Consider the following 144,179-nt stretch of genomic DNA (forward strand, 5'->3'; position numbering starts at 1 on the left):
CGCTTCATATAAAACATCCATTGATATGTACACACACATTCTCAGAGATTCACTGGTGTCAGTCACGTCAAGCCCAGATGTACTGTGGTACTCCATCAAAAACAAACCCATACAGCGCTTAGGATTTGATCGGATCGGATTTGATCCCTCACATTCTTCAGTGATCGTACAGTGCATCGGCCCTAATGAAAACACATCAATCCAACTGAGAAAGACATGTTTCGACTGAAAATTATATTAAAGATTAGATGGATTGGTGTGGAGCCATTATAAAAATAATAAAAAAAAGTAGGTATAATAGAAAGACGGCCTACATAATCACTGAAATGAGTCGGGAACAGCCTTATGGGCGAATCTCTCAAAAGCCTGTCAGGAAATATCTGGGTCATATTTCACCACAAAATCAGAAAAAAAAGGAAATAGCATTTTGCATAAAGAAAATGAAGCCTACATTTGAGATAATTAAGATATCTGGCATTTAAGCATATTTGACCCCTACATTCTCACTGTAATACATCTTGAAGTTGTACTGTGTTGAAATATCATTATATGATTATTATTGTAATGCAGTATTTAAAAAAACAGCTTTTTTTCATTGAAATGTTAGATACTTTGAATGATATATATATATATATATATATATATATATATATATATATATATATATATATATATATATATATATATATATATATATATATATATATTTTTTTTTTTTTTTTTTTTTTTTTGCATACTTTTAAAGAGAATTTGAAATGTAAAGCCTTAATGGTCCTTTCTCATTAAGCCAAAACGATTTTCTTATTTCTTTTCGTTTTGGAGTGAAATATAACTGGAGATTTTCTTGACACATTTTGAGAGTGGTTCACCCGGTGACATATCGAATGATAAAGCCATGCACACCAACAGTTGCTGTTTTTCTCTTGTGTTCAGGTCTCCTGACGAGAGAGGAACCTCTTATTTGCGGTTGAGGAGCTGGCGAGAGTGGATGTGAACGGCGTCTACAAACGCGCCCACATTTTCTGGGTCCATATCAGGGTACAGGCCATGGCCCAGATTAGCGATGTAGCCCTTGGTGCCAAAGCCCTCCAACATCCTCTTCACAATCTCTGATATGCGCTCCTGATCACACACAAATGCAAAGAAGCGTTTGGGTTGGATATCATACATCAGATTTGTTGAGCTCCAGGGTTTTAGACACAAGTAATGCTTTTAAACACAACATACTTCTATACAACAAAGACTAAAGTGAAATGAAGTGGAGAACTGGGGCCCGTTCTTCGTACCTCACTTAAAACATCTGAAATGATTTAAAAGATGCCAGATCTTCTAATCGTGATAACTGATATCTGGCTAAATGGGTTCTTCAAACTAATTTGCGGATTTGATTAAAACATCTGGATTAAGTTGTCGAAGATTACTGCGGGTGTAAAGAGCAGATGTGTAGATACTTGAAACCACGATCAGTTCTACTTAAAAAGCTATACAGCAAGTCCAGGACGAGCTTCGAAGAACCAAATAATCCAAGCTCATGCCAAATCGTCAACAATTAAATCCAGCTAACTGAGTTAGCGACGTACGAAGAACAGGCCCCAGGTTGGGTTTCAAAGGAAACATGATTCTGTTGGCTGTTGTTTTGATGTTTCTTTCCTCACCTTTGTGGCATAAAGTGCGCAGGGATCCATGTTGCCTTGCAAACTAACTTTTCCTCCCGTCCGGATACTGAAAAACACAAACATGACAATATATATAAGTACCATTCTTTCACTGAGAAATAGCCAAACATCACAATGCACTCACACAAGGCAAAGGTTTGAACACAGTTTTTGAATCTTTTTGAATCACAATCTTTATAAAAAAAAAAAAAAAAAAAAAAAATGATAAGCTGCTTTTAAAATTATTTGAGTTTTAGCTATGAGGCATTTGAAAAAACTAATACATAAAGAAACAAGGAATACTTAATATTCTGGCTCTGAATTGCAACTGTGAATCTGAAGGACAGCAGTGATACTGACCAAAAAAAAAAGCTCTTTATCCAGAACCACAACGATGTCCAAGTGTTTGAATGCACTTCATTTGGAGTTTGCCCAAACACTTAACTGATTCAGTTGCAAAGTGGAAAAAGAGTTCATGGTCAGATGTTTCGTTAATAGCACTGTCCAACGCTTCCACATTATAAAAGACATAAAAAAATGAATAAAATACACTTGCTTTTGATAATATCTAAAGACGAGGTATTGTTGCCATTGGTACTGGTCTTGGGCTTTCTTTTCATACATGTTAGCTGATGTTTTTATTTTGGTTAATTTAGATTTGTAACTATTATTATTAATATTATTAATAATAATAATAATAATATTGTGTACAACACTGTGGTCAATTATTAGCACTGTGTGTATTACTATGTGCTTTACAAACAAACTGAATTGAATTGCTGGAGGTGCTAGGAGAAACATGCTGTAAATCTGTTTTTTTTTTATCAGCAGGATAGAGCATCTTATTTTTATTAAAACATAGAATGGATGGTGCAAATGGATACAATCTGTAAAAAAAAAAAACCCTGAAACTTGATCACTTACGACTGTGATCCTAAAAACAGGGCTAAAGAACAAAAAGGAAAATGTCTTACAATGTTCTTACTCCAGCTGTGACACTATCTGAAATATGAGGTGCACAAATGTCATCTAATAAAGCGGACCAATCTGGAGCCAATCTGCCTAGAAGATGAGGCCAAAAAAAAAAAAATCACACCTACACAAATGTGAGATTCACTTCTTTTAAATAAAAGGATGAAGAACAAAACTGCGGTAAAGCACCTGGAAGCGAGAATAGCTTATGAGTGTGAATACTTTTGCAAAGCGCTGTATGCGTAGATATACCACAGAAATCAGAAAAAACTGAATCTCCCATCAAAGCTGCATCATATTTCTGTGACTGACCGTGCTGAACGAGGATCTATGGTCCAGTCAAGACCCACAACTTCATAACCAGACTCAGAGAGGTCCTCGAGCCCATAATGACCATCTTTAGCAAAAACGATCTGATAAATGAAACAGAAGAGACAAGTTATTGAGGAGCTGAAGGATTGTGGGGAACTTTCAAAAGAGATGCCTGGAAGAAAAGCTGACCTGATACTGACAACTAGTGGCGAATAGTGTTATTACAAGTGTGCATGTGTGTGTGTGTGTGTGTGTGTGTGTGTGTGTGTAGCGTGTGACACTTCTGTTCTCAGGATACCTGCGCTCGAAAAGAAAATGTTAACGATATTTAGTCATTTTCCTTAATAAATCATTAAATAACAGCTCAATAGTTTGTTTATATTTTATTATGAATTATTATCGTTTAAGACCGATTATGGAAAGCCGTTTTGACTTTTATTCTTTCACATGATATGAAAAAAAAACAAAACAAATTGGTAACACTTTAGAATAGGTAACACTTGTTAACTACAACATTTCTCTATATAAATTCTTAATTTGCTGCTTATTAATACTTAGTAAGGTAGTTGTTAGGTTTAGGTATTGGGTAAAATTAGGGATTTAGAATAAGGTCAAGTAGAATATGGCATTAATAGGTTCTTAATTAGCACGAATACATGGCTAATATTCTAGTATTTTATTTTGGATGTGTGCATAGTAATGAATTACATTTTGGATATGTGCATTATTTAATGACGAGTGCTGTCCCCAGAATGGCGGATTGATTACAAGGTGTAGAGCACAAAAGAAAATGGCAAATTCGATGGCCCTCTCTTAAAAAAATGTTTTTTAATGGTAGGTTTATAGAGATAGAATACCAACAAAATCCAGAAAAAACCCACATTATATAAAGGTTAGAAATTGATTTGCATTTCAGTGAGTGAAATAAGTATTTGACCCCCAAGCAAAACATGACTTAGTACTTGGTGCAGAAACCCTTTTTGGTCAGTGTAATCCTTGAAGACTTATCCATGACCCATCTTCAGTGTTCTGGCTGAAGGAAGGAGGTTCTCGTCCAAGATTTTACAGTACAATGTCCTGTTCATTTGCCCCTCAATGTGGTGAAGTTGTCCTGTACCCTTAGCAGAAAAACAGCCCTGAATCATAATGTTTCCACCTCCGTGTTTGACTGTAAGGATGATGTCATAGTCAGCATTTCTCTCCCTCCAAACATGACGAGTCGAGTTAATCCCAAAGAGCTCGATTTTGGTCTCATCTGACCACAGCTCTTTCTCCCAAGCCTTCTCTGTATCATTTGGATGTTCTTTGGCAAACTTTAAACAGGCCTGTACATGTGCCTTCTTGAGCAGGGGACCTTGTGGGATTTCAGTCCATTGCAGCGTAGTGTGTTATCAATGTTTTGCTTTGTGACTGTGGTCCCAACTGCTTTAAGATCCTTAACTAGCTCCTTCCCTGTAGTTCGGGCTGATCCCTTACCTTTTCTCATGATCATCCTTACCCCATGAGGGAAGATCCTCCACGGAGCTCCAGACTGAGGCCGATTGATGGTTGTTTTGTATTTCTTCCATTTTCCAAATAATCACACCCACAGTTGTCTCCTTCTCACCAAGCTTCTTACTGATGGTCTTGTAGCCCATTCAAGCCTTGTGCAGATCTACAATCTTGTCTCGGACATCCTTTGACAGCTCTTTGGTCTTGCTCATGGTGGTGGAAGAGGTTGGAATGGAAGATACAGATTGTGTGGACAGTTGTCTTATTCACCTAACAAGCTGATATTAGGAGTAACTTCTTAAAGTGACAGGACTGATCTGTGTTCCACATGAGCACATGACCAATCTGTGGGAGCCAGAATTCTTGAGGTTGGTAGGGGATCAAATACTTATTTCACTCACTGAAATCCAAATCAATTTCTAACCTTTATATAATCTGTTTTTTTTTTCCCTGGATTTTTTGGTTGGTATTCTGTCTCTATCTGTTAAATTAAACTTACCATAAAAATTACAGACCCTTCATTTCTTTGTAAGTGGGCAAACTTACAAAATCAGCAGAGGATCAAATAAATATTTTCCCCACTGTAACATTAGAAAGGCATTTAATTCAAATAAAAATTAAGAATGTAATCGAAAAGTGGAAAATAACATTTCTCTGTCTATCGGTTACTTCATAATACAGTTAAAGCTAAAAACTAAAAGGGTGTTAAAGTTCAAGAGATATTAGAACGTCAAACTCTACTCACCATAGGCACATTGTCCAAACCAGATTCTTTGAGCTTGGCTTTGACACGACGAGCAATGTCTCTCAGATAAGGCAGAGAAAACTCTTTAAACTCCACTGGGCCCAAGCAACCAGCATGAGACTCGAAAACCTGCAGAGCCTAAAGGAAAGACATTTGAAGGAAATTAGATCAATATGGCTTGAAATTACATTCTGGGTTTGTACATTCTTTACTGAACATCTGAATAGTGCTACAGATTTTTAAAGTTCATTGGTTCTCTCACCTGAGCTCCAGCTTTCACCTGTCCGAGAAGATACTCCACTATGACGTCTGTTAGCTGGCTCAGGAGTTTGTGGCTGGCCTCTGGGAACCTGTAGAGCCAGCGTTTAGCTTTTGAGTGCGTCGCAGAGCCTCCTCCTTCAATCATGTAGGACATCAGAGTCCACTGCCATTCAGAAGAGACACAACAAATGATGGGGATCATTAATGACTTACGCTAACCTAGAATGCATTAATTTGATAAAAAAAAAATATATATATACCATATTTTCCGGACTATAAGTCACACTTTTTTTCATAGTTTGGCTGGTCCTGTGACTTATAGTCAGGTGCGACTTATTTATCAAAATTAATTTGACATGAAACGAGAGAAATGAACCAAGAGAAAACATTACCGTCTACAGCCGCCAGAGGGCGCTCTATGCTGCTCACTGCTCCTGTACACTAAGCAGCATAGAGCACCCTCTCGTGGCTGTAGACGGTAATGTTGGTTTTAAATAAATGCAATTTATAGTCCAGTGCAACTTATATATGTTTTTTCCTCATCATGAGGTATTTTTGGACTGATGCGACTTATACTCAGGTACGACTTATAGACCAAAAATTACGGTATTTGGAAATATTCTTACAATGCAAAATAGCCATTTTCTATTTTATTATATTTTAAAATGTATTTTATTCCTGTCATCACTCCAGTCTAGAGTCACAGTCACATGATCCTTCAGGAATTATTCAAATATGTTGATATAGAGCTCGAGGAGCATTTCTTATTATTATCAGTATTGAAAACAGTTGTGGAAAATATTTGTAATATTTTTGTGGAGAGCATGCTAATTGTTTACTTTTTACAGAAACCTCAAAAGAACAGCATTTATTTTAAACAAATCTAATGTAATGCAACTCTTCTGAATAAACGTATTACTTTATTTAAAAATAACATTTTGAATGGTAGCGTCTATAGCTCAGATGAACAAACGCTGTTTGCAGGAGCTTCAGTTATTAACTTTGCAAAACAACCATCTAGACATTTGCTTCTATTTAGCTTCCAAAAGAAATGCTAACTGATTTCTCTTTTAATTTGTTATCCTCAAAAAGCTTGTGACACCCTGTGCATTTTCAAAGCATGTTCTCTACTCATGTGAGGGTTGTTGCTTGCTTTCTCACCGGAGCTCCAGTGAAGCCGATGAGAGGCACTTTTCCCTCGATTCTGTGTCGTGTCAGTGTGATGGCTTTAAAAACGTAGTCGAGTTCAGACGACACGTCCACTTTAGTCTTTAGTCTCTGCAGATCTTCAGGCTCCTTCAGTGGTTCTGGGAAAGTGGGGCCCTTTCCTGGACTCATCTGGACCTCCATTCCCATGGCCTGGTCATACACATTTTATACATGAATACACACGCACACTAATGTTAACTGATGATATAGTAAGTCAGAGATCAATTGAACTTGAATTACCTGAGGGACCACCAAGATGTCAGAGAAGATGATGGCAGCATCAAATGGGAATCGTCTGAGGGGCTAAAACAGATCATTGGGACATTGTTAGAACTCAATATGCTATAAGAAGAGGCTAAGAATGAAGGTGCTGAGTGGTGCTGGCTGACCTGTAACGTCAGCTCACAGCAAGCTTCAGGAGAGCGGCATGTCTCAAAGAAATCCTTCCCTGCCCTCGATTCCCTGAACTCTGTTCATAAACCCAAAGAGACTCTAGTTAGTAAATATGCTGCATATAGTGAATAAAAAGAAGAAGTTGAAGGTAAACGATCACATGACTGGTACATCAACCTGGCAGATAGCGGCCAGCCTGTCTCATGCACCACACTGGAATGTGCTCGATCTCTTCTCCTCGAGCGGCTCTGAGGAATGTGTCGTTCTTCAGCTCTGGAAAGTCTTCGGGGCTGGGATGGAAAACAGCAGTGTCAAAATATCTCAGGAACTAATTCACACAACATTACATTTCACACATGATAAACATTTGTACTGTAGTGGAATTCATCTGTACTCATGTGTGACCCTTCCCTTTGGTTGAGATGATCAGGTTTCACAGATGTTTTAAGCAGCAAGTGAAGAGAGTAGATAAGGGCTTTCGAGAGTTTATTTGACTAACGGTTTCCTCTTTATTCACAGCATGATAAGCATTTGTGCAGATAGAGCCGCACAAAACACACCCTGTGATCTAAATCACAAAGCCACGCAGATACACACTACCGTTCAAAAGATTAAGGTCAGTATGTTTTTTGTTGTTGTTGTTGAAAAAACTGAATACTTTTATTCAGCATGGATTAATGCACTAAAATGAACCACGTTTTTTTTTTACATTGTTACAAAAGAATTAACTCCCTATTCTTCAAAGAATCTTTTTTTAAGTGTCTCCACGAAAACAACCGTTTTCAAATACGATAATAATAAAAGCTTTTGAACGATAACATTAGTGTATGTGATGTACGTTAAAATGTAAATATAGTTGTAATATATAATTATTATTTTATTATCAATACGGAGATAAAATGCTCAATGGTTATATAATAATAGACTTTATTTATTGATTTAAACACATTAACCAGTAATCAGCAGTCATGATTATAGCAAATATTTTTTCTTTCTTTTACACTTAATTTCTGACATTTGAAAACTTTGAACTGTACAATGACGTCCAAGGTACATTTGCACACGTCAAGAAAATACATTTGTTCAAAACATAAGACAGCTGAAGGATACGAGTTTCTCACAGTTTATAGTTACTAAATTGAAACTGCGTATAATAACATGCTACTTTGTGTTACCTGCCTGTATAATCGATATATGCTTTATAAACGAATCTGCTTGTATCTTAACACAGATTCCAGTCGCATAACTGAATGCGGAGATATAGAATTATTTGATCTTGTCAGTGTGGGTTCTACAACAACACGAATAATCATTATTATAATGAAATCATGAAAACACGCCGATAAGCATTCATTCACCATGAACTTACAGAATCAAGCTGTCTTTATCCATTATTGCCAGCGTCAAAGGAAGACTTGAATAAGAGTGTGCAGGCTTTGACAAGCTGTTTTACACTGACTGACACTGTGTTGTTACAAAATGAACAACGCCATGTCGCCAAACTGAGGGCGCGGCCATCTTGAAATTGTCACATGACCATGAATGGGCGGGCGGGACTTAAAGGTATAGTTCTCCAAAAAATGAAAGGTTGTGCCAAGCCTGTATCATTCTTTCTTCTGCTGAACACACAAAAAAGATATTTAATATATATATATATATATATATATATATATATATATATATATATATATATATATATATATATATATATATATATATATATTTTTTTTTTTTTTTTTTTTTTTCACTGGGGGCCATCAATTGTTCGATTACCTATATACAATTTCTTATTTTATGTTCAACATAAGAAAGTAAATCATACGGGTAGGGAACACATTGAGGGGGAGTTGAGTGAGATCAGAATTTGAATGGTGAACTATCCCTTTAAAGACCCATCAGATAAACAATTTAATGTAATATCCTTAGTTTTGGTAGCATTGTATTTTATGTCTTCTGTATTTCATGCATATGTATTTTAATATAGAAGTCTGTAAAACCTAGAACTGCGTTATCAATCACAAAAGATTAACTTTATTAGGTTTCTAGATAATGTACAAATGTACAAAATATTTAAAATATACAAAGCATTTCAGTCATAGCTAATCAAAGACCGAGCAATTTACTTAATTACAAAATATTGCCCTCTGTCACTGTTCATTATTGTAGCATTATCAATATTGTTATTAAAATGTTATTATTTTTTATTAAAAACCAAAACAAACAAACAAACAGTGGTTTACAGTGTCTGGATTTCATTTAGTCATCCAACTATTTTAATTTAAACCAGAGGTTTCAGACTATGATGATCCTTTTCGAGGGTCCCACCCACTTACAAAAACACATGGACAGAGATATAATGTCATTTATAAATGTTTCATTCCATTTGAAAAAAATAAAAAAACAACAACAACAACATTATTTTGATTCAAATGTATTGGTTTAGCTCCATTTACAATAAATATCCTTCCTTGGACAGCCCTTAAAGTAAAATCTTTTATTTGCTCTGAATTTATTTGCGGACCCTATAGTAGCTCCCAGACTCCAGTTTGCAAAGCCCTAGCTTAATTTTTTTTTTTTTTTTTTTTTTTTTGATGTGTAAAACTAACAATTAAACTTTGGTAGGCTACTTTGAAATATATAATTATTTACAAATTGAAATGCAGCCATTGAAATCTGAATGTGAAGAGCAAAACAGGCTGTTCAAACTTCAATTTGAAGCAGAAATAGAAAATCTGAACCTTGCTTACACATAAGTAAGCAGATTGATCCCATTATTAGTTACATATTAGAACATCGATTCATAGATCTTTTGATCATCTTGAAACAGTACAAAGATATGACGGATGAGTTTGCGTCCTCATGGCTGCTGCTGGTACTGGCCCTCGGTGGCTGTGTAGAAGTCATCTAGTACACTCTGAATATAGTCAAACGTGGGCCGGTCTTCTGGTTTAGTCTTCCAGCACGTGGTCATGATGTCATAAAGTTCAGTGGGACAGTTCTCAGGACGGGGCATCCGGTAACCTCTCTGAACAGAGTTCATGACTTCACCGTTACTCATGCCTGAGGCACAAAAAAGAAAGTAGTGAAAGTGTAAGTGGACTGATAGAGAGAAAGAGGAAAAACTGAGTAATAAATGTCACAAGGAATATTTTCAGAAAGGTATTTTTGTCTACGATTATGACAAGACACCACAGGTGTTTGGACTAATTTTAACTAATAGACATCACCATACTTTCCTAGTTGATTAATCACAGTACAAGATGACAAAACTTTTTTATTTTTATTTTTAAATATGCAATTGATATATTATATAATTAAATATGCACTCATTTGCATACATTTTCAAGGCAGAAACTGTAACATTGGATAAAGCCAGGTTCAAAATTCTTGTTTCATTTTGTGACATATTAAAGATCGTTACAAAGGGGATTTTGGATATCTCCGTTAATCAGAAAATACATGAATAAATGTGTTATGTTTTTAGGAACAAAAAGGAAGAAAACGGTAAAGTTCGGTTAATGTAAGTTCTAGAAAAAGTGGAGATGTTTTGCTCAGTGCAATAAATTAAATATATACTTTTTATACTCTTTCCACCAGTCTAAAGGAAGACATGTAATTAAAGCAAAATTGGCCAAAATCTCAAAACTGACCAGTGAATAAAACCTATTTGCCTTTATAGTGTTTTCCCTTAAAATAGAGCTAAATATATTTCTCAACCAATGAGTGCTCAGGATGCAAGTCATTATTTTTACAATTACATTCAATAACATCTGCATCACAGAAAGGACACAATTCACAGTTTCAGAAATTTCAAACGGAGCGAAACCGAAACGCTTAAAGTACCTAACACCCTTTGACCAGAAGATGTCGACAAAGTCCTGACAAAACAATCTGCTGCTAGCTCTCAATATACTGAAATGCTTTAGCTCAACTCAAATGTAATCAAGGTGCCATTAACACAATTCTATTACCTGGATACGGAATTTTCCCGTATGTTATAATCTCATACAGGAGAACCCCAAAGGACCACATGTCTGATTTGATGGTGAATGAACCATAGTTGATGGCCTCGGGTGCCGTCCATTTGATGGGAAATTTTGCTCCTGAGACACAGAGCACACAAATTCACACAGATCAATCAGATCTGTTGATGCAGGAAAACTATCACAATATCAGTATGATTAACAGCCTTAGCAGGCACAGTCAGGAGCGCAGTCTGACACGGTATTGCTGTAGAAAATGACTCATCCATCCAATATGCCGCTAAACCACGGAAAGGTGTCAAACACTCACCTTCTCTGGCTGTGTATTGGTCATCCTCAATTACTCTGGCCAGGCCAAAATCAGCTATTTTACACAACAGGCTGTCTGAAACCAGAACATTAGCTGCTCTCAGGTCTCGGTGGATATAATTCTTCTTCTCAATGTAGGCCATACCTTCAGCTATCTGCAGAGACACACACAAACTCAGCATCGCTGACACTAACAAACATACAGTACACTCAGTTTGAAGATATTTTAAACTGAACACACTGACACAATAAATTGAATGTGCAAGACAGTAAAGACATTTATAATGTTACAAAATATTTTGTATAGCAAATTAATGCTCTCTTTTGAACTTTGAATTCATCAAAGAATCCTATACAAAGTTTTCACAAAATATCATACAGCACAACTGTTTCCAGCATTGCTTCTTTTAAGAAAAGAATCACTAAATCAGCACCTGTTCTCTTAAAACGGCTGAAAATTCAGCTTTGCCATTACAGGAATGTATTGAAATAGAGAAAATTTATTGTAATAGTACTTCACAATATTACTGTATGTCTGATCAAATAAATGCAGCCTTGGTAAACATGAGAGATTTCTGACACCCAAAACTTTTGAACATAAGAGCATATGCACACACATCTGTGTGAGGACTTGAATTAGCCAGTTAGTGGAGTGGATCATAGTAAATAAGCAGGATTTTTTTTTTTCACTTCAGAAATGGGTGTAGTCGCGAAGAGTAAAAGCTGCTTTAACAAAGGGAAAATTGTGTTGTCTCACTTCCCCATTGGCATCCTCTTTCACTCTCTGAAACAGGATATGCAGTTTTGCCATTTAGTGCTGTTTCACAAGAAATCAGATTCTAGGCTATCTTTTAACGTCCTTAAGACTCATAGAGAAAAGAAACATTCTTCCTTACATTTATTTTTTGTTTTTCTTCAAAAGACAATTAAAAGCATTGACTTTTGAAACAGTTGGTTATGACTGTAAATACTTTAACCAGTCTTTTTTTCTTTCTCATTTGTCCAAATCATTAACACACGTTACATCATCAATATTCCGGTTGTCACATGACACAGAAATTCTATCTTAAACTCGGTTTTGTAAATCTAATGAGATCTTTCATTCTTGAGAAAATTACTGACTGATAATTCTCTGTTTTAAATATGCACAGACAAGAGAATCTGTTCCTCTTTTTACTAATGGAAAAAGTGATGTCAGCCTTATGACGCAAAAACCCGTAAAAAGTTACCCCCAGAATCCGGAAACGGAGGGATTTTTACCTGTGCCGAAAAATCTATCAGCTTCGGTAACTGTACTTTGCAGCCAGCCGGACTTTTCAAGAAATCCAATAAGCTTCCTGCAGAAAAAGAAAGTCACTGAGAATACAATTTTCTTCAGGATTTCTCGAACTGTAACTCTTCATTTAAAGAGTATGTGTTTCTTGTACCATTTGCCATGAACTCAGTGATGATGTAGATGGGCTCAGTTTTGGTGACGACAGCGTAGAGGCGCACGAGTCTGTCGTGCTGTAAGGTTTTCATCAGGTTGGCCTCCTCTAGGAAAGCCTCCACTGACATTGTGCCCGGCTTCAGCGTTTTCACCGCCACTTTTGTGCTGTTATTATAGTAGGCTGCAAGCAAAAAGAAAGCACAATTAAAACTGTGACTGTGGTTATAAATAATCTTCCTGTTCCAATGCCACAGTCGCAGTCCAGCCACAAAACAGCGAACTAAAGGCCGAGTCTAGCACGAAACGCAACCATGGAACAGAGAATTCATCAGCAGAGATGTAGGAACCGTCAGTCGGTCCTGAAAAGCCTTTTTTAGGAACCGACTCCTCCGAATCCTCACATTTTCTCACCAGGGATCTTACGCAACTCACAGCTGTCCATAAACTACATTTCTCAGAAGTGATGACACGGTGCCAGGATGTGAAGGACCGTTACTGACCACGGGGAAGTTAACAGACACCAGACATGTTGCACAACTTGCACCGTGTGCTTATCCCTTGTTCCACTTAAATGCCATTTCCCTGTTCATCATTCAAAATTAAAGACAACTTTCAGAGCTTTAAAGTGGTTTGCATATTAATTATCTCCCGGACTTGTGATGCCTGAATGTGCATCTTAGCTGATGCAATCTAACAGTTTGTCTGAAATGTTGCTGAGACGTAACAAAGTGAGTCACAAGCCAAACAGAAAAAAGCCTTTCTGTCAAGTGCATCGGTCATCATACGGACTTCTAGTGTGTTTAAGGCACCAACAAGGCCTTTGTATATTTACTAAGGCCGCTTCCTGCAATTCATCATGTCAGCTGAAAGGGAAAGAGGCGTATGAATAATAACGAAATCCAAATGCAAATCCTAGCAGTTTCCTCCTCAGATCTGACTGATAAGAGTTTCGTCTGTGTCTTTCGGTCCGAGCTACAAGGGAGCCATTCATGCCAGGCAGAAGCCACGGCAGGAAGACTCGAGATTTGAATGCGAGTTGTCAAAGCTTTTATGGCTCAAAGAATTAGATAACAACAAAAAGCCGACACATGTTCAGAGAAGGTTGATTAACCGATATGAACACTGAAGGACGCCACTTCTAAGCCCGCTGAAGAGCCCATAAAACAGCGGGGATTTTGATCAAGCGCTTGGGGGATCTTAGAGACGGAGAGAATTTGAATAACAAGACCATAAAGAAGAGAGCGAGAGCAATACTTTTGGCGTAGTTTAGCAAAGCTGAACACGTAATGGACTTCTGATTGAGGAAACACTCCATGGCTAAATGAATGTTTGTGACTTCGGGGCAAATTCCAGATCTTTAACTCACCCATCCACACCTCTCCGAACTGCCCTGCTCCGAGCTTCTTCACCATCTTTATGGATTCTTTAGAGATTTCCCATGCATCTTTGTCCCAAGGTTTCTGTGCTTTGGGCTTCTCACATGGTTTCTCTAGTTTTCGACACAATCCATCTGCCTGTTCTGTGTCAAAATGATATGCATCCTTCTTATTTTAGCAAACCATACATAAACACACATCAATTAACATATTATATAGATATATATCTAATATTTAAACTTAAATAAATAACAATACCTGTATAAATGCATTAAATATATGTATAGATAAAACATGCATTTTATTAAAGTGACTATACACACACATATACAGTACATGTAATTAATTATTTGCATTAATATTCATTTCTACATGTATAAATAAATGAGAAACATTTAATATTAAAGCATGCAGTACATTTTATTTAGGCAGCTACACAATATATCAACGCGTATTTTTGGCATCCTTAGGACTTACTGTGGTAATGTTTTATCATGCTGCTGATGTCACTGAATGTGATTTTTGGAGATATGTAGTAGCCTCCATTATCCAGCGATCTGATTTTATAATGCTTAACAACATCCTGCCTCTGAGCGTCCACGTCTCTGACTGACAGTGAATAACTTCCTGTTCACAACAATGCAGAACAGATTACACCAAGCATTTATTTTGCCAGAAAGGACATTAGGAGACAGTGTGCACCTTTTGAGGTTTCACTCTCCCGGATGAGGTAGGACCCAGGTTTGTTAGCAGGTGCCAGCAGTTGCCTCTCTGCATCCTTCCGTGTGATATCTTTGAAGAACCATCTAAATTGCATGCATGGTAAATCAAGACAAACCAAGATGAATAAGATAAAGGGCTCAAAGCTGAACATATATGTATAGTTACAGCACTCACGCTTCTGTTTCCATAGTGTCAGCTTCTGCAACATAGTTTGATGGAATATATCCTTCCTTTCCTGTGGTCAAAGACCTCGCCTTCCACCACTCTCCGTGCCTGAAGAAAAAAAAAAATCACACCTCACAATAAACATCACACTTCAAATAGGGCAACAATAACAGGCGACTAGAAATAACAGATGATGACATTCACTCACTCTTCAAGAATTTTTAACTTCTCTCCTTTTTTAAAGCCCAGATCATCAGCATGAATGGCGTCATATTGATACAAAGCAATGGCTATTTTGTCCTTCTCTGTATTAAATAAATTAATGAATAAATAAATAAAATCAGTTTTACAATAGCATCAGAATGTGGAATAAAGCTCATCAGACCTACCTTCCATATTTTGGAACACCTGACCAGGCAAAAGGCCTGGAGTCGGATTATTCTGTGAAATAAAACATTTCGTATAATCATGATATAATCATGGATGTGTTTTAAAGGTATACTAAAACCCCTTCTCTTTAGAGTCTATGAAAGTCAAAACAGCCAACGTGATCTTAACATGACAAGATGTTTTCCCCCCATCACTACTCACTACTTACTATATTGGGCTTATGGGAGGTTGGATCTCTCACATATACAGTTTGGTCAGTACGTACTGGCTGCTGTTTGTTCCCTTCAAGCACACCTCCATTTCGGTCACCGTCCAACTTGGATTTTTTACAACCCATGTTTCCTGCACGAAGAAGATTGACCATTGTCATTTAATGAAATATGAACAGAAATTCAAACAAAACATCAAAACAAACCAAACCTCAATCGTGAAACACTTTTACATCAAAATAACTCTACAGTGCATTACATAATTATGCCTATACAATAAGACTAAGACTGTAAATATAGACGTCACCGTTTCGGTAGAGATAATTCAAATTAACCCAACTGATGCGGGGGAGATTCCAGACCCATGCTCTTTCCCTGAACAGTGATACTTTTACATAGCAGATACAATAAAAAACATTATTTAATTTAAATACAGTATATATTCATATTTATTCATTTGAATATTTGACAAAAAATGATTGTTTTATTTATCACTGCTTTTTGAAAAAGAAAATCATTATACTACAAAACGAAAACAATATTTATTATGAATATTTATTTAAATATATATTTAAAAATTATGAAAAAACATGAGTAAATATACAATTTAATTAATAATAATAATAATAATAATAATAAGTATTATATATAAACACACAAAGTTGTTTAATCTCTGTTTCAATTTTTAAGATCCATATTTCTCACATGAGAATGTACGGTTGTTATTTATGTATGTTCATTTAAGGGAAGTGGATTTTTTTTTTTTTTTTTCGTTTTGTTTAAAAGCCATATTTCATGATGAATACAGTTCCATGCTAAACATTAAAAAAAAAAAACATTTAAAGGCTCTTTTTAGTCTTTAAACTAAAGTGAAAGAAAAAGAGCACATTACAATTCATGTGGTACCTAAATTCATGACCAACCAGGCCGAAGTCCCAGAGAACTGATGTGATATGTGCTCATCTAAATAGGTCAGCTGTCGATAAGCAATGAGTCACTCGGCATAAGATAGCCAATATATATTAAGAAGCATCATTTAAATAACAATTTTCCCTTTAAATAATAACAACACACCCTCTCAACGTGGTAAAAGGAGTACTTGCAGATTGGAAAACCCAACGGAAGGTCAGGAGAACACATTATAGCAAACAAGCAATTCCCCCTTAAATATAATACAATTCATGTGCCAAGATGGTGGAGAGCTAATCAAGGTTAGAGTTTCACAGGAAAAAAACAAGGAATTCCCCTGCAAAAAAATATGTCCTTTGCTTATTCTCACAGCTGAGTATATTAGGGAAAGGTAATCATTCTCATAAATGCTGGATGCCGGCTTTACCAAAGCAACAGCAACAGGACTATCAGGAGGAAATGCATGTACCATTAATCTCTTGGCCAATGGACTTTCAGTCAATGAGCAGCTAACACTGAATTACTTCATTTCCTTTTCTACAAAGTGACGATAGATATAAATAGAAATGGATATAATGAATATATAGGAGAAGAGACAGATGGCAGTGTGAATTTCTAAAATAATGCCAAAACTTTTTTTATGATTTAATAAATATATGTATATTTATACATAATTATATCCTACATTTTGACCTAGCATTGCCCTCCCTCTGGGAAATTCTGTCAAGATTGCTTGCCAATTCTTTCTGCATCTTTTGATATTTCAGGAAATATTCGACACTGTTGCCTTTTGACCACCGTTTGAACTCAAAGTAGCCAAAAAACCTTTCCTATCCATGAAGAAGTCTGTGTACTTGGATAACATTTCTCATTAAACTCCACAACAGATAATGCAATATCTCTCAAAGCAACATACATGTTTTTCTGGTTATCTTTAGCCTGCAATCCATGTGATGTCAGAGGTACGGGTAAAAAGTGCCATCCACTTTCCTGAAGGTGAGATGTCATTAAAGTTGGTCAAATGGCTAAAGAACACTAGGCTGAAATCATGTTTGCGGCTGGACTCTACTGATGAGACAGTATTTTTAGATGTCAGCAGGAAACTTGTAACAGGGCTATAATGGTAGATTAATGTAAGAGCAAGCAGGCCACTGGAGATGCACACTTCCTTCTCTGGCCAGCGTTTCTATGGTTTTCAGTAAGACAGGAAAGACAGAGACACAAAAGACCTCTCAACTACTTCTGAGTTTCAGCCTATATTCTGCACATATAAAAATGCTTTATGTATCTTGAGGTTATCTTGTTGAATGATGAAACTTCATCTAGGCTATTGAACTCTGTTTTTTGTAGCCTGCAGATACAGAAACCTGAGGCTGGAGGAAGGCCAGTTAGTGTATAGGCCTAATATCTGAGAAACAAAATAAAGAAAAGGGCGTCTCTGCAACTACTCAGGTTCAAGTGTCATGGTGTAAAAACTCACCACCTCAGCAAAAAAAAAAAAAAAAAAACAACAATAAAAAACTAAAAGAGGGAAGCATGCCGTGAGAAACCCTGACCTTTACTAAAGTTGATATTTCAAATGATCTTTTCATTTCAACTGTAAAATGGAAATTAAATGCAATATTTGACAGAAATACAGATACGTCCTGATGCAATTTCAACGGTCAAGCTTGATGATGACAACATACATTTCTCAATTGTTTCATTTTACCATGAACTTTATCTCTGATGTTTTTCCTAGCATTCATTAGGAGAAATTAAAATAGATTAAAATGTGAGATATCTTGATCTTAGATGTAGTAACTGAGAATTATTATTTCATAATCAAATCTCTGACAGGATGGTATCTTAGAAAATCTAGCCCAGTTTGAGACATTTTTAGATGCCGTCTGAAACTGTGTAAAATCTAAGAGACGTGAAAATATTAAAGTTTTTTTTTGTTTTTTTTTTGTTTTTTTTTTAAGAGACGTATCTAAGCAGCAGGATAAATTATTTCCTTCTCTTTGCGATAGAGAAGAAACGAAGAGATCTCATAAGTGATTTCTCTTTCCAATGGGAAAGTTGTGGTTTGTAATGTTGTGCGTGAATCTTTCTAAAACTCATTCTGCGCGGTCAAAGTGATCATATAAAACTATTGAGTTAATAATTATTCAGAATTTACAGCCAGCGGATTACTTCAGGAAAATTATTAGACTAGCAGGAATTTTCTATTTTGGCAGCTGTAAGTTTTGTTCCATCAAAACACATTTACATCGCGTTGAATCGATATTTAAACATGTCTACATTAGGAAGAAAAGCAAAGTGTAACGTTACGGGGTACAGCTTCTTTAATCTTGATACAACACAGGAGAAACGTTAAATTACACCTATACTGTAACACCAGCACAACAGACTGTCAGAAAGTATGTACAATAGTAAAACAAACAAGGAAAGAAGTTCACCCACCTGTCAAATGTCAGAAATAGTGGTTAACTCTCATTTAAAAGGAAAAGTCTCTGAGTGAAATGAGCGCGCGCTTGTAACTCTCATTGAAGCGACTCGTACAAACACAGAATGAGGAACACAAGACTGGACGCTGCTGTTTTCACTGCTCTTTCAACTTCCTGGTACAATATTTACCATGTTGAACAGAGTTCAGTTTTATTTGTTTGCATAAAGCCGCAGTGCCATTACGTTTGCCAAGTGTCAACTCTGTGTAGTATTGGGGACAAAAAAAGTATAGCCTACATGTAATCACATGACGTGGAAGGAAAGTAAGCATTCACTGGGCTACATTGACATTTACATTTATTCATTTAGCAGACGCTTTTATCCAAAGCGACTTACAAGTGGAAGTAATCAAAAACAACAAAAAGAACAATGAAATATAAGTGCTATAACAAGTCTCAGTTAGGTTAACACACAGTACACGTAGCATGGGCTTTTAAACAATATAATAGATAAAAACAAAACAGAATAAAAAAAGAATAGAGCAAGCTAGTGTTAGAGCTCTTTACACACACACACACACACACACACACACACACACACATATATATATATATATATATATATATATATATATATATATATATATATATATGCACACACACACACACACACACACACACACACACACACACACACACACACACACACACACACACACACACACATATATATATATATACATATAAGCACACACACACACAACTCCAAAATAAATGAAAAGAAAATAGAATACAAAAAGATTAGAAAAGTAGTTACATTTTTTTTTAAAGAATAGAATTAGAATAGTGAGTGTTAAAGTAGAGGGTCAAATTAAGATGGAAGAGATGGGTTTTAAGCCGATTCTTGAAGATGGCTAAGGGCATTGCAATAGTCCAGCCTGGACAGAACAAGAGCTTGAACAAGGAGTTGTGCAGCATGTTCCGAAAGAAAGGGCTTGATCTTCTTGAATTAAGCAAATCTGCAGGATAGGACAGTTTTAGCAATGTGGTCTAAGAAAGTCAGCTGATCATTAATCATAACTCCAAGGCTTCTAGCTGTTTTTGAAAGAGTTATGGTTGATGTGCCTAACTTGATGGTGAAATTGTGATGAAACAATGGGTTTGCTGGAATCACAAGCAGTTCTGTGTTGCAAAGTTGAGTTGAAGGTGATGGTCCATCATCCAGCAAGAAATGTCTGTTAGACAAGCTGAGATGCGAAATGACAGAACCTAATGATGCCATGTAGACAGAGAAGTGGTCCAAGAACTGAGCCCTGAGGCACCCCAGTAGTTAGATGTTGTGACTTGGACACCTCACCTCTCCAAGATACTTTGAAGGACCTATCTGATAGGTAAGACTCAAACCATTGAAGTGTGGTTCCTGAGATGCCTTTTGCCAGTAGGGTTGATAGGAGATCTGGTGGTTAACCATGTCAAAAGCAGCAGACAGATCAAGCAGGATAAGTACTGAAGATTTGGATTCCGCTCTTGCCAGTCTTAGAGCCTCAACAACTGAGAGCAAGGCAGTCTCAGTTGAATGTCCACTTCTGAAGCCAGACTGGTTGCTGTCAAGGAGGTTGTTGTGTGTGAGAAATGTAGAGACTTGGTTGAACACAGCTTGTTCAAGTGTTCTTGCAATTAAAGGAAGAAGGGAAACTGGTCTGTAGTTCTCTAAAAGAGATGGGTTGAGGGTGGGGTTATACGAGCCTGTCTAAATGATGAGGGAATAACACCAGTATGGAGGGATGTGTTGATGATGTGAGTGAGTGCAGGTACAACTGCAGGAGAAATGGCTTGAAGTAGATGAGATGGAATAGGATCAAGTTGGCAAGTAGTAGGGTGATAAGAAAGGATGAGTTTTGAGACATCTGCCTAAGAGAGTGAAGAGAAGGATGTAAATGAGTGTATGTTTGGTGGTGATATGAGCTTGACTGTGGTGTGGAAAATTGTGCACTGATGTGTTTAATTTTATTAATGAAAAACGTGGCAAAGTCGTCAGCTATTAGAGATGAAGCAGGAGGGGGAGGAGGAGGACAAAGAAGTGAGGAAAATGTTTTAAAAAGCATGCAAGAGTTAGATGAATTGTTAATTTTGTTATGGTAGTATGTCATTTTAGCAGTGGAGACATTAGCAGAGAAGGAAGATAGGAGTGACTGATACACATTAAGGTCAGTAGTATTTTTGGATTTGCGCCACACCTTTTCAGTATAGCTCTAAGCTTAGAACAGTGTTCACGTAGAACAGCAGATAACCAAGGGGCAGAAGGGGTGTTGCATTGATGGTTGAGACACTGAATAGACGTTTGTAAAACTTTCTGCGTGATTATAACTACATGTAGGCCTATATAAACGAGTAATAAATATTATAATATTTATAAGTATAACACGTTAAAATATTTGTATCCAAGTTATTGTTTTATATGACACAAACTTGCATAATACTACCACAACACTATAGACTTATTGACTGACTGACTGATTTTAAAACCTTCAATGCTTCTTCAAATGAACTTTAATAAGTAAAATGCTGGAAAAAAAACATAGATCTAATTTTAAATAGACATTAAACTAGTAGCATCACAAGTAGCCTACACATAAAATGTTCAAAATTCATCATCAATTACTTTAGAGAACAGTAAACTGCAGATAATGTCTACAAGTGCAATTTAAGTTCAATACATACAGATAACATATGTCTGTAAAACATAATAATAGTCGGTAATAATAATAATAATGAAATAAAAGGTTTTATGTTTTTGACTTAAGGAAGTTGTCAAAGTATGCAGTAATTGTGCTCAGTTTGTTGTTCAGAAAGTTCTGTTCCACTTCCACCTTCCCACCCGGGACGGCGAGAGACACGATCTACACAGAGAGAAAAACAGAGAGAGGGAGAGCGGTATGCAGAGAAAGAGGAAGAAGAAAAGAACCAGAGCAGGTGTGAGATACCATCATGGGCAATGTGGTCATTAGTTACCAATATCAACATGTCAGTATAATATAAACATAGTATCTTGGTTTAGGGGAAATGTTGTTGAATTCAATCACCAGAAAGTCATGCTAACACATAACATTCAACAACACAGAAAGTATGGGCAAAAGGTAATGATGAAATTACTTTAGATTTAAGTGATGAAATTTGCTACAGTCAAACAGAGAATACTCCCGGAAGTTAGTGTGGTTTCAAACCACACTGCACCAGTCAACAAGACCATTAAACATCTGCAATTGACAGACATCAGATGCACTAAACTAAACCTAGGTGTACACAGTCAACAAACACATTCTGTGAAAATAACTCCTTTTCTGATTGAATAAGAACACGATTTCAGCGAATGGACTTTGGCACTAAGTTTATCTTGTGTTACCTGACAGATATCAAACAATAATTGATATACAGGATTAGATATATACCTAAGAATGTAAGTACAGCAGCCATGTGTACTTATATTAAAATGGTAAAAGGGGCGATCTACAGGACTAATCAGATGACTTCATGGTCACTGAGACCACTAAACCACTGGCTGATTGTCCTGATAGAACATGCTTACAACTTCTGCTGAAAAATAAAAAAGGCACGGTTCTCTCTGCGATAACAGATACAGAGCACGATTCTAATTGAAATTAGAGTTTGATGGTTTTATGGTCATGCGTGTTAACAGTGAGGTCACCTATACGCTTTTGTACATCTACTAGTGAAAAGAATCTAACATCAGTATATATGTATGTATATATAAAGATAAATCATTGATGTAAATAAAGTGTTACCTGTTCCATGTCTGCATTTCGAGGAAGAAAATTTCAAATGTATAAATAGTTGAGGAAGTTGGAATAGGCCGTTTGAAGCATCATAACCACATACATTATAAAATATATTATTGCTTCCACAAGGAAGGGTGATGTGAAAAAGGACAAATCTATCTGGTGCTCCACCCCATACACTTCTGCATTTGCTGTGCCAGAGCCAGGCGTATGTGGTCGATATCGATGGCGATCACTGGATGTTGGGAGGAGAAAAACATCTTCACTTACAAAAGTGTCAAACATGACAAACAAGAGTGGCAGCTATAAAGAAAAAAAGAATAAAACCTAGTTTAAAACAAATTTCCCATGTATAGTATTATACTTTTTGTATTCATGTTGGCTTTAAACATTTTTTTTATATATACAATTTTCAAGAAAAGTTTTATATTATTGCTAAGATTTTCATACGGTTTAACCATCAAGTACTAACATATTTACTTTACACCATGAATACCTGTGAGCAAATATACACTACTGTTCAAACATTTGGGGTCAGTAAGATTTCTTCTTAATTTTTTTTATAAATGAATACTTTTATTGAGCAAGGGTCCAATAAATTGATCAAAAGTGACAGTAAAGACATTTATAGAAGTGATGCCCGGGTCGTCTTATAACCAGCGGACGACGCAGGTAAAGAAATTGTCTTGTAAAAAAAAAATTATGTTGTGTGCAATTCCCTATTGTACAATAAATATTTGGAAAGTCAATTTTAATATTTTATTAGGTTCTTTGATAAGGTAACAATTTTCTTGGCCCTTACTACCGATTGAGCATTGTTTAAATGCCTGAGTATTGTAGCTGACCATGTCCATCCCTTTATGACTACAGTGTACCCATCTTCTGATGGCTACTTCCAGCAGGATAATGCACCATGTCACAAAGCTCAAATCATCTCAGACTGGTTTCTTGAACATGAAAATGAGTTCACTTTACTCAAATGGCCTCCACAGTCACCAGATCTCAATCCAATAGAGCAGCTTTGGGATGTGGTGGACAGGAGATTCACATCATGGATGTGCAAACAACAAATCTGCAGCAACTGCTTGATGCTATCATGTAAATATGGACCAAAATCGACACCTTGTTAAATCTATACCAAGAAGAAGAATTAAGGCAGTTCTGAAGGCAAAGGGGGGTCCAACCCAGTACTAGCAAGGTGAACCTAATACAGTGGCCAGTGAGTGTACATGTTAATATTTTCAAAATATATACACTGTACTTGTGTGTGTATAAATACATAAAGAAATGTACACAGTACACACACATATTATGTAAACACAAACTTTTATTTTTGATGCGATTAATCCCGATTAATTGATTTGACAGCACTAATTTTGAATAGTCATAAATATTATGGATATATCAGAATCAGAATCAGAAAGAGCTTTATTGCCAAGTATGCTTGCGCATACAAGGCATTTGTTTTAGTGACATAAGCTTCCAGTACACAGAGACAACAACACACAGACAAAAAAAAAAAACCCACAAGAGGAGATTTACAAATTGGCAAATAAATAAGTGTATAAACAATTGTGCTATAAATGATAATGGAATAGGATTGAGATGCAGGAATGTTCTAGGATGGAGGGTTAACAAATAAATATAAGGATATTTCACGTTTATAAGCATAAGTAGGGAACATTTAACTGTTCATGAGGTAGATTGCCTGGGGAAAGAAACTGTTCTTGTGCCTTGCTGTTCTGGTGTTTGCGGCTCTGAGGTGCTGACCAGATGGCAAAAGTTCAAAGATGGGGTGACTTGGATGTGAGGGATCCAGAGTGATTTTCTGAGCCCCTTTCTTCACTTTGCATGTATACAGTTCTTGAAGGGTGGGCAGAAGTCTTCTGATGTCTGATTTTGTTGCTGAACCAAACCAGACAGTTATTGAAGTACACAGGACAGACTCAATGACGGCTGAGTAGAACTGTTTCAGCAGCTCCTGTGGCAGGTTAAACTTCCTCAGCTGGCGAAGGAAGTACAACCTTTGCTGGGCCTTTTTCACAATGGAGTCAATGTGATTGTCCCACTTCAGGTCCTGAGAGATGGTGGTTCCCAGGAATCTGAATGACTCCACTGCAGTCACAGTGCTGTTCATGATGGTGAGTGGGGAAAGTGCAGGGGGGTTTCTCCTAAAGTCCACGATCATCTCCACTATTTTGAGCGTGTTCAGCTCCAGGTTGTTAAGACTGCACCAGACAGCCAGCTGCTCAACCTCTTGTCTGTAAGCAGACTCATCATCGTCCTGGATGAGGCCGATGACTGTAGTGTCGTCTGCAAACTTCAGGAGCTTGACAGAGGGGTCTTTAGAGGTGCAGTCGTTGGTGTATATATATATATATATATATATATATATATATATATATATATATATAACATTCAAACTAATTTTTATTCAGAAAAGAAAAACATTCTATTTGTGGTTTGCATTTTTAACATATTTATACTTATGTAAAAAATATGTAAAAAATGCTCAAATCTGCACTTAAATCTGGAGCTCGAGATTCACTTTCCTGCAGAGTTTAGCGCTAACCCTAATCAAACACACCTGAGCATACTAATCAATGCCAATCAATGTCTTTAGGATCATTAGAAAATCACAGAAAGCTGACTTGGATCAGGGTTGAAGCTAAACTCTGCAGTGCATTGGACCTCCAGGACAAGATTTGAGGAACTCTGATATATAATGTATAAATAAATGAATAGATGAAAGAAAAAGATGAAAAAAAAAAAACATAGCAGCATGGATGGTAAATATCAACTTCAAAAACAAACAAGTACACAAAAAAAGAAATAAAAAATATATAAATTCAGTCAATATATTGGTGTTAGCATGGCAGGATTGTGTTGAGATGGCAGTATTAAATGCAACTGTACCTCTTCTCCCAGTGAGGGCAAACTGAATTGCATTTCCACCTACACCACAGAAGGCATCGATAATGAGCTCTGTGCTGAAGCTGTCCTGCACTCTCAGTCTCAGAGCGATGTGCTCTGCTATCCTCTCAGGAGTCACTTAGAACCAGCCCTCTATGGACAGAATAGAGTTACATATTATGCACAACTTAATTCGAAGCAAAAGGCTTTTATCAGTTCATGCATTTTTTCCCCTTCTCAAACAACATATTAAGCTTAGCAGAATACTATTCAAATCATGGTTAAACCTAAATGCACTTTTTTTAAATTACAAATGTGGTAAAAGTTTGACACTTTGTCCACCAGAGGGAGTCAGTGTGCAGTTTTCATTTTCTATTTGAAGAGCTGAAGTATGGCTCTGCTTACGTCAAAGACTCCCTCTCTAAACATATAGCTCTGCTTCATATTAGGAGGAGCCTCTGTTGACAAAAGGTTGATCTTTTTTTTTTTTTTTTTTTGTTAATTCAAAATATCAGCAATCACCCCCAACATCATGTGATGCCAGAAAACCATATATTTCTAAGAGAAGCTGTACAAAATCATACAACGTGTACAAGATATGATGAGCTTAAAGCTGACTCTCTGAATGCTGTGACACTTTAAAACATGGCATCAGACCACTGGATCTTCATCTTTTTAGGGTGTTGCATGTGTCTGTGAGAGAGAGAGCTGAGGCAGAAGCAGTCAGAGAGCACAGAGAGAGTGGAGTTTAACAGAGCATGTCCTCCTTTGATTCTGTGGAGACCAACACCATCTGCTTTTAGTCTCTACAAACGCATCTCTATTTTTCCGCCTCTCGTATTTTTCTCTCCACTGAGAATAAAACACCTGCTAAAGTAACAATCACTGGTCTGGAGCAACCACGTTCAGCACTTCCTGTTTACAGTGTGAGGTCCGGACAGCGGGCAGCATCAAGAGCCCGTCAAGTACAGGTGCCCCCGAGTAAAGAGAAATTGCTTTTCTAAGCACATATCCAGTAAGTGGTACCTTAAATTTGCATATCAAGCTCACAAGAAAAACACACCGTCAACACAATCAACAAATAACTTTATTAGTGTCATTCTATAAGTGCAGTGACATTTCCAGCTGAAAACATTTTAAAACGGAAACGTTCCACATTAAACCTACCATGCTATATTAAATTAAATTAAATGTAAAAATTTAATTTAATTTATGCATTTAGCAGATATATATCTGCTATATATATATATATATATATATATATATATATAAACAACAGCAACAACTGAAAATGACATTTCAGAAGCTAACATTTCAAATGTTGAAAAACATTCATGTTGAAAATGTTGAAAAATTCAGACTACTGGTTAATGTTAACAAATGGATAACCTTTTTTTTTTCTTCCTGGCTCAACATCATGTTTCATATGGACATGTCACATTACAGAAGTAAAATGGCTTGTGAATGCCATTTCATGTTGACTTGGGATGTTTAATCTCTCCAACCTCTAAAATGTGGTCATGCATGCCTGTGCCCTTTAGTGCGGTCACATTCTGATAAAAATCACTCAGAATTTTCTCCTTCCATTTACAACCTGCCTTTTGACTGCCATAATGTTGTCGTCATAGCTGTGTTTGTTGTTTGGCTCCTCTCAGTGGGAATCGCAGTAGTAAAAAGAGTGGGTTTGCATCTCTGGAGCCCTGAGGTAACCTCACTAAGGCGGTGGTGTAGGAAATACACGATTCAGCCCACGCTCTTAATCTGCCCCTCGCTCTCCTCTGTCCTATCAGGCAGTGCTGAAGGAAAAGAGGCTCACTATGGCTATGGGCTACTGCCTCTTTTGACATGAATAAGTGAATAGATACGAGGCTCTGATCTCACTTTCAAACAGCATTCCAGATGCTTAGTGAAAGAGTTATGATTCAAAAGTGAGAGAGACATATAAAAACACATTAGTCATGGTACTTTGGAGAATTCAAAGAGAAATCCAACGTCCATGAGGAGAGATTTTTGAATCCCAAATAATGGGACCTTTCAAGGTACCAGAAGGCAAACCATTTGACATTTGGTGTTGATGAAAAGGCATTTTTCCAAAGATCAGCCTTATTAAAAATTAAATCCTAACCCAATACTACGGTTATCATCTCACAGCAGGACAGATGGAGGCTTTTAAAATAGTCCCTCATTTTGGTCATATGGATAAGAGTAATTCATTTTTCAAATTTGTAAAGCCTCTACATTCATTTGTGTGCACTCAGTATAACAACGAAACATTGCGCTTTTGTAAAATAATGAAAGCAAACAGGATGTGCTTTCTGCCGTCATGGCCTTTGTTAACTTGAGCAGGAAACTCTTGTGTATACTTGCCTTACAGACATGAAAAATATATCAATAGAGAGTGAAATGTCTACTTTCAAATTAAACAATTCAAATCTTTAAAAAAATAAATAAATCTCAGATTATGTGATCTGTAAGAAATTTGTAGACAGGCGTATCTACTACTGTGGAGATGAATTCGTCCCTTAAACTGAAAACACTAGTTTTATCAATAGATTATCAAAATGTTAATGCAGTTTAATCTTCCTGTTTTCCCCTGAAGCATTCATCATCATTACTTCTGCCCATGTGCTGTGGCAAAATTTATGTGTGCGCTTGAGCGGTTTTTAGACTATGTAGGTAATTAAAGGCTCATTAGCATGATTCAAATGGTATAGTAATAAACGTGCGATTACTTGTCTAATGCTTAAAATGAACGTCTACTAGTCAACCAGAAAAATATTTAGTCGAGGGCAGCTCTAAACCCTGCATAATAAATTAAGACTTTTAGAAAATGTATCCTCAGAATTTTTTTTGTTTTGTGAATTGTTGGCCTTCTGGAAAGTATGTTCATTTACTGTACATGTACTCAATACTTGGTAGGGGCTCCTTTTGCTTTAATTACTGCCTCAATTCAGCGTGGCATGGAGGTGATCAGTTTGTGGCACTGCTGAGGTGGTGTGGAAGCCCAGGTTTCTTTGACAGTTGCCTTCAGCTCATCTGCATTGTTTGGTCTCTTGTTTCTCATTTTCCTGTTAACAATACCCCATAGATTCTTTATGGGGTTCAGGTCTGGTGTGTTTGCTGGCCAGTCAAGCACACCAACACCATGGTCATTTAACCAACTTTTCAGCATCTTCAAAAAAAAAAAAAAAAACTGGTCAGCAGAAGGAAGCATGAAATGATTTTCAAAAATAGACCAACACCAGCAGAGGACATTGCACCCCAAATCATCACAGACTGTGGAGACTTAAAACTGGACTTCACTCAACTTGGGCTATGAGCTTCTCCACCCTTCCCCCAGACTCCAGGACTTTGGTTTCCAAATTAAATACAAAACTTGCTCTCATCTGAAAAGAGGACTTTTGACCACTGGGCAACAGCCCAGTTGTTTCTTTCCTTAGCCCAGTTAAGATGCCTCTGACGTTGTCTGTTGTTCAACAAATTCTATGAAACGTCTGTGTGTGGTGGCTTTTGATGCCTTGATCCCAGCCTCAGTCCATTCCTTGTGAAGTTCACTCAAATTCTTGAATCGATTTTGCTTGACAATCCTCATAAGACTGCAGTTCTCTCAGTTGGTTTTGCATCTTTTTCTTCTACACTTTTTCCTTCCACTCAACTTTCTGTTAACATGCTTGGATACAGCACTCTGTGAACAGCCAGCTTCTTTGGCAATGAATGTTTGTGGCTTACCCTCCTTGTGAAGGGTGTCAATGATTGTCTTCTGGACAACTGTCAGAGCAGCAGTCTTCCCCATGACTGTGTAGCCTAGTGAACCAAACTGAGAGACCATTTTGAAGGCTCAGGAAACCTTTGCAGGTATTTTGAGTTGATTAGCTGATCGGCATGTCACCATATTCTAATTTGTTGAGATTGTGAATTGGTGGGATTTTGTTAAATGTGAGCCAAAATCATCACAATTAAACTACTTCAGTCTGTGTGTATTGAATTTAATACAAAGTTTCACAATTTGAGTTGAATCACTGAAATGAACTTTTCCATGACATTCTAATTGTGCTATTAAATATCTTTGATACAAGATTAATTCATAAGTTTGTTTTGTTTTACTGTGCTGGCAGATCATTTCTATTTAGATTAAGTATCAAGTTCTAAAAAACGGGGTAACAATGACACTTAAGATGCAGTCTATGAAAACAAGTATTAATTTCTTATGAGTCTTGGTATTAAAATTTGTCTGGTCACATTCCCTTTACCCCGCCATCTCTTGTACTTTCTTCAGTAAAAACAATAAAAATAAATAAAGGGTGAAAAGACCAAATGGTAAAAATGGTAAAAGGACGAGTATAAAAGAATATGCAGAAAACATTTGACAAGCGAAAAGCGATTAAAAAGCAGGTTTCTGTTCAGTTTAATACACTGTGTCCATTAAGAGAGTGACCCACTTTGCAGGCGGCAATGGAGAGGAGAACACAGGTAAAGCACCAGGGCTAAAGGTTGCCCTCCTCTGAGGCTGAGCACTCTATTTGTGCAAAGTGTAGCGTGGGGAAAGAAAAGAGTGCTCTCCTGAGCGCTCTAAAAGCTGCCTGCTGCTGTGCTCTCACTTGCCCCCTCTCGCTTGCTCGCTCGCTTTCTCTCTCCCTTTTTCTCTGGTCTGACGCAGGAGGTATCTAGCGTCATCACAGACACTGCAGACAGAGCCAGCACAGTCAGACGGCCAACACCTTGAGCTGCTACATCCTCACCATCCAAAAACATCTCAACACTGACATTATACTCTGTTCCTCAGTTCTCAAGGTGTCTGTTATTTAAAGTCACTTAATGTGAATAATTAATTGGTCTATGTTCCAAAAAGAATAAATCTCATCTTCATAATCTTTAACCGAACTGCTCGTCCTCTGAAATGTCTTTCCTTTTCCAGTGACGTCTCTTCCAGAGGTTCTGCAGGCTGTTGGTTTATGTATAACCATATAGCTATTTGCTAGGTTTCACCATCCTATCAACTCCCAAAGTATAAGATTGGGAAATTCCCAAAACCTGCTCTACCTTTCTTGTTAAATGTCTCGCTTCACTAATCACATTATCAGTGTAAATCTGAGAAGATATTCGCCATTCATTTGTGATGCCTGCTATTCTCATGTTATAGTATGAGAGGGTTAAGATTTAAACTTCAGTAATGGGGGGTTTCCTGCAAATCAATTCAAACAGCTCATTTCAATGAATCTATTTATAAATAATCTATTCATAAATTAATTCTATTCATAACAATAACAATTCATTTACGCCATTATTAAGAAATGAAAGAGTCAGGGCAAATTCTGTCAGGAAGACTCCAATGCCTCGTCATTTATTCATACTAACAGGTCTGACCCATTACTGCTTGGCACCTGGAGTATATAAGCACTTAACTCTGTTTAATTTTCGCAGTTGATGTCACTGACATTCCCCTCCATCCCCCCCACCACCACCAGGTTGGCCCTGTCCATCCATAAGGTGTTGGCTCCGCCCCTGCCTTCATCTTCAGGCAGGATCAGCCAAATTTGCGTCCCCAGGAATTGGACAAAAGACGTGGGTCTACGCCAAAATATTTTTTTTATACAACTATTCACTAATTATTGTATCTCACTCATTCCCATTTATTAAAACTTTACGGAATAAATACCATGCAAACGTTTACCTGTCTTTCTGATAGAAATGTTCACCAAAGCAAATCGTTATCCATTAAAACGTTTATTATTAATACGTTTTTATGTCTATGCTGTATATTTGCATTGTTGCATTGGTGCAATGAAATTGTTTAAATATTATTTTAGTGGAAAACTTGACTTTTTTCTACTTCTACTGTGTTTTATTCTAACATTTTGAACCTGCTACAATGGCTTTGTTTGAAATTATGGTTATAACAAATAAAAATAAAATGCTGACACATTTTTAGGTTTATCAGCCAGCTCTACAAAGAATAATGAATTTCTGGTTCAGCTTGGCTATCTTTGTAATCTTCCACTGTTTATAACTTAATGTCCCTGATATTGCAGCATTGAAGTTGCTTTGGATAAAAGCATCTGCTAATTGAATAAAAGCAATGAATTGCCTAAAATAAAGAAGTTGGCTTTCTGCTGACTCACCATGGTCAAGCTTGATGCCCTCATCAAACCGACGGTTCGCGAAAACAGACGTTAACGCTGTGCCCAGTACTTGGCCAGCTCAGGTTCTGCTGCAATCTCAGGTGGCATCTCCACATCCTTTCTCCTTTTCCTGTTCCTTCTCTTGCTCATTTTAAAGGCCTGCATGCTCTTTGCTGGGAAAGTCAACAGTATGATTATGGCAAATAAGAAGCCTAACTGTGCTAATGGTTGGCTTGTACTGAACAGGAGCACAGGCCGTGATTATCTCATTTGTATCATGTAAAAGCAGGGCGCTAAATGCTGACCTCTCTTGGCATCCTCAGCAGCATCAGGGAGTAAGAAGGGCATTTAAAAGGGCTATGGAAAGCAATCATAATCCAAATGGAAATTATTATTATATATTCTAAGATTTTTAATGTTTTTTTAATTTGTCTCCAATGCTCACTAAGGCTGAATTTATTTGAGTAAAACAATAATAATGATAATAATGAAATCCACACTTTTCTATTTAATTAGTTTGAGTTTATTCCTGTGATCGCAAAACTTACATTTCTTCAGTCATTATTTGAGTCTTCAGTGTAATATGATCCTTCAGAAATAATTTTCATCTGCTGATTTGTTCAAGAAATACTTCTTATCATTTTCAATGTTGAAAACAATTGTGCTGCTTAACATTTTTGTGTAAACCACGATACATTTTTTTCCAGTATTCTTTAATGTATAGAAAATTCAAAAGAACAGGCTTCATTTGAAATAGAAATATTTTGTAACTATGTAAAAGTCTTTACTGTAATTTTTTCATCAATTTAATGTGTCCTTGCTGAACAAAATAATAATAATAATAAGTAATAATAATAATAATAAATAAATAAATAAACAACAGGGAACAGAGTTAATTCCAAGGATCATCATATTTGGGGTACTTGGAATTTATTTATTTATTTTACCGCTTTATCTCCACCAAAGGCTTTTTTCATCAATGTAGTTGAAAATAAAAATATAAAAGTGGCAGACACAAGCCTCTTACATTACAATAAAAACTACTTCATTTAATCTGATGGGTCCCTGGCATTAAAAAGAAAACCACTAAAAGCAGCAGAACTGAAGGCCTCAGTGTGATAAAGGAAGCCCCAACAAAGTCTTGTTTAGGCATCCAGCCCGAAAAGATCCTAGTGATAATGCCTGATGCAGTAAAGTTTTTGTCCTCTACCAGATCAATCTGTGCTACAGAGAAATCAATTCTAGAGCACTGCAGTAAATTGGTCTAGTCTCTTCCCTGGCTAAAATCCAGCCTGACATGAAACCTAAGCTGGCTGCTGGGGGGTTGGCATTAAACTCAGAAATTCACCTTGAAAAAGTCCATCCATAAGATGACTAGCTGTACTGGGCTGAACACAACAATCTCTTTTCCTCTTGAATATTCAACATGCCAGTGATGATGACCAAGCATCTGAACCTGTCCTGTGTGTGTTTGACAGCCGGGAACGTGTGTGTTAGTGTCAGGGGTGAGACTGGAGGTTAGAGCGGTTCAGTCTTTCTGACGGAAGCTGACAGCGTGCAGTAAGCAGGTGCTGCGGGACAGCGCTGTGATGGGGTGGGGGGTGTAGATGATGTGTCAGCCTCACCGCTGCTGCTGGCTCTATGCCCACTCTCTTTCTACCTTATTCTCCTCTAACACACACACAAACTCAGAACAATTGAAACTGGGCTTCACTGATCCGTATTAAGGCGACTAGAATGATACATCTTACATGAAAGCCCACAAAATCCATGTGTCAATAAAACCTCAGGGAACAACGCAAACATACGCATTTCATCATTCAGTTAAAGTAGCGCTGTTGAAGACCATACAGCTGAGTGCCTAGGAGTATAGAAACGCTTGAGCATAAGGGACTACAACATGCACAACAAAAAAGTAAGAACTTAAGCCCCAAGAAGAGTCTGAAAAACCAAATCTGACTGGGATATATATATATAAAACAATATTTACAAAATGTTATTCAGAATAACTGTATTCAACAATGATATTAATATGAAAAATTATCAGAGTGATAGCATATCAGAATGAAGACAATCCAGCTTAGCCATCAGAGGAATAAATTACAATTTAAAAATATATTCAAATAGAAAAGAGTTGCTTTAAATTGTAATAATAATTCACAATATTACTGTTTTTACAGTATTTTGAAGTCACTTTGTGAATATAATAGACTATATAAATAAATAAATAAATAAGGTTTTGAATGCTAGAGTACCTGAACAAAGTATGGTTATATACCTATGTACATGAATCGCCCATTTCTGGCAGTTATTAATGTAAACAGTCACTTTGTTTAATGTTAAAATAAACAAAATGCACAAAAATTGTAATAAATAATTAAAAACTTTTTTGTTGTTGTAATTAAAATAAACTGCTCTGAGCAATAGGCCTCGCACTTATTGCTTATTTATTTCTTTGCTCGTAATCGGTGAGAAATTATTAAAAGCTAAATGCCACTGTTTTCATTTTTGTTCATACTTATATGTTATTTCTAAAATTAAAAAGCGTGTTCATCCCAAAAGGTATTGAATGTAATCTACTCACTGCAGCTGTAACATTCAAAATAGTCTTTGGCTGAGCTGATGCAATTGTCTTAAGACAAACTAAGACAATCAACACAAACAAAACATTTAAGGAAGAGTTCAGCAAAGAATTTAAATTCTGTTTTTGTTTTTCTGCTTCATATTTGAACTTGGATGACTTATTTCTTCAAAAATTAAATGCACACAAAGCAAAAAAAATAAAAAAAATAAAATAAAAAAAAGCTTACTTTCTGAAGGACTTTGCTGATCTTTGGCTTTGTGGTTTGTGGTCCATCATTAGTAAAGAAGATGTGCTTGTTGATTCTGCAAGCTGCTTTTTTTCTTTCCTCGGGAGGCGTTCTGTTCTCCTCACTCCTTCTGCCAGCGTATGGAGCTTGGCCTTGTTTCAGCTTCACAGTGCTGTCAAACCTGGCAAGAGAAAAAGCATTTGGATGTTAATAGAGGCCCTGATTCTTTTCAATGCACTAAAGGGGTGTCTAGCCTCTGTCTGGGGTCTTACTTGTGCCATGGACCCCGTCTCAGACCGAGAGCACCCCACGTCTCCTCAACCGTGCCCTCCACAAGCTCCTCAACATCCAGCTCATGACTGTGAGCACAGCAGCCATTAAACAGCACTGTATTATAAAATCTTATATAGTCTTTCACCCAAAAATTATAATTTTGTCATTATTTACCGAGCTCAAGATGTTCCAAACCCATATGCTATTAATTTATAAAAATAAACACTCTGAATAAATATAACACACACACATACACACACACATTTTTGTAGGTTCTCAGGATTCCTTAATAATGAGAAAGTAACAAAATAAAAAAAAAACATAGCATTTACTTGAAACCGAAATATTAACAGAATCATTAATTATGTTATCTGATATGTTACAGTAGACTTAATAACAGCATGGCAGCTTACTCTCTCTTCACTTTAGCTCGTCTGTTCCCTGGAGGTTCATCATCATCTTCATCTTCATCATCATCATCACTCTGATCCTCACTGTTAGATCTGCTCTTTATGGGCTGTCCACTCCAATTACTCAATAGCGCAGAGGTCTGTTTTATGCTGCCATCAGAAATCACAAATTTTCGGTTTACTATTAATAACAGCTATGTTAACATCGTTCCAAAATGTGTCTTATACTGCCTGATGTATACAGAAAAAAAGCAGTTCCAGTGGTGCTGTTCAGATGGCATCAGTCTTGGCTCGACAATCAGGATGACAAGAGCCATTTTTAGAGCAACTGCTAGTGGATTGTGATCAGTTCGAGCACCCAGGAGCCTGTGCTCTCTTTCACATGTACCAGCATTAAAAATGCATAAGCCAAAGTCACATGCTCCCTTCATTCAACAGCTGACTTCTTTTGATATGACGCATTAAACATTCAGGCAGAGCCAAGCTTAGGCTGCAAAATAAGGCCTCTGGGGAAAATGATCTGCTTTTATATAGGGAGCGTTGTCATACAGCAAACTGAATTTTGGCTTTATGTTGTTGCTATGCCGGTAGGGGGATGATGACATCATGATCACAGGTGTCTCTGTTGGTGCATATCGAGCAGGCCCACTCCCAAAAAATAAGATGAACTTTAAAAAAGTCACCAAAAAAGGTCACCAAAATAGATTATTTATGTCCTTAATACAAGCTTGTGATATTTTATTTGTTTTTCAACTAAGATCACAAATGCCTCTTACTTTTGCAACCCTTTTGTCCAAATTGGATTTATATATTTGTTGCACACACACACACACACACACACACAAAAAAAAAAACTTTTTTGCCATTTCTTTCTGTCATAAACACAATCAATGCTCTTTAAAATATGCACAAATGCATATAAGAATAAGCATTTTCCCCCAAAAAGACTTAATTGAAATTACATGACAAACACACATTTGACACCAAGATTTAAATGTGACCAATCACGGAAAGTAGGGACACAAGTCGGTTCTGGTGATTCTGTTATCATTTATTCAATCCTCATGTTATTCCAAACTTGTATGATTTTCTTTCTTCTGTGGAACATAAAATAAGATATTTTGATAAATGTCTCAGTGTTTATTTTTTGCCCATGAAAAAAAGAAAAGATAAAAAGAGGCAATGTTAACCATTGGTTACCGAAACATTGTTCAAAATATTTGTGTTCTGTGTTCCCAGAAGAAATAAAATAATAATCATTGGATTTTTTCTATGTATTTTTTTTTTTAATGATCAGAAAAATGTCTGAACATCGCTTGCGTTCTGAATGGCACAAAATTGAGCACACTCTGCTGTGACTGACAAAATCAGTTTTAACATATCACGACTGCACTAAATTCAATAAGCTGAAAGTAGGTCATGGAGCAGGAAGGTGTTGACATATTTGGGTTCAGCATCACTGCAGGAACACCACAGTCCCCATAGCTAATACACAGAGACCTAAATTACCAAAATACATGCACTAACCAGAACTGTCAGTGCAGTGCAGGATGGCCTTTTGTGGTTTGCACCAACACCGGGCTCATCAGCACAGTTACAGATCAAAAACTGCTAGTCGACCATCCTCGCTGTCAGCCTCCTCTGTAGGTAAGCTCAGGCTGCTTATAAGATGTGAATTGTACTGGTATGCTTGTTGGTAGTGCTCGTGCCAGTCGGCCTCTGAGCGGGAACATTCCTGTGCTGTACTGCTGGAGATTTCATCTTGTTTCTCCAGGCAGCTCTGCCACAGCAGACCCTCCCCATGCTGCTGCCAGTAGCTCAGCCAGGCCTCCTCTGACGTGGGACATGTCTGTTCAGCGGGGGTCTCAGTAATGTCACTCACGACACACTGCTGTTTCTGTTCAGAGTCGTTGTGTGTGTTGGCATAATCTATGGAGACCTCCAAATGCCTAAAGATGAGAAACAATCATTAGTTTGGGCAACATCCAAGCAATTTCCTAAAGTAAACAGTAAAATTTCACAGTAACAGTCTTTAATGAAAATTTACAAAAAAGATTGCAAGTGAGCAGCTTCACTGCACAGGATAATACATGATAACAGGCCCCTTTCACATCTGGGTATTAACATTCCATTTATATGCATATATTAAAAGTGTAAATGTACCTGAGACTCATTGTGATAAGATCACTGAACCATATTTGACAAAGGAGTAAATGCTAATGCACTTTTTCATTATTTGCAAACGCAACCCAGTTAAAGAATATTCACTATTTGAATACAAAATGTATGTTAATTCCAGGTTTAAAGGGGCTCATGTAAAAGGAAAAGGTAAAAAGCATTAACGAAGCAAGAATCAAGGACTTTATAACAATATAATTTATATAATTTAAAACAATTTCACTGGTACTTGTGACTAGTGACAATAAATGGCTACTTCTACTACCATTTATGTAATTACAGTTATTATTTTGTATTGTTGAATATATATATATATATATATATAAACCTTGGAATTATTCAGATTTAAAAAAAAAAAATTGTTTTCAAGGAGATTCTTATGCTCACCAAGGCTGTATTATTATTTTTTTTTATCAAAAATTTTAATTACTTGATTTAATAACTATTTTTATTTATTTTAAAATATAATGCCCTCCTGTGATGCAAAGCAAGCCAAACATTCAGTGATTTCTGGTTTGGTGCTAAATAAACATCTCTTTTTTATAAACAATGTTAAAAGCAGTTTTTGCTGCATAATATATGTGATATATTACCATTCAAAAGTATGGGATCAGAAATTAATACTTTTATTCAAAAAGGACAAATTAAATTGATCGAAGGTAAATACAATTTTAATGTTACAAAAACATTTATAAATGTTTGTATTTCAAATAAATGCTGTTCTTATGAATTAGGAATAGAGGGACAAGGACCTAAGACTTTTTGCATGGACATTATATTAGCATTGTAGTCATAAATGGACAGCAGTGGTTTTCCAATATGACTTCAAGATCAAAATGCATAATAATGCACAGCTTTCCTTGGTTTTGTTGAGTTGGCAAACTCTACAGGAAGCCCCAAACTGGACATAAGCATGGTCTCTCATCAACAACAGCCTCTTCTTCCTCGTCCTCCTCCTCATCAACATCCACAGAACAGCTAAGGTCCTCCAAAAGCTCTTCCCCATCATTAGCTTCAAAATCTACTGAAGAAAATAAAAAAATGAAATAAAAGTGTAATGTGCAGCTACTTGATCATCATAAGCTATATCCTGACCATATTCTGGTATTTTCAAGTGAAAATTTCAAGTGAAAATCAGGAAAAAACATCAATGTTAAATGAGGTTCTCAACCGTTTTGACTCCAGATACCCCCATTGTCCACAACAATATCCAAAGGCACCATGAATTTTCCTGCTGTTTGTGATTTTTGGATAAGGATTAAGAATTTCTACAAACATTTAAAGATAAATAAATAAATAGTAAGCAGATAAGCAGATATTAATAAGCAGAAACATATGTATATTCATTATAAAAATGCTCATGGAGTTTTAATAAAAATTTACATAACTAATTACATAATTTATATGATTATATTTTTATTCATGATCATGATTTATATCATGATTTCAACAGGATCTAAGTTACCCAAGACCTTTCTATAAGCCTGTCTCATCGTTAATCTTTTAACCGGACTTGAAATATATAGCGACATATAAATATAGTGATTAATTAAAACGAGGATTATTAAAAGTACTACTACACACATTTAAATCTCGCTGTGCGAGTTCCCCCACTTAAGCTCAAGCTTTGGATATTGCCCGTCAAGTTAAAAGACACTAGCAGTACATTTACAACACTGACGAGGCGTTTATGAGGGTTTAAGACTTTTATTATTAAATGTTTCGGCCAGACACTGACAGGAGCTGTTTCCTGTTTGTGTCACATGTAAAGAGAGCCGGTTCAGTCAGGAAGGAAAACATTTATAGAGGGCAAAAGTGTCTATTTCATCGAGGTATCAAAATGTAAGTAGATTTGAGAAAATAATATTTTTAGACGCTCCTTTTAAAACATCTATCCATATGTTTAGTTTTTCGAGTGATCATGTGTGTAATTTTGAAGAAGAGTATGAGCTTTAAAAACGCCGGTTGTTAAATCTGAAGCTGTTGTGAGGTTTGTTTGTTTGTTTGTTTATTTGTTTATAGTCGTTATTCAATGTGTAACGTGTGACAGAACGGCTTAATGTTATGCCTTTCCACGTCACTGTTCATGCGTTTGACACTGTTCATGTAAATGATGTACATCAGTCTCACGTGTGACTGAGAATTAATTAAAAGAATGAGCAGGTAACTTAACTGTCATCGATGTCGTTTTAGGGCATTGCTGTGAAGTTGGTATGTTTGGCCGAGCAACACATTTTCGTTTGGAGAAGGTTTGTGTATTATTTTATTTTTTTTAATAACACACACACACATACATAATAATAATAATAATAATAATAATAATAATAATAATTCATCAAATTAATAGAATTAGATTTGCGAGTTAAAGCTGAAGTGTGTCATTTCTAGACACCACTGGTATCATTGTATTTCACTGCAAATGTGATGATTGTTGTCAAACAGTCACCCGTCCGTGATTGGTTGGACAAACAGATAACCCTGCCCTAGACTCAGGCTATTGACCTGACGCTATTGAGTCGTTAGTTTAATAAATCTACGCTCGTTTACTCTTAAAAGTTTATAGGTTGAAGGAACAAGGCATAATTTACCTTGCCTTATCAACAAGCAACCATGTGCATCGTTCTTGAAAGTGAGTTGTACGCTGATTGGCCAGCTATTTAGTGCATTGTGATTAGCTGAATGCCTTTAAGTGTGTGAAGGAAATGTTATGCCAAGTGCCATATTGTGATGCCGTGTCCCGGTGTGACAAGACAAAACCAGTAAAACCCATTACAAACGAGGCATTTGTTGTATGCGGTGAGGGCATAATTACTTATTATAATGACTTATACTGTCTTTTTACGCTTTGGGTATCGTGCCACTTAAACATAAAACCATGCCTGCATTTATTATCGGAGAAGTGAAAAAAAACAGACGGTGTTATGAAAATCTTCCCACATTGTGATGTAGACACGTGGGGTCGTGTTAGAACAAGCTATTTAGGAGGGAGTGATTGACTTAAGTTTTATAAAGAATATCTCTTTGGATTTGAGACTTTAGTCTTTGCAACTTCACAGAGCTTCTTTATGCACCAAGAGAAATCGCATCATATGACCCCTTTAAGTCTTGCACATGTATCAAAAGTCATGAGGTTGATCCATTCATGAAGGTCCGTGTTGCTTTAGAACCCACAAAAATCATTTTTTTTTCTTTTTCTTTTCTCATTCATTCATTCATTCATGCATTCATTTATATTTTACAAGACAATTCTTTTGAGCCAAAGTTCCTTTGGCTGTTTGGGATGCTGAAACAAGCAGTAATGTTTTAAAATCATAGTTTTTTTTTTTTTTCATTCTTTGACGCATATTAAACCTAGATAGGAAAAAATGTTCTAATGTCATAAAAATGACACGCTTCAGCTGGCATCTTAATGTCTGCTATTGTCCGTTTGTGTCTTTCATACCCAGGTCTGCCCTTTGGCAGACTGTTGCCTTGCTCAGCTCATCTGCCACACGGAGAGGCTAACAGGGAAGCAGCATGTCCAGTGGGAATGAGTCCTGTCTGTTTGAGAACGGCTCCGTCAGCTTCCTCTCCTGCTTGGTTCATGTGTGGGAGGCTGGGCTCGTGCAGCTCGAAGACTACCTCAGTTTCTTTGAGTATCTGCTCTGGGTTTTCACACCTCTAGCCATAGTCTTCATCCTGCCTTTTCTCATAGTCATCCTCCTCTATCTGTCCATACTCTTTCTCCATGTGTACAAGCGTAAGAACCAGTTGAGGGAAGCTTATTCCAATAACCTGTGGGATGGTGCGAGGAAAACTCTGGCAACCCTATGGGATGGACATGGAGCTATTTGGCACGGTATGTAATGGATTTGCTTTTTCCTTTTAAATGCATTTATTGAGATCAGGATTGCTACCTTGTTTAAATTAAACTTCTTTGGTCTGGGATTTTTCATAGTGCTCACATACTTTGCATACACTGTGCTGTTGATTTGATTTTTAAGTGATAGACAAGAATAATCAAATCATAATTAAAAAGTGATTTCTAAAGACATGATGCAAGATTTTATATTCTGCATGTGGATTATCAGGCCATGGATGCCCCCCCCCCCCCATCCATAAACCATCTTTTCTTTTGACAGCACAATCAATAATGGTTTGATGTTCCTCGCATTAAATTGTGATTTTTAGAATGCATAACCATAATGCATAACGTTTTTATCAAGAAGCACATCTAAATAACTGTTTTGTCTGATTCATTGTACCAATTTAATCTGATTCATTTCAAAGAGTGCATGATATTTCTGAAGATTATAAATCAACACAAAGTAATTTTTGTTGTTGTTGAAAAAGCTATTCATTTTTCTTTCTTTAATAAACATAAAATTAAAAAAAATATTGATTTCAAACTAGAAATCTTTGTAACATTATAACAAGTGTACTTTCACTTTTGGACCATAATTTTGGTTTGCATTGTCAAATATTATTCTCCATGTTATTTCATGAAAGGCCTTGCGATGTGTCAAACTTCATATGAATAATTTCCCCCTGATTAATTAGGTATCTATTTTGTGACAGGTTATGAAATCCATGGTTTAGAAAAGATTCCAGACGAAGGACCTGCTCTTATAGTCTACTATCATGGAGCTATTCCTATAGACTACTATTATTTCTTGGCAAGTGTTATCATTCAAAAGGGAAGAACTTGTCATTCGGTGGCTGATCATATTCTGTTCAAGGTCCCAGGTAAAAACAAATTTCATACTGGTGAATTAAGTGATCAGTCAGCCTCTTTTTACCCATGACAGAGTCATTACTCTCTTCCTAATTTCATTGTGATTAACTGAATTTTGGGACAAAACATGTCCTACAACTTTATCTGCCATTAGTTTAGCAACAATCTCACTTTGTTCTTAACACAAATGTGACCCTGGAGCACAAAAGCAGACTTATGTCATTAGGATATATTTTTAGCAATAGCCAAAAAAATCATTGTATTGGTCAAAATTATTGATTTTTATTTTTATGCCAAAAATCATTAGGACATTGAGTAAAGATCATGTTCCTTTAATATTTTGGGGAAATTTTCTTTCTGTAAATATATCAAAACATAATTTTTGATTAGCAATATGCATTGCTAAGGACTTAATTTGGACAACTTTAAAGGTGCTCTCAGTATTTAGATGTTTTTGATGTATAAATCTCAATTTTGAAAAAAAAAAAAGTACACTTAAGACTGGTTTTGTGGTCCAGGGTCACACATGATTTATTCATAACCTTAAACATAAATATGTATCTTTTCAAGAAGCACTGACTAACTTCTGTCAAGGCATTGTTGTAAAGTTATTCTACATTGTGACATTCCTTTGCAAATTATACCTTTAGTAAATTCAAGGTCACATACACACTGATTAATACTTCTATATTTTTCAACTTGCTTTAATTGTGTTCATATTGTCTGTATAATGACCACGGCAGGGTTTAAGCTCCTCTTGGAGGTGTTTAGTGTGATCCACGGGCCGCAGGAGGAGTGTGTGAAGGCCCTGCAGAACGGCCACCTCCTGGGCATCTCTCCTGGAGGAGTTCGGGAGGCCCTGTTCAGTGACGAGACATACCCTCTACTCTGGGGCAAACGCAAAGGATTTGCACAAGTGGCCATTGACTCTAAAGTGGTCAGTGACTGTCCCTCTTCTTCTGCTCCTTTCATGCATACCAGTTTTATTGTACTAAGAGTCTGATTTGTCCCTATAGCCAGTTATACCCATGTTTACTCGAAACCTGAGGGAGGGATTTCGCTCACTTGGAACATTAAGTGAGTCATGGACAAAAAAAGCTGCACTTTCACACAATTGTAAATGGCATTCTGAATAGATTATGGAAGAGCTCAATGATTCAATCTTTAATTCATCTGGATATTCATTCAGGATTTTACCGCTGGGTGTATGAGAGGTTTCGCCTACCGATAGCACCCATTTATGGAGGATTTCCAGTCAAATTTCGCACATACTTGGGTGACCCCATTCCATACGACCCCAAACTCAACGCGGCTGAGTTGGCTGAAAAGGTAGGACTCCAGAAGTTTTGTTTTTATAACTCTAGTTCTGTAAAGGACTGACTTTTTGTTCATTTGCTGAGCTGGTGTTTTGCAAAAAAATTAATAAAAATATAAGACCTCTACACCGTCCCGACAAGTCCTGACCTACTGTTGACTGCACAACATACTCCAGCACCATTTGTTTACACCGTCCCCTAAGGGAACGTTCCACCCAAGGCTGGTGATCGCCATTCATCATGTATGCAGGTGTACACAAGTACATTTTTAATTCAAGCTAGATCTAAAAGCCATTGCTAAAAATCACAACCCCTGGACATTTTATTATTTTCTTACATGTGCCTAATGAATAGAATTATGGCTCATGTGCAGAACATGTTTCAGCAAATACAACTAGCACACTGTAAGCAGGCAGTGATAATGTCACATGTTCAATTAATGCCTCTGTTGAGTCAGGATTTGTCATAATTAGTTTATTTTCTTCATTCGAACCCATCTGCTCAGGTGCAACAAGCAGTTCAAGCACTTATCGACAAACACCAGAAGATACCTGGAAACATCCTCCGAGCTCTTCTAGAGCGATTCCAAAGGGAACACAAAGAAGATTAGACCACTTGCCTTCTCTCAGATTGAAAAAATAAATATGCTTCAAGCTTAATTCATCTGAATACTAGAGATTTTATAATATTGTTACATTATAAGATTAGCAACTACGTTACTGACACTATTGGGACTATTAGCATGCACTGCAGTGTTGTATATCAAATAATGGTGTGTGTCTTTGTAACATCTGGTTACATCTGGTCTTGTGCATTTCAAAGTTTTTTTTATTTTTTAATTTACAACTTACTTGCACATTTTGATTTTATTCAAAGGACCACTGCCAAAATAGTTTCCACAAAGCCTTTGTTTGTGTTGTGTGTGTTTTCTTTTTTTTTTTATGTCCTTTTAAAAATATAACATTCTGTCCTGGAAATCGATAATATTTATCTACCTGAAGGAAAATTGTGCATGATGTGATTTTTGGGATTTTGTAAGCACACTTAATAATAATGATGAGCGATACATGCTTGAACATTTCTTGTTGGATGTTGATCAATATTTACAGTTTTACTTTTTTACTTTTACTTTAGGTGAACTGCTATCTATTTAAGCATCAGTTGATATAGGTTTGTCCCACTCTCAGAGCTTATTATAATATTCTGATGATTAAAAAATAAAAATAAAAAAGGCAATTGCTTATGATGTTATTCAGACAACAAAGCATACAGGTTTTTCAGGATTGATTAAGATTTTGTAACATTCCTGAAATGTATTGATTTATGAGTTCATTACATAAAAGCTGTTATATATTATAAGTTGATTAATAAATAATTTATAATATATTTGACCGGTGTGGAAATAATGGCTGTTAATGTTTGATTTTATAAAAGATTTTGTTATTCACAAGACAACTGAATATTCCTGTGGATTCAGTGTTGGTAAAACAGTTTTAATGCACTCTTGTGCTTAATAAACCACTCTCCCATGATCCTCTGGGAGACGATGTCTTGTGTGTGACAAAGATCAAATGTCAGCATGAGCGCAGTCTTAATCACCCTGTCCCGTGATCTCCGTGCACATTTGGTGCGTTCGGTGTATGATATACAAATGCACCAGTGTTGCTATTTATAAATCTGTTTGGTATTAACTTACAGCATTTGTGCAACCATTGTAACCCCCCCCCCCCCAAAAAAAAATCACTTGTTGAAAAAAAATAAATAAAAAATATTTTTTGGAAGAAAATCTTTATTATTCATGATCTCTCGTTGCATTATACACGTGCTCCTAATTTTCTTTCAGCCTCTCCAGGAGTCTCTTCTTATTAAGGTGTAAAACCTTCATACGAGGTGTGAGAAGACATATTCAGACAGACTAATCACGAAGCCTTGCATTTGTGACAGACTGGTTCTGAAAAAGCAGCATTGCTCATCAGGTGCTTTTTTTCCCAATCTTGAAATAGTTAGACATTCTAAAAATTCAACTTATTCACACATCAACTGCGAATCCGAAAGAAGATTGCAAGTAAGTCTAACAAAATGACCACAGTGTACTTTATTAAATGAATTTGGTACTTTGTGTTGCATTAGAATCAAATAAAAATTTACAAAAATCCAATATGTACAAAAATGTAATTTTTTGTTTTTACTCCTCAATTTACAATGAAATCAGATAACAGATTTGATGCATTTTACGCACTTCAGACTTTCATCACACAATACAACTGACTTAAGAGACCGATAATAACGTTTTTTTTTTTTTTTTTGCTTTTTTTTATGTCATTTAATACATCACATACACCACACTAGTTTTTATCTCTATTATGTAATATATAACTGTCGATCTCTAGTCAATAGACACCTTTCACGACCAGGACTCAGAAAGGAATGTTCTTTTACACATGTACATTTGCATACATTTATTTACAGTTAAATAGCCTTTTGCAAGTCACCATGGAACTTCCGTTGTAACTGAAATACCAGTAAAGTCTGTACATCATTTCCGAACGGCACCGAGTTCATTCAATTACTGTGCTTGTACTAATGTCGTGCTTTATAAATAACCACCGATTATCGTTTATCTAAATGTAACCCCCCACCCCCACCCCAATCTATGGCATTCTAGTTTATCTAAGTATCTATGTCTATGTGTGAGGGACTATCATCAATTTGTTTATTCAACAAAAGAAAGCTTCTCAGGTGAATAATAATAAGAATAATGTCACTGTTCATTTCAGCTCTCCGAGTCATTCGGTGTTTGCTAACTGAATCAAAATGCTCTCAATCTTGTAACAGCACGGCCCTTGACCCCTGACTGTCTGGGTCGTCAATTTGATTGTTTACCTGCATATGCAGTTTCATTTCAGTCTGCTTTCTTTGTGTCCGCTTGCAGTGTAAGCACAGTATGCTAATCAATAATGCAACTTCGTCATACTAGCATGACAGCAACTAAACCAAAAGAAACTAACAGAAAATGCCATTTACGAATAATGAATCCGCAAAATGGCGAGCGTCAATTAAGGCAAATAAAACCGAATCGGCTTCCATGAATTGAATGTTCCCTTGCTTTGAATTGTTGTAAAAGAAGTCCAGCTTTTGAACTCGGCTCTACTGATGTAACAGTAATAAACAGAACAGCCTCCAACTCCTCCGCTCATCCACCGGGACTCCTCCATCTCAATAAATCCCTTCCTATCAGCCACATCAACTACTAGAGCTGGAGAGTGGTCTGTTTAAAATACAGCTTTGAGGTAGGTTACAGGTATGAATTCAGTTTTTCCAGAGCGAATAAATGGTTGACTGTGATATCTCTAGGTTTATTGATAAAACCCAGATAGAAAAGTGCAAGACAAAGATATATAGTTTAGCTTTAACGTTATGATTAGCTTAAATGCTATCACTGTTGGTCTTCCGTCACCACGTTAAGACGAAGAACTACGTACGCAATTCTGACCTTGCAATTTTTAATTAAAATGTCATACTTGAACTGATCAACTGATCATACTTCTTTCTTGTGTTGTGACCTATGCAGGACCCCTCCAATCATTTTGACTTTAATAGTATTTAATTAATAATCTGGCATGTGTGGGGAATATGGCATCAAAACAGGCTATTCAGCACCTCCAAACATTAGCACAGCCTTTTGTGTAAAGACCTTGATTCATTCTGCATGTGCTGAACGCATCACATTGCATTGAGTGTTTTAAATTCATGTCATATTTCAACATGTAAAAACTGAGGCCTCGCAATTGATAAATGGCTGAATAAAGAATGTCACCAAAACTCACTGACAGCCGGTGTTATAGGTTGTTCCTCTTAATCTGTGCAGTGTGCTTGGTGTATCACTGAAACAAATATACTACGGTATTTATGGGAAAGCTAAAAAAAAAAAAAAGTAGGTCGCGTTTGAAAAATGATGGATATGCAATATCGCAGAGGTGTGCGATACGTCATTCATCTTCCTTCAAAAATGGTCTTGTGTAGGTGGTGCGGCAATTTCAATCTGAAAATTGCCTAATTGGTGTGCTAACACAAGTTTTTTTTTTTGTGCTCTGACTACAGGGGACTCTTTTAGTGGGCTGTTTGGAAAATTTTGCCAAATAGACAAAGTATCATCATCATCCATCACACAGAGACATGAAAGTATAAGACTCGCTTGGGAAAAATGCTGACGAGATAGGATAGTAGCAAAATAGCTCAAATATACAGGTCTATGTTTCACTGTGGTACTAATTATAGATTCATACTGTATGATCTCATCTAAATCTTTTTTGTATGTGTTCTATTTTATTTTATTTTTTATTTTTTTAGTTGCAACACAATTAGGATCTTCGTCTGCATGTGTGCAGATCGCTGCAGGCTAAAACATCTATGCTTTCAGTTCACTTGTCACCAATGGTAGGACATTACAAAACCTCAGGAGTGTTTTGAAACTACAATAAAACCCAAATTACAGTTCAGATATGACAAACTGAAGCAAAACCAATCGAACTGTCCTATATCAGTCATCTCCAAACACTTAAATGGCATTTAGCAAAATAATGTGCACCTTAAGATCAGCCATTTTGTAAGACACATGAAAAAAAAAAAATAATAAATAGAAAGAAAATAGAGCATAAAAAAATGTTACACGTAAAACATTTTTCCCACACTTTCAAAATCGCAAACTATAGGCACATCTAGCTTTTGTCGCAGTAAAATTACACCTTGTCTCTCAATGCTAGTGTAACAACAACCAGAGAAATCTGAGACTCTTTCCTGTAACAAGTTTGTGCTTGTTTTCTATGATTTTTTTGTATTTTTCTGCTCTCACTTCCATGTCTCCATAAATGCCTTTGAATATTCAACATAAAGACACAAAGAAGCACTTGCAACTGAACGGAAAATGTAAATCTCCAAAACTTTCATATATAACGGATGCTCTTGGCTGATTTAAAGATACAGTGCTCTTTTAGGCAGATGTGATTTGTTGAACCATGGGGCCCGGAACGTCATTCGGAGCCCATTAGCAAGTCTTGGACTTTGTCGCAGACTACTTATCCCTGACACTTTTGATTTGTAGACTGTGAGTTGGCATTTGAAGAGTCTCATAGAGTGGGTCTTGACTGCACTGCAGAGTTTGGAATAGTACACTTCGCCGGCTGTCTGGATGTGTTGAGAGGCTGAAAATTGACCCTGTTTATTGTCTATGTGTGCCTTTAACTCATTTTACTGTACCGATACAGCACACAAAACACAGACACACCAAAAACCTGACCTAGAGCCTAGAAGAACACTGTATCTTTAACCCTGGAAGATGAAGCGCATCCAGGTTCTGTCAGGTACAGTTTGGCGGACACTGTGTGAACTGTGATGGTCACTCTGCTGTGAACCAAACGGATCCTTGTCAGCCCACAGGGGTGAGGTGAATGAGGCCGGATCGCCAAAGGGAGCTGCCAGGAAGTGTGTTCTTGGCCTACTGTCTTCTCTTGAACAAGAAAACAAGTGTATGTTCTCCCTGTTTTGTCATCCCAAGTGTCTTGGACTCTTGTGATGGTCGCATACTTTCTTTTCTTATCTTTTTTCTTTGTACAGGATTCAAGTAGATGGTTGAAATGCTGCCCTGTTTATATATACAGTTTGTGGACGAGCCACAGTTCAGCGTGGAGTCAGTGTGAGCAAAGCATTTGGCACTGGAACAGAACAGCTGATGAAACACTACTAATAGGTTACAGCACCCTAAACAAGGACGTCTCGAGGCTAATCAGCAGACTCTTTTATTTGTGTACCATCGATGTGATATTTGGACCACTGTTTCTCCAGTGCGATGGGTAGTCTGTTTGTTTAAATGCCGTTTGTGTGCACTAGATGCTTGGTTTCAAAGGGAAAGGCCTTTGTTTTGCATTTGCTGCAAGAGACAAGTTATAAAGTGTTCTGGATGTCCTCTTGCAGTTTGGAGACGTTGGCTTGAGAACGATCAACTCTGGGAATGAAGGTCTGTACAACACTCAGGAGGACCGAGGGGTTTGTGGTCAATATCAGCCAGTGCAATGACTTTTAGAATCCCAGATATTCCCTGCCATGACGGAAGTAATAAAAAATAAAAAGCAACGAGAGAACAGTTTAAAAAAGATTATTTCATTGGTCCACAAATATGTTGTGCCTATGTTTGTCCATGACAATCAACATCATGGCTAGATGCTATGTATGCAAGGAACGTTATTGCCACAGTCCTGCTGTTTATTCAAGAGGACAGTAATGTGTTCATGTTTGTGTGTTTCCACAGCGCAGGCTACAAGGTGGTCTCGTACTCCAGACGCTCTTGAATCAATGTGTCGTCTTTATATTGGAGGCGTGGGGGGGTCGGAGATGAGTCGATGGCCAGGATGGCCTTACGTAAACTCCTGTCCAGTACGTGCCTCTCCCAGGCAGGGTAGCGGTTCCTGCACAAGTCTATTTTGATAACCGTCTCCTCCAGGCGTGGGGCACGGGAGGAAGGAGTAGAGGGTGCGGTGGGCCGCACCTGAAAGATGGGCACACAACCGTCCCGCTCGCTGTACTTGGCCTCGCGGTCAGCGTCCCTGGCCAGCGTGCCTCCACGGTTGGAGCGCAGGGAGTTGGTGGCACCCTCAGGGGGAAGTGTGAAGTTAGCGGTAGGGTCCTCGAGCTGGACCAGGCTGGCCGAACGGCCAAAGCGTGGCCCGTTAGGATGGAAGAAAGCATAGTACATGAGCATGAAAACAATACCAGTGAAGAAGCTAGAGAAGATCACACACAGGGCAGGCACGGCAAATGCATCTGTGCTGGGGGGTGAGCGGTACAGGTACCACAATGTGCTCAGGGCTGTGTTCTCCAACAGGATCATGAAGTAGTAGATGAAGAGACGGTAGCGGGTGCGTCCCTCCTTCACGTTGAACCAGCTGAAGATGTAAATGATTCCCACCACCATGTCAAAGACGATCTCCTCCCACTTGGTGATGCAGAATTCGGTCTCGCAGTGTACGATCCAGAAGGTCATGATGCACCAGTGCAGCACGATGAAGATGCCGAAGTAGAGTTGGAATACTGAGGCGAAGAGAGCGAAGGTCACTACGCGAGCAGCGATGGTGAAGAAGTGCCAACAGAACTGGATGATGACAGCAAGGTAGCTGATGGGCTTCTTGTCATCGCGGGAATCACGCAAGGCTTTCTGGTAGGAGGCCAGAGCCCAGGCCAGTGACACCAGAGAAGCAGCTGCTGTAATCCCTGAAATAAAAAGAGAGAATTGTCGATTATGGCTGAACATCACAATACTGTCCACCTGTTAATGAACAAAAGAGATATGAGCAAATAGAAAAATACCCACAGTATTTATGTGCAGTATGTTAAGAATTTTTTTTATTATTTAGTCTTTTCTTTAACTGAAACGTGTCAGCTCATAATCCACGTTATTAAAAAAAAAATTATATATCCCTGAATGGAATTTTGTTTTTTTATATTTAAAAGATATGACATTGTGTGAGTGCCGTTTTCCTAAATATTAACATATAAAGCAATCACGAATGTGATAATAACTTTATCCAACAGTTGAAAAAACATGAAGTTATTATTCACTGAGTTAAATGTTTGATAAAATTTTATATATTATTACTTTTTTTCTGTTACACCAACAAAAATAGTTCCAAACAATGCCATAATTTGTGCTTCTCAGGGCAACACTACAGAGCTTTGTTCCTGAATGAATGTTTTTGAACAAATCATTTCAGTCAATGATTCAATAATCAATTTATAAAGACTAAATGAATCAGGCATTTTTAACAAATCTTTTGAACGAATGATTCAATGAATGATTGAATCACCCATTAAACACTCATTAATCACTTGCCACCTCCTATTGGCAATATTTGCCATATTTCTTTATCCATGACAGGCCTAAATCAGCCAAGGTACCAGCATAAAAACACTAAGCAAAATATTGTTATTATTTTCATAATATATATATATATATATATATATATATATATATATAGAGAGAGAGAGAGAGAGAGAGAGAGAGAGAGAGAGAGAGAGATTTTTTTTTTTTTGGTAAGTATCGAGCACCTCTATCTTACCATGTCTTTTTTTTATTTTTTTACAATTTATTTATTTTTTATTAATTAATTTACTTATTGATTTTTGTATATATTTTTACTTTCAACCAGGCTCAGATTATTTTAGGTTCTCAAACTATGAAAATCCATTATAAAAATGTATATATACTATATATAATGTCATCTGCATCACAACCAACAACAATGTTAGTGTACTTGTTTACCTAGGAGAAAGAAACCAAGTCATTGAACAACTTGAGATGAAACATGAAATGTGCTTTGTAAAACAAAGAAAAATATACATTTAAACATCACTTGACAACATATTTTTGCATTTCCATTATGTAAATAGAAAAAAGCCAGTGCATTTCATGTTAACCAGCTATAAATGTAGCTTGACATTTGAAGCACTTCTTGCCCAGATACAACAGGATACTGTTTTCAGACGCAGAATAGGAAGTGCTCACCAAGGCATGCAAATGCATTTATCTCGTTACTACATCGTTAAGCATTCCTGACTCTGGAGAATAAAATCAGAAGTGGGTAAATTGAGTAGCTTGACCGTGGAAGTGCCCATCAATGGCTCATGCTCCAGTGCTTCTCACAAGCAACCCTCCTATAATGAATGAATTTACAATTTCATATCTAGACCCTCTGGTGATTCACAAGATTTACAAGCTTTGGCCTTAATCAAAACTGATAAATGGTGACTCAAGAAATGAGACTTGTGTTTCATTTTCTATTCAGGGAAAACAGCCTCTGTGGAATTCTGCTTAATGTCACCTTTCCACGTTTATGACTCACTGGCCCATGAGCGAGATGTTATCAATCATGTTCCAAAAAACTTGCTTGTGCTTAATGGAGGAGGCTTTACAAGCCATCTGCACCAGATGGAGTACAGTAAAGCAGCCAGCAGTGACTACAGGTGCGTGAAGCCCGTCTTAACCACTGTGACACTCTGTTCTCGTGGAGTTGGCTGCAATGGTTATGTGCTCAAGCTGCTGGAGTGATCAGTTTCTTGAAAGAGTGAGTGACAGAATACACAGATTCCACACACTGTCCAGTATATCCTCACTGATATAATCACTGCATAGTAAAAAGTGTTACATTCATGTTTAAGATTGATACTGAGATAAAATATTAATACAGTAGTTCTGTCTAGACAAGTTCGGTGGAGGGGGTGGGGGGTTATAACATGGGGGGGGGGATAAAATTGGGAATAACACATCCAAGATTATTCAAAGGGAACCAAACATGTCAACATAAATTTACAAAAATACATGCAGAAATATGGAGTTGAACCTCGTCTTATTTTTCATTTAATGTTTCTCTATAATCAATTAAAATGTTTGCAATTATATAATATTATGCTTTCTTTCATCTGTAGTTCTAGACAGGCAGCATATGGCTCTCTCACATATTAAACATTTCTCCTGTCAGAAAAAGACTAATAAATCTGACATTCCCACTGCATTGAACTGTTCCTGAGATACCAAGACAGACTTTGAATTCATTAGTTCCCTCATTAATTCTAAATGAAAACCAAGTGTAAATATTCTTGTCTTTACCTGTCAGGTTGACATTCATACCCAAATCATATCAACACTACACACAGCTTTCAGAATAATGCCCTTCTGTATAATGCTGTAGTGCAAGCAGAAGAGAACTAGAGATAACAGGAAGCTTCAGTGCCGATCAGTTCCTTTAAACAAGCATCAGTAAAAATGCAAATACTCATGTTCTGAAGATAACACCATCGCGGTCCACGGCAATTAATAATTGAATGAGTCCTCATGTAAAATGATGAATGCAACGATGTGTTAATTTGTGTCCAAATAAAGGTGAGTATTATTTTCATTTCACAGAGGCTGCAGGCTCACTGTTCGTCAAAGGCTGCAACAGACAGATTTGTTATTCCTCTATCTGTATTCAAATGAACTGTGCATTACAGACACTCTACAGCAAAAAAACAAACAACAACAAAAAAAACTAGTTGATCAATGATTAATATATTAATTGATAGCATAAGATGGTACATTCATAACAGAGAATGTGCACCCTGACCATCTGAAGAGTGATTAAAAGCACAGAATCAACATACATTCATAACATACTAACATACATTCACTTCATCTATCCATCTATCTATCTATCTATCTATCTATCTATCTATCTATCTATCTATCTATCTATCTATCTATCTATCTATCTATCTATCTATCTGTCTGTCTGTCTGTCTGTCTGTCTGTAGGTCTGTAGGTCTGTCTGTAGGTCTGTCTGTCTGTCTGTCTGTCTGTCTGTCTGTAGGTCTGTCTGTCTGTAGGTCTGTCTGTCTGTCTATCTATCTATCTTTTTTTTCTTATTTACGTGTTTAACCCACTTAGATTAAATCTGGCCCATTATAGCTGGAGAGAGCTGAGGGGGTGTAATGACTACTTTGCAAAGTGGGTTAATTAACTGACAGAGGCCAGGCTATAATTCTTATTCTGTGGGCTATCTGGCCTGTGGCTTGGCTCCGATGCTCTCTACGACAGTGAGGGTGCATGTATTCCCCCCTCCCTCGTATCCTGTGCACGTGCAGCGCATCCTGAGGAGACGGTCGCCACGGGAACCTGCCACAGTCCAGCGTGTCAGGCTGCGAGAGCGGCAACAGTGACGTAATGCTCCTTGCTGCTCCTGCTCATGAGGGCTGCAGTAATTTGGAGAGGGGAGGAGGCCTTAGATGGTGTTGTGTGTTTCTTGTAGGGTGTGTAGTAGCAGCAGGGTTATGCAAACCACAGCATCACTGCAGTATCTTCTTCATCTACTTCTACAGGCCCTTCAAATCCGTTCAAATTAAGGGAATATTTTACCTGTCATCATTTTTCAAAATTTGTGCACCCTCATGTTGTTACGAACATTCCATGTTGTTATTTTATCTGTGTACACAAGAAGAATTTTAGAGGAATCTTCCTCAAACCAATCTATTGTATGGATTTAAAAACAAAATCTCAAATATGGTGCATGTCTTATGGACAACTTGCTTTTATGTTGCTTATGTGTCCTTTTTGAGCATGTGTCTATATAGAAAAGAGCTGCATGAAGATTCTGCAAAAAAAAAAAAAAAAAAAAATATATATATATATATATATATATATATATATATTTTTTTTTTTTTCAACTTTTTTTATTTTAATTCAATATTTTGTATTTAATCTTTCTCATTGCAAATCTATTTAATATTACAGTGTCTGTTGGCACATATACATGTTTCAAATACCAACATATGGCTGGCTGATTTGACAAAAATTGTTACAAGTGCACCTGAACAGAAATGCAGTCAAAACAGATGGTTGGGCCACAACTTGACTGAAAATCTTTCTTTTTTATTTCTTTTTAGTATACCTCCCAACAGTGGATATGTATAATGCATGGTATAGTAATGTACCACATAATGTATGGTATAGTAACATGATTTCATCTGCATTTACAAAATTAAATTAAAAAGAGAATCACTGGCTAAGATCTACATAAAATATGAGACCACCAGCAATTTTGAGATGTGAATTGAAAATGTGAATTTGGCACATCAAGCATCAATAAAAATATTTTGTTGAAAAAAAAAAACACTTTGAATAAATGCTTGGTGCTTCTTTGATTTCAAATACAATTTAAACAATTAAAGAACAGATAAAAAAATTATCAGTAATCACAGTAACATTGTTTTAAGACTGGGATCTTCAACCTTTTCTGTGCTCATGATGGAGAGACACAGTTGTTTCATAATGTATTAAATTAGTTTTTTAAACCTGACCTATAATAACGTACAGCATCATATAAATGTATTAGCATACTTTTTATGATTTGTACATGGTGAAGTCATAAACATTAATGATGTAAGAGCCCTGTTTAAAATTGACAATAAACATACAGTTGATTCTTATGATGCCTTAGTGATTACTTATGTAACTAGAAAAGAAAAAAAAAATTGCTAAATCAGTACAAACCATTTAATGGTGTGACAGGGGACACATTTCTGTTTATGACATACTGCTGGGTACATGTTATGAGCAAGACTTTTTCCTACACTGAAGTGTTGCAGGAAATGGTTAGGCTGAGTGGCCCATTATTTATGTGAGCAGGTAGTCCGGAGAGAAGCTACGTAAGGGAAAATAGTGAGAAAAGATATGGCCTTACTGACTGACAGCGTCAGTTGCTGGTAAAGTTAGGGAGGATGCATTTGCAGAGCGAGCAAGGGACAGTCTGAGTTAAAAAAAAAATCAAATGCGTCCTACATTTCACTACTGCGTGTCTGCCATCTGCCGTCAAATGGTACCCAAGTTGATTTATCTATTTAGAAGACACTGAGCTTTTGAATTGTAACTGTACTGCTGGGTTAAATTTTTACACTTTGCTCAACGTTGTTATTTGACTTGTAAGCGTAGGAGCGACAAATCTCAAAGGAAAGTCTCAGATGAAAGAGTTTGGAGCATCAGACGGCTCTCTGCTCTGCTCTACCAAACACCACGAGCAAAACTGCCTCCAGACCCGCTCCCACTGTCACACGGAGCAGACGCTCAGATCCCCATGCTCAAAAAAAGAGGATATTCGCAGCTCTGTTGCATTAGAAACCAAGACCCCTGCTTTCATAAATCATTTCTCAGCCTTGATGGGAGAAAAATCTGACAGTCCCTGGGCACTTTTGTTTATGGAAGATTATGAAGAACAGAAGACAGCACATAAAGGCACTGAAGCTTTAACTGCTAGGCAGGGCTCTGCAATACACAAAGCCCAAAAGCACAAATCAACAAAATAGCCTTTTATGAACAGCTCTGGCAACATGACCATTTTTTATTGGTTAATGGAGGCTGACTGAAAGGTCACCACAATGTCAAGTTGAAGGTTTTAAGGTGTCACATAAATCTACCCTAGCGTTCTTAGTAGCAATGAGAAACACGATGAGATTATATTCTGTTCTAAAAGTCTAACTCTGTGAAACTACATAACCCCATCCAATTCTGTCTCTTTTCCACTGTGTGGTACATGTGGCTTGGCTTGCTTTTCCACTTCAGTTTAGTACATTATTCACTGATTGTTATAGTTGTGCCACCACCTCATCTACTGACCACAATACAGCAATTTATTTTTTCAAGTCGTGTGCAATGGTCGCAACTTGAACACAGTAACAAATGATACAGTGGTGGATGTTGCTGACTATTTAAACTAGCGGGTTTGGTGTCTCCGCTAGTTGATGCTGGTAGTGACGATTCTCTCTGACCAATCAGTGATCTGCAGTGTTCATTCATCACATTTTAGTATTGTTATGGATTGCTTGGAAACTCAACCAAAGGTGGTACTAAAGAAAGTACCAGGTACTAGGTACTGTACAGAGTAGAAAACCAGCTAAAAGTGAGCTGTACCATGTAAAGTGTAAAAGCTTTATTATTCTTATCTTATCTTCTTACCATCCACTTATACAGGAAAGGATTGATAGGTAAAGTGGTCACACTTTTATTTAAGGACCAATTGTTACTATTAACTACAACTTTTGCCTCAGTAAACTCCTAATTACTGCTTATTAATAGTTAGTTAAGTAGTTGGTATGTTTAGGTATTGGGCAGGATTAATTGATGTAGAATATGGTCATGCAAAACATGTGCTTTATAAGTACTAATAAACTAGTTATATGCATGCTAATAAGCTTCTAGTTAAGAGAGAGAATTGGTGCCTGAACTAAATTGTTACCTGTAAAGCAGGTTTGTTGGTTTAATATCCCTTTTAAGTAAGCAATGAATCCACAGTAATAGGTGGGAATACAAAATAGAAATAATTCAAATAATCTCAGTAGCTTTTGCAAATGACTGTACATTAAAAAAAAATTAAAACAGAAAATCGGTAAAAATGTGAGTGCACAAGTGAAAAGAATTTATGTTCTCCCAAATGTAGTAACTGCTGATTATACAACAGATGACAGTCACTTGAACCACATTGGTTTAACAATATAAAATTACATGATTAATTACATGACATGGATTAATAAATTCTGCAAGTGAAACATTTCGAGACTGAACATGGCATCTGATTGTTAGGTCCACATCTCATCACTAACAAGGAGCAATGCTTCTTGCCACAGGCCGAGAGCTGTAGTTCTAACTTTGATGCTGTTAGCAAATGTTCATTGGAACTGTTTTCGGGAAACACTGGATCTTCAAACTATGTCGGTAATGACAGAACTTGCGACCACAGCGGACATACTTTTGTGTGCTATAAGTAACAGACCAAAAGGGTTAGGATTGGTTAGCTTAGTACAGTTAGTTTCGGCTGGTAGGACATTATAAAGTACACTGAACTAGTGTACTTTTTCTCCCTGGCTTTCATTTCAGAAATCTGGTCCCCTTACTTTAGAGTGAGCAGACAACTTTATAGTTGAGAAAACCTTAGTGCTTAAATATTAATTTAAGGGGTTTATATCTTCTGGGTTTTGATGAAACCAGGCCTTGGTGATTAGAAAAAAATATACTGTCTGGATCTCAGTTCCCATGAGCAAAGATGGCAGATTTCAAATCCCATTCTTCCAGAGGATCAGAGTATGTCAGCCGAGTAACTGTCATTAAAATGAATGAGAATGTTACCGGATAGCTTTCTCCAGATATTATAGACCTGCTTGCATCAGACGGTCAGTAAATGGACTGTGGCTCACACTACAGGATTTTAAACATCAAGTGATATAAACAAGTTGATTGCTAAACAATGCTATAAAACAGTTCATCTAACTGTTTGCTGTATAATTTGCACAGTTGGTTTTCGCCGTGCCCAAAAATGGTGCATTTCCAAAAAGGTAACCAAACTAAATTGAATTGGTTTAAAGACTTGCTTTTTCCCTTATAAATTCCCACTTTTGGCAACACACTTAAAAAAGCACTCCACTTCACTTCCTTGCAGCAGTCGTTTATGTTCAGTGGCAGCTGAGTTTTTCCTCACTCTGTCCCTCTCCATCACAGTTATATGGACAGGATGAAATGTGCAAAGTGAAGGATGACAGTAAACCTGGGACTTCTCTCTCCTCAGCATTTCCTACCTTCACACTTACAAAGAAGTATGGCAGCACTGTGATAGTATCCAAAAAGAAGAAAGAAGAAGTAAGGTTGGAAAATCAGCTGGGCGCCCATTTAAACCATCTTAAAGGCAGTTTGGCCAGATTAGGAGACCAGCTAAACAAGCACTAAATCGTACATTCGAAACTAGCTAGCTAAAACCAGTAAACCACCTTAGGCTGATTTAAGTTAAGGTTTAACTAGAATCAACTTAGTCTTGTGTAGCCAGACCTTCAGACTGACGGCAGAAGCAGGGTTTCCAGGTTTTCACAGCAAAATCCGCCCAATTTGCTAGTCAAAACTAGCCCAAGGCTAGTGGAAATATCCCCACAATAACACATTTTTGGACGTATTTTAAAGATTCTATACCATGAACTTTAAATATGTCACATACTTTTAAAAAAACAGCATTTCGTTGATCCTGATAAGCGCTCATAATCACAGTTGTAAACACGATGGCTTCCTTCTAACATGAGGGGCTTTGGCATCATGTAGGGGTGCTCGTTGTTAATAGAGAAGATGCGCAAATCCACTTCATTTTCAGCGTTTTTTGGCGCATCTTCTCAGTTAACATAGGCTCTGTGTAGTAACAGCTGCTCTATGTGAAATCACGCACCTGATGGAATTAACCGTTGATTAGAGAACCGGCTTTGCTGACGAGATGCGCATTAATGATCGGCCGATCGTGATGGGAGCACCCCTAGCATCATGGCATATTTGTATCTAGATGGAAATTTAAAGAATGCGGCACGCATGTCTCCCAATAATACTGAAATGCATGGTGGAAAATGTTCATTGACAAGCTTCTTTCCCATGACTAAGATGAGATGGTGATGAGACGACTAAAACCAAATTAAAAATGGCTGACAAAATGAACAGTAGGAGTAAGGTCAAATTTGCAGTCAAGCGATATTTCAGTAAAATTTTGAGGTCAAAACAAGGTCAACAGCGTATAGATATATTAAGCACAGCTTATTAAGAGCTCACTTTCAAACTAAGCAGTTTTCTGTCAATCGATGTGGGGAATTCACATGACTTAAACATGAACAAAATCTGAGTGGGGAACTATTTTGCCCTTCTGACCATGCAGATTCCTATCAAAATTACTGGATTTCACAGAGCAACGGTAAATGTGACCGCCCATTTAGGAGATCTACTGTAAAAACAATGGAAGTCCATGAGATGTTCTCCTTAATATAGTGACACAAACATAAATGTGTTTAAGTGCACTTGTGTTGTGTTACCTTGCACAGCCTGGAGTTTGTGAGTCTGTATGATGATACAGAGCTGGAGCACCAGCTGAGGTGCGCTCTCCAGGAACGTGGCCAATAAGTGGAGCATGCTGACGTCAGCATACTCGTACACCATCCTCCAATAGAACCTCCAGCGGTCATTCTCTCCGCTCTGCCTGCTCCTGATGCCCAGGTAGATGGTGTGTAAGTACCTGTGTGAGACACAAAGAAAAGCCCTTTAAACCCTATCTCTCTGAACTCTCACTGAACTCTCAATGACAGGGCAGAATCAGCTTCTGCGACACACACGGCTAGAATATCTCAGTGTTGTCTGCTTTTCTTTTAGACCTGACCTTACAACCAGACAGACTGTTCCCAGCTGTGTTGGTCTCTGTGCTGTTTTGTAAACAAGATTAGCGCATTTTGAACTGCTGATGAATTATATGATTTAATGTCAAAGCTGATGACTCAACACAACATCTCAAAAGGATTCAACCAAAAATGGAACATCATGTCATCGCAGCATGAATAGTTAAACACTGAATCCTTTATAATGTGTGTAGACAGTAGAAACTTTCCACAAAGTGTAACCTTTATCTTTTTTAATTCATCTTCAAAAAATGATCAGTGAAAGGCGGTGTTTTCTGTTAATTGTTAACTCTAAAGGTTAAAAATGATAATATATATTTGAATGTTTTGTTATTGTTTATGTTTTATTCCATTTTCTTTTTATATGAGGTTTGCGAATTTAATACATATCTGCAAACAGTTTTAAACTTTTTATAGATATAAGCATAAATGAACCTCAATAAAAAAAAGACAACTTTTTTTTAATAAAAAACAATTAAAATTGCAAATTACGAGATCAATAGATGCAAGGCGACACAAAAAATTTGAAACTTAGTAAACTTAGTAAAAATTAATAGTATGTCATTAACAATTGTAAAAAAAAATTATGTCATGAACAATTAAGAGTTTGTACTACAGTTAAAGGTGCAGTAGGAGATTTTGGAAAATGCTAACTTTAGCCTGATAGCACTGAAAGGGAACGTCCCACTCTTTCTGCAAATCGCCGTCCAAAGCCACGCCCCCTGAGCGCATGAACACACACACAGACCAGAATACCAGAGACATCATTACTACAATAGGCTACATCAGCGGTTCTCAATTCCAGCCCTCCCACCCCCTATTTAAATAGTATTTACTTATAGAGGAATATTATGTCACACTTCACACTTTTCTCTAGTAAGCTTTGTCTCTGTGTGAAGACGCTGCTCAGTGCAAATCCGTGAATGGATGTTCCGAAGTGAAGTAAACTTCAATGGATTGCCCCTGCTTGCAGGTATTAGGAGCAATGAACACTGTGAAGGGATCTTATCGATTGGAAAACAGTTCATGCACATAACTCACTTCTAACAAGCTGGTTATCTGAATCAGATGTGTTAACTAAGAGAGACATGCAGAATATGATGCAATATATGCGAGGACTGCAATTGGAAACCGCTGGGCTACATCATGTGTCATTCGCTGGTGAGAAAGCTTTAAGGCCGCATCCGAAACTCGCTGCCATGTGAGGCAATGACTTTTCAGGCAGCTTTTTTGCACAAAGGCGCCTCATGAAAGTGATTTCGGACAGACTTCTGAGGCGGTTTAATGATATACACAACAAAATAGAACCAATTTTGTGATAACTAAACAATTATTTAATTACTATAATGCTGATTTCTCGCTAGAACTAACATCAAAAGTGCACAAAATTAGTCAGAAATGTACATTTACACACAAACTGAACACCAAACGCAACTTTCAGAAGCCATCTTTTTTTTTTAGCTCAACTATCACGGAATGGAACGCACAGGATTGTGGCTTTCAACCAGCATAACAAAAAATGTTTCTGAAGACAATTATCTATTGCAAATTAAAATGAATAGGCTATCACTTCAGCAGACTGTGAAAATTATGAAAATAGTTTAATTGTTAAATACAGTTGATGAGATTAAAGGGTTAACTACTAACTATGATTATGATTCAACTATGATTCAAATGTAAATTAACATTTTTAATTTACACCTTTGCAAAAAGGTAAGGAATACAGATGAGCTACTATTATTCTGCTTAATACACTCAAATATTAATACAGATATTAACAAAGAAACTAAAAACAATTATATAACATAATAGGCTAAATGCTACTACTAAATTTATTGCATGAGTTCACATGCGATAACTTAGGTAATAGGTAAAATGGATTTTGCTTGCTTTACTGGAAGGAATCTTTGCTTTAAACACAAATAACTATCTGAAAAAAATCTATATTTTATGGTACCAACTTGGCAAGCTGCAGCAATAATCTCAAACAAATGCACTGTTAAAATTCTTGCTTGCAGAAAGGTGGAAAATCTGTAGGATATGCTATGGCAACACTGGTCCCTTTGCAACAAAATACTAGAAAGTTGAACGAACCCACTGCTTTCACAGGAAAAAAAAAAGGCTTAATGTGCCAGTATGTGGCACACAAACACACTCATAACGAATGACTGTTTTAAAAGCGCTGTGTCATCTGCTAACAGTAATGGATTGGTGGTGAATGGTGTTAAGGTCTCTCAGTTTGATGTTTGTTACTGTAGCACATGGGTTAGTGCGATGCTAAAGGCATCTGCTTGCAGTGACGTGTCTTTGCCAAGTGACCCATCCCTGCGTTTTCCCCAGCAATCCCCACTGTGTAGTTTACCCTTTGACCCATATAGACATCCAGCCAAGAACAGAAACACACTTCCATTTACACACACTTATTCTCTCTCCCCAGAGATTTATTAACAGGAAGTTAAGAACATCAGCTTGGCTGTTACCTTATCAAGAGGGCTTCAAATACAATATGTATGCCAGCTTATGGGGGATGCAGTCTTGTTCGCACAAATGTTGTGTGTCATTGATTTCTTTGAGAGTGGCTGCCGCCCACTCTGTCTGCCAGATTCTTTCTACTACAGTTTGCACTTTGATCATTTGAATGCAAAGCATGATTTTATAGTCCACTGCTTGCCAACTTCAATCAATTCAGAGGCAATAAGTTTACAAGTATAAGATAATGGATATTTTGACTTATGGACAGAAAAAAATAGTTCACTAAGGTAAATGTGGAGCACAACACTCATATCAGAATGAAACTGCATGCCTTGAGGAATTGTGTTTGTTGAACAAATTCTTGAATATAAATGCATAGAAGACACTGTACATTTTGCCCAGCTGTTATTCCTTCATGCTTACTCTGCATTAGGAAAGGGTTCTAGATCAGTGTTTCCCAAGCACTGTGGAATGTTGAACATTTAAAATACACTGCTGAATCTATAACAGAACTTATGACTTTATAAAATATTAGCGCTGTCAAAAGCTTAAAAGAATTTCAAGTAATGAATAATAATCACAAAAATAAAAAATACAATTCATATTTGTAGACATAAAAATATTGGTAAAAAAAATATGTGGATAAATAAATCTATAAAACTGAATTTATCACGTAAAAAATATGAGCTGTCAGAAGATTACAAGAATTTCTAATAATAATAATAATAATACATTTGTAGACATTTTAAAAATACAATTAATTTAAACAAGTTATAATTTCAAAAATATTAGGGCTGTCAAAATAATTTTTAAGGAATATTTTAAGAATTTATAATAATTCATGATAACTGTAAATGAATTAGGTAAATAAATAAATAAATACAAACTTGCAGAAATACATAAAACAGAAATAATGACTACCATGAAATAATGAAAACCACAAGTTCCAAGACTGCTTCCAATTGAGAGGAAGCTGAAGTCTGTTACTCATCCACTGTATTGATTGTTTTTAGTGAATCATTGCAAAAAGTGTAATTTTAATAAGATTTATGATCATTCAGGATGATATTCAGTTTGGGTTAACAGGTGCACATTTTTGGTTTGGTGTCAGTGAAGGCGCCCTGTTTCTTACTGATGGCGCTGTGTGGATACGCAAGACAAAACGGTTAGGAAACACTGTTCTAGATGTGTCAGGTTGGATGTTCATGGTATCAAACCATGGCCTATTTTCTGATACTGTCTTGTCTTTGCAACCAGGCCTAGAATACAATTAATACAGATCCTCAACAGATAGCAGGCAGTGCTCAGCTAAAAAAACATGAAGGGCATATTATATTTTTAAATAAAGCAAAGGTGCAGGTAAAGACAGTGTTCAAATATAAATGAAGCAATAAGGGCAGATCATGTCTATAGATGATGTCCTCTGGCTCTGTCATAGTGGAAACCGTATCAGTAGTGACCAATTCAAAAGAAAACCATGACAAAAGTATCACAGTCGTCTGGTGCAGAGCAGCCGGGCACAGTATGATCTTCTGGCTGACCTTAAGAGTGGCGTCTGTCCAGCTTCTTTATCAGATAAGTGGATTCAGAAGAGGTGTGCGCTTGAAAACTCAGTCTCCTGGCATTTCCACTGCTCATCCTAAAGCCCAAACTAAGAGAGGCCCCTCATATGACCGTTGTTTGGATTTCAGATAAGCGACGGGTCGTCTAGGTTTCCGTCTCTGCAATATGTATCCTCTTCTTTTACTGTCCACCTGAAACCATGAGGTCTGGCCAGCCACTGAATTATATTACTGCATGTCGCTTAAAGCATGCTATCTACCAAATCCCCATTCAGAATGGGATTAGACAGATGTTGATGTGCATCCTCTTGCCTTGATTGGATTATTCCTGCATCTCAGCACTCAGAGGGGTGGGAGGTAACAATAAAGCAAAATTGCCTGAGGAAATCATAATGATTCATATGTACAATCAGATCATACATAAGTCAAAGACCACCATGTGCAGAGATGTAAAAAATAAAATACAAATAAATGAATTTAATAAAATTAAAAATTATTAAATTAATTTAAATTTAATTTTTTTTTTTTTAAATTTGAGAAACGTATTTGTTTGTCAACTCAATAGTTTTATAATAATTCAACTATTTAATAATAATTTAAAATAACAATGAATAAATAATGCAAATATAAATATAACTATTGAATAAAAAAATGAAATAAAAATAATGAATAAAAACAAATAGTTAATTTATTTAATTTAATTTTTAATTAAAAGAAAATGTTAAAAGGATAGTTCCCTAACATTGAAAATTATTGTAATTATTTACTTACTCTCATGTTCTTTCAAACCAATAATACATTGGTTAGTCTTCTGAACACAAGTTTTTAGAAGATCCAAAAGGTCATATAGACTGCCTAAATTAAATCTGTTCATTATATAAATCATATCTCCTGACAAGACATGGATTAAAATTCATTCAACTCCTTTATGCCCTTTTTGGATCTTCCTTTTTTTGGTTACCTGGATTTTCAGTGGTACGTTTTCATTAGTGTTACGAAGATTAACCAACCTCTAATGGGTTTGGAACAGCATGAGGGCGAATAAATGATGACAGAATGAAACATTTTGGGTGAACTATCCCTTTAAGTAATGATAATCTGTTAAACGTGTTCTTAACATGTATCACAAATGTCTATATGAAATTGCAAAACATGAAAGGAGGCCAGAAGACTTCAAGCCTATAATTAGAAACCTAAAAACGCATGATAACACACCTGCCAAGAGCAATCCAGTTATCCAGCAAACATGTCTTTTTGTTAGTCCTGTAAGAGCCCATACACTGAAGCTGTCGGTTTGGTCTGAGACCTGTAGCTGTGCACTGCTGTATCTCAAGAAAAGATGCTTCTCTTCTTCTCTTCAGGCTAGGGGCCTCTTCTTCATCACTGTCTCATTTAAACTCTCCAACCATCGGCGCTACTGGCCATCACACACACACACACACACACACACACACACACGCATCATCCCTTGGCACAGCGTAGAGTTCACTCCTACCCTAGTGCTTCTTGTAGTGGAAAACAGCCCTGTGAGAGCACTTAGAATTGTTTGTACTTTTTTTGTCATAAGTTGCATCATTTTTAAAGCTTTTTTTTAAACTGCATCAATCAAGTATCAACCTAAGAAACAGCCTTTGATCCATTCCTGATCTTAACCTTTAAATGGATACTCCATCCCAAAATAAAATCTTTGTTAATATTAATCCGTCATCAAACTGCGCCAGAATGATGTGCTGTTTCTACGTGTATTTATGCTTTGATTTGAAAGAAAACAGAGGAGACTGTTGACAAAGGAATTGTTGAATAAAGTTGTTATTTTGGTTTTCTTCTTGTACAAAAGGTAATCTCATCACTTTATCATGTTACAGTTGCACCACTGATGGCAGATGGACTATTCTGACTTTGACAATGTAACTTACTTGGCAGCCTATGGGACAGTCACAAGCCTCCCGGTTTTCATCCAAAATATCTTAAATTATGTTCCGAAGATGAACAAAGGTTTTACGGGTTTGGAACGACATGGAGTGATTAATGAGAACATTTTCATTTTGGGGAGGAGTATACCTTAAATATTTAACCATCAGCAATTTAAGGAACATTATGGGTTACTGAGACAACCCATCCATTTTTTTTTTTAAGAAATACTTTCAATTTATGCGCACACACACACACACACATACATATTTATATATGTATAACAGTCCTAAATCATGGGACTGCCACTCCATTCTCAATGGACAGGCCACCACATAAAAAAAAAAAAAAACTATGGCAGGATCTGTGGGCAGTGGATGGTTATTTCACATCCTCCTGGCCAGGGAATGAACCTTCCATAGTACACTTACATTATGAATAAGGATCTGGTCATTGTTTATTCATCACAATTCAACTGAGGTTCCAGAGTCTCTCTCTCTTCCAGCACACCAAACATATTTATACACAGACAGGTCAGTTCCAGGCAGTGACACTATATATATATAAATATACATACATACATACATACATACATACATACATACATATATATATATATATATATAGATATATATATATATATATATATATATATATATATATATATATAGATATATATATATATATATGTAGATATGATGTTTAGACAGGGACATGTGTAAAGTTTATATATATATGCCTCTGTCTAGTTTACAGTGTATCCGTTACGGTCAAATCATTCTTCCTCTTCAAACATAGCTCTCGCGTCTCTATATACCTCCCTCACAGGTGGCCACTCATTGAGATTCAGAGGAGAGAAATCCAATCAATAAAGCTGCACTGGACCGTCATGGTATAAAATCAAATCCTCTTCTATCCGCTGAAGTTATATATACTAGAACTTCAGTGGATTTGGGTTTATACGCTGAGGTTATTCAGTGACATGCAGACATTTCATGCTTAAAAGAACATGACCTGTTAATGGCAACTGGAAGAGCAGTCGGTGAGGAACAGGACTTTGCTTTTACAGGTGAGCGGGAAGACATGAGTGACAGTTGCAGACGGTCTACAGGTCACACAAGGCAACGCGCCTGCTCTTCAGCTGATTTCTGGGTGCCAGGGGTCCACACACCTCCAGAGGAAGGATTATGCTTTGCTGCTCTCAATGCACAAACTTATGCACACTAAAACTCTGGAAAAAAAAGTGCAACTGTTGGAAAAAAACACCCTGATGATTATTTTATTGCCAGGCAATACTATATACTGTTTTAAAAGTAATCTGCTAGAACTCTAAAAAACTAAACATCGCCAAGTAACGGCTATCATCACTCATACAAGTGAAAGATTACTTTCACAGCAATATGCTGGCGATGCATGGAACGATGCCTGCTCAACTCCGACTCGCTGTAAAGTAATATCAGTATCACTGTGTAGGCAGCGCGCTGACTCACAATGGTGGATGGACTAATGCCATGCTCTGATGGCATGTGAGAGACGGCAGCAGCATATCAGAAGAATGGGAGGAGGACATGTGTTTGATATACAAAAGTGTTTATTTAAGTACTACTGTTTAAATGTTTAGAGTTGATTTCTTTAATGGGGTCATATAATGCGATTTCAATTTTTCCTTTCTCTTTGGGGTGTTACACGCTCTTGGTGCATGAAGAAGATCTGTAAAGTTGCAAAGACTAAAGTCTCAAATCCAAAGAGATATTCTTTACCAAAGTAACATTGTCAAGCCCCCCTGAAATGGCTCATTCAAACACACCCCCACATGTCTACCTCACTATGTGGAAATATTTGTGTAATGGCGCCCAAATGTTCAAGCGAAGAAAGAAGGTGAGGTTTTAGTAACTACAGTTAGTGTTGAAGCAGCCATGTCAGTGAGATGCTGTATGTATCTAGGTGAAATCAAAAGCACTTTATCTGGCCTTCCGAAAGAAGATGCATTTAGGAATCTTTAAGATTACTTACAAAAGAAAAGCAACGTATTTTATGGACGACCGTTTCGTGAATCTAGGAGAGGAGGTTATTCTGACTTTGCTATGACAATCTGGCGCTTCTGAATCAGCTACTGTAAGTATGTTTTGTAATTAGCTTAAGTATAAGCTATTAACTGTTCAAATGCTGAGTTTTGCCAGTATTATCTGCGTCACACGTGTGTGTGTGTGTGTGTGTGTGCGCGCATGTGTGTGTGAGAGAGAGAGAGACAGGGTCACATCACATTTGAATCAGCTGTCTTAACCGTCCGTGGCTTGTGTGCTGCAAACACATACGAGCTACATCACTCTTTCTGTCACGCCACTCTGTTCCCCTTTCAAGCTTTAACTGATGGTAAAACTAAGGACATTATAAACTGTCTTTACATTTATCTTGAAAGATGAAGCTTCCGATTATGGAAAAGGGCGATACATTTCCGATGAGTGCTTGCGGTGTTCGGCCAATCACAGCGCACTTGCGCACTTGGTCAGTTGGCCAATCAGAGCAGACTGCGCTAGTCGGAAGGAGGGACTTTGTAGAAAACAACATGTTTGAGAGAGGTGGGGGATAGAGGACCTACAATAATGTACAGTATTTGAAAAAAAATGTTTGTGTTTTTTTGAACATTAAAGCATGTCAACATATTCTGTTACACCAAATATACAAAATAATGATCTTTAAAAAAAGCATCATATGACCCGTTTAATGACACTGACTGTACCCACAGAATAAACATCTCAAGGCATAGCTAAAAGTCCAGCATGGCAGCAGACATAAGTTTGGACTGAAAATCTAAACTTCCACACAGCACATGGGGCTCGTTGTAGACAGGAGGCCAGAATTCAATATACTTATAGCTTCCCAAAGCCTATCCAATGATAAATGTCTGCTGTCCAGTTGCCAAGAGGGACGGACTCATTCCAAATCAATTGAACCTTGTTATTCAACAATTACGCTCGGCTTTTTGCTGCAGGATGATGAAAAGAGGGTCACTGGCAGACAAGGCATCATAAATACTCAACGCCGCTGAATATTGCTGTATACTAAATTCTTGACATGGCCCATCTTTCCTGCATTACCCAGTCACTGCAGGGTCATAATTTAGAAGCTTGTGAGGAGAACTGCAGCGGCAAACAGATTTACGGTAGAAAAATTTACATGAGTGACAGCAACATTGCCAGCCAAAAAATACAAAAAATAAAAATAGCAGCAACAATTGTACGGTTGGACTCACAACAGGATAATTTGGAGATTTAATTATTAAACTCATAAAAGACTCATAATAAACATTAAGTTCCTTAGAATTTATTCACACACCCACACCCCAGACATAATTCAGTCAAATGCGATTTGGTTTTCAAGGACTCATATTTAAAAATGAGTGTATAATATACTTTAATTATGAGATTAATAATGATAGAAGGCATGATGTGTAACAAAAGCTTATATCTCACAAAAAATAAATAAATAAATAGATAAAATTATATATATATATATATGTATATATATATATATATATATATATATATATATATATATATATATATATATATATATATATATATATATATATATATATATATATATATATTTGTCTGATATGCAGTTGGTCTAAAATAAATCAGTCAGCAAGTCATCCTCTCATGCCAAAGGAAAGATTCAGCTGTGTCATTAGAAGAAAGGTGACACCATGAGTGCATTGTTACAATGGTTCACAAATGAAAGAACAAGAACAATGAGCAGAAAGATGACAGGTGCATTGCCCCACGCACACAGCGATGAACTGGAACTGATAGCGCAGGGGCTGTTGGGTAGGTTTTCTCCCTGGCAAATGTAGCCTTCATTAGATGCACGGAGAGCCAATGCCTACAGGCTACACCACACTCAGAAACTGGAGAGGGACCAGAGTTCCTGTTTATGGCAAAGTCTCAAAAAAGTCTTCCTGTCAAAATAGAAGTCTTCCTCTTTGATTATACATAAAACATACTCACAGGTGCACTCAAATGTTGTCCCATAAGTCCCATAACCAAGCAAACTACTTTCCCGAAGGAAATACCAGTGCTTGCAAGAACAAGAATAATGTTTACAACAAGCTGCATGCACTGCTTTATCGTTGACAAATGATAAAAGAAGACATTTGCAAGTTTTGTTCTCTACAATGAATTGAGGGGTAAATATCCATATAATCCAGCAGTCTTTTTGTTTTCTGTCTTAAAAAATCTATTCATATTACTATTGCAGTGTGAGAAACCGCTACAAAGAAATACAGTACGAGGCTGAGCTGTCTAAATGAATCAAACCGAATCATAAACAATTTCAGACCTTTTTGCACACCCATTTGATGATTAGATCAAAAGAGTGATTCTAAACAGTTTATAGACAACACACATGACATGATTGTTGAAATATTATCAGAGAAAATCATTCTCAGGTTGGTATACATCAATCCCACCCCAGTAAAAAATTCTAATGATGCCCCTGGGCTACACATAAAAATCAGCACAGTATAAACAACCACAGAGCACAACAGTTTGGTTCCAGAATTAAACTCTATGGGCCCTATCTTGCACCCAGCGCAATTGACTTTGTACACCGACGCATGTGTCATTCCTATTTTGCACCCGCGCAAAGCGCGCTTTTCCCTCCACAGAAGCACGTCGCTAAACTAGTGAATGAACTTGCACAGATGCAACAGTTATTTTTGCAAATCATAAATTGTTACACTAAAAAAATATTAACACATGAGATGACGGAAATCATTGTGAAATCTTGCTTACAAATTATTCAGGCTAATTGTAGTAATTAAGGATCAGACCTGTTTGAGGTCATATATGTATAAGGACATCTGACAAATTTGTTTGTCCGTCAAGAACCAGGAAAAAAAAAATCGATGAAACAATTGTGGCTATTTCCTCCCACGCCTGTTTAACCGACGCTATTTTGGGTGGGTTTCTCCCATCCCCATTCAACACAACTTCTCTGTCTTTCACTGCTCTTACAAGAACATCAGTCTCCTCGGCTGTGAACCGCTCCTGGCGTGCGCCTGGTAAATACGCCATAATAATAGCAATCCATAATGGAACTTGCGCACCTGCTTTTAAAGGGAATGTTGGATGACGCTCCGATTGGTTTATTTCACGTTACGCCCAAACCACACCTATGAATAATGAAGCTACTTCAGACCAACCCATTTTAGATTTGCGCCGGGCGCAAGAGCCATTTATCCCGCCGGGAAAATAGCAACAGCGCCGAGACCCGCCCACAAAGTTACTTGCGCTTCGCGCTTTGACACTTGCGTTTCAGATCGTTAAAATAGGGCCCTATAAGTGTTAAATAAGTGCACAGAATACAGGACCAATCATAATTCAGTATACAAATATGAGAAAGACCAATCACAGTTAAGTATTTAATGCAATGACATCATACCCGTTAGCTATCATCACATGATCCCTCATCCTCAAAACACAGTGCTGCCTTGCAAAAACTGTAAACAGACAAACTAATCATGACATGTCACATTAATAACTGAAGCACAACTAATGCTCAAAATTCAAGTCAGCTTTTTTTTTTATGTAATAATTTTTCATCATCACATTCAAATCATGGATTTCTCTGAAACAATGTCTATTCCCTGTTTTTGATTAAGAGAAATGGTTGTATAAGGGAAACACAGCAAGAGCACAGAGAAAAAGAGAGAGAGCAGGAAAGACAATGTGTGTGTATGTGTGTATGTGTGTGTGTGTGTGTCATGTGCACACATGAGTGATTTAGAAAATTACATTCAGCCTGTGGTAACATCCACAATGGCCTCACAGCACTCCTCAACTCACTCATCCTGCCTGATTCACCTTCACCACACTCTCAGTTATCAGCCCCACAGGATTCACTGGGTACTGGGCCGCAGCCCCATGAATAACGAATTCAACGGCCCTTAAATACAACAGCGGGTGATTAACGAAGTGATTAATATTGATGTTTCGTTGCCAGCTGAAATATACAGGATACATGCAGTAGAGCATGATCCATATTTTCAAGCCGACTAACATTAAACACTCTGTTTGACCTGGGTTAGACTGCGGTGCAATGTGGCAGATTTTCAGCTTTTCTATAAAAGCCTTCTGTAAAAACACAAAGATGGGCCACGAAATAGAAATGTACTTTCATTAACCTTCATTTGAGAGCACCACAATTGTCCATCTAAGTAAACCAAAGAGAATTCCTCTTACGCGAACGAATGAATCATACAGTCTCTGAGCAGCAAGTCCTCTGAATAACAAATCAGCCTTTTGCCTCCATTTAATCCTCGAATCTGTATTTCTGCCGATACTGTGTATGATGTATGCTGTACATGAAAAAAAAAGGTCGCAGTAAAACACAAATCAGAACTCACCTATTTTATACTAATTTATTCATACCGCTGTTTATCAATCAACCCCTATCTGAACTCTTCTAAGCGTTGTGCTGCACACAAACTAGAGCAAATGAATGCCCTTCAGGTTTTGAACAGTAGCACAGTAGGCCACTAACTGAAAATTACTGGTTTTAGAGTAGTTTTAGATGTATTATACTACCATTCATAAATTTGGGATTTTTTCAAAACACAGGTTACATTTACTTGATCAAAAATACAGTATAAATGGCAGTATTATTAAAAAAAAAAAAAAAAAAAAAAACTGTTTTCATATATTTTGAAAATTTTATATTTTAATTTAGCATTATGAAACAGGGAAAATAAATAGTGGAAAGATTTTAAAAAGATGCATGGTTTTTCAAACTTCCTTTATTTTGAATTCCAAATTGCCCTTACATATCTAAAACTACCCCCTGTTGAGGAACATTTCTATTTAAGTATTCAACATGAATATGCAAAAACATCCATTCTTGCCTCTGAAAACTGCAGACACCATTTAATTCTCACAAATCATTTCTTCCACTTTAACTCAAATGACCCCATCGCTACTCTTTCTGTCCACGAGCTGTCTGGGATATTGATCAGGACTGATGATTCTGTCCTGTCCAGCACTAGATTTCTCGCAGTGCTCCCCTGATCCACACAACAACTGACTGACTGACAGCTGTAGATCAGCATGCCCGATAATGGCTCCAAGCAGACAGACAGAATCATGCTGACAGTCATGCATAATAGATGATAATCAAAAGGCTAGATCACTGTATTATTAAAAGGAAGACTACATAGACAATTAAGTAGCTTTACAGATAATCAGCACTTATTATATCTCCCTGATCTGAGACAAGGTTACACTTACTTTTTTAAAAGCATTATTCGCAGAAATCCCAAAGTGTATGTAGTGTGTTTATGTAGTGCTAAACTATTATTTAACATAGCTTTAACAGAACATAAAAATTAAGTTGTTTTAAACATTAAATCCCCACAAAAATGGGATTTATGGTCTGTCCTGCTACCTAAGAGGGTGTTTTTTTTTTTTTTTTTTTACTTTTGCATTTATATTTTTTAAATATAACATTGTACTAATTATTAAAATAGTTTACAATTTCTAATTGATTATTAAGTAATAAAAACAACAACATCATATGAATTATGGTTTTATCATATACTTCAGTCCCAATTTGTCTTGGAAGAAGGTCACAAAAATGTCAAACTTCATTTAAAATGTTAGAATTACTTTAGCCCTGAAGCTATCAATCCCACTTTTGCTGAAGGTTAAAGAAGTCTTTCACTTACCATTTCATTTACTGAAAATAAAATATTTACTTCAGCATTTTTAGGGCCCTACCCTGCATCCTTTTCATGGAACATGTCCCATGCTGTACTTTATAATAAGAGGAAGTGTCATAGTGAAAAATGGTTTTCTCTGCTGGTCAGTCTCTTCACAGAAATAAATGGAACTCTGAGATCTCACTTCAAAGGGCACCTGAGGATCCCGTCCCAGTTATCATCAGTACTTTCCCTTTCCTATTCATTACAAATAAACCTAATGAGGCATGAAATTAAGTTCCATTGTCAATGGAGTATTTGAAAACTAAAATCTGCAAGAGAACATCATTATGATGGCCTTTACATGGACGAAGCACTCTTTTGCATGCGCATGTCCTTCCAGTAAAACAATTTTCTTTACTTGCGTGAATTTATTTTGTAGAGCGTAGCACTTAACACCCTTGACTTGCACATTCATAAAACATGCCATCATGTTATGGCAGCCCTGGGCTGCTTGGCACACTCACAGTTCTACAAACACACACAGTGTGCTGCCAGTCCTTCCCAGCTGAGCTCCAGCTGTACACGTGCACCAGCTGAGGCTGTGATTTGTGGCGGACAAGAATGATGTAATTAGATTGCTGCACACACACACACACACACACACACACACACACACACACACACACACACACACAAACACACATTCTCAAAGGTAAATGCACTTCAATGCAGCCCACATCCCAAAGGAAGTTTTGACTGGAAGAGGAATTTAATAAAATTGTAATTCAAAGAAATTCAACAGGTGATGTATTTCTTAGAAATAATGAAATGTTCTTCCATCCTGGGCTGCGTTTCTTGATAATGATTGATCTTAGCACTTCAAAAAATGAACTCAACACAATCGCACGTAGCCCTGCTTTAAGTGTAGTTTTACTACACACTGGTTTATTGTACGTTAAGCTAATGCTGCATTTCAGACAGCTCGGATATATTCGCTCGGATTACACCAGAGTCCAGAGCACTTGTAGATCTACAAAGATTTTCAAGTACTACTAAAATTACAATGGTTTTGGGATACGGTCCGCAATTCTAAGATGATTTGTGCGATAATTTTTACGATCAACTTAAGCTTACGATGCTTTGGGAAATGCAGCCCTGGTCCACAAAAGTCAATTTAATATGGTGAAGTATAAAAACATTATACAATAAAGACTGAACGATAATGGTTAATTAATTTGTCATGATTATTTGACCAAAAATATATAATGATCATTGTAATTTATACATTTCATCAGAATTATTGCACTTTCATTTAAACACAAATTTCAAGGGATTCTTGCAGATATAGTCACAACAAACAGTGCAAACAACCACGTGAAAGAAAACAGACGGGATATATTACATGCAGAAAATTTCAAGGAAATTTTACTTCCTGAACTTCTGAACCTGGTTTATATACAGCATGTATACAAATAGCCATTTATATCATTATAATACCATTTATGTGTTTCATTGAGGAAAACTGAAATTAAGATGGCATTTGGACAACTACGTACGTACGTAGTCATTTTCTGCAAGAATTCACACACAAAGCCTTATTCCTATTAATACAGGTTACTATGAGAGCACATGAATGGGAGTGAAGCACTGCTGATACTTGAGGTGAGAAAATACAAGAATGGTCCCTTTTCACAAGACTGTGATGATACGATTCAATGGTCATCAGCAGGGGCGACATATCAGTAGTCATGGAATCCCCAATGAAATTTGGAGCGGTTAGCCAAACTCATACATCCTCAAACAGAAGCAAAAGCACCCTCATTTGAAGATATGGCAAACTATCCACTATGCTCTGGAAAGCATAAAAAACGAACTATTTACAATGTGGTTTTGTAATGATTCAAAATGGACACATCAAGTAGCTGGACTTGGCAACTGGAAAAAAGACATTCAGTCTACATCAAAAAAGCAGCATACACATTTCTGGTTAAAAATGAAAGGCCGTCAACAGACACTTAAATCGGGAAGCATCGCCATTCAAATCAGCAGCAATAATCAAAGCTAGTCCAAAGCTTTAATAAACCCTGGCAACCTCTATAAGTTATTCTTGACTGTGCTGTATTGTTTTATTGTTTTATTTGGATCCCCATTAGCTCCCACTATGGTGGTTGCTAGTCTTCCTGGGGTCCACTGAAATCACAATACAAAAATACAAAATTCAATTCATCAATACATTAATAAAATCTGTAAAAACTATACGATATATTAGCTACCATGACACACATTTGCAAGAAGTACAAATTATGCAGTTATCCAAAATCAACATCTATTCAACATGTAATTCAAACAATTTAAAACAAAACATGCAAAAATAAAAATAAGTAATACTTTCACACCTGTAATCTCTGTTTTATTGTTTTCTTAAAAGAAAATTTACTTTTGAGTTCCCTGACGCTGGATGGAAGTGAGTTCCACTCTACAGCCCCTCTGAATACATTTTTGTGGAGTTATGAGCAAGTAGGAATGCAAAAAATATATATTTGTGGTAGTCTCCTATTCACTGCTATAGAAATGTATCCAACTATGACGACTTCTGCTGCTGGAAAGGTCCATAACCAGGAATACATCTCCAAGTATATAAATCTCCATATTTTTTGCAAGGACATTAAATATACATGCATACCAAGACACTTTGCATTGCCACTCAAACTTGCAATAGGGCCTGACTTGCTATAATTTGCATAAGCAAACACGCGCTGCATTTACACCTCATCAAGTGTGGTTTTAACAGCTTCTTTCTGCATTAAAAGAGAAATCTGGGATTTGTCATTCCTCCCAGACACTTCTTAATCCTTGTTTCGGAGTGCATTAATTTCCGTTAAGTTTGTAGCTGCCTGCCTTTTCAGCCACCAATAAATGCTGCATCTTCTCTAAGCCTTGAAAAGCTCTAAAGGGAAAAGACTCAATTGAGGCATTGCATTGTTTACTGACAACAGTTTGACAACACTATTCTCACAGATAACTGAACCACAGCTTTCACATGTAGTCCACCTCTGTGACCACACAAATATTGGGTCTCATTTAATAATGTTTTTACAAGAAAGAACTCTGCCAAAATTTCTTGGTAAATGGGTGCAGTGACATTGGTTTTCAAAAAACACAATGGACAACACCAGCAGATGACATTGCACCCCAAATCATCACAGACTGTGGAAACTTAAGACTGGACTTCAAGCAGCTTGGGCTATGAGCTTTTCCCACCATTCCCCCATACTCTAGGACCTTGGTTTACAAATGAAATTCAAAACGTGCTCTCATCTGAAAAGAGGACTTTGTACCACTGAGCAACAGTCCAGTTCTTCTCCTTAGCCCAGTTAAGATGCCTCTGATGTTGTCTGTGGTTTAGCAAATTCCTTGACACATCTGTGTGTGGTGGCTCTTGCCCCAGCCTCATTCCATTCCTTGTGACGTTCACTCAAATTCTTGAATCGATTTTGCTTGACAATCCTCATTAGGCTGCAGTTCTCTTGGTTGGTTATGCATCTTTTTCTTCCACACTTTTTCCTTCCACTCAACTTTCTGTTAACATGATTGGATACAGCACTCTGTGAACAGCCAGCTTCTTTGGCAATGAATGTTTGCGGCTTACCCTCCTTGCGAAGGGTGTCAATGATTGTCTTCTGGACAACTGTCAGAGCAGCAGTCTTCCCCATGATTGTGTAGCCTAGTGAACCAAACTGAGAGACCATTTTGAAGGCTCAGGAAACCTTTGCAGGTGTTTTGAGTTGATCAGCAGATTGGCATGTCACCATATTCTAATTTGTTGAGATTGTGAAATGGTGGGTTTTTGTTAAATGTAAATGAGCCAGAATCATCATAAATAAAAGAACCAAAGACATAAACTACTTCAGTCTGTGTGCACTGAATTTATTTAATACACAAGTTTTACAATTTGAGTTGAATTACCGAAATAAATTAACTTTTCCACAACACTTTATTTGATTGAGATGTGCCTGTACGCTTTCATGAGGATGTGCAGCAGTGGCCCGTCAACTGTCCTGAACATCTTTTATGCTGGCCTCGGGCAGTTGGTTGAAATCGCCAGGGGCTTCTTACAGCCGTGGACCCCTATAATCGTCACCAACTTTCCCACTTGCAACGGCCCTGCTCTGTTTTTACTTCTCTCTGAATTCTGACCTCTATGACACAACATCTCAAATGACCCACATCAAACAGTAAATGTATAATCAAAGCCTAGAGAGCAATTAAGGATATGCAGAAAGGTCAAAGTGTTTTTCCATGGATTGGGAGTGAAATTCATAATCAGAGCTTTGACCTGTTTAATAAGTGCCATGATGAACTCATGCATTGTTTCAGTGCTTGAGGGAGAAACTCTGCTCTGTCCAACTATGAGGCAACAAGTCTAACAGCAGGCATCCTTTAAGCAGAGCAGAATGAAGAGGTGTGAGAAATATATTTAAGAGCTCTCCATTTCACAGCAACAGACTCAAATGAAATGGAAATTATCTCCTTGCAGATTAAGGAGTGGGAGACTTGAGAGATGCATTGCAGAACTGCTTCTTTCCTAATTTTCTGAATTGGGCCATTGATGTTGGACACACCAGCATGTGAGATGCATGGTATGTCCAAATTTGTTATAGTATATATATATATATTTTTTTTTTTTTTTTACTGGTCACAAAGTAATTATTAAACTATATACCTACTAGACAGTATGCAATTTCGGACTCAACTCTAGTCTTGCAGATCCCATGTAACTGAAATCACACTGATGACATCACTAGAAGATGAAACTCTAAGATAAGGTCTCCCAGGACTGCTACTGCACACACACACACACACACACACACACATACATACTTACACTCTCAACATTGCAAATAAACAAGACAGCTTGTTTTGGCAAAACAGATTAATATAGGTAATTGAGAAAAAGCTGCCATGTCATCAAGACAATTGCCATGGAAACAGAGTAATTGTCTGCTGTCCACCAAGTCTCTCTTTATTGCATCTTCATTTTATTTTCTCCTTCTTTACATCTGTCATGATACAATAATGTTTCGATGCTTATGCTTAATTCTACATTTAAGCTATCATATGGTGCAATCCAGAACAAATTAATGTTACGTGGCTATAGAACAGATGGACTCAATTAAAGAGGGAATAAAGCAGTTTAACAGAGGATGAACTGTTCATGTAGAAAAAAATATAATATTCATGGTTTGAAGCACATGAAGAAAAAGTTATGGGTACAAACTGGGCTGGAGGAAACACCATGGAATCTGGGATCTCTGATGGGATTCCGAGTCCACTGAAGAGGGGAAAAATCCAAATATAGGTAAATCCAAAAGACACACACACACAAAAAAAAAAAAACCCAGTAACCAGGAACAAACACTAGAAACAAACTGGCATTTTAACACGAAAACTGCACAAAACCACAAAGAACAATCTGGCAAAGAATAAGACAAACAAAAGGGGCATATATAGGTAGCTGATAATGAGGAACAGGTGAGTGCCATCAGCCTATGAGCTGAGCAACACGAGTCTACATGGAAACACCCACACAAAAACACAAAGGTAAGAATGAAAAACTCACAGAAAGGCCAGGGGACAACCAGAAGTGTGACAGTTAAAGCATTTTAGTTCAGGGGTTTTCAACTGTTTTCAGGCCAAGTACCCATATGAGAGAGATGGAGCAGGGACCATCTATTACTTGCTGTATAAAACAGAGTGTTGTATGTGAAGCATGCCTTAAAAAACATCCATATAATACCATATCAATGCTTTCACATACTGTTATATGTTATGTGCTTCTCGTACTCACTGATGCTTACTGTGTGATATATATTATTGTTGTACAGTGAAGTGCTTTATATTTTAATGTAGTAACATTTAGTTTAAGTATGCACAAATACGAGAAATAATAAGTAATATTGTGAATTATCATTATAATTTAAGTGAGAGTTTTTATTTTTATTTTATATGTATTTTGTATAAATCAAATTTATTCCTGTGATGGCAAAGCTGCATTTTTAGCAGCCATTACTCCAGTCGCAGTGTCACATGATCCTTCAGAAATCATTCTAATATACTGATTTTATGCTCAAGAAACTTGTTATATTATTATCAAAGTTGAAAAGGTTGTGCTGCTTATTTATTCCGAAAACTGTGATGTGTTTTTGTGGATTCTCTGAAGAATAGGTAGTTCTAAATATCAGTATTTTTATTTATTTTTTTGAAGAGAGAGAGAGAGAGAGAGTAAGAGAGAGAGAGCCCTTGCCTACCAGCAACTGTCTGGTTATCGACATTCTTCAGTGAAAAAAATCAAACAGGTCTGGAACGATGATGACAGAATTGTAATTTTCTTGGGTGAACTAACCCTTTAATAGAAATGCATATCTAGTTATGGTTCTTTACTTCTGCCACTGAGTTTTTGACAACCTGACTGACACCACTGATACAGAGAGAGTTTAATGGAGTGAGTGTTCTGATATTTTTCAACTGATTTTAAGCAACAGATCAAATGAGGAGTGAGAACTAGCCAGAGGGAAACATCCTAATCCTGATCATCACTTACAATCCCCAAACTACAGCCTCCTCTGTCTCAACAGACACACCTGAGATCAGCAGATCATTTAAAGAACACAAAATCATCTTAAGAGAACAGCTTTCTGTAAAAGAAAGACTAAAATAATACAAATAAATGTGTGGAAGGTAATTTAAGGGTGCCATAGATTGCAAAAATCACTTTTATAAGGTATATGAACACAGATGTGTGAAGACAACCAGCCTATAATGGTAAAAACCCACCCACTCATTGTTTAATAATTCCAATAATTCATAAACAATCTCTCCACACTAGCAGTTCCAGGTTTCTTACTACTATGACGACATAGTCGGTGAAAGTCCCACCCATTTGTGATGCTCTCTGCCCTATTAGCATATACACAGCCCTGAGTGAGAAGCTGCGGTCCACCATTACTTTTCTCTTGCTGTAGCTTCTGGAGGTACAATGTCAGCGCCAAAGAGCCATTAAAAGTGTCATGTGTAGGGATGCACCAACGAACATAGGAGTCTCTATAGACCACTGAGGACATGATGGTTAACTTCCATTTTCGAAGGAAATGTCCCAGAAAAAAATGGAAGAGTCCTATACATTTGTGCTAACATTTTACACCTGACTGCTTCACAAACGAGGGTCAGCTCAGCGCTGGAGTTGTGCAACGATTGCTTCTGAAAGAGGGATCAATACCAATGCATTGTGCACAAATATCCAGACTACAGACAAAGTAAGCATCACGCATGATTCATCTTTTGTTTTCCCAAAAGATCTTCTTGGCTCTCTGTAAGGCTAATGTTGCTTAAGCTACCATTGTCTCGTCAAGCCCCAAACATCTTATGCAAGAAAATTTTTATTTATTCTCCTCAATATTCTAAAACTTGCACACTATTACTATTTCGTTCCCTCAATTTGCTAAATCGTGTGCACAATTTACTAATTCGTCATCTAAATGCATAAATTGTGTGCACAACTTAGCAAATCGAAGGGAACGCAGTAGTAAATCGTGAGCACAATTTCTAAATTAAGGGAACGAAATAGTAAGTTGTGCACACGAAAAGTCAGGCAGCAGCACCAGCTCATTTTCAAACACAAGTAACAGCGCATTTTGACTCATACCCTAAAGGTGTCAATTTCAACAAGCTATAAAAAAAATAAAATATTTATTTTGAGATAAAACTTCATATACACACTCTGGGGACATAAGAGAACAATTAAAAAATATTGTCTCAATGCATTCTTTGGCACCTTTAAGTTATTTTTTTTATCAGTATACTGTATTGGCATGTAGATGTAGATGCTAACAGGCATGGGCTAGAAGCCAAAACTGTCATTTTGATTTAATGGAGTCCATGGAGTAATTTCATAAATGTGCAGGAAGGTTACACTGTATTTCATTCAAATGTACTCAATACACAAATACAGTAGATTACTGTTTAAGAGGTTGGAGTCACTGAATTTTTTTTTAATTAATACTTTTATTTAGTAAGTATACATTAAACTGATCATATATGACATTTATACCATCAATAATTAGATTCATATTTCAAACGAATGCCATTGAACTTTATATTGAGTAATGGGGAAAAAAATTCACAAAAATATAAAGCAGCACAACTGTTGTTATTATTTTTTTTCTAACATTAATATTAAGAAGAAATCTTTCTTGGGCATCAAACTACAATTTTAGAATGATTTTTGAAGGATTTAAATGAATTGAAATAGAAAAAGGTTATTTTAATATTTCACAATATTACGTTTGCCCACTTACAAAGAAATTAAGGGACTGTAATTTTTATGGTAGGTTTATTTTAACAGATATAGACAGAATACCAACCAAAAGATCCAGAAATAAACACATTATATAAAGGTTAGAGATTGATTTGCATTTCAATGTGTGAAATAAGTATTTGATCCCTTACCAACCAGCAAGAATTCTGGCTCCCACAGATTGGCTGTGTGCCCATGTGGAACACAGATTAGTCCTGTCACTTTAAGAAGTTACTCCTAATGTCAGCTCCACACCATCTTTACCTCTTCCACCACCATTGCCAAAAACAAAGAGCTGTCAAAGGATGTCAGAGACAAAATTGTAGATCTGCACAAGACTTGAATGGGCTACAAGACCATCAGTAAGAAGCTTGGTGAGAAGGAGACAACTGTTGGTGTGATTATTTGGAAAATGGAAGAAATACAAAACAACCATCAATCGGCCTCGGTCTGGAGCTCCGTGGAGGATCTTCCCTCATGGGGTAAGGATGATCATGAGAAAAGGTGAAGGATCAGCCCCGAACTACACGAAAGGAGCTTGTTAATTAATTAATATCTTAAGGCAGTTGGGACCACAGTCACCAAGCAAACCATTGGTAACACACTACGCTGCAATGGACTGAAATCCCACAAGGTCCCCTGCCCAAGAAGGCACATCTACAGGCCTGTTTAAAGTTTGCCAAAGAACATTTAAATGATACAGAGAAGGCTTGGGAGAAAGAGCTCTGGTCAGATGAGACCAAAATCGAGCTCTTTGGGATTAACTCGACTCGTCATGTTTGGAGGGAGAGAAATGCTGACTATGACATCATCCTTACAGTCAAACACGGAGGTGGAAACATTATGGTTCGGGGCTGTTTTTCTGCTAAGGGTACAGGACAACTTCACCACATTGAGGGGAAATGGACAGGACATTGTACTGTAAAATCTTGGACGAGAACCTGCTTCCCTCAGCCAGAACACTAAAGATGGGTCATGGATGGGTCTTCCAGCATGACAATGACCCGAAACATACCGCCGAGGCAACAAAAGAGTGTCTCAAGAAGAAGCACATTAAGGTCATGGATTGGCCTAGCTAGTCTCCAGACCTCAATCCTGTAGAAAATCTGTGGAGACAGCTGAAACTTCAACTTGCCAAACGACAGCCAAGAAACCTTAAGGATTTAGAGAGCATCTGTAAAGAGGAGTGGATCAAAATCCGTCCTGAGATGTGTGTAAACCTGGTGACCAACTATAAGAAAAGTCTTACCTCTGTGCTTGCTAACAAGAGTTTCTACACCAGTACTAAGTCATGTTTTGCTTGGGGATCAAATACTTATTTCACTCACTGAAATGCAAATCAATTTCTAACCTTTATATAATTTATTTTTTCTGGATTTGTTGTTTGTTATTCTGTCTCTATACGTTAAAATAAACCTACCATAAAAATTACAGACTCTTCATTCACCCTTCATCTCTCATAAGTCGCTCTTTTATAGCTAATAATAACAGAATTATGCTTTCACTATTAGCTTTGTCTCATATATTTAGATACAATGAATACAATTGGAAAAACTGGACACAATAAGATAATATCTACAAAATAATTAATGTCTATACTGCGTGGCATGTTCAGATAATTTGGCTTTAAAATTGAGATAATTTTGTACATAAAGAAATTTCTTACTTTTAATTGAAGACGTTAGCAGCTTGGCAAATCGGAGACTAACTTTTTGCAATCTCTTCAGACACTCTAAAATGTCTCGACACACACAAGATCTTTTTTTTTTTTTTACTGTAGAAGAAACATCTGAAAAGCACTCTATCCCAACTCCAGTACAGTCTAGAAAACAAATGAGATTTTAATATTTTAATAATAATTTTCTAATTTAGTAATAATTTAAATTAATCTTATGACTTACGTTTAAAGCTGCTGCTCTAAGATCTACTCATAGTGGAAATGAAATTGAGTTAAACTGCACGCTGGCTTAGAAGATACACACTTTGTTATATTCTGTTCATGTTCGGATTAAGCCATGTGGTTTGGTGCTGGTGTTTTTCGGTCACTTTAAACCATGCACCACATGAGCATTACAGACAAGCCAGAATGTGGTAAATAATGCAAGAAATGGCAGTCAGGTCTCTCACAGCACGCACTGTTAAATATTCATCCAAGGTGGGCAACCCGTAACGAGACTTGCTTGTATTTGTAGCATTAAATGTCTCTTGTCACCAGCTTTCAGCCAAACAAAACAGAGCATTTCAATGCAAACATGCACCTGGAGACCATTTAAGCAACATTCATTTGAGCCACAGGAGAGCACAGCTTACTGTTCTTCTCTTCTTTTTGCTGAGTCAAGTCAACAGATGACCTGACAAAAGTGTGGCGATAAGAAACAAATGATTAATTAAGTAAGATTTAACTTTGGTATCAGCATCTTGATCTTCATCTGATCACCGTCCACAAGCACATTTCTCAGAGAAACCCATCCTGAAGTCAAATCCCAGAGGATCTGGATAAGGGAATGGCACAGAGCGCCTCTTTATTGACTTTGTCTGTTGAAGGGGGCTCCATTTACACCTTCTCACTTTCTTTCACCTTTGAGCGAAACAAAGACTGTTCATCCAGGTATTGAGCCCCAAACAGTTGTTTTCATTATTATAAGGTTCAACAGGTAATCTACTGTACCTCCTTCATTAAAGTACAGCTCCAGACAGCCATTCTGCCATCTCTATATCTGAATCTGTAGCAACTTCACAGTTTATTAAAAATGGTTTGTTTTAAACTCTAGCAATCAGCAATAATTTTTTTAGGGGGGGGGGGATTGTCAGAGATATGCAATATCAGACTTCATATCCATCCACAGAAAATGATACAACCTTCCTACATTAAAAAATGTCAATAAACCGTCTTCCTGAGGAACAGGACTATTAACTTAAAGCTTATTCTAAGGTTTTTGGCTTGTATAAAAATACATGTAACAGCGTCCAGTTATGGGCCATTTCTCAGAGACATGAGAAAGGCGAGGAAGGCTTTTGCAGAGGATCAGTCCACTAATGCATCCACTCTGGTCCTGTTCTGCATAAATATACGTTACAGATGGCGTCATTTTGAACTTGTTTGTTTGTTAAATGAGCCATGCTCACATTCATAATTACATTTTATTTAATTATAATTGTATGGGTGTGGGCGTGTGAGATGACATGCCAGTCGATGGTGGACTGCAGGGCTGCATCTGGTGAGATGCTTCCTGAGCAGCCAGCTCAGAGAAAACAGGTCATCAGCAGTAGCACACGGCACACTACACACTCAAACAATGGCTGCAGGTGGGACCTGTCATGCCCAGTGCTCCAAGCAAATACATTCAGGGGAAATACAGACCAGATTTATGATCCAGAAATTAGAAACCAGTTATTTTATCTACCCTGAGAGATGCTGTGCCTTACTTGCATCAGCCCGAGCATTTGGGTCCACCAATGTAGTCATCACCAATCAGATTATTAAAAGCAAGAATGTATCTTGAGAGATGACACAGATTCTTTCTTTACCGCCCTACAAAGGAAAAAAAAATCAAAAGGAGTCTACAAAGTACTTTAAAATGTCTCAACCGACAACTATAGCATTTCATCAATATTTATCAATAGTGACAGGAGACATAACAGCCAACAGGCTTGCACAGAAGCGCCATCAAGACCATTTATGCTAGGGATTTTTTTAACCAAGACATTTAGACTTACATTTCAAATAAATGCTGTTCTTTTAAACTTTCCATTGATCAAAGTTTTTTTTTTTTTTATTTACACAAAAATATTAAGCGGCACAAATTTTTCATCATTAATAATAATCTTTCTACTTATCTTAATCTTAAATCAACCTTAATCTTATTTTAATTATTATTATTTTTCTGAAGAATCATGTGAAGAATCAAGAATCATGGCTATTGAAAAATGAGCTTTTAGGAAAAAAATATATTTTAACATATATTAAATATATTAAATATTATATTAAAATGAAAAACTGTAATAATATTCCCAACATTACTGTTAAAAAAGAAGCGTTTTGAACACAAGAGACTTCTTTCAGAGATATTTAATTGTGTGTGTGTGTGTGTGTGTGTGTGTGTGTGTGTGTTTTAGGGATGTGCAAGACAAGTCAACTAGTCAACAACACTGCTACTTGACACTTGACTTGATTTACATTCTTTTTTTTCACATGCATGTTTTTTCATATTTTTAGACTATGTTTCAAGGCTAACTCTAATTTGAGGAACTCAGTTTAAAATAGACTAATAAGAGTTTAACTTACTGCTCCTGCACTGAATTCAGCTGATTTTAATCCCAATGTCTATACTGACTGCCCAATATCTATGTTGACTGACATTGATTAAGTAAACCCTTAAGTTTAACGTACAATAATCACAATGCGAGGCAAGCCCATTGCATTTAAATGACCAACTTGTAGCAGCAGTCCGTTTGGAATTTGACTATTTAATTAATGTATTAAGGAAGCTAAATGGATCGCATATATAGTCTGTATGTGTACGTACAGGCATTTGTGGGTTTTTCAGGACTAGATGGTTACAACATTTCTGAGAGATTTTTTTTTCATTTAATGACAAGTTCAGGTATTTTTTTTTAAATATATATTTATATGTCATGATATATGTTAGGATGAGACCTCACTCAAACTACTACATTTTTATGATTCAGTTAAAAGACTGTGCAGGCCTCTAACCACAGTAAAAAGGCTGGATAACATCTCCACACACTTCTCTGAAACCTTAAAATCTGCCCACCAACTGCAAACCTGAGAAAGACAACTGTTCATTATTTCTACTACTGCTGGAATGAAATGACCCCCTCACATAATCATCCCATTTCTCTGTGGAATTCATGTTAATGGCATCCAAGCTGAGCTTTGTTAAATGTTTGCATTGCTAGATGATGACCCAATGTGTATTATAGTTTTGATTCTCACTACAAGTTCCCAGCTCGGCTGTAAGAAACTAAACACAGATCTGATCTGTCTGACCTCTCATGTGAGAGCTGTTAGAGTCATTACAGTCATGTCTTTTTTATTATTTTGTGATAGTAAAAGAGTGATAATAAGCTTTTATCTTCTCAAGCTCGGTTTACTCACTACAGATGAATATATTTTTGATGTTCGTTCCCACCACTACAAACTAAATCGTTTGTTTTTCTTTTATTCCTTTTTTTTTTTCATTTCGACAAGTGTTATTGCATTATTGTGTTTTTCTTTGTATTTATTCAGTCATTTAGGTAGTTATAATCGACTCTGTTTTGATTTACTGTTGCTTGGAGTGTAATTCATGAAAAGTGCGATGTGATTGAAAACATCTGATTATTAATGCTTGCCTGACTGGTGTGTTGACATATTTCAGAGAACGCACTTCACAGAGGATCTCAGCTCAAAATATAAGAGCAGAATGAAATGAGTACTTATGAAATCTGTCTGAATGCACGTTCCTTCTTGCTGATGCCTGCCACTGTGCATTTAAATTGGTCTACATGTTGCTTTCTCTCAATGAGATGTGGCAGACAGTGTGGGTGGGAGCATGGGTGACATGGACGGAGTTAAATAGCAATGGCCTGGCTCAGCTATTCCATTTGTTTGCATTAATATACATAAAATCACACTCATTGGCATAAATCTCCATGTTTAACTTAATATGGTAATGCAGGCTGAGATAACTGGAGAGCTGTTGCTTAGAAAGGAGCTTTTTTATAGGAGTGATGAGTCTGTTTTACAGCTTCATTATGCGGTTATTATCTCTCTTTGGTCACTTCCATCTTAGACCATAATCGATTAAAGGACAATAAAGTCCTACACTGTTAATGTTTCTTTATTAAATCAATATCAAAATCCATAATATGTTAGCTGAGTAACTGCATGGGAGTGAAATGTCTACAGTAATGCTGCATGATATTAGAAAAAAAAACAGCATTGTGATACAGGTATTTTCACTCAATGACTTAAAAAACTGTATTTGAAAAGAATAAATCTTTCTGGAGTAAGTAACATTTTGTAATAACCGAGACATTTTGATTGCTGGTAAATTTCACAAATCATTACAAAGAAACAGCAAGTAACACTGAATTAAAAATCACGTTTTAAATTAGAAAGACTGAAATAGAATTTTCCTGTAAAACGTAGAGGTGTGTGATATATAGTCTACGATAATATCGTAATTGTTGTTTAAAAGATATGCGATATAAATATAAATATATGTATATGAGAGAGAGAGAGAGATTTTGTCATCATCGAACACCCCTAATAAAACATATTCCAATACTGCAATCATTTTAAATATTTTTTTTATGTGACCTGCAGGCATTCTTGACCACACAAATATATGGTCATCATGGTGTGGAAAAGCATGGGGTGTTAAATACAGGTATGGATTACAACCCCAGCACCAAGTAGACCCCTACTGTGCGAATAGAAATGCTTCATACTTTATTCAGACCTTTATGCATACATATACACAGCATGCAGTCAACAACAAGTAGCAGGCACGCTGTGGTTTGGTGCATGCTCATTTGGAGTGCAATCATGTAGGACACAATCAGCAAGACTCCACATGCAGAAACACAGATATAGAATGACTTTCAAAATGTTAAGTGGATTTAATTTTACCTGCAATTAAAAATAATTAGCTTGTAAGACATGGAAATATGATTTGTAAGAGAGTGGTTTATCTGTAGATATGCATCGTGTAGATATACATTGGTCTTAAACTGAAGTAAGGAGATAAGAATTCCTTCTTATGCCTAATAAGCCTGACAGCAGTAAATAAAAGGATCCATTTTTACAATGTGAACTGCATGAAAACGCATGACTTTACAGGAACACTTCACTTTTTTAAAATAGACTTATTTTCCAACTCCCCTAGAGTTAAACGTTTGAGTTTTACCGTTTTCTAATAAATTCAGCCGATCTCTGTGTCTTCCAGTAGCACTTTTAGCTTAGCTTAGCATAAATCATTGAATCAGATTAGACGTTCGCATCTCACTCAAAAATGACCAAAGAGTGATATTTTTCCTAATAAATAATCAAGGAACTTTGCTGCCGTACCTTGGGTGCAGCAGGCGCAGTGATATTACGCAGCACCTGAAAATAGTCCCCAGCCACTCTGCTATTGCTGCAACTACACAAACTAACTGGGGACTATTTTCAGGCAGTTCCTTGATTATTACACCAGAATGAGAGTATAGTTTCTAGTCATATCGGTCTAGAAAATTGCAACTTTTCATTTTCTGTCAGTCTTAGTACATGATGTAACTACAGAAGGGTCAAGTTTTAAATAGCAATATAAATACAAATACAAATACAAATTCATATCAACTGGCCACCAATTCAGCAAAACAAAGTAGCCAAGAATTGCCATGAGACTGCTTTGGAAGACAGAAAATTTTCAAATCAGATCAGGACATGCACCCTATACATTACTCTACAGCTCCAGCAGCATTGTCATTGAAAATAATATGTGAAAATACACAACTGCTGATTACAAAATGTAAATGTTTTCTTAAGATGCATCCCAAATTCCCAATGTGCCTACTAATGCACTGTTCTATGCCATTTTTAGCTTATAGTGCGAGCAGTGTGATCACACTGAAAATGTGATTTCACACTGAAAATACATTTTAAACACATAGATGATGCACTTAAGTATATCCCCCCCCCCCACCACCACCCACACCCACAGAAAAAGGTATATGGCTTAGTAAAAACAAACTAAAAAAAACCTTGAGTAAAAGCAAATGAAAGTACATTATCTAAACAGAGTCTGTAATGCAGGTCAAGTATCAGAGTTGACATCTGCTGTTCAAAGATGAAAATAGTTTGCATGTGGTCTATTTTAAGTGACAGTAAACCAGTTAGGGTGATCACTGATATTTTGTATGATAGTGTGGCTTTTATTTTAGAACACCAGCTTAATTTACTTTCGTACTTCCAAGCCCTTTACAAGTAATATAACTTTACGCAAATAGTCTGACTTTGTCAAAACAGGCTTTTTCACAATTTGAGCCAAATTATTCTGAACACTAAGAGTAGTGGTGCCAGTAGTATTTCAAGAAGAACATAGTTCGGTATAGTAATATTATTAAAATAAAGCTTTTAAGACAAAAACTACTTGCCACTATAAAAACCTTTCCATGGATGTTAAAGAATCTTTATTTTTAAGAGCTATCCCTACGTGCACAGATTTCTCTGCACGGTTACTTATGTGGATATACTCACAATATACGATCAATTTCTCAGCACCACGATGAAGAGAAAAACAGAGCTACTGCCCAGATCAGTACAGGATGGCTTGATTCAGCAACAACACAACAAAAACGTGCAATTTTGTTGACCTGAAATCTATTTATGCATGCAGGTATATTCCTTTGAATTAAAGGTCATATATAAGCACTTTTAACTACTTTTAAGCAACACTCAAAAGGCTCACTCCCACTGTTAGGATTTTCTCTTTACATTAGTATGGAAATACATAAATATGTATATATCACTATATGACACCTTCACCTTGCACAATCAAACTCCAATTCTAGCTCTCAGCCTGATATATTTCCTTTGTCGAATATCAAGAACTTAACTAGCAAAGCGTGCTATTTTTAAATTGCTTTGCTTTGTGAGATGTCCCCAGACTTGTGAACCTTTTGCACAGTGCCACGTGCAGCGCATGTCTCAACAATCCTCCCTGTCTGAGAGCACACAACTGCACAACTGTGTCAGCTTCATTCCTGTCACCATACACCATGTGACACCACCTAGATGACAAAAAAAAAAAAAAAAATAAAAAATAATTAAAGAAAGAAATAAAAGGAAGAAAATGAAAAATGTATGGAAGCAACCCTCCAAATCAGCCCCTTCTCAGGAAGCAAAACAATACTGATGTTTTACGAAAATACCCAGGTGAAGTGCTCAAGCGTTCAGAGCACTTTGCAGGATTTGGGCTGCATTGGTGAGGTTATGGCCTATAATTTTGTGAAGTGGGTTATTAAGTCATTCCATTCATTTTTCCCACTAGCTTTTATTCAATTAGCAACTCTTGCCAAACAACCTTCTTCAAACACAGAGCTGACGGGGCACAGAAAACCAAAGCAGCTGTACAACAGCATTTGAAAATGCAACATCTGTAAGTAAAGACAGCATCGTGTGATTTCATAATGGGATCTTTAAGGCTGATTACGATGTACCTCGTCTGTGCAATCCCTGTTATATATCAGACACAGCTTTGATCGCCTGCTTCCAATATAGCAACTCCTCATCCTTTACTGTTTGGACAGCATCCAAACACAATCCTCAGGGTCAAAGACTTAGAGTAAATGGATATATAACTCTTTTGAACATGCTGATCAGAACTCATTCAGGCTTCTGAAGACCCTGATGGGCTGACACTGTGAAACACAATAGGTTTCCACAATCCCGTTCATTAACTCTGTCACTGATGTAAGCTTTGAGTACAACCATGGGCAAATTAATGTATTGACCTGCAAAGAGATTACAACTCCATGGGTGAGCCAGTAACCTCATGCACCGTAAGATGCCACCAGGGAAATATTTGCAACTACTTTTCATACAAGGCGATCAATCGCCCATTAATAGTCTTTATTTCCCTATGAGGTTAATTCTCAATTACATTAATAATAGATTTAAATGGAACGGGTCAATGAACATCTACTATCCTCACTAACTGTTTAGTCATTCGAGCTTCATTCAATCCAGAAATCTTTTAAATTTTGTAACAAGTCAGGTCATCTACAAATACAACACCTCAAGTGCCTACTACCCTTCTCTCACTGCAAGACAGATAAGAAGAAAATTTATACCAGATACTCCATGATTATGAGCTTTACAGTACAAATAGGATGATAAATTAGCTCTCCAGCCCACACAATGTGTGTGTAGGCCTTAACGTGTCAACCATTCCAAACTCAAGAACACGCTTAGAATGTCATTCAAGCGCGCGGCTCTAAACAAAATAGGTGCTACATTTTAAAGAGGACAAGCAATAAATACCCGACCTCGACTCTTCAAATCACAAGTGCCATTGAAAATAAAGCCCTTCTCAAGCTCACCTCCAGATTTGTCCGAGCTGTAAGATGTGAATGACGGACTGCAATATCCAGATACAGAGGGAACAGGACGCTGAGCGTGTCTTACTAGTCCGGGCTGCGGTAGCGCTGTTGCTGCTGTTACTTGTGGTGTTGCTCTTGCTCGCTGTGGACGCCTGTCTTTGAGGCGTAGTCGGGTGGGCTCCAACGTCTCCGTGCGAAGCGGAGCAGCTGAGCAGCTTCCCGTCCATGTGGGAGCAGTTCGCCGAGCTGCCGTCGCCACCGCCGCCGGAGCTCTCCTCGGTGCTGAAATCATGGACGAACCAACGGAAACTGAAGACCTGCACGGAGAACGAGCCGAGCACCACAAAAAACAGCGTAAGCCCGAACCACCAGTAGTCGCGGCGGAGGTAATAGTCGACCGAAAGCCAAATATCAGTGCCCACATCTGCGAAATACACCGTCACTGCGGCGAGGATCCACAGACAGTCCCAGACCATGTATTTCTGCTGCTCCCTGTCGAGGCGGAGACAGGTCGAATTTGAGCCACAGCACCGCGACTCCCCGTTGACGAAGTCCGCCTCTCCGGTTCCAGAATCCGGCTGCGATCCCGGAGCTAGCCCTTGAACCGATCCCGAGTGATCCGAATTCTGCAAAGGCGTAAATGCTACATCGCTCTTCTTCATCTTTAGCACCCCGTCGGATTTCGCGGCCATTGTAGCAGCTTTGTCTTCTCACCGTTTTCGCGTCTTCTCCTCGGGTTCTCTATTCCAGTCGAAGAGACACTGGGCTGGGCGACCTCCTCTTCCGCCAGCTACAGCGCCGCCTGCTCATAACAAAGCAACACTTCCTTTCGGTGGCGGGTACGAACCATATGCTCTCCCATGGCTCCTACTTAAAACTATGACATCATTGCTTTGCAACTCTTCTTAAGACGCACATCATGCTGTTCGATATCAAGCTATTGCAGCACAGCCTTCTGCTAACTCCACATTCGGGCAAAAATTATTAAAAAAAAATATAAAAAGAAAAAGAAAAAAAGAAAGAAAGAAAAAAAAATGTCTACTGCAGCGGTATATTAAATAGGTGACCGCTCGGTTATGGCATTTATAAACGTGCCGTTTTGAATTCCACCCTGAACTGAACACTGTCCACTGGACGCGAGCGGCTCGTCAAAAGTAAACCCTTTGCGTCTGTTGTGGTGATGCACAGCTACTGCAGCCTCTTTATTCTGCTCAGACTGAAATACAATTATTTTATTTGCAAATATCATATCGATGTCAGTTATATTTGTTACATTTTAATATAAGTAGTTTCTGGTCTTCTAATTTAAATAACTTAAAAAAAAAAAAATTGATGTCATCGAGCTAACAGCTGATTGGTCCGTGTTAGTGAACGTTCTACTGAATACAGACTAAAGCCGTTGCGGCGAGGCGCGTGATCGATGGCGTCCGATGTGTATCCTGCGTTTGTAACGTAGCAACCCTTGCAAAAACACATGAATAGCCTATAGGCTGTATTGACGCATTTAAATCTAGACAATAACAATGATCAATTTTGCATTAACTGGAGAGAATAAAACACTTCCATGTTTTATATTTTGAACAGGATTCAACTACCCGAATATAAACTAAATTAAGCTTTAATAAAAACCGTTATCTTCCAAACGCTAATGGTTCAGCACCACGGAAAGCTCCTACTCTCAGTTCATTACTGTGGCTCATTGTGCACTATGCAGAAGATCTGCCATAAACAAGTCGCGTCGGCGCTCCATATATCAAGGACGCTCCAGTGCCATCGGACTTATTGTGCTGAGGGGGCTAACTGGCGTCGTTAGTGAATTTATTGGCACCCTTGAGTACGGCGCTGTATTGTTGACACGCCCTCTGCTCGCCGCTTACACATAAAGCGAGTCACTCGCCTTGAAAAACAGCCACTATGAGACACACCACGCATGCACACTGAATGGTGTTAAGATACTGTATTGATTCAAGTCTAACGGGGAGAAAATAAGCATTTTACACCAGCAGCTGCTGCCAGGTAAGTATCATATGCATTGATGAGGCACATTGCCCACAAAAATACGTTATAAAAGATAAATCAGCAAGGCTCTGACGTTCGCAGCTATAACACTTTGATAGGCATGAGCTCATTACGCCTTAGGTTTTAAACTACCCTTGCTGTTTGGGATTGGGCATTGAAACAGATGGCGTCAAACCGTCAACAAGTGGGCTGTCGTGAATTGACTTCAATAATAGACTTGCTTGAGAGATGCAAAAGTTAATTCTCTATAATTAAAGGATGGACGGTGCAGCATTTAAGATACCACGATCCACACACACGCACACACACACACACACACACACACACGTTTGTTTTTGTGAAAAGTGGGGACATCCCATAGGCGTAATGGTTTTTTATACTGTACAACCTGTATATTATATGGCCCTACACCAACCCTACCCCTAACCCTAACACTCACAGAAAACTTTGTGCATTTTTACTTTCTCAAAAAAAAAAAAAAAAAAAAACGCGTTTTGAAAAATGGGGACATGGGTTATGTCCTCATAAGTCACCCTCTCCTTGTAATACCTGTGCCATACCCATGACATTATACAGAGATGTGTTGATATGTCACAAAAACACCTGGTAGGGAGTGATTTTTAGTTTTTAAGTGTATGATGCCCATTTTTTCTGTAACCATTTATTAATTCAGCAAGTATGAAGTCTAGTGTTTTAAAATCTGTTCAGATTTTTAAAATCATGTAGCGTATTCCATTAATTTCAAGATAGTCTGACAGCGGAAGGTCTGGACACCATATATAATTTTTCTTGGCCAAGGACTTCCCTGGAGGACATCTGACTGACATGTAAAGCAGCCTTGCAGTTTGTGATGTAAAAATGAAAAGCAGTTTGTTTTGTTCAGAGTCATGTTTAGGAGCTTAAAAATGTAAAGTCATTGTCCCTATAACAGACCGGCATGCTACCAATAAATCATTCCAGAATGTCGACTTCAGTCGCCAAGAGTCTTTGAACTTAATATTCTTTTGAAAACCCAGGGTTAATTTAATTCTGATCATTGTCATAGTTGTAAACAGGGTGGCTTTCTTCTTTCATGACAGGGTTTGGCGTCACAACAGCTTTGTTTCCAGGCAAGCCATTCCTGTAGAGTTCAACCAATCAGATAATGACTTTAATACCACTGAACATAAGTGTGGGTACCAAGCACTTCTCACTGTACACCTCCTCTAGCAACACCAGAACATTTTGGATGCTTTTGGATCTGAAATGATTGACTTGGTCTCTTGAGACCAGAGTATTGATTTTCAGAAGTCTCTATTTTGTAAATATGGGCCTTGGAAGAGGTTAAATGAGTTTATTACGCTTTGGCTACTTTCGTTAGTTCTGGTTTGGATAAACAACCATGCATGTCACTTCTGCAGGCTGCGTCATACTCTGTGAGATATAGTGTCACTTTTTTCATAGCTTTTGCTATGACTCTGACACCTTCACAGTGTTTCTCCTGCTCCTTTTCTAGCAAAAATACACTCATCACTAAATAAAACCTTAAAGACCTGATTATTTCAGGATCCTTGTCACAAGTCTGTTGTTTTTGATTGTCAGTGCTACTTCTGATATAATTTAACACTTTAAACAATAATTAGGTATTCCTCTTGTAAGAGGGCACTCTTTTATGCTAAAAAATAAATCACCTGGCAGTTCTCTCCCAAGTGGTTCCACTGCTGCCAGCATTAAGTCAAGTATGATTCAGTGGGCTAGATAACACTTTTAATTGCCATGAAATTACTTGTCTTTAAAAGTCCCAGATAAAGATACTTACCTGTTGATCAAAAATAGCTTTAAACCTATACACTCTTATTTTGCTGATTCATTTTGGCATTCTTCTTTGGTAATTGATCAAACAGACTTGTTGGAACATTATACCTTCAAAGAACCCTTACATTTCTTCTAAGTAGAGAGTAATTGCTGAATTTGTAAAGTTTAAGAGGGGCTGTACTCATTTATGCTATGCTATGCTCTGTATACACACACACACACACACACACACACACTTCTCTAAAAATAGTACATACTTTAAAATACAGACACAATACAGGTGGGTGAGTCTGAGTCAAACATTAATTAGGAGGCTAGAGAGAGTAAGAGGGAAAGAAAGCTATGAATATGAATCAAATTATCACTAGCTCTCTCAGCATAAATACAGCCAGGCTCTTCAAGTTCTGCCTGTATGGCACCTGGACAAGCTTCAGAAATGAAGCCATCTGTCATCATCAGACATGGCAGGGGTAAGCGGCCTGTCGTGACTTGTGGGCAATGTTTTAGCAGGTGCATTTCAGGCCCCACTGACACCCAGACAGCTATCACCTAAACCTCAGGTGTGGGTCTGAGCTGCTGGTTCAAGCTTAGACTGGTCCTTCTTTCTGAATGAAGGAATATCAGAGGCTGTCTGTGTTAGCTATTAAGAAGCGTTTGTGGCCTCCCTGTGCTACCTCAAGATAATTACAGCCGTCTTCTCTTATTGATCTGAACAGGCTCTTTGTGAAAAGGCTGTACCCAGCTCACCAGCCCTTCATGTGCTCACACCAGCCATTTAAAGATTCAATTTTAATGTCATCTGCAATCAGACAGACAGCCATCACACAATCCCAAACTATTGTTTCGGCCTATAAATTAAATATGTGTGCATTTAGATTCTAGTGAGCATCCTCCATGAAAACGGAGGTCACAGTCCAGGATTATTTCATTAAGAAGGTGTGCATTTAGACTTTATTCCTCTTTGAATGTCAGCTGTGTGACATTCAGAGCAAATGTTATCCAGCATCATATGCTGTCATTACGCAGCACTAGAAAATCATGCCAGAGATGCTCAGCTACGTGAATTTATTGTGGCACTCCTGCTTCCATACATCAGCATTATCAGACAGACTTCATCCAGCCACACTCGCTCTCCCCTTCAGAGCTTTGACAGACACACAAAACCATTATGGCATGTATAAACCTCTAGTACTTGATCTTTTCGGTCATGACATGTACAACAAAAACAAGAGAGATCAATGCAACAAGCCATGTGGAAACATAAAAGGCTGTTGCATGTGGTCCTCTGTGGCATGTGATGCTCTGCTGAAAACCACATTACTTGGATCTTATAGTTATTCACCATTCAGCAAAAACGGAAAGTGTCCAAACTCGGTCCTGGAGGGCCGATGTCCTGCAGAGTTTAGCTCCAACTTGCCTCAACACACCTGACTGGAAGTTTCTAGTGTGCCTAGTAACACCTTGATTAGCTGGTTCAGGTGTGTCTAATTAGGGTTGGAGCTAAACTCTGCAGGACACGGGCCCTCCAGGACTGAGTTCGGACATCCCTGGGTTAAAGGCATTGACTTTTTTTTTTTTTTTTTTTTGTAGGCAAACATGAATGCACAGATGCAGTTTCAGTGACTATTCCAGGTTAACCTGCAGCCACAATAGTGTTTCACACAGAATAAATTCTGCATTTCTATCAAATATGGCAACGTTCTGTAGACACTTCAACTGTGACAATAATGACAGCCCGTAGTTGCTCAGCAACACACCATAATTTCTCAGGTTTTGTGCATGAGCTTCTAGTGAGACAGCAACCCATTGTGACAGACCCTGGAAGAGATTCTTATACAGTGAGTTGTCAAGCAGAAACTGGGCCATTGGCCTCTGGATGCTCCATAGACAGATGAGTTAAAATACCCCCAGTCACTATAAAGCACAGGATGACACATTAGCGCTTGTTCAGCCATCCAAATATTCACTGCCATGTGAATATTTACACAACTGAGTTTAACAGCTCCACTGTGAACTAAAGAAGTAACACATCTTATACAAAGCAAACGGCCATTCATGGAGCTGTAACAGTATCCAACCCAAATGAAATGCACCTGAATGAAGGTTTTACTATAGGCATAGACAGAATGTCTTACTAGGAGTTTAGAGGGTCTGTTTTACTTACTATTGGAGAAAGTGTAATGGTAACTTGTATAACCTTGATAACAAATCACATTACAGCCTTGATGTCACTGCATTTCAGTCAGAGTTGAGCGACACATTCAATTGCCATATACAGACACCACACTGAAGGAATGAACGAGAAGTGTCATAAGCTGTATCCCTCTTGTCGCGAAAACTCAGTGACTTCTCTAATAATGTTTTTTTTTTTTTTTTTTTGCACTAGTCATACCTGCTGCAGATTCACTCACTGTATCTTAGCATATCTGTTGCTCAGGTAGGTCCGGCTGTGTGCTCACATACTGTTACTAAACAAGCTGGTATTTAAGTGAATGTGCATCATTTGTCCATCTGTTGCATCTAAAAGCATCATGTACTCAGTTGCAGCAATGAATTACAGTTACACTATGTTGTTATAACGCCAACATGCTCCATTAAAATTGTTCTGGGTGAGGACCCACCCACATTCTTAGTGCTTCCACCCCCTAAAATTATCTGATGCTTTCTGTCCCTGTTCTCTCTGTCCAAACAGCTCCTCCACACAAAAAAAAAAAAAAAAAAAAAAAAAAAAAAAAGAACTAAACTAAATGCAGCATAGGAATGGTGGAATACTAAATGACCCTTGGACATTTAACTTTTTTGCATTTAGATTGAATTAAACTTAATCATTATGCAATATAAATACTGAAATACTGCTAGCTTTTAACCAGAAGTGCAGATACATATGTACCCTATAGTTGCAAGTGCATAAAATAAAAGTAAATGAGAACTAGCTACAAAATTACAAAAAAGCACCATGAAAGTATCATAAAAATGGCCTATAATATACTTATTCATAAAATAGCTTGAAGTCACATCAGTACAACATCTGTAGCTCTTTGTCAGACATTCCAGTTGAGAACATTCTTGACCCCTTTCGTTATATTATGTTTTATTAACAAAGTTCGGGAGAAGCACATTCAGATAATTATCCTAATTAACATGAAAGGAGCACATTCAGTCATCAACTCAATTAACAAGATAAGCAGTATACAGAGAATATATACACAACAGACTTACTCTGGGTTCGGGCGAAATTCTGAGCTTGGAGCCCTCCCTTCGGACAGCATGCCAAATATGCATAACCTTCACTCTATTTATTATAAGTGTGAACTTGTGAAATGTCAAAAAAAAAAAAACCCTGCTACTGAATTCAGATGCTTACACATTAAACCTCTGCTCAGCTCGCTGCACTGGGTTCCCATAGCTGCAAGAATAAATTCGAAACACTATTTCCATCTTATAAAGCAGGCCAACACTCTGAATCTTTACTGTCCACAAGCCATTATCAAACCCTATAGCCTGCTGTGACCATTCTTAGTGGGACTTTGTGGTCCAACTTCAATATTTGACTCATCTAATTATGCAGTTTGTATTTATCACTCTTGCTGCAATGTTTTGCGATTATACTGGTACTTTGTTGTTAATAAGCGCAGGATTAGTTTTAATGCTTGGCTCGTGTCCTTAGCTCCCTAAGGAATTGTCAGAAATATACAAAAATGTAAGCACTTAGATGCAAATGGCTTTGGAAATATGGCATCTGCCAAGAGTGTAAATGTAAATAAATAATCACACTTTCACTTGCATCTCTAAAATTAATCATGCTATATTTCAACATGTAATGTCAGCATATGGTACATCCATATGACAACATTTTATTGAAGTTATGGTGAGAATGTGAGCTAGAAAAGGACGATAAAGAACTCTATAATGTTTGTTCCCATGCAAATGCTTGAATTTTACAGTAATTTGTCTTTCCCTCTGTCAGATTCTTTTTGTTTAACTTAAACAATAATGTTAATTTTTTTTTTTAGACAAAATACTGTTATTGAGCAAAAATGCATTAAATTGATCAATAGTTATTTATAATGTTACAAAAAATATATTTTAGATAAACACGGTTCTTCTGACCTTTCTGTTAAGAGATCCTGCATTTATTTTTATATCGTGGTTTCCACAAAAATACTAAGCGGCACAACTGTTTCAACATTGATAATAATAATAATAAATGTTTCTTGAGCACCAAATCAGCTAATTAGAATGATTACTTAAGGATCATATTACACCATAGTATTTGCATGACATAACAAATAACAAACCAAGTGGTTCTTCCTTTAAAAACATTAATATAGTAACAAATTCACTTTTCAAACAAAAGATTTCAGTCTGATGAAGTTTCACATTATATACAAATTGTAAAATAGTAATATGTACTAAACATCACATTCAGATGAGTGAAAATTAAATGCAAAAATGAATAAGAAAAGTCGAGCATCATTCATTTCCAGATGCCATTTTATGTATTGTTTCTATTGTGATTATATACATTCATCATTAATGTGACTCAAGTGTCCAAACACTGTATACTATAAAAACAATATGTGTGTGTCACAAGCCTGTCATGCTAGAATACTACAGTGTGGTCTATAGTGCAGCAACTCACGGTCAGTGCACCGGAGAAAATATGTCAAATCACAACTGAGCACAGGGGACCACACAATTCATTAGCTCAGCTCTAATTGCCATGGCATTTCAAAATGAAACCTCGTCATCTCTAGCTAAATAGAGAACACGAGGAGAAGCCGCCACATGATTGAAACGGAATTGTCATATACAGCATCTTTGCAAATGACACTTGTTAGGGAGTCATTTAAGACACTATATTTAAACCTTGTCATGGGTGAACAGCTACTGTAATGGGAATCATAATTTGACTCAAACTGAGTAACTAAATTTGGAGGGAAATGATTTGTCATTACAGTGCATAACATCAGGCATCTGCGATAATAAGAGAAATTCTCACGTTATCATGTTTAAGGTCCATATTCTTACACATCTGTGTTTGTAAGGAACGAAAAGAGCTGAAGCCCCACAGTAGAGTCAGTAGCTCATCCCATCTCCCTCTGTGATCGGTAGGTCATGTGGTCCTAGTGCTCACAGTGCTCACATGACATAAACCAGACAAGGTACCCCTGAGACCTCCAGGTGTGAAAACGGGTACCCACCCGGTTTGAGCACATGTATATTTGGACAAATGGCTTTGCGTGTCAAGCTTCCCTGCAGCAACAGTGAGACAGTGAGATTGAGAGTGAGGGAAAGGGACAGACATGCCTCGATGGTCAGAGCCCCAGGGAGATTGTGCAAGGGTCATGTGTGGCAACAGGAGGAGGCAGCCTGGCCTTGATGCACTCCCTGCAGCTCCTGATTCCTGGAGAGAATTACGCATCAGTTGGAACTAAACTAGTTTACTTGGTGATCCTAGATCCTTGAACATCAAACAACAACTTTACAAATCCAGCAATTACTCTCTACTTAGAAGACATGTAAGGGTTCTTTGATCAATTAAGGGTTGGATCGATTACCAAAGAATAATGCAAACATTATTCAGCAAAATAAGATTTTTTTTTTGTTTTAATCAAAGTGATATAATTTTGTGTTGCAAATATGCAAATAAATTAAATAATAATAATAATAATAATAAAACAAGTGTATAGGTTTAAAGGTGCTGTAGGGAACTTTTGTAAAAAAATATTTTTACATATTTATTAAACCTGTCATTATGTCCTGACAGTAGAATATGAGACAGATAATCTATGAAAAAAATCAAGCTCCTCTGGCTCCTCCCAGTGGTCCTATTGCCATTTGCAGAAAGTCATGCGCTCCCGGTAAAAAACAACCAATCAGAGCTGCGGTCCGTAACTTTGTTTGTGTTCAAAATGTAGAAAAATGAACATAATAAGCGAGTACACCATGAATCCATTTTCCAAACCCTGTTTTTAGCTTGTCCTGAATCACTAGGGTGCACCTATAATAAGTGTTTATATTCTGACTATTTTAGATTGCTTCGGGGGTACCGCGGCGGAGTAACCCAGTACCTTTGTGATTCTTCATAGACATAAACAGAGAGAAGTAGTTCCAGCTACAATGTTCTTCCGCAAGACGCAAGCAGTTCTGTTTATTAGCCGCTAGAGCGTCAAAAGTTCCCTACTGCAGCTTTAAGGCCCCAAACTTTTGAATGGTAGTTTACAAAATATCATTCCTGTCATCTACAAAAAATAAAGAATAATACAAAGAATAAACAATAATAATGTTAGCTTTTCTCAGAATGAACTTCTGAGCCACCTTTTAAATTAGTCTAAACCAATTAGTGTCACTTTTCAGAAACATGAATATTAAAGGGGCACTAAGTAGGAATTACTCCCATCTAGTGGTGAAATTGTATTTTGCATTCAAACTAATTTTTCTCTCCAGCGCCTCGCTTTTTCAAATGCGCGTTGCATCTACGGTAGGCGATATGTACCAAAAAGCTTTGACGGGATGTCTTCTAATAGCACTTCGTGGAGTTTTCCTTCAGGTGAACAGGTGTTATTTCAAACAAACTGCAACATGACAACTAACAAACGAATGTTACAGTATGAATTACTGACTGTGGAAAACATGAAATATTGTAATTAGTAGTTATGTCTAATCTATTCGTTATATTTTCTGAATTATATGCATTGTTAGATATAAAAAAAAATATTATAATATAGATTGTAACACTGACTTACCTGTCGAGAAGAAAACTGGCCACTTCAGTGTCTCTTTTGAAATCTTTATCCAGCATTAAGTGAAGTGAAGTGACATTCAGCCAAGTATGGTGACCCATACTCAGAATTTGTGCTCTGCATTTAACCCATCCGAAATGCACACACACAGAGCAGTGAACACACACACACACACTGTGAGCACACACCCGGAGCAGTGGGCAGCCATTTATGCTGCGGCGCCCGGGGAGCAGTTGGGGGTTCGATGCCTTGCTCAAGGGCATCTAAGTCATGGTATTGAAGGTGGAGAGAAAACTGTACATGCACTCCCCCCACCCACAATTCCGTCCGGCCCGAGACTAGAACCCACAACCCTTCGATTGGGAGTCCAACCCTCTAACCATTAGGCCACAACTTCCCCCCATTAGGCCACAACTTCCCAAAATTAGCTCTTTCCACCTAGAAAAAGCTTCCCCGACATTAACTCTTGTTTTCTGTAATCTACGGTCACGTTTCCTTTTACGTTCTATTTTTGACTGGTTTGGCGACTATGTTTTCTTCTCCTGTGGCGCGGCATATGTATGGTCCATAATAAGAATGCAATCCAGACTTTTAAACTTGCCGGTGCAGTTTCAAGCGCCTCTCACTGCTCTGCACCTGCGTTTCTGGCTCTGACCGAAAACGCGCTGTGGAAACGCGTTGGCTTAGTACTTTTTGTCACTCTCAGCTATTATAGTTTTGCAAGATGGCGGAACTACATGGAAGCCTCCGTCGACCTACCCGTCCCATGTATATAAAGATAATAAATTCTTCATTTACAAGGATTAGTTTAAACATTGGCATAGGTATTTGTACACCATTGAGGGCATATTTATGAATAAAAATATTGATTTTAGATAATAAAATACCTAAAAAGTTACTTATTGTCCCTTTAATAAATGTGTTAAAAAAATTGCAGCTAGAAAGTGAGGGTCATTTTGAACAAAATCTTATTTTTTTCTTATTTTGACACCTAAAAACCTTATCTTGTGTTAAATTTTTTGATCAAAAAGTGTGCTTGTGCCATATTTCAATGTTTTGTTATAATACAAATACATAGGCATTTTTTAATTGTCTTAAGTGTCTAAAAACTTTTGTGACCACTGCAGGGAAGGTTGTGCTTTTAGTCCATTTCAGATCCACGTGTTAGAGTGAATTGCCATTTTCAAGTCATATTAATTCTGATACCTGATGTGGAAAAAACATCAGATAAATAAAGTCAGATAAAATAAAGTTTAACTCATATAATAGCTACTTGTTTATCCTTACATCGTTTCAAAAGATAATGTTTCAAAATATTGTTTTAAATAAGTATTACAAAGACCAAATCTACCAATGAAATTCTGCTGAAAAAAAAAAAACCCCTTTGATTTCATGTGACTTTAAAGTATATCTTAAAGACATACATCTAAGCAATGGATAACAACTACATACATTTTGACAGTTTGTCAAAAAAGACACAAATGTGTCTGCACTTTGTTTCATTCATCGGCTGCTTATTGGATGGGCTTGAGAGGACAAAATGATGAAAATAAGCATTTACTGTAGAAAACAGATAAGGTAAACATTTATTTAATTCAAAGAGCATTATATTTGCTTCATCGATCAGGTTAAGTATTAGAGTTTCCAGAAGCTGCCTTTTTTTTTAATCACAGAAAGCTTTCCAGTGCCCATAGTATCCTGTCTTTCCCCCTCTTTGCTCTGCCTTTCTTGCATTTGACTGTCCTGTGGGATATCGGCAACTTTTGAAAATTGCACAGCTCCAAAACAGACATGTCTTAATAATAATTGCAGCCTAGAAAGTCAAATTTTTGTAGATAATGCCAGTCAGAAAGCCAGCAAGCATGGAGAACCAGTTACTCATTTCAATATTTAGGATATGCTCAGAATGGAATATTTTAGTTTTTTCAATAATAGAATGTAATAAAGTTAGGATGTTATTAAAATATGTAATTATTAGTGAAAGAAAATCTATTATATATATATATATATATATATATATATATATATATATATATTATATATATATATATATATAATATATATATATATATATATATATATATATCATAATATTAAGTTATCACAAGTGTGGATTGGAGTTCACATAATAGGCCTACATGGTGCTTAAAGGGGTCATCGGATGCCCATTTTCCACAAGTTGAAATGATTCTTTAGGGTCTAAATGAAAAGTCTACTAACATACTTTGTTTCAAATTCATCAATGGTAATGTAAAAAGCACACTTTTTATCTTGTTAATCAGCTGTTTTCTAGTCCATGTTGCTTTAAATGCTAATAAGCTCTGCTGACCTCGCCACTCTCTTCTCTGGGGGGATGAGATGACTGTAAACTTCAGCCCAAAACTTGCTAGCTAGCATATATTAGGAAAGGTGATTTGCAAAGATTCATTAAAAAAAAAACAACAACAACACGCTTATACTTGCTTATTCTATAGACAAAGCTGGATCACATTTATTTTCAAACAACAAAAGTGAATTTTGCATCTGATGACCCCTTTAAGGTTTTTTTTTTTTTTGAAGCATTGAATGTTCTCATTTTTGTTTGACTGCTGGTGCCAATTTATTTTGATTTGGTTGATCAGCATTCCACCACTACATTTGAGTTGCATTGCTATCTGTTTATGCAAGATAATGAAGGTCAAAGGAGAGGTGCGGTGCATGTTAAAGAACTTCAGTTCCATTCAGGAGGTTCTGACCCCACTCACAAACGCAGTGTGTTGACCAAAGTCTGCAGTATGTACTACTACAAAGCACACCAGTCTGGCTAGCATCGTGTCAGAACACACAAACATTCAAGACGCAAAACATGTCCAAAAAGATGCCCTGATGCTACCACGTCAATCACAAAACACAGCCATTCAGAACCGTCGTCGCACTTTTTCGCAATGCACTGCAGCCGAAAACATACCTTATATTTCAATAATGTTTCATCAGATGGATTCTAAACTTCCAAGATCAGTGTTTTCTCATCCACGCTTGATTATTAGAAAAGCCGATGAAAAACAGATTTGTGACATCTCGCCGCAGTATGGTCACGTGGTTCATGGAACTCTCATTCCAAATATTCCATCTGTAAAGTTTGAATGGGATTAAGCAGAAAAGTCAGCAGTTTCACTACATTTACAGCAATCCATGGGCTCTGGTGATTAATATACAACGAGGAGCGTCTGTTCTAGGCGGGCAACGCGACCAAAAGAAATAAAAACCAGGCAGCTGAACATTTTAACTAGTTCTTAATGTTGTGGCCACCCAGACTTTGGTGAGAAATATAATTGGTGTAAATAGTGTACACACCTTTTAATGAATAATTAGCATGCAGCACAAAGATTGTTAACACAGTTAAACTGACTGTTCACTTGTATCATGATATCCATGATTCTCCTGGCTTCATTAATGGTTCAATCCAGATTTGATATCTAAAAAAAGAAGGAAGGCCTGAAGACATATCAGAGTGATCCTAGTGATGTATAACCCATTTCTCAGGGCCATCTGTCTATGGAGAGCATACAGTACACATACAGTATCTACACTGCTACACTAAGAGCTTACAGGGATCCTTAGTCAACATGAAATGCCATTCAAACATTCAAAACCCAGTTTACTTTCATAAATGGACATATTTTCAAATAAAACTAGATACTGAGTATTGGACAGAGCTTTATTTTATCCAATAGAGTTAAAGCATTTTTGAAACAACATGCACCAATAAATTGAGCATTAAGAATGTAAACATTGAAATATGCAAATCAATTAGAAAATGAATTTGCACAGACATAAGCTCATTATAAAGATATCTTGTGACTAAACAATACAATAGCTCCATTTCGAGTGGTGGCTCGGGGTGTCAAAGATGTGGAAACTTTTAAGCAGAATCACAGACCCAGCTGGGCTAGGCTGGATATCTGTCTTTTTCTTTCTTCTCCCTCCTCTGCTACAGACCAGAACCTCATCTATCCCCAAAGCCCCCAAGACACAGGTCCCCACACCAGACAGGCCATCTGTCAAAACAAGTTAGACGTCACATCACAGCTTGCCACAACTGTGGTAATCATGGAGAAAGTCACTAAAAGTGTGCTTATTCAGGGTAAAATGACTGAACTATTGCCTCAGTCGCAGACAGCATGATGTAAAACTATTTGCATTGTAACTGATTACATCTATTGGTGCATTTTAACCTTTAACCCTGCTTTGGTTCCCAAGCTAATTTGCTAAAAAGAAGGAAAATACACTTTACAATAAGGTTCCATTTGTTAACCATGCCCGTTAACACAAACTAACATTAGGCATAGCTAATTGGACCTTATTGTAAAAGTGATTACAAATTTAAACATAAAGGCTTCTTTGTAAGCAATAGGATCTCTTTCACTGCTGTGCCCTCACACAGACAATTACCTCAGAACATGTCTGTCCTCTGCTCCTCATGGGGTTTCTTCTATCACCATTTCCCATCATGCATTCCTTATTATGTCCGTGCTTTCTGCAGAGCCAATCAATATGCTGAAAAACCGGACAAAACAATCTACACACTAACTCTGATTCATTTTGGATTGTTGCTATCAAGGTTTTGGTGATATAAGAAGACTCAAAAGAATAGTTGTCACACAAAAGCAATTGTGCCTGTGTTTTTCCATTAGACACTTTTATCCAAAGTAACTTACAATTGGGGGATACATAAAATAATTCCTCAGAAGAGGCAAACAGACACAGGAAGTGCTTGTAATACCAAATTTTAGACATTGTTCAAATTAATACAAGCTAGAAAAAGAATGAATAAATAATTATTATCTTTTTTTTTTTTACGATGAAGCCAAGTAGTTTCGAATAAGATGAGTTTTCAGCTGTTGCTTGAAAATTGTCAGGGATTCAACATTCCAGATAGGGATGGGAAGATAATTCCACCAGCCAGGAATGGTGAACGAGAATGTTCTGGAAAGTGATTTTGAGCCTCTCTGTGATGGTAACGGATCTCAAACTTTATTAGATTTAGATTTGTAAAAGTGAGTGGAAGTAGGCGGGTGCTGAGCCTGTCGCTGTTCTATATGCAAGCATCAATGTCTTGAACTTGATGCAAGGCGCAACTGGTAGCCATCGCAAGGAGATAAAGAGAGGTGTAACATGGGGTCTTTTGGGTTTCGTTGAAGACCAGTCATGCCGCTGCATTCGAAATCATTTGTAGAGGTTTGATTGTGCTTGATGGAAGTCCAGCCCGAAGAGCATTGCAGTAGTCCAGTCTAGAAATGACAAGGGCCTGAACAAGTTGTTGTGCAGCATGCGCCGTTAGAAAGGTCCTGATCTTTCTGATGGTTGTGCAATGCAAACCTGCAAGATCAAGCAGTCTTTGCAATGTGGTCTTTGAAGGTCAGCTGGTCATCAAAGGTTGCACCAAGATTTCTGACAGAAGTTGATGGGGAAATTGTAGAAGAGCCTAGCTGGATGGAGAAATCATGCTGTAGAGTTGGAGTGGCAGTGAAGACAAGAAGCTCAGTCTTTCCAAGGTTGAGCTGTAATGATATTCTTTCACCTATGCCGAGATGTATGCCAGGCAGCCTGAGATTCATGCAGCTACCATTGGATTATCTGTTTGAAATGAAAGATAGAGCTGTGTCATCAGCGTAGCAATGGTAGGAGAATCCATGGGCCTGTATGATGGGACCCAGTGATGTTGTGTATACTATGAAGAGGAGGTGTCCAAGAACTGACCTGAGGAACACCAGTGACAAGTTGATGTGCTTTGGATACCTCCCCTCCCCAAGTCACTTTGAATGACCTATCAGTAAAATAGGATTCAAACCAGCGAAATGGAATTCCTGTGATGCCCAGTTATGAGAGGGCAGACAGAAGGATCTGAAGATTGACAGTGTCAAAAGCAGCAGATAGATCCAGCAGAATAAGAACTGATGATTGGAATCAGCTTTTGCAATCCGCAGGACTTCTGTGACTGACACCAGCGCAGTCTCCATTGAATGGCCACTCCTGAAACTTGACTTGTTAGCATCTAGTTTGTTGTTCTGTGAAAGAAACAATGATATCTGGTTGGAAACAACTCTTTCGAGGGTTTTTGCTATGAATGGAATGAGAGAGACAGGTCTGTAGCTATCTGGAAGAGGAGTGTTTAATGTAGGTTTTTGGAGCAGTGGGGTTACCCGAGCCTGCTTGAATGCAGTGGGGAAGGTGCCTGTGAGGAGAGATGTGTTGATGATGTGTTTGAGTGCTGGTAAAAGTGTAGGAGAGATTGCTTGGAGGACGTGTGACGGGATTGGGATTAGAGAGCATGTTGTAGGATAGCTGCAGGAGAAGTTTTGATATTTTTGCTTCAGTGAGGGGACAGAAGGAGAAGATGGGAGTTTTAGCAGTGGGTGTGGTTGGTTTGAAGTCCTGTGTGTGTGGGGCTGAGAACTGACTACTTATCATTCAGTTTTTTTCTATGAAGAATGTGGCGAAATCATCAATTGTTAGAAGTGGTGGGAGGTGGGGTGGAGGGGGACAGAAGAGGGAATTTAATGTTCTGAAGAGATCACGCGTGTCTCTCTGCTGCCCGGAGTTTGGTCCGGTGATCACGAAGAACATCGGATAACCAGGGGTTAGAAGGGGCAGCCTGTGATGGCCTGGATGTGAGAGGACAAATGTTGTCTAGACAAGAGGTTAAAGTAGAGTATAAAGTGTCAGTTGCTGCATTCACATCCAGAGATAAGAAATGGGTAGGTGAGGGAAGAGAGGAGGATACTATGGAGGAAAGATGGGAGTGGGAAAGGCAGTGAAGGTTTCATCTAAAAGTAACTGGTATGGGGGGTGGGGGCACACAGGTAGGAAAATGTAGTCTAAATGTAATGAAGAAATGGACAGCGATATGTAGGGGTTTTACCAGAAAGTTGTCTGCAATACAGTTGCGTGTGTAAATTAAGTCAAGATGGTTGCCTGATTTATGTGTACTTATAGTGGTATGCCATTTGAGATCAAATGAAGCGGGGAGTGAATGGAAGTCTGTAGCATAAGGCTCCTCTGTAGCATAAGCTTATCCCTTGTTGTGCAGCAAACTGGCCTCATTAGGGCAGGATAAGTGGCTGATCGGATATCCTATATCCTGATAGGAAACTCAATATTTCACAGCTGATCAGTTAAGTGTGCTTCTTGAAGAGCTACATTGGTGAACATAAGCTAAACAGAGTATTAGTTATTATATAGGTAAAGTAGGGCTGGACGATTAATCGAAAAGTAATTGAAATCGAAATTCAGAACCTCTAACCAACGTGTCGGTTATTTTGTTTTTTAAATCCTGTTAATACTTAAACAGTACATACTTAGTAAAATAATACTACCGTGTGTGTAGCAACTTGACTCTGCCCCATAAAAGCAAAACACATTCAATACATAGTGATGGCGCGCGATCGGGTGTGTATTATTATATCAAGCTACTATGTTCGCGCAGCTGCATTGTTGCACGAACACTCATATAAACAGTAGATGTGAAGATCGTGCACACGAGGAATGCAGAAACTAGTTGTCAGCGCTGTCCTGTGATTTATCACTAAAGTAGCTTAGAATCTCAAAACTTATTATATTTTTCTACTTTTGAAGGAGCTAGGCTATTTACAACCCACAGCTTCACAATAATATATAGATGGTATGACTAATTCACACACGCAATCACTCCTACTGGTACTGTGCTAAATTATCTTTATCTGATCATTTATCTCTTACACCGAGCAATAATTTGTAAGAAATGTTACAAACATAGATAAAATAACTGCTGATAGTGAGCTATGATGTCAGATCACTCTTTCAATAGGAAAAAATATCTCACCTTTAATAGTCAATCATATTTACAGTACAAACCTTGTCAGTGAACTATGAGGCCAAAAAAAAAAAAAAAACCTGAAACAAAATAATCATTCATTATTTATAATTGAGGTAAAATGTTCAATTTATCAAGGTTTTGATTTTAGGCCACAATCGTCCAGCCCTATGGTAAAGTGATATGTCAGATTTAAGGGGGGGCAATGAATTCAACTACTACATGCGACCAATCAGCATCTTACAACTTTACAGTGCATGCAATTCTTATTGTTAAAAATAATGACCTCTTTAAATATAATTGATTTTCTCAGTATTTTCTCAGTACGTGTGCATATAATTTTTGCTTAAAACAACCCATAATTCATATATTCAGGAATATCTGGCTGCACAAATGTCCTCTGACGAAAAACAGCAACTGATCAGTGGTTTCCCTGACTACAACCCCACTGTAAATGGCTTTATGACTTATACAGAGATGAGCAAAAATGTTAAGGGCTATGATCTCAGAGATAACTTTGATGTGACTGGATGGAAAAGTAATAAAGAACGTCTTTGAGATGTTGATCGAATGATGTCAGCATGACTGGTGGTTTTACTGCTTCATCTTTTTAGGAGTTATTGACTATTTTGCTCTCTTTGAAACACAGTCACTAAATTCATCATTTTATAAATTATGTTTAATCATATATATATATATATATATATATATATATATATATATATATATATATATATATATCTACATATAGACCCACATTCAAAACATGCCATTATAACTTTGTAAGACATTTGACACCTATCAATCTGAAGATTTAGTTTTGTAATTAACTGATTGAATAAACTCTGCTAATGAACAGCTTAAAGTAGAGCTAATGAACAGTTAAGAATCAGCTGAAGGGTTCACCCATTAAAACCATTTAAAATGCAGTTGTTTTACAATTTTGATGCTTAAATTTAAAATGACAAAATAAAATCAAATGTGTATATGCATTCACAGAACAAGTGTTTCTTGTTTTGTTAGATCAGCTATCTGAAGTTGATTAAAATCAAATTTGATTGAAAGGAACAATTTCCAATCACAAAACTTTTGATTAAAAAAAGAAAACTCACCAGTGTGTTCATTGTGCAAATGTGTGAAACTACATCACACTGAGAGCAGGGAAGCACTGTGTTTAACATTCCTTTGGCCTTGCAGCTCATAGCATAAAGAAGCTATATTTAAAATAGTCCAGATGTTAAATGTTCATGGTAAAAAAAAGTTTTCATTTCTTGCGAAGGACCTTGTCACCCAGAGGCACGTCATCCATGAGTTTCTGCAGATGTGAAAGGTAAAGAAAGCTTTTGATAGCTGTACAAAAAAAGTCATGCTTATTGACCGAAAAAAGGATATTATCAGCCCACCTTAAGCAGTCTGGCAAAGTATGCTCTCTCGTCTTCTCCGTCCCCCTGTCTGACATCCACGTGGTATCTCCTGCAGGCCACAGTCAGCTCATCAAGAGTGTAAAGGTGGGCGGGGTCAATAGAATGCCCATTAATGAGGCTGACCAGATACTCTCGATAATGCTTCCTGAAACACAGATGATAGCACTATTTTATTTACTTCATAAAAGGAATTTGGGTCATTTTGTCTGGCTGAGTAGACAGGTGTTTTTTTTTTTATATAAAGTCAACAGAGCTCTTCGGCCATTGCATTGCAACTGATGTTTTTATAAGTGTCTCACTAATCCTGTTCAAGACTAGATCATACGGTGTTCAAAACTTAAATGTGATTACAATATTCACTCACACTGTGTCAAATTAAATACTATCCTTCATATAAGCGTTGACATATTCTAAGTATTCAAACATTTGTTAGAGTCTTTGGGCCAGATTTACTAACATCTTGTGCCAGTGCAAACCATCTTTTGGCGTTAAATTAGTACTGTCAGGATTTAATAAAGGTGAACAGTGAAGAATTAGTGCTGAAAAAGAGTTGATACAGTTATTTTTGTGCCTGACAAGACATCTGCCAGTATTCGGTAAAGTAACATATCACGGTAATTAATATGCACAATATTGTTATCGTGGGCACTTCTAAATACCGTGAATAATTATATATTACAAATTATTCTGAATTTGGAATTCATTTTAAGAATACTTTTCCCATCAACTGGTCAAAATGTACAACACTGCTGTATGCTTCTTGAAAGATGTGTGTGTGCTTTGATGTAAACAAGCAGGCAACCAGAGAACCACAAGGGGGAATGCGTGAGAGATGCGCTGAATGAAAGCACATTCACTCTCTGACAGCAGATGGCACTAAACTGCAGAAAGCATAAAGTCCTTACCCTGGAAACCCCATAAATCTAGGAGCTGCACTACTTTCTAATATATATTTAAATAATTTTACATAGCCATTCAGATTTGTTCACCACAGTGCAAAAGACTTAATAGGCTATTTATAACAAAAAAAAAAAAAAATCCCAGTTTAATCTGGACTACAACATGCCCTAGATATTGTTTGAAAGTGTTTTGATTCATTATTGTTAATTCACACTTTACATTAGGGCTTTATTTATTAAAATTAGTTAATTCATTAGTTAACATAAACTGCCAATAAAAATTTTATCTGAACATTCACTAAGCTTAGGTAATCAAATATTTAATAAAGTTGTTCAAATCTAAAGGTGCAACTGTATTATTTAATGAGCTTACATAAACGAAGATTTTTTTTTTTTTTTTTTAACAAAGATTAATAACTTCTGTAGCAAATGTAGCTATTGCTCATTGTGAATGTTAATAGTTAACTAAAGAGGTCTTACTGTAAAGTGATACCTATGGGTCTCTATGAAAGCTGTATGTGAATGTATACGATCTGCAGAGTTGTAAAGCTTAAAGTGCACAATAAATATAGTTATCGTCTCCGAAAATAAAAAATTGACTCTGAACAGCCTAAACGAGTTGTCAGTAATTCGAATCCCACATCTGTCGCGGCTACAAGTCACAAGGTAACATATTTGCTCACTAGTCCACTTCCAGTCCAGCCTATTAGATAATATACTAGTGATCGTGCTAAACTATTCTAAACTCAAATTTGTAGATCTTAAAGATTGAAAGAGCGGTCAGAACCTTATTGGTAGTAATGTTGAAATTCATTTATTGCCTACCTATTCCAAAGAAACACTGATTTAAAAATGATTCACATTAATAGAGGTGAAGGTACTGCCAAAAATTATGTAACCAAGTGCAAAATTAAAAGTATGGTCTTTTTTCGACATGTTTGTGTATTGTTGTTACAGAATTTCAGTTATTAAATGAACATTTTAACAATCTTAAGAATTCTTGTTTTTCCCCAAGCGTCAACCTCCAGCTCTCTTTTGTGAAGCCAACAAGTGACTAAAACTGCATTTCATTGACTGGCCGCTGAATGCTGGCTGCAAAAGGGAGTCAGTCCCATAGACTCCCCATGTTAAAATGCCCAACTTTACAGCAGAAAAAAAAAACATGTTGACAGCCTGGTGCAAAAAAATGAGTTTGGACTATATTGCTAATTTTGCCCTTAATGACAACTGTGAGAAGGTGAATTTTTTCATAACTCATCCGTTTAAATTTGATCAAGCCTTAAAGTTCTGCATAATTAAGGGAGTGGCCACTTGAGTGACAGGTGGATAGCCGCTGCTGACACTGCCATCGAGCTAGGTGAGTGTGGCTTCAGCAACAAGCTCCCGCCTTTGGCCCATTTTCGATTGTCCAGGAGAGTCACGCGGTGACGCGCTGCCAAGAAGGCAAAGGCCCGCTCTGCACACTTTGAGCTTCAAAAACGCTCTTTAGGAGTCTACGGGTGACGTCACGGATGCTACGTCCATGTTTTATATGGTCTTTGGTTTTTCCACTAAGAAAAACCTTCTGTGGAATGGAAAGGTTCCATGCATGTAAAAGTTTCTTCATGGAACCACAGATGCTAATAAAGATCCTTTATTTTTAAGAGAGTAGAGGGAGCAGTCAACATGGTAACATTGATGTCACTCACTCGCAGAGTCCTGCCTGGGCTGGCTGAGTTTGAGCCCCACACGGCGAATCAGTCGGACGAGGCCCTTCATCTTTCTGCTCGATCACTCCACACACACCTGACGCAAAAACACCACAGCAAGGATGCATTTGGGGGAAAGGTCGAGATTTTGAGAAAGATATTTTCAGGACAGAGAAGTGGAAGAGAGCGTGAAATAAAGCTGTAAGGAGTAAGTGTATGTGTGTGTTTGACTACGATTTCATGGTACAAATATAGCCTCGGCCTGAGAAGCGATAATTGGATGGCTGTTTATTCAGAAAACAGTGTTTTGCTTTACAATGTCTAGCTTTTAGGTTTTCATTACAGTAATAGCAATTTTGCTCCACTGGGCAATTGAGATAAAGAGTGAAACTGGACGCAATCTAGACTTTAAGACAGAGACGGACAAATTAGATGAAAAGATAGACAGATAAACAAATTAGAGAAGTACTGGGTAGATAAGTCCACACCACAGCTATAACGATAACGTCACAAAGGAACAATATCAGTGGAATCACTTTCAGAACATTTAACAGCAAACAGACAACATAACTTTAGTACGCGCTTACAAAACACAGAACATTATTGTTCACTGGTTTGGACGCTAATATAGTTATCTTTCTTTTTATGAACAGGCTGTTAGAACAAACCTTACGAATCTTACGAATAAAGACGTACCAGTCTGTGCTCCTGGTGCAGTGTCAGTATTGTAGTTCACCCCCTTTTTCTGAGGAAAAAAAACTTACGTTCAAACAAATCTCCGGAATAAATCAGTGGAGATAAGAAGTGATATTTCATCACCAAATCTGGCACACAAGTGCTGTGCGTGTGAATGTTTAGGAGGAAATGTGTGTTCCTGTGTCAAAGCGAGTGTATGTGTGTGTGTGTGTGTGTGTGTGTGTGTGTGTGTGTGTGTGTGTGTGTGTGTGTGTGTGTGTGTGTGTGTGTGTGTGTACCTGCAGTAAGGCCTGAAGCCTGGCAGGCTCCCAGTCTCGGAGGTAGAAGAGGCAGTCTCTGGGGTGATGGGCATGCAGACCTGTCACAGTACACTGGTTCACTGCACACGTCTGCCAGAGAAGGAGTGAGCAAGATGTGAGGGAAAGAGGATGAATAAAAGGGGGGAGGAAACAGTGCTCCCGAGAAGGCTTCTACTTATAGCCCAGCCATAGCTGGCTTCAAACTGAATATCACAGTCACGTACAGTGCCGTATAAAATGCACATAGAGCTACAAATAGGCACAAACAATCCTAAGACGACAAGACAAGCCAGAAACTCACTGTGTGGAAGGGGTTGTTGCATCCACTGCAGAACTGATACCTGCACTGGGAACAACTGAAGTGCATACATCCACCCCTGGCCAGGGCATACTGGAACCTGCAGTTAGGGCAAGCTACAAGACAGAAACACACATATAGAAAAAAGCATTACATGACAGAAAGAACAGGCTGTGTGAGTTTTTTTAGCCTATACAGTGAATGTTGAATTTTTTTGAATTTAATAAAAGAAACATAATTTACATAATCAATCAGACTCTTTGTCTATTGTCATGACAATCAAATCACATTGAAAATCCAGGTAAATCAAATAAAATCCAGGTTTTTCCTGTAACCGTCAACAGACAAATACACAGACATGGCATAAAATGAAAAGAAATAGGTTTTAGCTTTAAAAGGAAGAAAATATGAGTCACGAAGATAAATAATAACTACATTAAAAATTTACATTACATATTTAAATATACATTTATTATAAGCGTTATATATTTATTATATATTCAAGTATATATTTATTTATTTACAAATCATTGATTTCATTTTTGTAATTGCTTACTGATTGCACCACTTGATACCCATTTCTTGACAGGTAACAGATCAAATTGAGTTGTTCTTTATTTTATATATATATATATATATATATATATATATATATATATATATATATATATATATATATATATATATATATATATATATATTAGTGGTGGGCATAGATACATTTTTTTAAATCTAGATTAATATCAGTGTGATCTTGAAATTAATCTAGATTAAAATGGCTCATTCGAATTGCCATAGCTGGGGTCAGCGGGGACCCGGTGAAGGTTGTATCAGTGGATCCTGTCTGAAATTGTTTAATTTGCATGTTCGTTTATTTTTATTTATTTATGCTATTTACACAATGTTTACATTTTTTTTTCAAGTTTGTAGGTGTCAAGGTACAGAAACCAAATAATTGCATGTAAAATAGCACTGGTTAGTCTTCAATGTAAAAATGAAATATACAATCAAAGCTACATTTATTCAGACACATTTCTCACATTATTACAGTTTCGCTGTATATATATAAAAATTATGTCTGGTGTCTGAATAATTTTTGGTCTGACTGTTAAAACTACAAAGTAATTCAGTCAAGAGCAGTGAGTGATTATCATTTTCTTGGATTAACATTACAGCAGCCAGTAGCTAAATTAGGCGCGGTCACTTTAAGAGACCATGAACACATCCAATATAATACACATCCCATTTTTCTTCAACTGTTTACTCTCACTTAAGAAATAACTGACAGTTTTTTTCGAGCATAATTTCCAAGGTGGATATTTTGACATGTTTTGTATGTATTTGTCGGCACAAGAGAAAAAATAAGCAAATTCGATGTTCAAGTGTTTTGAGACGCCTTTCTCTGCGAGCCCTGAACACCAGAACACCGCGAGTACTTAATTGGGCTCTTTCATCCCTTTTTTTGTTCAAACTGCGGTTTGTATTTGTTCGTTCAGGTGCAGGAGGGACTTCGAGGAGAACTTCGCAGAAGAGAGCTCGGTTCAGTGTCGCTGTCCGTGATACGCTGCTCTCGATCTCGTGAGCTCCGAACACAGTGCGAGTGACCAGTTACTCTGTTCAGCGTTTCTGCATCTTGTGTTTGGATGCTTTAATGTTTAAATCGACATATATATATATATATATATATATATATATATATATATATATATATAAAACGGTTCCTGAAATGCAGTGGTTGAATTCTTAATTCTCCTCATTCAAACCTAGAATTGTTGTATGGTGAACTAGATCTGAACAATGCTATATGACCAAATTTTAGGCTACGAGAGCATTCTATTGTTGACATTTCAGATCTTGATTAGTCACAATTAACACATGCCACATACCAATCCGTATTACAGACAGATATACAGTATAGATAGAGTTGGACAGGCAGACTGATAAATATATCTCTTTGAAATTCCATCTATAGAACTCCATATTTAATATTTCAGCATACTGAATCATTAAAAGGACCTTCAGATGTATGGACAGAATGACAGATATACAGATAAAAGGAAATCCAGATGAATGGATTCAGAAGAAAAGAGAGGGAGAGAAAAAGTCTTAAGTGAAACGCTACACTAAAAACAACTATTGAGCAATCAGTAACTCTCTCACGAGGTGTGAAGTCAGAATTAAAATGCCTGTGAAAAAATACCCAGCATTAATATTTTATTTGGTTTTCCTTCTCCACTGGACCAAACACAACAAAAACAGACTGTGTAAGCAGGCGATTTGTTCCTTAAGGATAAGATCCATTCTGGCTGTCAGAGTGGGGCAGGGGCAGAGATGGCAGCAATACTGTTTGCTGCGAGTATATTTGGATTAGAAGAGTGAAAGGACAGGTCCGACAGGCTTCTAGAGCAAATCAAAAGGTGACTCACTGATCCCATTGTCACGCAGGTATCCTGCCAAGCCCTGCCTCTGGTACTCGGGGTCATTCTCTCGCTTCCACAGCTGGAACTGCTCGCACGAGAGCCCCATGTGCTGCGGCTCCCACTGCAAACAGAGACAGACAGAGAAAGAGTAAGACATTAACTACCATCATTCAATTAAATATTCATTCAGTGTTTTTGTCACTACACATACATATGAGAGTTTGTTTTGGACTTGTTGGTAAACATAATGTGTTATTGCATTATGTGACACTCTTTTGAAGCTACTGACTACTGCTTTTCTACTGAAAAACACAGGTGAATTGAGAGTGCTGCTACTTTTAGTTACTCCCCAACACTGAAATTCAAGTCTTGTGTTCATGTGTATTTCCGTTTCTTGCTTTCTGAAAACACTTGCCGGTTTTTTGCACTGCGCACAGAAGCTTTTCCTGCACTGCATACAGGTGACCTTGAGTTGATCGCCGTCATAGATGAAGCCATATGAACACTGTGGAAATGAGAAGAGAGAGAAAGAGATGCATGAGATCACATTGTGCACCTCTTTTCAGATCACTAAATTATGCTTGAATGAGACTAAAGCAGATTGAGCAAGAGAGCTATCTATGAGAAGAAGTGAAAAGTGCAGGGAGGCAGTGTCACTCACATGGCTGCACCACAGGAACTTTGGGTCCTTGATGAGAGCCTGCTCAGTCAGCTTCTTGTGGAAAAGATCGTACACATCCGGCTCAAGACAATCCCTGAGCTGGGCAGTCACACACACACATAGAGACACACAGAGACAGACACAAACGCACAAAAGATGGTTTCATACATCACAGTGAGTAGCCTGAAGCCCAGCTATATTGCTGCTGTTTTAAATTCCCAGTATTGCACTGATCCTCTTTTTTTTTTTTTTCTCTCTAGCAGTACCTGTATGTCCAGAGTGGAGAAGTAGCTATTCAGGTGCTCAGGGTTGTTGATGTCAGGCTCTGTGCAGACAGGACACACCATGTCTCTGATGTGCTTGTCCCTCACCGCTATGGTGAAATGCTGCTTGAAACATCCACAGCACACGGAACACTGGCACGATGTCAGAGACCGCATCTAAGACAGACAGAAAAGCACCAAAAAATAGCCCTGATTTAATGTACTTTCAAACACATTCATTAACCCCCAAAAAATGTAATGTAGCATTTTTCCATGTAGAGATCGTTTGTGAACTGGACCCAGTGGGACAGTATGACTAGTAGTCATTTTTCAAAAAATTTTCTTTTTGCATTCCACTGAAGTAATTGACAACATAATGGTGAGTAAATGACTTGATGATGATTTTTAGGTGAACTTCCCCTTTAACAGTTCATATGCCTAAAAGTAAGGGCATTCTGATGTCAAAAGTGTAAGTTTTGGAGTCCATCACATAGAAGGGAAGGAGCTGATGCAAAGTACCTTGCTGTGGGGAAAAACTGACAGACAGATGGGGCATTCCTTATTCAGCACACGGCGAATGAAGTCCCGGTCAGGTGATTCACGCACTGCCTGAACCACATCCTCCAGTGTGTATGTGGCTGTGGGGTCCCGCAGCAAAGACAGAACCAGCTCACAGCGCCCCCAGCTGGGCAGGTCAAACATTGCTAGCAGCCTACGGCAAACATGCTGAACACAATATATATATATCACACAAAAAATGATACAGACTAAGTTTTCACAAAAAACTGTTTTGTACATCTAATGGTGAGAAAGGAATGCAGTGTCTCAGTGAAGCTCCATTAAGGTAAAAGGCCAGTCACCTGTTTATCAGGATGGTTGATGTCAATGGGGGGCTCTGGTTCGTCACTCCACATGCGCTGATGGAATGGCTCCAGTAAAGGGCGCTGCAGCAGAGCAAGAGCCCCCCTCACATCCCCTCCACTCTGCCGCAGGGCTTCTTCACAGCGGGTCACATCATTAAAGCCCAGAGAGCCAAGCTCTTTTACCTAACAAACAAAAAGAGCCAAAATGTCATATTTACCAGGAATGATACTGATAAGCCAATAATTATTTTCATGTTACGGACAACATTAATACTCAATATTATTTAATTTAAATATATAAAAAATAAAACACTAAAAACTGTGACTAGGCAACATTATAACAATTATTTTAAAAATGACATTTAACAATGTTATTATTAGAATTTTGTGTCATGGTATTATTGTTTTAATCTTGTAGTTCTGTAAAGCGCTTTGGTCAGTCAGTGGCTGTTATAAAATGTGCAATATAAATAAAATGAACTTGAACTTGAAATATGTACCTGTACATATAGAAAACGGATCTGTTAAGCGTTATATATTCTTATCCTGTTGTAAATGTTAATAAAAGTTGTTGCCTAAAATAGTATCAAAACACAGCTTGACATACAGCTTCTCCAAATTAAGCTTTCTTTCCTACTGCCATCCCTTCAATTTTAATGTTAGCATTTAAAGTTACATCACTAAATATTCTGAAAAGTCTAGAAACACAGATGAAATTCCCCAAATAGTAGCCATAGATGTTTAATCAGTATGAGTATCAGTATTATGGTGTTTGGATGCACAAGAATAGTCTTTACTCACTTTAACTCTTCGGGCTCTGAGAGCCTGTCTGACAGCCTTCTCATTGTCGCCCCCTGCTGCCAGCCAGGCCCGTTTAGCTTCTGCTCTGGACAGGGGCACTGCATTGCTCTTTTGTCCATCCTGGCCATTGTCCCCCCCTAAACAGTTTGATTGTGTGTTGGGTTCTTGCTGATAGGATGCCGCCATCACACAGATCTCATCAAGCACATGAGGTAGCTCGGCTTTCAGCCAATCATACGGTGTTACATTACTGTTTCCTGATACACACATGCTGGTGTAAACCTCCTCTGGGCTCACTCCTTTCTTCTCTCCCTCCTGAGAAAAGGACAGAGGCAATGAGGATACTTGTAAACTTCTGAGGATGATGCGCAGGCTACAACAACAAAAACGACCAAACTTACACGAATGATCTGAATAAGTTTAAGCCCTTCCTCCCTCATCAGTCTTTGCCTTTTGAAATCAGGGTCCTCAGTGGGAATGACTTTAGGTGGCGCTGGAAGCGGTGTGATGTCCTTGACTGGTGAGAGTGGAAGGGGCTTAGGGAGTGACAGAGCAGGCTCTGACCTCGACAGACAACACATTTCGCATACAGGTGATAGTGTGTGGTTGACATACGTACAAAACTGGCAAACCCACTAAATGACAAGGAAAATAGGAGAAGTCAAAACAGGAACCTGCATTCAGGATAAAACTCAGTATGAGACTCATTTCATTTGCAATGACAATTCTCTTCAGTTAATCGGTGTTAAATAGATTATCTATTACACCCACCAGCAGCAGCACCAAAAAGAACTGTGATCTTTATTTAGCACACCAAAATAACACTGGCTCATTAGAAGTTTATACATCAGAACTTCCTGATAAACAGTAGAGAATGTAGGGAATCTTTACATTACTTTTTGCAACATAGTGCATTCGAATAGACAATATAACTGAATGAATAGACACTATCAGATGAGAACAAAACTGAATTCGAATTGAGCTGGATTATGATACTATTGTTTTTCATAGTGCAGCTTATATCTGAATCAAATTACTTTAACAATTTATGATTTTTTGCAATATTAACACCGTTATTGAATTAAACTGAATCAACATTGAACTGACTTGAGATGAATAACAATGTTGCCTTCTGTAGAACTCATTTCATAATTAATTAACTTTACACTTAATGAATTGAACTGAATCAACACTGAACTGACTGGAACTAAACAATTACACCATTTTTTTTCTAGAGCTGCTTTACGGCAGAATTTGAATTTGTTTTGTATTTAAATAAGTTAGCTTCTGTTATTTAGCCATGTGTTACCGTGAAAATGCTCTGAAAACTGTATTGTATGAAGCGCTATAGCTTGATTTGACTTATTGGTACATAAATTATACACTTCACCTATATATGTAAACAAAAAACTATCTGTAAGAAAACTGCATATGGTATGTAGTAGATCATGGCACCTGGCTGTCCATGAGTCCTGCAGAGGAGGGGGTCGGACGTGAGGGTGTGACAGGGGGTCTGGTGGCAAGACGAGGGCGCTCACACACCTCGCACAGAATGCTGCTGCCTGCATTCACCACAGTGCAGCTTTTACATTGCCATTCTGATAGAAGGAAGTGATGGGGAAAAAAAATAAAAAAACTGATTTCAGATGTTTATGTCATGTCGAATTATCAGCTTGACATATCAAAAGGTCAAACATCACTGATGGCCTATTTAATGGGGAAAAAGTGAAAGTAAACTGAAAAAAAAAGAAGGATGCACAGACTAACCAGATATTGTAGAGGGCTGAGATGGCTCTTCCTGTAGAGATGGCGCAGCAGAGGACAAGCGGGGTCGATCACAGGTTTCACACAAAACCTGCTGAACCGTATTTACTGTAGTGCAGTATGAACACTGCCATGTTGACAGCGATGAGCTAAGGAAAAAAAAAGAAATGGCGACATACAGAGGTGTTCAACAAAATCCTCTACACAAATATGTTCTCTCAACCTTCCAGAGTAACAGTGCTAACCTGAGCCGTTTTGTGGCTTTTGAGGAAGTCACAGGAATCCTAATGTGCGTGGAACGCCCTGAATGGGAGTGATAAAGCCTGTCACATTCTAAGCACAGCCGCTGAGTACAGGTGGGACAGTGAGCAGACACCGGAAATATACCACATATGGTGCAGATCTCTGCAGAGCAGTTCCACGGAATAGAATAGAAATGATGAAAGCGGACACTCACAATTAAATCTATTATTTAAAAGGAAAGCCAGGGTTGATAATTGTGACATGCTTACCTGTTTGATTAGAGGGCACTTGAGAAGAGAGAGAGTGGGCTGGACTGAATGGAGATTTAGGTTCAAGAGGAGTCAATGCAGGCGAGGGAGTTTGTTTTTCCCATGGACTTTCACTAGGAGAGAAGGTAACTGCATCTGTGCTGATTCCCTCATCCTGTACAGACATTATATGGAGACCACAGTATTAACATAACTTGCAAAAAAGCAAACAAATCTAACAGAAGCACTTTCCCTTATACAAACACCACCATTCGAAAGTTTTAGGCTGTTAAGAAGTCTTATGTTCACCATGGCTGCATTTATCAAAAATACAGCAGAAACTAATTTTGTTAAAAAACAAAAAAAGAAAGAAAAAAAAAAAACAGTTAATATTTATTAAATAAGTGTTTTCTGTTTTAATGCATTTAAAACAATTAATTTAAATTTAATTGATTCATGTGATAGCAAAGCTTTGAGAAGCCATTACTCAAGTCTTCAGGGTCACATGATCCTTCAGAAATTATTCTAATATAATGATTTTGAGCTCAAGAAACAGAAAACAGCTGTGCTGCTTAATATTTTTGTGGCGATTCCAACATTTTTTTAATTGATAATTTTTGTTGTTTCTTTTGTAACATTATAAATGTCCTTGCTGTCACTTTTGATCAATTTAATGTACCCTTGCTGAACAAAAGTATTAATTTCTATTAAAAAGTATATAATAAATAAGTGACTTTTGAGTGGTAGTGTATATATCACTTTTAACCTACTATTTTGATGTTGAAAAAAGTGCATGGACAAGTTATTGTAACCATATAAATGATCCAACAAATTTAAATAAGTGCAGAATGGAAAAAAAAAAAACTGTACCAGCACTCTGAGGGAGGGAATAAGTCTTTCAAAAAACTCTGGATAAGGATGGGTACCCTACAGAAAAGAGAAAGACTCTATGTGAGCTGAATGGTTATTTGTGATTTTGTGATAAACCCACTAAGTGCTTACACTTGACAGCCTCAGACCTTGATTAGCATGTCCAGCTCCATACGGAGACACATGACCTCAAGAGTCACTGATGCCACCTTCCCAACATCTGGCTGGACAACATCATCAGGAAAGCTCAAGCCATCTTGCTGCTGATCGGTGTAGCCATAAAGGTTGAGTACTGCTCTGCCACCCTGAAAGAGGAAGATAAACAATAGTAACCACAGAAATTTGTATGGTTCATACAAAAAGCCTCATAATCTCATCCACCACACACCTGAATAGAATCTACAGTGGTCCTGAAGACAGGATTGTTGTACTTTACTGTACGCCAGTACTTCGGCCTGTTGGGGTTGGTAAGATTGGAGCCATACTTCTCCAAGATGTTAAGAGCGGTGGAAAGCTTCTGCAAGAGGCTGAGGGACTAAAAAGATCAGAAGAAATTAATGAACAACAGAATAGTCATACAAGAATACATTACAACCCAGAAACAACAACAGTTGGTAAAAATGAACTAGGAAGTCATATAAATGAGTGGAAAGAGAACAAATTCTTGTGAAACACGAGAGGAAACTGTGACAGATTACCCAGAGCTATGTATTATTATGCGCTTAATGTCAATCATTCACATGGCCAATATAAACCCATACATTCCCAATTTATACAGTCAGGCCCATAACCACCAAAGACAGTTCCCCCCAAATAATCGGATATGGACAAATTGTGTATAAGATATATTTTCATGACACTTCATGTTTAACAGAGAAAGTTCAAAGTAGGATATAAGAGTAGCTAAACTTTTGATAACTGTTCTATGACAGAGATGTTAAACAACTAAAAACCATATCCATTAATGCAAACTACTTCTTTTTTTTTTTTTTATTTCACCATATAAGTGATTACTGTAGTTCACAACGGAGTACAAGAAACATTAATATGCCATAAATATGTAATATGCCATTTTTAACATATTACAAAGAGTAAATGTGTATTTAAAAATAAAATAGTATTTTTAAATATTTTGATTTCAATAATGGATAGTTATTTTATGTGTTTTTTTCTTTATTCCTTTAAAACCTTTAAATCGTTTTTATTTAAAGGACTACTACTACTACCCACCTTTATCCCCCAATCTTCAAGACATGGTCATAGCCTTGTATGCATTCACTACATGCAAATGGTTAAAAAGTAAATTTTTTGCTTCCTGCTGTATATATAATCATACACTCTTTGGATTGCAGAGGAAAATGAATCATTACACCAGCTCTCACCTCCTTTTTATTATTTCCATTACTGTTCTCCGTCAACATGCTTTCAGCAGCGATGTAGCGGTATTTGCTGGAGGGTGGGAGGGGGATGTTGGCCATGGCTGTCACCCCTGCCCTCATCTCCTGGGCAGAACCTGGAGTAGACAAGCTGACTTCCACATTCACCCTCAGCTCCTCCAGCTGATCACTGAGAGAGGCCATAGCTGAAAGAGAGTCATCAAAGCTTTAGGTTTAAAACACTCAGGGCCTGAATTATTCATTGTTTCTTATGCATCAGGAAACAAACTAATTACACTGTAGTTGGGTTTATAGTTCAAGTTTAGTGGCATTAGAAATGGTGGCTTACTGGTTTATTATGTTTGAAGCATAAACAAGAGTCAACAACACATTTGTTGATCATCTTGTCGAACATACAGAGTCATTTTATCGTTTATTTGCAGTCATTGTTAATATTTTGCATACATGAATGTCACATCATTTAAATAACCTGTATTGATGCTTTTACACTAAATCCACATGAGCTATTACGCTAGCTGTCTTTTGAATTGGAAAGCGAAACCATAACAACTCACACGAAGCTAGTTAGCTAACGTTAAGTCTACTCAAATACATTTCATTTTCTAGATAAACGGATGTTTTACTGTCTTCGTTGTTATTTGTCCAACCCGTACGGACAGACGTGTACTAAAATCAAACCCCTACTATTGTTTTGACTTGCCCGCTGATATTGAATACTAATACGCTAGCAGGCTAACGCTTAGGATTAATAATCAAAACACTGGTCAGCTACATTACGAATAACCTTCTACATGTGGCCCTGTTAATACTTTTTAGTCAACTCAACTGTCTGAAGTATTTTATGAGCTGTCGATTGATAATAACGTACTCACCGTGTATTGACAGAGGAGCAGTGCTCTCCTTCACTCACACGTAAAACTGAAATATCTATCCGCATAGAGGCGCTGTGACTGTGAGGAAGCGCATTTCATCAACATAACAATGGGTAGATTAGTGAAACTGGGGGGTATTCCAGAAAGCTTGGTTAACTTACCATTTGATAAACTATAACCTCTGGGTTGATTTACCCCAAACAGGCATACCATGAGTATGTCGGTTCCAAAACACCTGAGAAGAGTTAGCTTAATCAACCTCTGACTGGTTACCCAGAGTTAATGCGCGTGCACGGTGCATGTATAAAGACATTTTCAATGGATCGCCGATTTCACGAGTCACCATGGAAACTCAAAGCGAAAAAAAGAGAGCGGCGTATTTCACAGAGGCGGAGTTGGAAGTTTTAATGCATGCTTATGAGGAGTTTAAGCCAATAATATTAAAAAGAAGCAATACAGCTGCATCGGCTAAAGCAAGAGAGTTGGCTTGGCAAAAAATAACGGACAGAGTAAATGCGTGAGTGTATTAAATTACAAATTTGGTATTGGCTCCCGTTTTATTGAAATGCAAAATAATGAAGTATGACTTATACATACTTTTGAATATGTTAAATCACTATGAAAGCATTTACTTTTCCTGCCATTTTATTTCTTTAGCTTGAAATAATAATGTATATTTCTTATTTAATAAGGTGTAATCCTTCTGGAGCCACAAGAACTTTAAGCCAAGTCAAAATGAAACACAAAAACATTCTGCAAAAAGGTAATATTTGATTACACAATTACTGAACTATTATTATAACAGGATTTAGTATATTCATTCTGTCATGCAGCTAACAGAAAAAAGACTGAAGCCCGTCTAACTGGCGGGGGGCCACCACCACCTCCCCTCACCCCATCTGAGGAGCTGGCTCTGTCCCTTAATAAAGGGCGACCAGTGGTTGCTGGCATTCCAGGGGGCAGTTCATCACACATACTATGCACCACAAGTGATGGTGAAAAAAGGGTGAAATGTAAGTTTACCTCTATGATTTGTTTTCATTTTTTATCCTGATAAATTACTATCTCTGTCACTTAAAGGCTTTTTGAACAAGATTAATTTATGTAGGCTTATTTTATTTAACTGCATATGATGTATTATTTTCTTTGATAATATTGAGAATTTAACGGGTTGTGTGTTCTTATAGATACTGATGGACGGATTGTATTATTGGACTCTCCAGAAAGAACACAGTCTGTCACAGTTGTAAGTGATTTGTTGTCAGGTACTTTTAGGGTTTTTTTTTTTTTTTTTTTTTGCCAAATAATGTATACTTGAATATTTGTCTTGTAGGATGAAGATGATGATGACGATGAAGAGACCACATCTGCTGTGACAGAAGTGGACAATGCTGGTAGATCCACTGAGGTATGATGCATACCATTATGATGTATGGCCCCTTTTTGCATTAGAGTAACAAACTGTCATTGTCCTTTCATAGTACATACCTAGGGATTTGCCCACAGATGAGGGTCCTTCAGCCTCAGCACACAATCTAAGCAGGGTAAGAATTTGTGTCCATGTGTCCATATTTTAATTTTATTGTCTGACCAAACAATCTAATTTATTACATTTTTCCACCTTAGTTGCCAGCAAAGGAGCTGTATAAGGTCCATCTTCAAAAACAAATAAGAAAAAGTGACATGGAGATGGACCTTATACAGCTTCAAATGGAAGAGAAAAGGCTCCTCATTAAAAAAGCAGCATTTGAAATAGAATTACTTGAGAATCGCCTTAAGGTGAGAACTTGTCTGAATATTAATCTGTTGCATGTTAAAAGTGGTCTGTCTGTCTCTATCTATCTATCTATCTAGCTATCTATCTATCTGTATGTATGTATGTATGTATGTATGTGTAAAGCAATATATAAAAAAAAACATTTTAATGAATTTTACTTTTATTGTTTTTCAGGAAATGAAGAAATAAACTGCCTGGCAGACCAGTGCAAAAAAAACTAATAAAAGTAATTTTGACAAATCCTGTCTCTCAAAAGTCTTCCGTCTCTGTTGGCCTCTAAAATCTGTCGGTGTTCCTCTGGGCCATCTTCCTCAATACAAGGAGGGTGGCTCTCTCCTCTTATAGTGGCAATATTGTGAAGCACAACACAAGCCACAATAATGTCGCATGCCCTCTCTGGACTAACCCGGAGCCCACGCAGACACTGAAACCGAGATTTGAGGATCCCTATAGTCATCTCCACCTTGGCCCGTGTTCGGCTGTGAGCCAGGTTAAACCGTGTCTGTGGTCCAGGCTCAGGTTCAGGGTAGGGTGTCATTAAATAGGGCAGACAAGGGTATCCTCTGTCCCCCAGCAAGTAACCATTGTACTGTCCTGTAATGATTGAAGTGTACAACACAAATATAGTAAAAACGAAAAAACAAAAATTGTATAAAGCAAATCATACCCTGCTGAAATGTCTGGCATAATGATGACTCGCGGAAAATTCTGGCATCATGCACAGATCCTGGCCATTTTGCCTCGACATTGGTGATGATTTGGGTTGCCTCACATATTACCTATAGTTAGTGGAAAAAGTAATGACTTTGATGATTTTAAGAAGGGGAAAAAATTAAGTTGTTACCTGCACATTGATACTATGAATAGATTTCCTATTAACATAGTCTCCCTCATTTATTGATGGAGCTTTAATAGGAATGTGAGTGCCATCAATGCACCCAATTACATTTGGAAACCCTGAAACAGAAAGTTTTGGAAGTATGAAGTGTGTGCATAAGGAATACATGTATAGATATTAATAATATGACTAAATATTAAATATGCGTCATATATTTTACTACAAAGGACAAACCTGCCACTCTGTGGAATTCGTCTTTAATAACAAGCAGAGGTTTATGGCCAGGGAACTGTACAAACGTGGGTAACAACTGTTTAAGTGCCAGACACACTGTACGAACGGCTCTACACACAGTTGCCTTTCCCACATGCTCTGAATCGCCCACACTGTACAAAAAATGCCCAGACGCAAAAAACCTAAGTGCTATGCACAGAATGTTTTCTGTGCTAAGCGCAGAGCCGCGGTTTGTCACATTTGCGATATGCGGTTTTAAAAGACGTGTTAAATAAACTAATGAATCTTTGGAAAAACGATAACGCTCTTTTAAATATTCATTAGGGTAAGCAAACACATCAATACGCGGTCTTATAACCCTCTCCCGATGAAAAAAACCTCGTATAATTTGTGCTTCAACGTCCACAGGATCCTCGTCAAAAGGGCACGCCATGCTCACCAACCTTCTGAAACGAAGTTACACTGAAACATAACCTGCTCTCGAACAGGTTATCTTCAGAGAGTCAGTTGCTATGGTTACATACATACCCAGAAAGTGACCTCTGTTTTTGGAACCGAACGTTGAGGTTATCCACGAACTTACCCTTATACATACCCAGGTATGTCACATAACCTGCTTTTTGGAATACCCCCCTGGAGTACATAAATGTGAACTGATTAAGTTGAATTATAATACAAAACAAATTAATATATGAATTATGAAGCAACATTATAATAATTATTTATATATTTATTATTGTTATTATTTTAAATGAAGTAGACTAGAGGCATAGACTGCTTATGATAAAGTCCGACGTCAGTGCTTTGCTGAATAAAGGATAAATTGGATACACCTGCTGGCTGCCATTTGATTGCGTGGATCGCTGAAAACAAGCATAACTTATAAATCTGAAGTGAAAAACTTTATTGCCAGAGTTAGTTGCTCTCGCTTTATACACATTTAAGTCCACTTTGTCACTTTCACATCTGAGGTTAGTGGGTTTTTTTTTTTTGCTGTTGTAATATAAAATGTGCTAATAGAATGCCTGTCCTTTCTTTTCCTTTATTGGTATTGTTTGTTTGGTCTAATATATCGTGGTTTTGAGCGTGGAACGTTTGTTTTACAGTATTGCGGTGTTTTGTATCCTGTGCTGTCTTCGTCTCCTCACAGGAAATGGAAGGTAATCTTCTCAGCCCATGACTTTGTTTCTAGCGTTATGCTCTATTGTTTGAACGACCGGGATACTGAATAACTACACCCAGGCAAATGCTAATTATGTAGCCTATAATGATCTGGCAAATGCAACTTTGTTTTGTTTTTGTTTTTAGGCATAAACAACACTTCACAATCAATGGGAGTTGGGCAACCTCACCATCCAGTAAACCACACCAGGCCCTTTTTCTATGTTCAGCCACCATCTCAACCTTATTATATGTATCAATGGCCCATGAATCCATATGGCCACTATGGCTTTCCAGGGCCATGTAAGTTCAGTCTTTTGAGGCAGTGATTACTGTTGACTATCAGTTAATTTATCACAACCATTTTTTTTTTCTCTTTGTTCCAGCTTTGCAATTCGGCCGACCGTATGTGGCCCCTTATCAGTTTATGCAGTATCCTGGGTATGTGATCCCACATGCACCCATGCAGCCTATTGATTACAGAAGAATCAACCCCCACTTCCCCTCCGTTGCATCCTACGATTTGCGTGTCCGCCACCACTATCAACATGCAGGGACGCATCGGGAGACTGCCTGTTCTGAGGTCCAAACTGATCCTAGTGATTCAGTCAACAAACTGCTAGACAAAATTGAGAGTCTGAAGGCCAGTGAACAAGGTGGTGACAAGGGGCTTAACTCTGTGGTCTCCTCTACCCCTGATGTAGTACAAGGAGATAAACTGACCTGTTTAAATGAAGACTCTAAATTAGAGCTCACCTCTCAGGAAGGCAAGGAGGATCAGGTCACAAGGCCCACAACCTACAGCGACTCTGCGTATGATGCTGAATCTAGCCAAGGTAGACTGGATGAATGTATGCTATCAGATGTGCTACCCCTTGACAGTTCCTCTGTCCATGAGAAAGAGGATGCCAATGTGGATAATGAGCAACAAAGTGTTCCTGATGAAACATGCTGCCAAAATGAAAAGTCAACAACCAATGCAACTGGCAATGTGTTCTGTAGTGGTGTCAAAGACCCTGCTGATCCAACAGAGGACCTCGATTTGGAGAAACCAGGTGATGAGCTGGTACAGAATATTGCATCTACTGATGCTGATGTTATGGAGCCTCTCATAAAGCTCTCTGAAGAGTTTGACCTGTCATATCAAATCCTTCGCTTGCCATGCAATAAGACAACAACTGGCCTTAGTCTTGAACGCACGATTGACCCACTTGTTTACTTTGATTCTCCATCTATGCTGTTGCCTCCACAAAACTATCTGTCCTCAATTGGCAGTGCATATTCCTACAGCTACTACCCTCCCGTGACCCAAGAACGCCAGAGTGTTCTGAGTCCGTCCATAGATGAGCTCTCTTCCAGAGATGAAATGTTCTCCACTGATGTGGAGGATCTTGATCTCATTCCGGGGCATGTGTATGTTGGTGGTGGTAAGCTGGCTGAAACCACTGACGTTCCTGTTAGCTCCAGAAAAGAGCTCCTGAGTGTGGACAAAACTTGCCCTGTCTGCCAGAAAATGTGTGTGTGCTGCGGCTCAAGCTTGCAGGATGAAGTAGGAATGTGCAAAGTGGCTGAACACAGCCATCTTGAGAGAGATGAGGCGTCCGATCAAGACTGTGAGTATGACCTCGACGCAGATGTGCGGAGTAACTGTGAATCTCCGAGAATACCGAAGAGGAAGAGTTGCAGTAGGCATGCCCTTCCCTCTTGTGGCCATCACTGTGCCAAACACCGGCACAGGAAGCTGCTGTGTGAAGGCCAAGAGAGCTGTGGTCTACATGAGCAGGCTCATGTGCATCCCAAAGGAGAGTGCTTTGAGGAGTGTGGCTCTCTGGCTAAAGCAGATAAGAGAATTCAAAAGGGTGCCTTGTGCAGGCCTTGTATTGGTAAGGGTGATATAAAAAATAATAATAATTTGAATTTGCACTTTAATGCTGTCACAAGGTGGTCTAATCATGCAAAAATATTTTTAGAACGAAAATGGAGAGAGGGTGTTGTCTCCGACCAAGAGAACTGGGTGAGCTATGGTGCCAAACCAAGATCTTGGAGGCAAGTTAGTGGACCTCAGGATCAAGGTAGGGTTGATTTGGTTTTTACCTACTTGGATGTCTAAAATTGTTCAATGCAAGTGTCTAGTATGTCTTTTACACTGTGTTCTTTTTTTATTTGTAAAGGGAGAACTCCTTTGAGAAGGCCGACTTGTAAGACAGTCCACCAACAAAGGCCACGAAGTGAATATGATGAGACCCAATTTACCTACTGCCAGAGAGGCAGAGGTGAGTTTAGGGGTTTAATCCGGTCACATCGTTTTTTTTTTTTTTTTTTTTTTTTAGTAACTAGTGTTTATTTGTGCAACTTTGTCCCATCAGGTGCTTTGAAGAAAAGGGGCACAAGATACTAAACCACAATGCACTGCTGTGATACTTAAATGTATTACCTGAAACTTGTGTAAAATGCACCTCACTATGAATGTACACATGGACACTGTTCTTGACTGTATGTAACTAAAGTATGACGTGATGTACACCTTGCTGCATTTCCAGTGCTCAAGTTAACTTTTTTTCTATTTTGGGTGCGCCGCATTCATCTTAATATTATACAGAAACTACTCTCACTGGACCAGGCCTTGACCTCTGCTTAGAAGGCCTTTTTCTCATGTGGCTTGATCTTGGAGGTGTGGATCTTGTCTGGTGTGTAAGGGCTCAGAGTTTTGGCGTGGCCCACTGCGACCAGTTTCAAATGTTGGGCACTAGAGATGCAGCTGGTTTAAGGGGTGATGTGGAAAAAAAAGAAAAAAGGATGAGAAATAAAGTGGACAATTTGGCAGTTTGACCACTCTTAGTCCAAATGTGTCTTTTGTTTTTATTACCGTGCTATTTTTTTATACATCGGTGTAATGCTGACATGCAGAAAACTCCACCTAGCTGTACAGTGTTATTGTGTCATTAAAGTCTTGACATTGCACTTGACCAGTGTCCAGTACGTGTTATTTATTTAAAATAAAACTCTGCCATGTGCATTTGTTTGCTGTTGTCCATGTTTTTCATTTTCAAGGGCCAGCTCATTAGTATGGACTAGTCATGATTCCAGCTTCTCTGGTGAATTTAAACCTTAAACACTAGTTTAATGCTTGTTCTGCCTTTTGCCCAAATATACTAAAGCATGGTGCTTTTTTGCAAGTTCTAATTTTTAAAAGTTCTCCTTGAGGGCAATGCTAAGACCAAATGACCATATTTGTACTTGCAGAAGTTACACAGACTATTAAATCGGAGTCTAAAAAAAAGGTAACGTATTAGCCCAAATGTCACAGGCTTCTCAGATTCTCCATCTGATTTTATTTTTCTGCAATACGTTATGTCACTTTGAATGACAGCTTTGACATTCAAAAAGTCAGTTTGAGGGCTTCCTCCTAAATTTAATCTGATTTTGCCCAGAGGCATGATATAGAAATGGATAAACAACTTGTCATGCAATACTGTTCTACAATGTAAAAGTTTACTTCTAACAACACTGAGCATTTTCATTAGTTCCCAATAGTCTATCCCTTTCAAGATCTACTTTAATACTATAAATCCTACTTTAAGAATCACTTAAAGGCACTGTGTTTTTTTTTTGTTGCCACTAGCTATAGAGGACTTATTCAAAACCGAAGTTTGTTGATGCCGTGACCGAGTGTGGAATCATGGGAGTTGTCGTCTTCATCCCCACAGCCAACGCAGTCCGATGGGACTCGGGCAGAAATCATGTTCATGGATGAGCTAATGATTTATTAACATAGAAGGAAGCCATGCCACTGAACGAGCTCGACACAGGGGCCGAAATCACAACCTCCGAAGGAAGCATTTTTCAGTTTTCGGATGCAACCAAAATGGACACAGTGCATGGCTGCATTCGAAACCTCTAAAATGCTGCCTTCGGAGCCCAGACAGCAAGCAGTTTTGGCCGAGATCTGGCCCACATTTAACCCGCATGAAATCCATGTGGGCCAGATGTGGGCCGGATCTGGGCCGAAACTGCTTGCTGTCTGGGAGGCAGCATTCCAAGGCAGGAAGGCATCCAAAACCAAATTCTGCTTTATTTACTGTCTCCGGAGGCACCATATTCTGATTGAATTTTAAAGGCAGCATAGATGTATTGCTGCCTTTGATATCCGACAATCCTGTGTGTTCTATTCCATGACTGTTGAGCCAAAAAATAAAGATGGCATCTGAAAGTTGCGTTTGGTGGACAGTTGTGTGTAAATGTATATTTCTGACTAACTTTTTGCCCTTTTGATATTATTTCTAGCAAGAAATCAGTATTATAGTAATTAAGTATTAGTTTAGTTATCACCGAAATTTGTTTTATTTTGTTGTAGATCATTAAACCGTTAAGCTGCCTCGCAGAGGTGTCATGGCCATTCAAAGTTTCTGAGCCAAGTGGATTTTAAATGCAGCTTCCAAAGGATAGAAAAGAGATAACTTGCCTTATAACCAATCACACACGATTCTGTTGAGATTATGAATGCAATTGCCAATCAGAGAGGTTCAGATGAGTCATTGCTGAAACCCTGTGTTTTGTTCACTTGCTTGCTGACTGAACTATATGCATAAGAATGTAAGTAAGGTATTAATTTCACAGTGTAAACAGCTTCAATGATTTAAATGGGATTTTTTTAAATGAGAGTGCCTGAACTCTGGCTAGACTGAAGTGAAAATGTTCTTTGATAATGTAAGTGTACTTTGCTCTTTGTAAAATGAAAATGTTACAGTAACTTATTAAATATTTTTTATGTTATTACATTTTATTTGATTAAATTCCCATTAAATACAAAGCCAGACACATTAAACAAATATTTTATGGCATAACACACATATACTTAAGTAAAAAGTTGGGTTTTTATGTGTAGTTAATAGCACACTATTGCTCTGCTTTGCCCATAACCAATTATAGATCAAATAACAATCTAGTGCAAATCACATTTACTTACACATGTTTGAAAAGCAATATATTTCCTGATAGTTCACATGTTTAGAAATCAAATAAGAAAGAATAAAATAAAATAAAACATATATCAGTTATACAGTAAATGGATGCAGTGTCACGTGACAATCATGACGTGATATTTGAATTAAATAAAAATAACTTAAATATTTTGCCTTTAACCTTTATACGTTTATAAAAAGATCCTTAAAAAACAAAGGAAAGATTTAATTTTTTTGTATGTTTACTTAAATTGAGGACTGTTATTGAAAAGATTGTTGTGCATATTGTTCAAGGCAAGTAGCCTACGTATTTGTTTTTAAACAAATGTAACAAAATGTAATCCGCCTCAAACAACTAAACTATCAGACCTGTTTAGACTTGATTAGCTCTGGTTAAGGGGCGTGGCAATATGATTAGCGGGCTTCTCTATTGGCTGTTGTCTTCGCAGAGGTCGCTCGCTATTGGCTGCGCTGTGGTTGTAGCAGAGAGCGTTTACAGTACAGTACTACAGCCTTTGAAGAAGGCAGAGTGAAGTATGATAGATGAGACTGCTCTGCATGCGATGTCCTGTGTTTGCATAGACGAAAACACCTTTCGATATGCAAGGTGAGTTTCCCCCCACTCTTTTCAAAGAGAGGGCTAAAACTACTTGGCTTTCCTATACGTGCACTCGCATTAAATTTGTTCTGAGATTTTATCCCTTGTTAAACAATAACAGAGTTGACATCAAACAAAATCTGTTTGTTTGGATCAGTGTAGTTCCACTGCATCGATGCACATTTGCTGCATTACGTTTCAACCGCGGTTTGTTCTGAGCGTGTTTAACTTTTATTGGAGCACATTGTCTGTCAAAGCAAGTTTAGCCTCTAGCAGCCCATCAAGTTTTGCATTGTGTTTTATTTTATTTGGTTGTATTATGCATCAGTGCAGTACGGAAGGAACCTGCTCTTTTACACTGCAGCAGGGTTATTTTGGGCAGTTTCTGTCTCTGTTCCGGCTGATGTCTTGTTTTTATTGTTTAGAGACGTTGAAATGGCCGCGTGTCAAACCACAGCTAGCTGCCTAACTAGGCGGCATTTCTGGGTGACATAGGCTCGCTGGATGCCCAGAAATGTGAGCAGGTTGCTAGGTTTTGAGACACCGCCAACTTGAACTATTGTAAATACGCCTGTTTCTGAAAACAGACGTGCCCTGATAATGCCTGTACATGTCGCGCAGTCCAAAATATCTGGGTTATCTTTATATTTCCCAAACTTCAGCACACAGAGTCTGTTTATATGTCATTCAACTTCAACCGAAATTGGTTGTTTGACTTTACTGTGTCCCTGTGTCTTCATTAGTACATTCCACTGGTATTATCTTGCATTATCTCATCTCAGTGGTTTGCTATCAGACACTGCTTGATCCACTCAGCATTCGAGTTTCCTGTTCTCTATATATTTGGTTTCTTATTAACATGGGTTTGTGTTGGTGATCGGCATGTACTTTAATCAGTCTAAGAGTTCTGTTCATTTGACACCCGTTTGTTAAGACAGGATTTTAGTACAAAGTTAAACACTTATCTGCTCCCTGTCACAAACACTCAACTCCCTGCTCAACTGAAGTTCAGTGTGTTTTGATTCAAAAATAAACACAGAGGAAAATCTGTGTGACTTTGCCGCATAAATTACGTGTCACACTGGGATGTTTCACATTTCTGCATTGTTTGCGCAGGTTAACGCTGGAGGTGGCAAGCTGTAATGCCAACATCCCACAGGCGTCTTATGTTGCATGAAAAAAGGCATCAAAAAGTAAAGGCCAAGGGCATGCATGAATGACGCCCCTCCCCACCTGCTCAAGTCAGCGCATTACCCTTGAGAAATGTCTCACGGCCTTAATATTTTTTTCATTTCCCCTCCTTTCATTTCCCCTCTTTCTGACAAATCCCCTGAATCAGCTGCATCCATCAGGTTGATGCTAGCACACAGCTGACGGTTTGGTATCTGCTTGTTTCATTGTCTTAGTTTTCAAGACGTTGGACTTAAGATTGACCCTCAGTGAAGCGTCCACCATGGGATTCATGTTTCTTTAAAGATATAATCGTAAAGGCATAGTTTCACATTTGATAATATTTTATGTGGGGCACATCTAGTGTGCCATTCCCATTGTATTTCTTTAGTCATACTCTTAATCCTCTATTGTTTTAAAGTAAATGTAAAAAGGCAAATATTTCCAGTTTGTGTTGAAAATATGTCAGGTTAAACTAAAGCTAGCTTGCTCAGTGTAAAATGAGATCCTGATGCCAGTACAGAAGTGAGAACTCAAAGGACATGTTCACAAGGGTACACCTTCTCAAGTATTTCATATGATTTAGAAAATGTGCCCACAGGATGTTTAATAGATTGGCACATTTTCTCCCCTGTGTGCCGAAGGAAATTATGCTGTGTGAAATTGAGCTGGAATGGTTTTCATGGTTACTGAAATACGAAGCACCTGAATTCTCTATAACAGTGATCTGGATTGGTAGCATTCAAATTTGTTTCATTTTTGCTGCACTTTTTTTTAATGACACCAATTTGAAGAGCATGAAATAATCACGGACTTCAAATGATGAACTGGGATCATTTAGCCAAAAGGTTTTGGTAAATGAAAAGTATTCATGTCTGTAAGTCTCTAAAGCCTTCTACGTAATGCGTTTTGATTGGAAGTCCCAAAGAGAAAGGAAATATTTCCACTTCTCTGTCACAAGATAATGTGTACCTAATAACGCATAAGCCCTCGGGGGCGTCCGTGCATTCATGCCACAATAGCAGGCTTAATTGCATTATTAATTATTTTTCCCCTCAAGGGATGAAGTGGAATTATATGTATATGAGCAATTACTTACATCGTATAAACCTTTGAACTTGAAAGAGACGAACACGATGTGATAACTTTTGTTTTGCATGTCATGGTCACATGAGCAGTTAGAAGTGTAACAACAGGAAGTCTGGTGTGAAGTTTATGCTGAAAACGTGACCACAAGTCTTTTAACTTTAAATTAGTCACTTGGTAAGTGTTCATTCTTTTCTCAGGTGATTGACGTGTAGTACCGGCACACTTCATTTCACCTTGAATACTCATCCCTTAGTGACAAGCATTGAGCCAAGCAATTAAAATGCATATTAGCCGTACAGTACCTGAAGGAAACAAATGCCCCCAAATAAATTTTAGATGAGGCCAGGAAATATTTTTAAGCTCTGAATTGGTTATGGTCAGAAGGAGGCATGAGTGCTGGAGGGGGTTTTGAACTCCCATTCACTGGTCAGCTTCATGCATGCAAATATTCATGTGTCATGCAGGTTTTTAGAAATTGTGCCTAAGGGCTCAAGTAAACTAGGTCACATTTTGCTCTTGCTTGTAAGAGGAAGTTTTCCATCTAGTGAAAACTCGTATAAACACTCTAAGTGGATTACACTGCCCATTGAGTAGAACAGCTTTTTTTTGGCAATGATACAAAAAACCCTGATAACAAAGTTACATTGATAACAGAAACCATAATACTAATGCATTTAATTTATATAGTGTGGTTTGAAACATTAAATTCCATGATGTTATAATATTTAACCATATAAGTGAAGACAAAACTAACATAGGACCCAGATCAGAAGTCAAGAGAGGAGTATTAGATGTGTCACTGGGCGAGGTGTCACCTCATCATGTGTTTAGGAATAATTCATCATGCGCAGATTGGGAGATGCACAAAGTGATAAGTATTTCTCATGTTACATTAACTTGTATGTATCATACAGCAAATATTTATCCATTTATCCAATATTGTTTCCAGCTAAAATATTTCAAAAAATTCTGTATGTAGGTTGCTGACAGTGCAGATTTTTCAAACCGAAAATGTTGAACCAGAAAATGTGCTTAAATGGGCAGAAAGTACATTTCCAATTTTGAAATACAATTTGAGAAAATGCTAAATGTGTTTTTAAAATATGCTCTTTGTAAAATATAAATGCATTTAAACAAAGTATGGCCATGCATGTTTGGCTTAAGAATAAATTCATTATTAAATCTCTGAAAAATGTAGCTGTGGTGGAAAGTGTCTGATGCATTTGGAGACTGTGTATTATTAGAAAATAATAAAAATGATTTCACTTTTCAGACATGCTGTCTTCCTGATTGGTTTATGAAATGTGAAAAATGTATATCAAAATTATGTTAGAATGGTATTTTCATTAGTAAATATTGTTTACATTTATGATCATATTTTTTTTATTTCACAAAATGTTCATTGCATTATCCCCAATGAATTTACCTCTTGATATGATACAGTTTAACAGTAAAATGGGACAAGTTTATTTATTTATTTATTTATAGACATACTCTGTGGCCTTCTATTTTAAAATCTAAAATTTTAATCATGAAATATTATTAGGCATTTTAGTTTCACCTCTAATATCTCTTCATTTAGGGCACAACTTAAAAACGGGCACATTTAACCTCATTCTCCCTACTTTAGGAATGGATTCATTTTAGGGCAGTTAAAGTACTATTTCTTTTGTTCTTTATTATCATGTATTGTTAGATGGGGAAGGATATTCCTGTAGACTGCTTTTATTTCCAGCTGTGCTCATTGAATGTTTTGAAACCCTGCTTGGATCTGTGCTAAACCCATGGTAAGAATCACTTCGTGAAGCGATCAAGTCATTTCACATAATCAAAGAATTAATCACAGATAATTAACTAATTAAGATGTTTTGTTTTTAGTTCACACACACGATTTAACCTCAGCGTTCTTCACCGTGTCGGTCCTAATCCCTGCTGATTTGTTTACTTATCCAGGGCGTCTACATCGAAGTCAAGCCTGACGAGAATTTCGATCCAGCTCACAGCTAGCGCATGATAAATTAACCCCTCTGCTTGCATGTGTATGTGCCAAAGCTTTTCTCCTTTATTAAATCCTCGACAGTCTGTTTTTATGCAACATATTTGTCTCGCTTCCGCAGGAAGAGCTAGATGTGGATTAAAGCACTGACGACCAGATCAACACTGAGTGTTTGACGGAGAAGTGTATTGGCCAAACAAACCAGCAAGGATACCTTCATCGAAGCAACCGAGAAGCCACATTTTAAGGACGATGGACACCTTGTCCCAGAGCTCCAGGCTTGAGTGCCAAATCTGTTTCAACTACTTCAGCCAATGGCGCCGTCCCAAACTCCTGCACTGCCAGCATACCTGCTGCTCCGTGTGTCTGAGCCAGATGAGGCTCAGCCAGAGAGAGCTCCGCTGTCCTTGGTGTCGTTGTGTGACGCAGATCCCCGGCGGCCTTTCGGTCTCACATCTTCCAGATGACCCGGAAGTACTTTCAGTTATCGGTCTGTCTCACTCCTCCGAATACTCTCCCATCTTTATACACTTACCCAATAGCAGTTGCTACCTGCTGCCTGTCAATTTGGACACAGATGGGGCGTTACTTCCTGGAGAACCGGCATGCCGATTTGTTCCTAAAAGCATTGGGGTGTTAAACATCTCTGATGGCAGGAGCCTTGTGCTGGGAGATGACACGGGTGAGGAGGGGACGGAGGAGGTGGCAGTTAAGACCACAGCATGGACAGGAGTTTGCACTGTACTACTTGTGGCATTCATTTTGATTTTTCTGCTCGGTATCGTGTTGCATAACATGTCCTGTGTCTCCAAACGCTTCACTATTATTTCCTGTGGATGAGACCGATTAATCAATTTCAATTGTAAAGGACCTACCAATATGGCTCAATCTCTTAAGTGATTTCAGATGTGATTGTGATTAGGTACATCACATACCTATGGTGATTATATACTGTAGATGAGCAGAAGGGAATGAAAGAAGTCAAGGGCACAATCTATGCAATCTGTGGTATTTCAAAAGCCTATGAAAGCCCTGGTTCATTCATTCTTAGGGAATGTGTTCAATTAATGTGCAGAAATGTCATTAAAGAGGTATTCTTTAGCTGTATTGACTCCATGTATTTGCATGTCTTGTACCTGAGGGAAATTAACTTGGTCTCTAATACTACAGTAGAGTTGTGCGTTATTGAGTTGTGCAGTTTGTGACTGAAAAATAAAATGTAGAAATGAAATTACATATTACTACGTAGCTGCACTGCCTTTAAATAATGTTCATTGCTGTGTGTATTTGATTGGTGTATGTTTTATGGTGTTTCAACTAAGCAGTTTCTTTACATTTTTGACTTTGCCTTGGATTAAATGAGAGAAAACATCAGTCTCAGATTGATTTGTTTGACTATTTATACTTCATTCAAAACAGATGAATATTTATATGATAAGAAAGAACCTTTTGACTCCTCTATATGCTGCTTAAGAAGCTGCACAAATACAGTACTGTTCATCACTTGGGCCAAATATTATTATTATATTAAAAGTTAATACTTTTATTCAGCAGTGAAGACTTTTACATTGATACAAAAGGGGAAAAAATCTAAGACATTTTATTTTAAAATTTTTATTCATTAAAGAATCCTGCCTGAAAAAAAGAGAATATAGTGTCCACAAAAATGCAGTTTCCAACACTGATAAGAAAGTTTTTTTTTTTTTTTTTTTTTTGAGCACCTGAGCAGTATTAGAATGATTGAATGAATTCTGAAGGATCATGTGACAGTGAAGACTGGAGTAATGACTGCTGAAAATTCAACCTAGCCATCAAAGGAATAAAGTACATTTAAAAATAGATTAAGAAAGAAAACCGTTATTGTAAATTATAATAAAATTACATAATATTCCAGTTTTTACTATCAAATAAATGCAGCCTTGAGCTTAAGCAACTTTTTTTCCAGAATCTTAAAAAATCTTACTGGCCCCAAATTTGTTAATGGTAGTATGAATCACAGATGCATTTTCCCCAGACATAATGAATGATGTTATCAGCAACTTGTTGGACATTAAGTTAAATTAGATTCCTCTCATAATAAATAGTTTTATGTTACTGTTTTAAGCCTAAATCAATAGTATTGATTCATGTATAATATCTAAGCAAAGTCCCTTTAAGTGTTTTCTATATAATCTTCGATCTAAGTAATAATACTTTCCTGAATACCACATTTGATATCGAAATGTGAGATGAGCTCTGGCCCAGTGAGGCTCACCCATCTGCATCAAAAGCTGTCAACACCACCCATCACACTTGATTGATGACAGTATTTGTTTTTTTTTGTTTTTTTTACAAATATTTTTGTTCTTCGAATGCTATAAAAAAGAGCATGTATCTCTGTTGTATGCATTTTATTGTTTCATATTGTGATGTGGATTTATACTGGATTTATATAATTTACAGGTTGAAAGTCGAGTCGATGTCGACTAGTCATTGATGACATCATAAATGAACAAATAAGCCTGAACCTTGAGCTGAGACTCACACATTTTGTGCCCAGTGCTGCCCTGCTATGCTTTTAAATTTTGCTATGCTTTTTTTTTTGCTATGCATTCTGCTATGCTTTTAAATTTTGATAGGCCAAGTAAGATTATGAATAGGCCTGATATGATCTGATTTGATGACACATGATATGATATAAAATACAAATATCTTGTTACAAATGACAAGCAAATGACAGTGCTGACATTGCACATGTTTTACTCTTAATAAACAGGTTTGACTGATTCAGCTACACTCTTTTATCACAGGTGCATAAACTCAAGCGTACTGTCATGCTGTCAAATATTTACAGAACACACTGTATCTTTTCTGTTCCAGCATGCCTGTGATGATGATGTTCCAAAACAATAAAATAAATGATCGGTGTTATTATAATTTTTTTTTAAATGTGCATTTATAACACTATTCTTATACTTTGTGTACTTTTACTCTGGAATAGCAAAAAATAGTCATTTAGCTTCAGTGGTGTTTCTAATGCAGCAGAAGAAGATATGACAGTTGAAATTGAGAAATTGAGACAAAAGTCATAATTATGACATCAAAAGTAGAAATGATGACCATACTACCATAGACATTCACCCGACTACATTTAATTCCACATTTAAAACTCAGAGATGTGAAAAAGCTACATTCAGGAAAGTGCACTGGTAATGTTCTGCCAGAACATTATCCATTAATTTTACAGACATTTCTGTTAACTCGAAAATATAATGTAATGCAGTGCAAATTCAAAATACAGGTAAAACACCTACTAAAAAATATATATATCTTTTTTTTTCAGTGTACTTTAAAGACTTTGATTGCACATATAGTGGAAGGGCTTTGTTTGGGATGAAACATCTGCTAAATAAATAAATAAATGTGTGTATGTAGAAGAGTGACAGCTGTTAACAGCAGCAAAAAAAGGAATAACTTCTTATTCATCGCATTGCTTTGAAAATTAAATGTTTCATATGAAAATATGTTTGTTTTTTTAGCATGTTATTTTGTGAGTAGATGCATATACAATTGCCAAAAGAGCACACCTCATTTACCTTGGCCTGTATGTCAACATGCTACAGAACTGCATGCATTTGCTGAAATCATGCAAAGTGCCAGGCAGTACTGTACATGATTGATGGTGTTGTCCACATGTCATTTTCTCTTCAAACTTGAGTAAATCACCTATCCAAAGGGGCCTTTAACAGGCCATTAACACACACCACTGACACAATCCATCTTCTCAGTCACACACCCTTACAAATCCCTTTAATGCTCTGTGCAAGGATGCTGTCATCTGCTTTTGATATATATATTTGGGAAATATACGGATACAAAATTTTGTTAGGACAAAGAGTTTGGGATAAGAAGGGTTAAAAAATCATCTGTTCTGACTGATTTT

General features: G+C 37.5%; 8 protein-coding genes, 1 long non-coding RNA gene and 1 pseudogene across 18 annotated transcripts; 4 read left to right on the plus strand and 6 right to left on the minus strand.

Annotated features, from left to right (window-relative positions):
- Window positions 1-858: 858 nt before the first annotated feature.
- Window positions 859-8,575, minus strand: LOC128029307 (uroporphyrinogen decarboxylase). The gene is made up of 10 exons (XM_052617018.1): window positions 8,408-8,575; window positions 7,216-7,328; window positions 7,035-7,114; window positions 6,886-6,948; window positions 6,598-6,795; window positions 5,438-5,599; window positions 5,176-5,313; window positions 2,940-3,040; window positions 1,656-1,722; window positions 859-1,122 (listed from the first exon to the last, which is right to left on the minus strand). Exons 1-10 carry the CDS (start codon window positions 8,428-8,430, stop codon window positions 958-960), a joined length of 1,110 nt encoding a protein of 369 aa, XP_052472978.1. The 5' UTR covers window positions 8,431-8,575; the 3' UTR covers window positions 859-957.
- Window positions 8,576-9,042: 467 nt separating this feature from the next.
- On the minus strand, window positions 9,043-19,140 carry LOC128029302 (tyrosine-protein kinase Lyn). The gene is made up of 13 exons (XM_052617002.1): window positions 18,977-19,140; window positions 15,622-15,755; window positions 15,413-15,464; window positions 15,232-15,328; window positions 15,033-15,131; window positions 14,838-14,941; window positions 14,613-14,762; window positions 14,126-14,278; window positions 12,758-12,940; window positions 12,591-12,667; window positions 11,332-11,485; window positions 11,010-11,141; window positions 9,043-10,098 (listed from the first exon to the last, which is right to left on the minus strand). The coding sequence occupies exons 2-13, from the start codon at window positions 15,748-15,750 to the stop codon at window positions 9,896-9,898; spliced, it is 1,533 nt and encodes a 510-aa protein (XP_052472962.1). The 5' UTR covers window positions 15,751-15,755; window positions 18,977-19,140; the 3' UTR covers window positions 9,043-9,895.
- Window positions 19,141-21,746: 2,606 nt separating this feature from the next.
- On the minus strand, window positions 21,747-37,248 carry LOC127940004 (trimethylguanosine synthase-like; annotated as a pseudogene).
- A 1,942-nt stretch (window positions 37,249-39,190) lies between these two features.
- Window positions 39,191-44,566, plus strand: LOC128029313 (transmembrane protein 68). The gene is made up of 8 exons (XM_052617029.1): window positions 39,191-39,302; window positions 39,654-39,709; window positions 40,907-41,298; window positions 42,018-42,185; window positions 42,918-43,111; window positions 43,191-43,251; window positions 43,364-43,503; window positions 43,996-44,566. The coding sequence occupies exons 3-8, from the start codon at window positions 40,977-40,979 to the stop codon at window positions 44,098-44,100; spliced, it is 990 nt and encodes a 329-aa protein (XP_052472989.1). The 5' UTR covers window positions 39,191-39,302; window positions 39,654-39,709; window positions 40,907-40,976; the 3' UTR covers window positions 44,101-44,566.
- LOC128029299 (XK-related protein 4-like) lies at window positions 44,416-93,486 on the minus strand. Its single transcript, XM_052616996.1, has 3 exons — window positions 92,338-93,486; window positions 59,895-60,094; window positions 44,416-50,753 (listed from the first exon to the last, which is right to left on the minus strand). Exons 1-3 carry the CDS (start codon window positions 93,027-93,029, stop codon window positions 49,801-49,803), a joined length of 1,845 nt encoding a protein of 614 aa, XP_052472956.1. The 5' UTR covers window positions 93,030-93,486; the 3' UTR covers window positions 44,416-49,800.
- A 13,089-nt stretch (window positions 93,487-106,575) lies between these two features.
- On the minus strand, window positions 106,576-126,581 carry LOC128029319 (E3 ubiquitin-protein ligase RNF31). 8 transcript variants are annotated; one of them, XR_008187360.1, is made up of 25 exons: window positions 126,434-126,580; window positions 125,547-125,746; window positions 124,553-124,699; window positions 124,314-124,469; window positions 124,165-124,221; window positions 123,316-123,469; window positions 123,049-123,208; window positions 122,807-122,952; window positions 122,495-122,637; window positions 121,441-121,674; window positions 121,040-121,354; window positions 120,236-120,421; window positions 119,895-120,101; window positions 119,379-119,552; window positions 119,113-119,211; window positions 118,867-118,956; window positions 118,458-118,572; window positions 116,035-116,147; window positions 115,713-115,823; window positions 115,435-115,483; window positions 114,739-114,835; window positions 112,131-112,296; window positions 111,840-112,042; window positions 107,328-107,412; window positions 106,576-106,933 (listed from the first exon to the last, which is right to left on the minus strand). XR_008187360.1 is itself a non-coding variant. In XM_052617071.1 (23 exons), the coding sequence occupies exons 2-23, from the start codon at window positions 125,742-125,744 to the stop codon at window positions 111,992-111,994; spliced, it is 3,066 nt and encodes a 1,021-aa protein (XP_052473031.1). In that variant the 5' UTR covers window positions 125,745-125,746; window positions 126,434-126,580; the 3' UTR covers window positions 106,576-111,991. The 8 variants fall into 8 exon arrangements, 2 of the variants coding, with proteins under 2 accessions (XP_052473031.1, XP_052473000.1); XR_008187359.1 differs by lacking the exon at window positions 107,328-107,412; XR_008187358.1 differs by having other exon boundaries at window positions 106,576-107,412.
- Window positions 126,582-126,732: 151 nt separating this feature from the next.
- LOC127940020 (uncharacterized) lies at window positions 126,733-128,235 on the plus strand. The gene is made up of 8 exons (XM_052536138.1): window positions 126,733-126,950; window positions 127,126-127,196; window positions 127,267-127,446; window positions 127,621-127,679; window positions 127,767-127,841; window positions 127,915-127,977; window positions 128,060-128,173; window positions 128,218-128,235. Exons 1-8 carry the CDS (start codon window positions 126,733-126,735, stop codon window positions 128,233-128,235), a joined length of 798 nt encoding a protein of 265 aa, XP_052392098.1.
- Window positions 128,236-128,352: 117 nt separating this feature from the next.
- LOC128029344 (uncharacterized) lies at window positions 128,353-129,914 on the minus strand. The gene is made up of 2 exons (XR_008187364.1): window positions 128,878-129,914; window positions 128,353-128,804 (listed from the first exon to the last, which is right to left on the minus strand). It is a non-coding gene; the product is annotated as an uncharacterized LOC128029344 (long non-coding RNA).
- A 182-nt stretch (window positions 129,915-130,096) lies between these two features.
- On the plus strand, window positions 130,097-133,409 carry LOC128029336 (bucky ball). Its single transcript, XM_052617087.1, has 7 exons — window positions 130,097-130,253; window positions 130,389-130,442; window positions 130,591-130,746; window positions 130,830-132,326; window positions 132,414-132,515; window positions 132,615-132,716; window positions 132,810-133,409. The coding sequence occupies exons 2-7, from the start codon at window positions 130,436-130,438 to the stop codon at window positions 132,839-132,841; spliced, it is 1,896 nt and encodes a 631-aa protein (XP_052473047.1). The 5' UTR covers window positions 130,097-130,253; window positions 130,389-130,435; the 3' UTR covers window positions 132,842-133,409.
- A 2,466-nt stretch (window positions 133,410-135,875) lies between these two features.
- On the plus strand, window positions 135,876-141,631 carry LOC128029350 (E3 ubiquitin-protein ligase rnf152). 3 transcript variants are annotated; one of them, XM_052617111.1, is made up of 4 exons: window positions 135,943-136,011; window positions 139,958-140,048; window positions 140,215-140,300; window positions 140,379-141,631. In XM_052617111.1, exon 4 carries the CDS (start codon window positions 140,510-140,512, stop codon window positions 141,095-141,097), a length of 588 nt encoding a protein of 195 aa, XP_052473071.1. In that variant the 5' UTR covers window positions 135,943-136,011; window positions 139,958-140,048; window positions 140,215-140,300; window positions 140,379-140,509; the 3' UTR covers window positions 141,098-141,631. The 3 variants fall into 3 exon arrangements, with proteins under 3 accessions (XP_052473072.1, XP_052473069.1, XP_052473071.1); XM_052617112.1 differs by lacking the exon at window positions 139,958-140,048 and having other exon boundaries at window positions 135,876-136,011; XM_052617109.1 differs by lacking the exons at window positions 139,958-140,048; window positions 140,215-140,300 and having other exon boundaries at window positions 135,878-136,011.
- Window positions 141,632-144,179: the final 2,548 nt, after the last annotated feature.

The sequence above is a fragment of the Carassius gibelio genome, chromosome A2 (genome assembly GCF_023724105.1).
Source record: "Carassius gibelio isolate Cgi1373 ecotype wild population from Czech Republic chromosome A2, carGib1.2-hapl.c, whole genome shotgun sequence".
Classification (NCBI taxonomy): Eukaryota; Metazoa; Chordata; class Actinopteri; order Cypriniformes; family Cyprinidae; genus Carassius; species Carassius gibelio.

Bases quoted from the DNA above. Each gene is read 5' to 3' on its own strand.
- LOC128029313 (XM_052617029.1), top strand. From the start codon at position 40,977: ATGTCCAGTGGGAATGAGTCCTGTCTGTTTGAGAACGGCTCCGTCAGC. The intron at 43,112-43,190 runs GTCAGTGACTGT...TTGTCCCTATAG, and splicing joins TGGCCATTGACTCTAAAGTG to CCAGTTATACCCATGTTTAC. The intron at 43,504-43,995 runs GTAGGACTCCAG...CCATCTGCTCAG, and splicing joins CGGCTGAGTTGGCTGAAAAG to GTGCAACAAGCAGTTCAAGC.
- LOC128029336 (XM_052617087.1), top strand. The intron at 132,327-132,413 runs GTAAGGGTGATA...AAATATTTTTAG, and splicing joins CTTGTGCAGGCCTTGTATTG to AACGAAAATGGAGAGAGGGT. The intron at 132,717-132,809 runs GTGAGTTTAGGG...TTGTCCCATCAG, and splicing joins CTACTGCCAGAGAGGCAGAG to GTGCTTTGAAGAAAAGGGGC.
- LOC128029302 (XM_052617002.1), bottom strand. From the start codon at position 15,750: ATGGGTTGTAAAAAATCCAAGTTGGACGGTGACCGAAATGGAGGTGTG. The intron at 15,329-15,412 runs GTAGGTCTGATG...TATTTAATACAG, and splicing joins GGTGTTCCAAAATATGGAAG to AGAAGGACAAAATAGCCATT. The intron at 15,132-15,231 runs GTGAGTGAATGT...TTTTTTCTTCAG, and splicing joins AAGTTAAAAATTCTTGAAGA to GCACGGAGAGTGGTGGAAGG.
- LOC128029350 (XM_052617112.1), top strand. From the start codon at position 140,510: ATGGACACCTTGTCCCAGAGCTCCAGGCTTGAGTGCCAAATCTGTTTC.
- LOC128029299 (XM_052616996.1), bottom strand. From the start codon at position 93,029: ATGGCCGCGAAATCCGACGGGGTGCTAAAGATGAAGAAGAGCGATGTA. The intron at 60,095-92,337 runs GTGAGCTTGAGA...TGTCTCACACAG, and splicing joins CAGCTCGGACAAATCTGGAG to GTACTTACACACCATCTACC. The intron at 50,754-59,894 runs GTAACACAACAC...TTTTTATTTCAG, and splicing joins CAAACTCCAGGCTGTGCAAG to GGATTACAGCAGCTGCTTCT.
- LOC127940020 (XM_052536138.1), top strand. From the start codon at position 126,733: ATGTATAAAGACATTTTCAATGGATCGCCGATTTCACGAGTCACCATG. The intron at 126,951-127,125 runs GTGAGTGTATTA...TTATTTAATAAG, and splicing joins ATAACGGACAGAGTAAATGC to GTGTAATCCTTCTGGAGCCA. The intron at 127,197-127,266 runs GTAATATTTGAT...TCTGTCATGCAG, and splicing joins CAAAAACATTCTGCAAAAAG to CTAACAGAAAAAAGACTGAA.
- LOC128029319 (XM_052617040.1), bottom strand. From the start codon at position 125,744: ATGGCCTCTCTCAGTGATCAGCTGGAGGAGCTGAGGGTGAATGTGGAA. The intron at 124,222-124,313 runs GTCTGAGGCTGT...TCTTTTCTGTAG, and splicing joins AGCTGGACATGCTAATCAAG to GGTACCCATCCTTATCCAGA. The intron at 122,953-123,048 runs GTTAGCACTGTT...TTTTTTCCTTAG, and splicing joins AAAGCCACAAAACGGCTCAG to CTCATCGCTGTCAACATGGC.
- LOC128029307 (XM_052617018.1), bottom strand. From the start codon at position 8,430: ATGGATAAAGACAGCTTGATTCT. The intron at 5,600-6,597 runs GTGAGAAAGCAA...TCTGAATGGCAG, and splicing joins TCGGCTTCACTGGAGCTCCG to TGGACTCTGATGTCCTACAT. The intron at 3,041-5,175 runs GTGAGTAGAGTT...TTCATTTATCAG, and splicing joins GTTTGGACAATGTGCCTATG to ATCGTTTTTGCTAAAGATGG.